This window comes from Danio rerio, chromosome 15 (genome assembly GCF_049306965.1).
Source record: "Danio rerio strain Tuebingen ecotype United States chromosome 15, GRCz12tu, whole genome shotgun sequence".
Taxonomy (NCBI): domain Eukaryota; kingdom Metazoa; phylum Chordata; class Actinopteri; order Cypriniformes; family Danionidae; genus Danio; species Danio rerio.
In genome coordinates this window covers 19,997,501-20,127,500 of record NC_133190.1, presented here as the reverse complement: position 1 = coordinate 20,127,500, position 130,000 = coordinate 19,997,501, and the positions used below count along the sequence as shown (strand labels likewise).

At 37.8% G+C, this 130,000-nt stretch overlaps 2 protein-coding genes across 3 annotated transcripts; one reads left to right on the top strand and one right to left on the bottom strand.

The window, feature by feature from the left end:
* Positions 1-35,011: 35,011 nt before the first annotated feature.
* LOC100001991 (A disintegrin and metalloproteinase with thrombospondin motifs 8) lies at positions 35,012-71,057 on the bottom strand. Of its 2 annotated transcripts, none has more exons than XM_073923519.1 (9): positions 69,671-71,057; positions 63,218-63,457; positions 60,017-60,149; positions 58,046-58,213; positions 55,223-55,515; positions 50,324-50,510; positions 50,073-50,245; positions 46,992-47,167; positions 35,012-37,039 (listed from the first exon to the last, which is right to left on the bottom strand). In XM_073923519.1, exons 1-9 carry the CDS (start codon positions 70,349-70,351, stop codon positions 37,036-37,038), a joined length of 2,055 nt encoding a protein of 684 aa, XP_073779620.1. In that variant the 5' UTR covers positions 70,352-71,057; the 3' UTR covers positions 35,012-37,035. The 2 variants fall into 2 exon arrangements, with proteins under 2 accessions (XP_073779620.1, XP_001341878.1); XM_001341842.7 differs by lacking the exon at positions 35,012-37,039 and adding an exon at positions 38,105-42,811.
* A 4,097-nt stretch (positions 71,058-75,154) lies between these two features.
* adamts15b (ADAM metallopeptidase with thrombospondin type 1 motif, 15b) lies at positions 75,155-92,383 on the top strand. The gene is made up of 8 exons (XM_021472931.3): positions 75,155-76,299; positions 78,926-79,058; positions 82,963-83,130; positions 83,248-83,531; positions 85,123-85,300; positions 85,633-85,808; positions 88,271-88,446; positions 89,389-92,383. The coding sequence occupies exons 1-8, from the start codon at positions 75,379-75,381 to the stop codon at positions 90,158-90,160; spliced, it is 2,808 nt and encodes a 935-aa protein (XP_021328606.2). The 5' UTR covers positions 75,155-75,378; the 3' UTR covers positions 90,161-92,383.
* Positions 92,384-130,000: the final 37,617 nt, after the last annotated feature.

Below are 130,000 nucleotides of genomic sequence, written 5' to 3'. Positions count from 1 at the left end.
AGATAGATAGATAGATAGATAGATAGATAGATAGATAGATAGATAGATAGATAGATAGATAGATAGATAGATAGAATAAAGTAGTTTATAGATAGATAGATAGATAGATAGATAGATAGATAGATAGATAGATAGATAGATAGATAGATAGATAGATAGATAGATAGATAGATAGATAGATAGATAGAATAAAGTAGTTTATAGATAGATAGACAGACAGACAGACAGACAGACAGACAGATAGATAGATAGATAGATAGATAGATAGATAGATAGATAGATAGATAGATAGATTAAAGCAGTTTATAGATAGATAGATAGATAGATAGATAGATAGATAGATAGATAGATAGATAGATAGATAGATAGATAGATAGATAGATAGATAGATAGATAGATAGATAGATAGATAGAATAAAGTAGTTTATAGATAGATAGATAGATAGATAGATAGATAGATAGATAGATAGATAGATAGATAGATAGATAGATAGATAGATAGATAGATAGATAGATTAAAGCAGTTTATAGATAGATAGATAGATAGATAGATAGATAGATAGATAGATAGATAGATAGATAGATAGATAGATAGATAGATAGATAGATAGATAGATAGATAGATAGATAGATAGATAGATAGATAGATAGATAGAATAAAGTAGTTTATAAATAGATAGATAGATAGACAGATAGACAGATAGATAGATAGATAGATAGATATATTAAAGCAGTTTATAGATAGATAGATAGATAGATAGATAGATAGATAGATAGATAGATAGATAGATAGATAGATAGATAGATAGATAGATAGATAGATAGATAGATATATAGATAGATAGATACATAGATAAAAGCAGTTTGAAAAAGGATAGATAGATAGATAGATAGTTTTGAGGTCACAAAGTTAGATCTATTGTTAAGTCAATGACAGTCTATTGCAGTAAAAGTCTATGGGACAGTTGTTGCTAGGGTGCAGTATCTGGTAGTTAGGGTGTGGCTAGAAAGTTAAAAGCTCATCAGTTATTGGCAGTTTGGTAGTCTGAGTTACATGAGCTCAGCCATTAGTCTGTATGACAGTGTGATGCAAAGTTATGAGCTCACAAAGTTTGATCCCATGTTAAGTCAATGAGAGTCTTTTGAATGGAAGTCTATGGGACAGTTTCTAGGGTCCAAAAGTGGTTGCTAGGGCGTGGCCAGAAAGTTAAAAGCTCATCAGTTATTGGCAGTTAGGTAGTCTGAGTTAAATGAGCCCAGTTAGAAGTCTGTGTGACAGTCTGATGCAGAGTTATGAGCTCACAAAGTTTAGTCCAATGTTAAGTCTATGGGATTTTTCCGACGGTCCCGGGACGTTTTTCGGAAAATCGAAAGTCGGATCAGTCGGAAAAGATATGGCATACCGAGTCAGAATAGTTTGGAGGTCTGGTGTGAGTTTGGTGGTCATAGCTCGAAAGCTCTAGGAGGAGATAGATTTTGAATTTTAGTCTCAGAAGAAGAAGAATAATATATAAAAAAAATAATAAGTTTAAATAGGATTTCAGTAGTCTGGCTTGTTTCTCAAGCCAGCCTAACTAGACAGTAAAGTTCGTCGAGACAAACTTTGAGGCTGGCTTGACAAAGCCTGTTTGTAATAGTTTATTTAGTTTAAAAACAGTTTGAAAAAGTATAAGTAGCATGTTATTAGCATGATTCTAGCATGAATTAGCATGATTCTAGCATGGATTAGCATGTTATTAGCATGAGTGTAGTACAAATTAGCATGTTATTAGCATGATTCTAGTATGAATTAGCATGTTATTAGCATGATTCTAGCATGAATAAGCATGTTACTAGCATGATTCTAGAATAAATTAGCATGTCACTAGCATGATTCTAGTATGAATAAGCATGCTACTAGCATGATTCTAGCATGAATTAGCATGTTACTAGTATGATTCTAGCATGAATTAGCATGTTACTGGCATGATTCTAGCATGCATTAGCATGTTACTAGCATGATTCTAGTATGAATTAGCCTGTTACTAGCATGATTCTAGTATGAATTAGCATGATTCTAGCGTGAATTAACATGTTATTAGCATTATTGTAGTATGAATTAGCATGTTACTAGCATGATTCTAGCATGAATTAACATGTTATTAGCATGATTATAGTATGAGTTAGCATGTTACTAGCATGATTCTAGCATGCATTAGCATGTTACTAGCATGATTCTAGTATGAATTAGCATGTTACTAGCATGATTCTAGTATAAATTAGCATGTTATTATAATGATTCTAGCATGAATTAGCACGTTACTAGCATGATTCTAGCATGAATTAGCATGTTACTAGCATGATTCTAGCATGAATTAGCATGTTATTAGCAAGATTCTATTATAAATTAGCATGTTATGAGCATGATTGTAGTATGAATTAGCATGTTACTAGCATGATTCTAGTATGAATTAGCATGTCACATAGCATGCTTAGGTGGTTGCTAGGGTATTCTGAGTGGTTGCTAAGTCGTTGCTAGGCAGTTGCTAGGGTGTCCTGAGTGGTTGCTAGGTGGTTGCTAAGGTGTTGCTAGGCGGTTGCTAGGGTGTTCTGAGTGGTTGCTAGGTGGTTGCTAAGGTGTTGCTAGGTGGTTGCTAAGGTGTCCTAAGTGGTTGCTAGGTAGTTGCTAGGGTATTCTGAGTGGTTGCTAAGGCGTTGCTAGGGGGTTGCTAGGGTGTCCTGAGTGGTTGCTAAGGCATCGCTAGGTGGTTGCTAGGGTGTCCTGAGTGGTTGCTAGGTGGTTGCTAAGGCGTTGCTAGGCAGTTGCTAGGGTGTTCTGAGCGGTTGCTAGGGGGTTGCTAAGGTGTCCCAAGTGGTTGCTTGGTGGTTGCTAGGGTATTCTAATTGGTTGCTAAGGCGTTGCTAGGCGGTTGCTAGGGTGTCCTAAGTGGTCGCTAGGCCCTTACTAAGGCATTACTAGGCCGTTGCTAGGCGGTTGCTAGGCAGTTGCTAGTGCAATTTGGGTGGTTGCTAGGCAGTTGCTAGGGTACCCTGGGTGGTTACTAGGCAAGCCTCACATACATGCTTGATAAAACATTTATACTAAGTAAGCATGTCTAGCAAGTTACAGTACTTGGCTAGTCAATATTAGCATGTAGCTAATCACTGCTAGCATGTGTAGCATATAGGAAGTTCCGTTTGCTAGCATGAGTCAATCGAGCCAATCTCCAAGTCTCTATGATGTTCGGATGTTGAGATATAGCTGTTGATGAATGGTTGCTAGGGTACTTTGTTTTGTTGCTATGGGCGAGGTTACAGAGTGCACTTGTATGTGGTTGGCTGTCTAAGTCAAATGAACCAACCCCCATGTCTCTATGACACTGCTATGCAAAGATATGCATCTTGGCCTATTTTAATGGAAGTCTATGGAATCAATTTGGGGGCGTGGCTTGTGAGCTTCATTATCATATTGAGATGCTCATTGGTTGTCTGAGTCAGATGAGCCATCCCCCAAGTCAATAGGACAATGCTAAGCAAAGATATGCATGTAGGCCAGTTATTAAACTTCAGTCTAGTATGAATTAGCATGTTACTAGCATTATTCTAGTACAAATTAGCATGTCATTAGCATGTTTCCAGTATGAGTTAGCATGTCATTAGCATGATTAGCATATGAGTAGCATGTTGCTAGCATGATTGGCATGTCATTAGCATGTTAGAATTATAAGCATTTAATAGCACAGCTAATTACTGTCTGTAGAACAGTTGCTAGGGTGCAGTATGTGGTAGTTAGGGGTGTGGCTAGAAAGTAAAAGGCCATCAGTGATTGGCTGCTGGCTAGACTGAGTTAAATGAGCTCAGCCATTAGTCTCTATGACAGTCTGATGCAGAGTTATGAGCTCACAAAGTTTGATCTCATGTAAAGTCAATGAGAGTCTTTTGTAATAGAAGTCTACGGGACAGTTGCTAGGGTGCAGTATGTGGTAGTTAGGGGTGTGGCTAGAAAGTTAAAAGCTCATCAGTTATTGGCAGATTGGTAGTCAGAGTTAAATGAGCTCAGCCATTAGTCTGTAGGATAGTCTGTTTCAGAGTTATGAGCTCACAAAGTTTGATCCCATGTAAAGTCAATGAGAGTCTTTTGTAATGGAAGTCTACGGGACAGTTGCTAGGGTGCAGTATGTGGTAGTTAGGGGTGTGGCTACAAAGTTAAAAGCTCATCAGTTATTGGCAGATTGGTAGTCGGAGTTAAATGAGCTCAGCCATTAGTCTGTAGGATAGTCTGTTTCAGAGTTATGAGCACACAAAGTTTGATCCCATGTAAAGTCAATGAGAGTCTTTGTAATGGAAGTCTATGGGACAGTTGCTAGGGTGCAGTATGTAGTAGTTAGGGGAGTGGCTAGAAAGTTAAAAGCTCATCAGTTATTGGCAGTTTGGTATTCGGAGTTAAATGAGCTCAGCCATTAGTCTGTAGGACAGTCTGATTCAGAGTTATGAGCTCACAAAGTTTGATCCCATGTTAAGTCAATGAGAGTCTATTGAATGGAAGTCTATGGGACAGTTACTAGGGTCCAAAAGTGGTTGCTAGGGCGTGGCTAGAAAGTTTAAAGGTGATCAGTCATTGGCAGTTTGATAGTCTGAGTTAAATGAGCCCAGTTAGAAGTCTGTGCAACAGTCTGACACAGAGTTATGAGGTCACAAAGTTTGATCCAATGTTAAGTCTATGGGATTTTTCCGACAGTCCCGGGACGTTTTTCGGAAAACCGAAAGTCGGATCAGTTGGAAAAGATATAGCATAAAGAGTCAGACCAGTTTGGAGGTCTGGTGTGAGTTTGGTGGTAATAGTTTGAAAGTTCAAGGAGCAGATAGATTTTGAATTTTAGTCTCAGAAGAAGAATAATAAATAAAAATAATAATAATAAGTTTAAATAGCATAACAGTAGGTTGGCTTTGACAAGCCAGCCTAATAACTAGATTCTTAAAGTTTGAGAACAAACTTTGAGGCTGGCTTGTGAAAGCCTGACGGTAATAGTTTATTTAGTTTAAACAGTTTTTAAAAGTATGAAAAGATAGATAGATAGATAGATAGATAGATAGATAGATAGATAGATAGATGATAGATAGATAGATAGATAGATAGATAGATAGATAGATAGATAGATAGATAGATAGATAGATAGATAGATAGATTAGCATGTTATTAGCATGATTTTAACGTAAAATAGCATGTTGTTAGCATGATTCTAGCATGAATTAGCATGTTACTAGCATGATTTTAGCATGAATTAGCATGTTGTTAGCATGATTTTAGTATGAATTAGCATGTTACTAGCTTGATTCTACCCTGAATTAGCATGTTGTTAGCATGATTTTAGCATGAATAAGCATGTTGTTAGCACGATTCTAGCATGAATTAGCATGTTACTAGCATGATTCTAGCATGAATTAGCATGTACCTAGCATGATTTTAGCATGAATTAACACGATTCTAGCATGAATTAGCATGTTGTTAGCATGATTCTAGCATGAATTAGCATGTTGTTAGCATGATTCTAGCATGAATTAGCATGTTACTAGCATGATTCTAGCATGAATTAGCATGTTACTAGCATGATTCTAGCATGAATTAGCATGTTACTAGCATGATTCTAGCATGAATTAGCATGTTACTAGCATGATTCTAGCATGAATTAGCATGTTGTTAGCATGCTTCTAGCATGAATAAGCATGTTACTAGCATGATTCTAGCATGAATTAGCATGTTGTTAGCATGATTCTAACAAGAATTAGCATGTTACTAGCATGATTCTAGCATGAATTAGCATGTTGTTAGCATGATTCTAGCATGAATTAGCATGTTACTAGCATGATTCTAGCATGAATTAGCATGTTGTTAGCATGCTTCTAGCATGAATAAGCATGTTACTAGCATGATTCTAGCATGAATTAGCATGTTGTTAGCATGATTCTAGCAAGAATTAGCATGTAACTAGCATGATTCTAGCATGAATTAGCATGTAACTAGCATGCATTAGCATGTTGTTAGCATGATGGATAGATAGATAGACAGATAGATAGATAGATAGATAGATAGATAGATAGATAGATAGATAGATAGATAGATAGATAGATAGATAGATAGATAGATAGATAGATAGATAGATAGATAGATAAAGGTAGATAGATAGATAGATAGATAGATAGATAGATAGATAGGTGGATGGATGGATGGATAGATGGATGGATGGATGGATAGATGGATAGATAGATAGATAGATAGATAGATAGATAGATAGATAGATAGATAGATAGATAGATAGATAGATAGATAGATAGATAGATAGATAGATAGATAGATAGATAGATAGATAGATAGATAGATAGTGTGAGATGGATAGATAGATAGAGTGCGAGCATGAGTCAAACAAGCCAACCCCCGCCTCTCTACGATGTTCTGATGCTGAGATATAGCTGCTGTTATATCGTTGCTAGGTTAGTCTGTTTTGTTGCTATGGAGTTGATTGACAGCTTAGACTGATGATGTATCAAAGCTTCTTGCCAGTATGAACAGTTAAAAACAACCCCCATGTCTCTATTACACTGCAGCATGACAATATCAGTCTGAACCTCTTTAATGGCAGTCTATGGGACAGTTGCTAGGGTGCAGTATCTGGTTGTTAGGGTGTGGCTAGAAAGTTTAAAGGCCATCAGTGATTGGCTGCTGGCTAGACTGAGTTAAATGAGCTCAGCCATTAGTCTGTAGGACAGTTTGATGCAGAGTTATGAGCTCACAAAGTTTAATCCCATGTAAAGTCAATGAGAGTCTTTTGCAATGGAAGTCTATGGGACAGTTTCTAGGGTCCAAAAGTGGTTGCTAGGGCGTGGCCAGAAAGTTTAAAGGTGATCATTCATTGGCAGTTTGATAGTCTGAGTTAAATGAGCCCAGTTAGAAGTCTGTGTGACATTCTGATGCGGAGTTATGAGGTCACAAAGTTTGATCCAATGTTACGTCTATGGGATTTTTCCGACGGTCCCGGGACGTTTTTCGGAAAACCGAAAGTCGGATCAGTCTGAGGAGACATAGCAACCCGAGTCAGAATAGTTCGGAAGTCTGACCCGAGTTTGATGGTCATAGCTTGAAAGCTCTAGGAGGAGATGAGTTTTGATTTTTAGTCTCAGAAGAAGAAAATATAACTAGATTCTTAAAGTTTGAGAACAAACTTTGAGGCTGGCTTGTGAAAGCCTGACGGTAATAGTTTATTTAGTTTAAACAGTTTTAAAAAGTATGAAAAGATAGATAGATAGATAGATAGATAGATAGATAGATAGATAGATAGATAGATAGATAGATAGATAGATAGATAGATAGATAGATAGATAGATGGATTAGCATGTTATTAGCATGATTTTAACGTGAAATAGCATGTTGTTAGCATGATTCTAGCATGAATTAGCATGTACCTAGCATGATTTTAGCATGAATTAGCATGTTGTTAGCATGATTTTAGTATGAATTAGCATGTTATTAGCATGAATTAGCATGTTGTTAGCATGATTCTAGCATGTTGTTAGCACGATTCTAGCATGAATTAGCATGTTACTAGCATGATTCTAGCATGAATTAGCATGTACCTAGCATGATTTTAACATGAATTAGCATGTTACTAGCATGATTTTTGCATGAAATAACACGATTCTAGCATGAATTAGCATGTTGTTAGCATGATTCTAGCATGAATTAGCATGTTCTTAGCATGATTCTAGCATGAATTAGCATGTTACTAGCATGATTCTAGCATGAATTAGCATGTTACTAGCATGATTCTAGCATGAATTAGCATGTTGTTAGCATGCTTCTAGCATGAATTAGCATGTTACTAGCATGATTCTAGCATGATTTAGCAAGTTGTTAGCATGATTCTAGCATGAATTAGCATGTTGTTAGCATGCTTCTAGCATGAATTAGCATGTTACTAGCATGATTCTAGCGTGAATTAGCATGTTGTTAGCATGATTCTAACAAGAATTAGCATGTTACTAGCATGATTCTAGCATGAATTAGCATGTTGTTAGCATGATTCTAGCATGAATTAGCATGTTGCTAGCATGATTCTAGCATGAATTAGCATGTTGTTACCATGAGTCTAGCATGAATTAGCATGTTACTAGCATGATTCTAGCAAGAATTAGCATGTTGTTAGCATGATTCTAACATGAATTAGCATGATACTAGCATGAATCTAGCATGAATTAGCATGCTATTAGCATCATTCTAGCATGAATTAGCATGTGACTAGCATGATTCTAGCATAAATTAGAATGTTGTTAGCATGATTCTAGTATGAATTAGCATGTGACTAGCATGATTCTAGCATGAATTAGCATGTTGTTAGCATGAATCTAGTATGAATTAGCATGTGACTAGCATGATTCTAGCATAAATTAGCATGTGAGTAGCATGATTCTAGCATGAATTAGCATGTAACTAGCATGATTCTAGCATGAATTAGCATGTTCTTAGCATGATGGATAGATAGATAGATAGATAGATAGATAGATAGATAGATAGATAGATAGATAGATAGATAGATAGATAGATAGATAGATAAATAGATAGATAGATAGATAGATAGATAGATAGATAGATAGATAGATAGATAGATACATAGATAGATGGATAGATGGATGGATAGATGGATAGATAGATATAGGTAGATAGATCGATAGATAGATCGATAGATAGATAGATAGATAGATCAATAGATCGATAGATAGATAGATATAGGTAGATAGATCGATAGATAGATAGATAGATAGATAGATAGATAGATAGATAGATAGATAGATAGATAGTGGTAGATAGATAGATAGATAGATAGATAGATAGATATAGATAGATAGATAGATAGATAGATAGATAGATAGATAGATAGATAGATAGATAGATAGATAGATAGATAGATAGATAGATAGTTAGATAGATAGTTAGAGATAGATAGATAGATAGATAGATAGATAGATAGATAGATAGATAGATAGATAGATAGATAGATAGATAGATAGATAGATAGATGGTGTGCGAGCCTGATTCAAACAAGCCAACCCCCACCTCTCTACGATGTTCTGATGCTGAGATATAGCTGCTGTTATATCGTTGCTAGGTTAGTCTGTTTTGTTGCTATGGAGTTGATTGACAGCTTAGACTGATGATGTATCAAAGCTTCTTGCCAGTATGAACAGTTAAAAACAACCCCCATGTCTCTATCACACTGCAGCATGACTATATCAGTCTGAACCTCTTTAATGGCAGTCTATGGGACAGTTGCTAGGGTGCAGTATCTGGTTGTTAGGGTGTGGCTAAAAAGTTAAAAGGCCATCTGTGATTGGCTGCTGGCTAGACTGAGTTAAATGAGCTCAGCCATTAGTCTGTAGGACAGTCTGATGCAGAGTTATGAACTCACAAAGTTTGATCCAATGTAAAGTCAATGAGAGTCTTTTGCAATTGAAGTCTATGGGGCGGTTTCTAGGGTCCAAAAGTGGTTGCTAGGGCGTGGCCAGAAAGTTTAAAGGTGATCAGTCATTGGCAGTTTGATAGTCTGAGTTAAATGAGCCCAGTTAGAAGTCTGTGTGACATTCTGATGCGGAGTTATGAGGTCACAAAGTTTGATCCAATGTTACGTCTATGGGATTTTTCCGACGGTCCCGGGACGTTTTTCGGAAAACCGAAAGTCGGATCAGTCGGAAAGGATATAGCAACTCGAGTTAGAATAGTTCGGAGGTCTGACCTGAGTTTGATGGTCATAGCTTGAATGGCCTAGGAGGAGATAGAGTTTAATTTTTAGTCTCAGAAGAAGAATAATATAGAAAAATAATAATAATATTAAGTTTAATAGGATAACAGTAGTCTGGCTTGCTACACAAGCCAGCCTAATAATAAGTTTAAATAGGATTTCAGTAGTCTGGCTTGCTACACAAGCCAGCCTAATAATAAGTTTAAATAGCATAACAGTAGGTTGGCTTTGACAAGCCAGCCTAATAATAATAAGTTTAAATAGGATAACAGTAGGTTGGCTTTGACAAGCCAGCCTAACTAGACAGTAAAGTTCGTCGAGACAAACTTTGAGGCTGGCTTGACAAAGCCTGTTGGTAATAGTTTATTTAGTTTAAAAATAGTTTGAAAAATTATAAGTAGCATGTTATTAACATGATTCTAGCATGAATTAGCATGATTCTAGCATGGATTAGCATGTTGTTAGCTTGAGTGTAGTACAAATTAGCATGTTATTAGCATGATTCTAGTATGAATTAGCATGTTATTAGCATGATTCTAGCATGAATTAGCTTGTTACTAGCATGATTCTAGAATAAATTAGCATGTCACTAGCATGATTTTAGTATGAATTAACATGTTACTAGCATGATTCTAGCATGAATTAGCATGTTACTAGCATGATTCTAGCATGAATTAGCCTGTTACTAGCATGATTCTAGTATGAATTAGCATGTTACTCGCATGATTCTAGCATGAATTAGCATGTTATTAGCATGATTCTAGTATGAATTAGCATGTTACTAGCATGATTCTAGCATGAATTAGCATGTTACTAGCATGATTCTAGCGTGACTTAGCATGTTGTTAGCATGATTCTATCATGCATTAGCATGTTACTAGCATGATTCTGGTATAAATTAGCATGTTACTAGCATGAATCTAGCATGAATTAGCATGTTACTAGCATGATTCTAGCATGAATTAGCATGTTACTAGCATGATTCTAGCATGAATTAGCATGTTACTAGCATGATTCTATCATGAATTAGCATGTTATTAGCAAAATTCTAGTATAAATTAGCGTGTTATTAGCATAATTGTAGTATGAATTAGCATGTTACTAGCATGATTTTAGTATGAATTAGCATGTCACATAGCATGCTTAGGTGGTTGCTAGGGTATTCTGAGTGGTTGCTAAGTCGTTGCAAGGCAGTTGCTAGGGTGTCCTGAGTGGTTGCTAGGTGGTTGCTAAGATGTTGCTAGGCGGTTGCTAAGGTGTCCTGAGTGGTTGCTAGGCGGTTGCTATGGTGTTGCTAGGTGGTTGCCATGGTGTTCTGAGTGGTTGCTAGGTGGTTGCTAAGGTGTTGCTAGGTGGTTGCTAGGGTGTTCTGAGTGGTTGCTAAAGTGTTGCTAGGTGGTTGCTAAGGTGTCCTAAGTGGTTGCTAGGCGGTTGCTAAGGTGTTGCTAGGTGGTTGCTAGGGTATTCTGAGTGGTTGCTAAGGCGTTGCTAGGCGGTTGCTAGGGTGTCCTAAGTGGTTGCTAGGTGGTTGCTAAGGTGTTGCTAGGTAGTTGCTAGGGTGTTCTGGGTGGTTGCTAAGGCGTTGCTAGGCGGTTGCTAGGGTGTCCTGAGTGGTCACTAGGCCCTTACTAAGGCATTACTAGGCCGTTGCTAGGCGGTTGCTAGGGTAATTTGGGCGGTTGCTAGGGTAATTTGGGTGGTTGCTAGGCAGTTGCCAGGGTACCCTGGGTGGTTACTAGGCAAGCCTCACATACATGCTTGATAAAACATTTATACTTAGTAAGCATTTTTAGCAAGTTACAGTACTTGGCTAGTCAATATTAGCATGTAGCTAGTCACTGCTAGCATGTGTAGCATATAGGAAGTTCGGTTTGCTAGCATGAGTCAAACGAGCCAATCCCCAAATCTCTACGATGTTCTGATGCTTATATATAGCTGTTGATAAATGGTTGCTAGGGTAATCTGTTTTGTAGCTATGGGCGAGGTTACAGAGTGAACTTGAATGTGGTTGGCTGTCTAAGTCAAATGAACCAAGCCCCATGTCTGTATGACACTGCTATGCAAAGATATGCATCTAGGCCCTTTTTTAATAGAAGTCTATGGAATCAATTTGGGGGCGTGGCTTGTGAGCTTCATTATCATATTGAGATGCTCATTGGTTGTCTGAGTCAGATGAGCCATCCCCCAAGTCAATAGGACATTGCTAAGCAAAGATATGCATGTAGGCCAGTTATAATGGCAGTCTATGGGATCAGTTTGGGGGCGTGGCTTGTGAGCATCATTATCATATTGAGATGCTTATTTGTTGTCTGAGTCCAATGAGCCAACCCCTAAGTCTATAGGACATTGCTATGCAAAGATATGCATGTAGACCAGTTATAAAACCATAGTTGGTATAGTTTACTTAGTTTAAAAAAGTTTGAAAAAAGTATAGATAGATAGATAGACAGATTCTAGTATGAATTAGCATGTTATTAGCATGATTCCAGTATGAATTAGCATGTCATTAGCATGATTAGCATATGAGTAGCATGTTGCTAGCATGATTGGTATGCCATTAGCATGTTAGGATTATTAGTATTTGATAACACAGCTAAGTACAGTCTATGGAGCAGTTGCTAGGGTGCAGTATGTGGTAGTTAGGGGTGTGGCTAGAAAGTTAAAAGCTCATCAGTTATTGGCAGTTTGGTAGTTTGAGTTAAATGAGCTCAGCCATTAGTCTGTATGACAGTCTGATGCAGAGTTATGAGCTCACAAAGTTTGATCCAATGTAAAGTCAATGACAGTCTTTTATAATAGAAGTCTATTGGACAGTTGCTAGGGTGCAGTATGTGGTAGTTAGGGGTGTGGCCAGAAAGTTAAAAGCTCATTAGTTATTGGCAGTTTGGTAGTCTGAGTTAAATGAGCTCAGCCATTAGTCTGTAGGACAGTCTGATGCAGAGTTATGAGCTCACAAATTTTGATCCCATGTTAAGTCAATGAGAGTCTTTTGAATGAAAGTCTATGGGACAGTTACTAGGGTCCAAAAGTGGTTGCTAGGGCGTGGCTAGAAAGTTTAAAGGTGATCAGTTATTGGCAGTTTGATAGTTTGAGTTAAATGAGCCCAGTTAGAAGTCTGTGCGACAGTCTGACGCAGAGTTATGAAGTCACAAAGTTTGATCCAATGTTAAGCTTATGGGATTTTTCCGACAGTCCCGGGACGTTTTTCGGAAAACCGAAAGTCGGATCAGTCGGAAAAGATATGGCATACCGAGTCAGACCAGTTTGGAGGTCTGGTGTAAGTTTGGTGGTCATAGCTTGAAAGCTCAAGGAGGAGATAGAGTCAGAAATTTAGTCTCAGAAGAAGAATAATAATAGATAAAAATAATAATAATAAGTTTAAATAGCATAACAGTAGTCTGGCTTTGACAAGCCAGCCTAATAAAAAAAATAATAAGTTTAAATAGGATTTCAGTAGTCTGGCTTGTTTCTCAAGCCAGCCTAACGAGTCTACGCATTGATCCTGTGCGTCAGCCTGACCTCCCACCGGTGCCTTACTCACACCTGCAGCTTCTTCACGATAGACGTCCAGCTTCTTCAGCCTCTGGCGCCTAGACTGCAGCTCCACACAGAAAGCCCAACAGAGCCGTGTTTTGCCCAAGGTTTTTCAAGTTCAAGGTTCAAGTTTCAAGGTTCAAGTTTTTTTCTCGCCACTTGCTTGGTCGGATCGGGACTTGTGGAGCTGTGCTTTGGTGGATTTGCTCTTCAGTGTCTGAACTTTCAGCAGTGAAATTTAAACCACACTGAACTAAACTTAACTGAACTTCAACACTGAAATCTGGACAACTAGAACTATGTTAAGCTGCTTTAAGCGTTAAGCACGCTATTTAAAAAACATGAATTGAAATTTAAAATACTAATAAGTTAACCTAATTCCTTCATGTTGTCACCGAACAAAATCGATTGTGTGGAACCCAGCATTTTAACAGTGTATGCAACAGTTTATGGATGCAGAAAAAACATCGTAACTATGCATAAAGTTGAATTTTCTGAATTGTCAATCTGTGTAAGCCTCGAGCCTCTAGCTGTCTATCTAAAATATTAATCTCTCCTTTGATCAAAACCCATCACACATCAAGCATGTCTATTATTCATTTTCCCTTCTCTTTTTGTTTTGATTGAACCAACAGAAGTCTGTTTTTAAGGATACTCTGTACCTTATACATGATGGATGTGAGCTGCCTGGTGTTCTTTCCTTTTTTTTTGTCAGTATGCAATTGTTTGCAGTCTTCAGAGATGATGTGCGTATGCTCTGCACAAGTTGGATTAAATAATGGCTACTGGAAAATGTCACAGGTGTCACAGGGGTTTTTACTGGTATCAGGTCAGGTTGGTTTTTCCATTGCTCATTATTGGTGCAGTGGAATAAATCTGCTAGAAAGTGTGGAAAACACATTGGTGCCACATTTACGTTCATTTCGTCATTGCATTTTTGTTAGGAGAATTCATTACAGTACATTTACCAAATTACCATGATGGAGTGATGTTTTTGCTGCTGGAGATTAAATATGCAAATATGACTATGGAGATCAAATCTAGTCTGAAGTTGCTCGAGTGTATTTCTAGGAAAAAAACAACAATACAATGTATTAGTCATAATTTTAGATTTTCATTCATAAGGAAAAACATTAGAATATTAAGTAAAAATGTAAGTAAAAATATTAATCTAAGATGGATAGCATACTTACTTACGTACTTTAGTGATATTTCTCAGATGAAAAAAAGGTGGATTTGTGACATGGATATGGTCAACAACAATACTCAGGTAGGCTGTGGCGTGGACATGATGCACAATTGGTAGGTATGGGCCCAAAGTGTGCCAAAAAAATATCCCCCACACCATGAACAATTGATACAAGGCAGGATGGATCCATGCTTTCATAATGTTGACACCAGATTCTGACCCTTCTACCCTACTGTCCAATTTTGTTGAACCTGAGCGAATTGTAGCCTTAGTTTCCTGTTCTTAGCTGGCAGAAGTGGCACCCGGTGTCGTCTTCTGCTGCTGTATATTATCCGCCTCAAGGTTCGATGTGTTGTGTGTTCAGAGATGCTCTTCTGCATACCTTGGTTGTATCGAGTGGTTATTTGAGTTACTGTCGCTTTTCTATTAGCTGGAACCAGTCTGGCCATTCTCCTCTGACCTCTGGCATCAACAAGGCATTTAGACTCTTCTCTGTAAACTCTAGAAATGCTTGTGCGTGAAAATCCCGGTAGATCAGCAGCTTCTGAAATACACAGACCAGCCCGTCTGGCACCAACAACCATGCCACTTTCAAAGTCACTTAAATCACCTTTTTAAATTCATCTTTCCCATTTTGATTCTCAGTTTGAACTGCAGCTGATCGTCTTGATCATGTCTAAATGCCTAAGTTAATTAAGTGTGGTTGATATAAAAATCAATGGAAGTGAGCCAAAAAGTGTTCCAATGGCTGCGCCCTCTTGTAATTTTAATATATGGAGTTTAGGTGCCAGATATGAAAATGATCTTCCGCCTACAGTTCATTTTGATATTCTGGGAATAATCCAGAATTAATTGAGTATAGTGGACGTGAGGAGCTGTAATACACCAGGAGGTCCCTCAAATGATGTGGCATGCATTTCCGATGATGCGAAGTATAATACATTTCAGATAGTTTCAGACTACTAAGATGTCAACAAAAGTTACTTTTAAAACTGCAGAGTAACATTTTTTAAAATGTTGGGACCCAAATAAGTAATAGTCACCACTGACCTGGAACATTCTTCAAAATAACTTCTTTTGTCTTCCGCAGATGAAAGTAACTCATGTTCCTTTGAATTAACGACTACAGAATTATCAGTTTTTGGTGGGTGAACTATCCCCTTAAACACACATTTCCAATTAGAGCTGCTAAACCAAAGGTATCCCACAGTTTTATGTCTTTATTTCATTAGTGTGTTATTCACACGGCATCAAGCAAACACATCTTTTATTTGCCAAAGCAAATACTTGTAGAACACGTTTTAGCAATTCACCCTAAAATAGGTCAAAATGTTTCAAATGCAATCGTATTGTCTTTGTTTTAAATCTCTTCCCATGTTTCATTAAGATAAACACTGACCAATATATCTGTTTTGTGCTTAGTCAAAGAGTGGAACTAAGCCTGAGGTTACCTTGTGGTACTACTTGTTTAAATAGGGCACAGTTGTCAAAATACAATGGGGTGAAGAAGAAAAAACAACAGCGTGCATCAACACTCAAAATCTGTAACTACTCATGACAAAATAAGTGAAGTTTGTTTATAAACTAATTTCGAGAGGATTATGTGCTTATGATTTATCACGGCCGGTCTTGTATTAGCTAATCATTATCTTCCAATCATATGAGCCTTAAGCTACTATAAAGAACCACAGTTCCCCTTCGGTTGGGGAACTTCAGTGCCATAGAGTGGATTGATTGAAATCCACGAATGGGAGGATTCGGTTCAGAAGCCGCTTGTCTGAAAGAGTATTGAACGGACCAATGAATGCAATGAATTGGCAGCGTAAGCTTGCACAGGTGTACTTCATTGCCAATTATCCCAGCATATAAGCACACCTGGAGCGAGCAGACGCCATCCTTTTCGCTTCGGAGACTTTCTGATCGAGTCGATGAGGGTTCCTCCTGCTGTGACCAGCAATTCTGAGCGAACGAGAGCATTCTCCCGGTCCAGAGTGTGTACACGCAGCGGCAGACGGTCGAGCTGGGTTTCTCCCTTGCCTGGCGTTCTTTGGGTCCGGTCCTCCAGAGCGGTGCGTATAAAGTTGCAAACTTCACAGAAAGAGCAACACAGTCGTGCAGCACGTCCTTTTCAGGACGGCACTCCGACTGTGCGTTTCTGGATGCGATGGTTTCCTGTCCTCGGATGATGGGCACGAGCACTGCGTTGCATGTCTGGGGGGTCCAGCATGTTAATGCGCTGCTCGCGGGCAGTTCATGTCGTCATTGCGATGCCATGACTGTTGCGCAGTAAAGATCGCGGCTAGCCTTTGCAAAAGGGCGAACCACCCCAGTTGTCCCCTGCTCTGCAGCGGGCACTCGGGCAGATCTGAGGGTTTCAGCGAGAGATAATCCGTCGCCCACGGGCCCGCGGACCTCCCGCTCCTCTAAGCGCTCCATCCAAGCTTCGGGCGGGGGAAGCGATCCGTCTAACAGATGGTAGCCCTTACGCCCGATGACACCGGAGACCAGACGTCCACCGCGGCATCGGAGGGTGGGCTTTCATTGTCCGATGATGATCCAGACACGCTCGCCCCCTTCGGGCTGGTGAGCACTGTCACTACGGATCCTGAAACGGACATGTTAGCCGTGCTTTCCCGGGCTGCTGTTTATCCCCCAGCTCCGCGGCCGGACCGACTAGAGGGGCGTTCCCTTCTTCCCGGAGGTGCACAGTAGGCTCACGCGGTCTTGAAAAGCACTTTTTTCTGCTCGTGCTGCGTGTCCCTCCACCCTAACCACTCTTGACGGTGGAACAGCCAGGAGGTATGTGGCGATTCCTCAGGTTAAGTGCGTGATGGCGGTAAATCCGCGCGGCGCCTCTTCTTGGCGGGGTCCGCCTCGTCTCCCATCCAAAGCCTGTAAGTTATCAACCTCCCTCGGAGCTAGAGCTTACATAGCTGCGGGCCAGGCTGCTTCCGCCTTGCATGCGATAGCCACCTACCAGCGCTACCTAGCGCAGGCGCTGGCCGAGCTGCACGAGGGTGGGTCCAACCCAGGCTTACGAGCTTCGCACCGCCGCCGACTTAGCTCTTCGGACTACTGAGTCCGCTGCGTGTGCGTTGGGGAGGACGATGTCCACATTAGTGATCCAGGAGCGCCACCCCTGGCTGATATGCGCGAAGTCGACAAAGTCCGCTTTCTTGACTTTCCCCATATCCCAAGCCATGTTCGGCGACACCGTCTGTGAATTCACCCAGGAATTCAAGGCGGTGAGAGAGCAGTTGATGGGTGATGTCTTATCGGCGGTCCGTAGCCCGCTCCGCCCGCCGTGCCATTCATACCTGCTCCTCGCCGAAGGCGCCCGCCTACGAGAGCTGCTCCGCCCCCGCACACGCCTCTGGCGAAGCGAGCGCGTCGGGCACCTCGAAAGCAGGCAGCCCCCCTGCCCAGAACGCCGCTAAGTCTGGCAATGGACCGCGAAGCGTCCCTGGGACAGGCCATCTGGAGAAGAGGGAACTTGCTCTTTCCCCGCTGGAGGGCGGGGCCCCATTTCCAACGGCACTTTTTACTGCCATGAAAACATTATGAAAGGGCACTTTTCAACTTCCCCGGATGTGACAGCCCGACATCTGCCAGTCTGGGACGCTATGCTTTCTAGCTTGCAGATTTGGTGCGTTTCGCCAGTGGCTCACGAGCGCTGGGAGGACGATCTCCTTTCTCCCACCCCTCGAGCCTCCCCTCCGAAGCTCGGGTGTGGAGTGAGAGTAAATATCTCACCTCCAGCTTTTCCGTGGGACCCGCGCGCTTCCCGGATCAGCACACCCACTCCGCGCTGCCCCACTGTTGGTACGTCAGCGATTGTAGCGATGAGTCCATTAGCGAGAGCTCTGCCTGCCTGGTTAGCGCGGGCCAGCTCTTCGCGGTGGCTCATACGCACAATCAGACTCGGCTATGCGATTCAGTTCGCGAAACGGCCCCCCAAGTCACGGGTGTGTATTTACCAGGGTCAGCCCCCTGTCCGCCCCTGTCTTGCGAGAGGAGATTGCTGTCCTCCTGGCGAAGGATGCAATCGAGCCGCTCCCTCCAGCCGAGATGGAGAGCGGGTTTTACAGCCCACACTTCATCGTGCCCAAAAAGAGCGGTGGGTCACGGCCAATCCTAGATCTGCGCGTTTTGAACCGCTGTCTGCACAAGCTGCCGTTCAGAATGCTCACGCAGAAGCGCATCCTCCGGTGCGTTCGTCCTCTGGGTTGGTCTGCAGCATTAGACCTGATGGACGCGTATTTCCATGTCTCCACTCTTCCTCGCCACCGTCAGTTTCTGCGGTTTGCGTTGAAGGTCGAGCTTGGCAATACAAAGCCCTCCCCTTCGGGCTCTCTCTGTCTCCGCGGGTCCTCACCAAGCCCGCGGAGGGTGCCTTAGCGCCCCTTCGGCTCGCGGGCATCTGCATACTCAATTTCTTGACGACTGGCTGATTTTTTGCCCTCTCTCGGAGCAGTTGATTATGCACAGAGACAAAGTGCTCCGGCACTTCCACCTGTTGGGGTTTCAGGTCAACCGAGAAAAGAGCAAACTGGCAACCGTGCAGAGGATCTCTTCTCTCGGGCTGGAGCTGGACTCGGTCACCATGGCAGCGCGCCTCTCCGGAGAGCGCGCTCAGCTGATGCTGTACTGTCTGAGAGAGCTCGACAGTAAAATAGTGGTCCCACTGAAACTATTTCAGAGGCTCCTGGGGCATATGGCATCCGCAGCCGCTTCATACCGCTCGGATTATTCTATATGAGACCACTTCAGCACTGGCTTCACGATCGAGTCCCCAGACGCACATGGCACGCGCGCGCACACCGAGTCTCTGTTACTGCGCTGTGTCGCCGCGCCCTCAGCCCTTGGAGCGACCCCTCGTTCCTACAGGCCTGGGTGTTTCTAGAACAGGCGTCCAGTCTTGTTGTCGTTTCAGCAGACGCTTCCAACACGGGCTGGGGGGCTGTGTGTTGCGGGCATGCGGCTGCGGACCTGTGGAAAGGTACCCAGTTGCATTGGCATAACGCCTGGAGCTGTTGGCAGTGTTCCTCGCTCTCCACCGTTTTTTTCCGGTGCTGGAGCGGCAACACGTGCTGGTCAGGACGGACAGTACGGCGGCGGTGGCGTATATCTGCCGTATGGGGGGTATGCGCTCTCGCCGCATGTCTCAGCTCGCCCGCCGTCTGCTCCTCTGGAGTCATCCGCGGCTGAAATCGCTGCACGCCATTCATATTCAGGCAAGCTCAACCGTGCAGCCGATGCGCTCTCACGGCAGCCTTACGTCCTGGAGAATGGAGACTCCACCCCGAGTCTATTCAGCTGATATGGGCGCGATTCGGGGAAGCCCAGATCGATCTGTTGCTTCCCCGGAGATCGCTCATTGCCAGTTGTTCTTTCCCCGACCGAGTGCTCTCGGCACGGATGCACTGGCTTACAGCTGGCCTCGGGGCATGCGCAAATACGCGTTTCCCCCAGTGAGCCTGCTCGCGCAGTTACTGTGCAAGGTCAGGGAGGACGAGGAACAGGTTGCTGGTTGCGCCCCTCTGGCTCAACCGGACCTGGATGTCAGAGCTCTCCCTCGCGATAGCCCTCCCCTTGCAGTCCCTTCGAGAGAGCACCTACTCTCTCAGGGACAGGGCACCATCTGGCACCCTTGCCGATCTTTGGAGGTCATTATACGCGAGGAAGACTTAGGTAACCTCCGATTGCGGTAGCTAATACCGTCACTCGGGCTAGAGCCCCCTCCCCGAGCGCGCCTATGCCCTGAAGTGGAGTCTATTCACTGAATGGTGTGTCTCTCGCAGAGAAGACCCCCGTAATTTGCCAGATCAGCGTTGTGCTTTCTTTACGCCGAGAGAAGCTGGAGAGCAGGCTGTCGCCCTCCACACTCAAGGTTACGTGGCTGCCATCTCCGCTCTCATAACGCGGTGGCTGGCAGCACCGTGGGAACGCATAACCTCATCATTCGGTTCCTCAGGGGCGCTAAGCGAATTAATCCACCCCGCCCCCTCTCATGCCCTCTTAGGATCTCGCCCTCGCTACGCAGATCCCTTCGATCCTCGACTCAGTATCTTTCTATCCCTGAAGACAGTTCTGCTGGTCGCGTTGATATCGATTAGAGGGTCGGGGACCCGGAGGCATTTTTCGGTCAGTGACTCATGCCTGTAATTGGGCTGGCTTTCTCTCACGTCCTGAGACCCCGTCCGCGATATGTGCCCAAGGTTCCTACCACTCCGTTTTAATACGAGGTAGAGAGCCTGCAACCGCTGCCCTCGGAGGAGGCAGACCCAGCCCTTCTTTATTGTCCAGTTTGCGTTTTGCGTATTATCCGGACCGCACTCAGAGTTTAGATCGTCTGAGCAGCTCTTCGTCTGTTATAGCGGTCGGCAGCAGGGAAGTGCCGTACCGAAATAAGTTCCCACTAGATTGTGGATGCCTTTCTTTCACTATCAGAGCCGAGGTGAGCCGCGTCCCCCGAGAGCGCGTGCGCACTCCACGCGGCGCCCCTCTAACAGACATCTGTAGAGCTGCGGGCTGGGTGACACCCAACACATTTGCAAGGTTTTACAATCTGCGAGTGGAGCCGGTTTCCTCAAGGGTATTAGGTAACCCTTGGTGATTGAGGAAACAATTCGGTAGGGTGTTGAAACACGCTTGCTGCGCCATTCTCCCTAACACGGAGGTACGTGCACCTTTTTATCTGTCAGTAAAGTTCCCCGTCAGGTGAGCCCTGCAGATTCCTCCGTGGCCCCCAGCACTGACTCAGCGGAGGAGTCACTTGCTGGCCCACTACGTTGTAGGTCTGCCCGCTGGTCAGCCCGCGTTTTGGGTAAAGGTGCCTGCTATGCGTGATCCCCACTAGGCGATCCCATATGCTTATTCCGCCACGGTTAAGTCCCCCCCCCCTTGGGCGGACCCGTGTCTTCCCTCTCCGCTAATCACTCTTTTGCTATGCGTACTCCCCCTTTTTAGGGCTAGTCCATATGTAAATTCTGCCATCTATCCCCCCTTGGGTAACGGATGGCCTCCGCAGCGTCCTCCCTATCGGGATTGCACGCTTCCCAACGTACTGTCGTATTTTCCTAGAATTATCTAGATGCTCACGACTTCCCAAAAATATATCTAAATCCGTAAAACTTCTGTTGAAGTAGGATAAATTAGGGCCAGGGACACGTTGGAGGACCGCGCCTCCCATGATGTGGGTGCGTCGCGCTTGCTTGACAATCTCCTCATCGGGGGCGTTGGTAAGGTGCAGTCATTATGGCGCTTTCCATACTTCTCCCATTCGTGGATTTCAATCAATCCACTCTATGGCACTGAAGTTCCCCAACCGAAGGGGAACATTCGAGGTTACAGAAGTAACCCTTCGTTCCCCGAGGAGGGGAACGGAAGTGCCATACTCCGTCGCCATAATGACTGTCCCTTAGCTGTTTGAAAGTCTCTTCAGCTTAAAAGGATGCCGTCTGCTCGCTCCAGGTGTGCTTATATGCTGGCATAATTGGCAATGAAGTACACCTGTGCAAGCTTACGCTGCCAATTCATTGCATTCATTGGCCCGTTCAATACTCTTTCAGACAAGCGGCTTCTGAACCGAATCCTCCCATTCGTGGATTTCAATCAATCCACTCTATGGCACTTCCGTTCCCCTCCTCGGGGAACGAAGGGTTACTTCTGTAACCTCGAACGTTTTCAGTCCACATTATCTTCGTTTGGAAGAAATCCCCCTTCCTCCCCTATTCTCCTCCTTGACATTGATTGGGCGGCACGGTGGCCCAGTGGTTAGCACTGAGAGCCTCACAGCAAGAACACCACTGGCCTAGTTTCGCCTAGCCGGTGGGAGTTTCTGTGAGGAGTTCGTATGTTCTCCCCGTGTTCGCGTGGGTTTTCCCCGGGCTCTCCGTTTCCTCCCACCATCTAAAGTCATACATCATGCTTAAGAACCAAGCACGCTTTAGCCCTCTTCTCAGATGTTCCCTTAGCTATCGCGGTCGGGGAGTTCTGAGATCTACCGAGCTCAGGCTCCCCTCTAGCTCTGCGAACGGGGGGGAGCCCCGGGCTCGAGGATCCCTTGAGCTCGGGGCTCTCTCCCGGAACAGCATGCCAAACAAGCTTTGATAGATCATTGGCTAAGTGTGAACTCTTGAAATGCCAGGACAAGAGTCAAGAATTGAAAACTGGTCAAAGCCTGACCTTTCAGTATCAGGTTACCTGGTCAAAATAGGACTGAATAGAAGACAGTGTGTTAGCTAGTGGGAATACTTTGCAATTTACTGCACTGCAAAACCCAATAGTCAAATTTATCAAATAAGACTAATGTAGTTAACTCAAAATTTACTGGAAGTTAAGTCTACTCATTTGAAAAGAAACTGATTGAAATTAATGAAGTGGTTGAGTAGGTGTTGATTGAGCATTATTAATGTACATGTGCTGTTAACTAATTATCTTACTACTTCAACTTAAATTGAGTAGGTTCACAGTACTCATATAGATTAGTTTTTGAACTCAAATGTTTGTAGCAATCGGTTTCCTCAAATGGTTTTGAGTTGCCTTAACTTATTTGTGTTTTACAGTACTCAGTTGGTTTGACTTTTCCATTTATTGGGTTTTACTGTGCTCAAATTGCTTCATTTACTCAAATGAATTAGGTTCACAGTACTCGTTAGGATTCTTTTTTGAACTTAAATGTTTTGTTGCAATTTGTTTCCTCAAATGGTTTGAGTTACCTTAACTTTTTGGGTTTTATGGTGTATGTACAAATACAATAAATCTACAATCAAATATTAAGACATCTCAGGTTGCTAAAATACACATATATTTATTTTAGAAAACACACACAAGAATTCCTACTTGAAAAAATACTGTAAATGCTATAGTGTTTCTGATTTATAACACTTTGTAATGAATGCTATACAGCAAACTGTTGTATGAAGTAAAATTAATTGATCAACTGTATTAAATACTGCATTATACTTTAGTTTTTATACTGTAAAACCCAACAGTCAACTTTATCAAGTAAAATAAGTGTAGTTAACTCAAAATTGACTGAAAGTTAATTTTACTCATTTGAAAATAGTTTTGGGTGAAAAAGTGGCACAGTGGGTAGCACGTTCGCCTCACAGCAAGAAGGTCGCTGGGTCGATTCCTGGCTCAGTTGGCGTTTCTGTGTGGAGTTTGCATGTTCTCCCTGCGTTCGCGTGGGTTTCCTCCGGGTACTCCTGTTTCCCCCACAGTCCAAAGACATGCGGTATAGATGAATTGGGTAGGCTAAATTGTCTGTAGTGTATAATTGTGTGTGTATGTGTGGATGTTTCCCAGAGATGGGTTGTGGCTGGAAGGGCATCCGCTGCGTAAAAACTTGCTGGATAAGTTGGCGATTCATTCCGCTGTGGTGACCCCAGATTAATAAAGGGACTAAGCCGACAAGAAAATGAATGTATGAAAATAGTTTTGAACTCAGTGTTGAAGGTAATGAGTTAATTAAATAACTCAATATCTCAACTTAAATGGAGTCAGTTCACAGTACTCTTATAGATTTGTTTTTTTAACTCAAATAGTGTGTAGCAATCGGTTTCTTCAAACAGTTTGAGTTGCCTTAACTTAATAGGTTTTACAGTACTCAACTGATTTGAGTTATCCTAAATTATTATGTTTTACTGTGCTCAAACTTTGTGTACTCGAATTAGGATTAGTTTTTTTTTATACATAAATAGTTTGTTGCAGTTGGTTTCCTCAAATAGTTTGAGTTGTCTTAACTTTTTGGGTTTTACAGTGTACTACAATAAATTGTGCTGTACTGTAGCATAATACTACCTATTGTAGAAAACTAAAGTACTGAGTTATTTTTTATATTACTGTAGTGTTCTATCACACCAGCCACTACAAAATAACCATGACATATTAATATATATATTTTTTTCTATATTGGCGGCGCAGAAGGTTGTGGGGTCACCTCACAGCAAGAAAGACCCTGGTTCGAGCCTCGGCTGGGTCAGTTGGCGTTTCTGTGTTTGCATGTTCTCCCTGTGTTCGCGTGGGTTTCTTCCAGTTGCTCCAGTTTCCCCCACAGTTAAAGACACGCTTTACAGGTGAATTGGGTAGGCTAAATTGTCCGTAGTGTATGAGTGTGACAGAGTGTGTATGGATGTTTCCCAGAGATGGGTTGCAGCTGGAAGGGCATCCGCTGTGTAAAAACATATGCTGTATAAGTTGGCGGTTCATTCCGCTGTGGCGACCCCGGATTAATAAGGAGAATAAGTGGTACAGTAGGTAGTGCTGTCACCTTGCAGCAAGACGGTCGCTGGTTCGAGCCTTGGGTGGGTCAGTTGGCATTTTTCTGTGGAGTTTGCATGTTCTCCCCGCGTTGGTGTGGGTTCCCTCTGGGTTTTAATCTTATAAATCATTTTACTGCGCAATTATAAAAGAAAAAAAAGTCTCTATTATTCTTAAATAGAGTTTTTGCAGAACTGAGTATTACTCTTAGAATTTGCAACTAAATCTTACCTTCTGGTATGTTTAAAATAGCATACAATCCTATTTGAATGTTTTACACACAGGTTTAGAGAAAGGTTGTAAAAAAGGGTTCAAATATACATTTCTGTGTGTCAAGTCATGATCACCCAAATTCTACAATGCAGTTTTTGATGCAAATTTGACCCTGTCTCTTTAAGACACATGGACAGTGTTGTAAATCAAGAAGGCTGTAGCTCAATGAGAAAGCCACACTTTCAGATAACAACAGCTTGAAAATTAATTAAATTGATTGAGCTGTTAAAGTTACTGCCACAAGGTTTGTAGAAGTAATTCCCAACTATTTTTCCACGAAAGACTAATCTGACCACAGAGACAGTGGTTAACTTTACTGAGGCCAGTATTTACATTTTCTACAGACGTATAAACAGGATATCTTGTAAATTTTAAGAATGGCTCATAATGTGTTTAATGTATTTTACAAGAATGCATCTGACTATATCATAAAAACAGGGTTTTTTAGCAAATAGGTGATTTGAAAGCATATTTTGGTCACAGATTCAAAATAAGATATAATATTGATTATTTTGGAAAATGCAATATATGTTGCAATGATAGTGAAATTCAAGTGTTGCTTATTAAAATGCTTCCTTAATAAAGACTATGAACTTGTGACACAAACGTGCTGGGGCATGAGGAAAGGAGCTCTGATTCAATTGATTTTTCCATACTCCCTGTTCCTGGGATTAAGCAGAGTTAAACCGAGAAACTCAGAGGCCCAGCTTACCTTTCATCAGCATCGCTCTGCCTGCCAGCATTAGCTGTGCTCAGTCGATGGTAAGCCGTTGTCCTCATCAGCTAAATCTATGATGCAATATTTTCCATTATTAACATCATATTTGAATTTTCGGAAGGTACTTTTAATTGCTTTGTATCCATACACCATTGATAATGATGTCTGGATAATATATAACCACAGTAGACCTGAGCCATATATATATTTTCTCCAATGCTCATTTTTATTTCAATTACTTGGAATTTATTTTGCTTTACTGTAAAATACGCAGCAGTATTTTACATTTAAATACATTTTTCCTCATTTGTTCTGAGCTCTCTGACCATAGAAATGCATCAATTTAGTAAGTTTAGGTAAGGGTGAAGCAGTGGCGCAGTAGGTAGTGCTGTCGCCTTACAGCAAGAAGATCGCTGAGTCGCTGGTTCGAGCCTCAGCTCAGATGGCATTTCTGTGTGGAGTTTACATGTTCTCCCTGCAATCGCGTGGGTTTCTTCCGGGTGCTTCGCAGTCCAAAGACATGCTGCACAGGTGAATTGGGTAGGCTAAGTTGTCTGTAGTGTGTGTGAATGTGTGTGTGCATGTTTCCCAGAGATGGGTTGTGGCTGGAAGGGCAACTGCTGCATAAAAACTTGCTAGATAAGTTGGTGGTTCATTCCGCTGTGGCGACCCCGGATTAATAAAGGGACTAAGCTGACAAGAAAATGTAATGAAATGAAGTTTAAGTAAAGTTTAGATAGCATATTATCACAGCAAAGCTGGCCAAAGTGCTGAACAGAATCAAGGATAGGGTAGGGGCAGGGCCGGAGCAAGCTGAACTGGCACTCTTGGCAAACGACGATCACGATAGGAGCTGCTAAACTGATAGGTCGCCTCTATGGATGTGCCAGCCCTGGAGGCAAGGAATAAAAGAAAAACATAAGACACTGATGCAAAAAAATGTACATAAAAATATAAATAAAGTTTTCTACAATGTTTCAAAGGGTGCAGCAGAAGGTGCAAGGTGGGTGTCCAGTGGCAATTGAGAAAGCAAGTAGGTTGTTTTATTTGCATAAATATATAATGTTTATAATAAATAAAAATAAAAACAAAGTAAAAAAAAAAAAAGTATCACAATGAGCTCAAGTACAGTACTGTCACAATCACCAGCGATCTAATCCTGGTAGATTGCTGGTAAACATGGAGATCATTATAAGGACTACAAATCCGCTGGTATGTTGACTATAAGTTCCAGTCATGTACCCCACAAAATCCCTCCAGTTCCTGACAATAATATCTGGATGCAGCCTTATGATGCAAGCTGGAATTGTATCACTCAGCTATGCAATGTCAGACACAATGCACTCAATGGAGTGACGTCAGGGTTAGGAGTGGGGTTAGGTGAGTGCATTAAAAAGCATTGGAAACAGCTCAGATTAAACCGCACCAGGTCTGCATCCAGACCCTCTCGTTCCAGATCCAAACTGATTGCAAACACACAGACGGAGGACTGTGGAAGACTGATTACTTGGACTTTAAATACACACACACGCACGCACGCACGCACTCACACACACACACACACACACACACACACACACACACACACACACACACACACACACACACACACACACACATCTGTGCTAAGTCTTGTTACGATGCGTTTTCCTTGCCTTGCCTTGTTTCTGACCCTTGCTTTGTTTTGCTTGTTTACATTGCTTGCTGCCTGCCTTTTGACCATGTGCCTGTTTTTTGACCAGAACACCGTTTGCCTCTGTGTTGACCATTGCTTTCCTGATCATTCTCTGTTAAATAAAACCTGCATTTGAATCCCCACCTCTGTTGTCAGCATCCCGTTCACATTACAAGTACATTACCACATTCAATCATTCATTCATTCATTCGTTCGTTCGTTCGTTCGTTCGTTCATTCATTCATTCATTCATTCATTTTCTTTTCGGCTTATTCCCTTTATTAATCAAGGGTCGTCACAGCAGAATGAACTGCTAACTTATCCAGTATGTGTTTTTTACACAACGAATGCCCTTCCAGCAAAAAAACAACGCTGGGAAACACCCATTCACACTCTTTCACACACACTATGGCCAATTTAGCTAACCCAATTCACCTGTACCACATGTCTTTGGACTTGTGGGGGAAACCGGAGCACTCTGAGGAAACCCACAAGAACACGAAGAGAACATGCAAACTCCACAGAGAAATGCCAACTGACCTAGCTGAGGCTCGAATCAGCGACCTTCCTGCTGTGAAGTGACTCTGCTACCTACTGCGCCACTATGCCGCCCCAATACCACATTTATTTTTTATATTTTAAATCAGTGAAAAAATTGTATAATGAAAATAGTGTACAATATTTGTTTATATTATTATTGCATATTTTTTATTATAAAAACACCAAATTACATTATGCTCATAAAGGGTTGCCATCAACCAAACAGCATCAGTCATGATGTAATTTTCTTGCAGCACAGCAGCCATTAGTCACACGGCATTCATTTCTAGGTGATTGGTTTCTGGCAAAAGAACTGAGCTCTTATGATCCGCCATGAAGAAATATGGCACATTTTAAATAAACCACTACTTCGCAAAGTGCCACTGAAGATGAATGAGAGTGCAAACCCCTTTCTAGACCTTACTGGATAGCACAAAGACATTTTTCTCATTCTGTTTGCCTTTTACTAAGAGAAATTACCAGAATATATATTAGTTCATTTTTGCATGAACTAACTGTATGGCCTCCTTTGGATTTTTTTCTAGCATATTTGAATTATTTTTGCTTCATGCTCCATATTTCCACAGATAGTTTTCTTGAGAATCTGCCCAATTTGATGAGACTGTTGTCTCTGTAACCACAATTAACCACTGGTGTACCTCAGGGTTCGGTACTTGGCAGAGGTGTGGGACTTGAGTCACATGACTTGACTCGAGTCACACTTAAGTCGCAAAATTTAGGACTTGAGACTTACTTGACAAATGTCCAAAAAAGATTCAACTTGACTTGACTGTTATGACTTGAGACTTGACTTGGACGAATTAAATGACTCGAAATAACTTGTTTTTGTTAAATACAAATACCGTTTGTTAAAAAAATGCATGCACAGTATTATCAGCTCATCAGTTCTTAGATCGGTTCAAAAGATAGGTTCTCTGTACTGTTCTGAATAAAGCAGTGCAACCGATTCCTGACTCAAGTTGTTGATTTTTTTTAAGTAAATGGATAACTGTTTCTTTTTTTTTCATGTCAGAGGGAGTGCCAGGCAAGTTTAAAGCTAAGCAACTTTAAAATGTTGTGGATTAGCGTTTACTGGAAATTTTAAAAGAATCAGTTGGATTTGCTGAACTGGATCAATTGGTTCATTAAGGAGAACCACTTTTAACGATTCATTAGATTCATTTGAACGATTCATTTGCTATTTGCCATATAAAGAGTATGCAGTGACGGAAAATGGAAGACGATCCGCCAAGGATAATTAAGTTTACAGTTTACAAGCAATATGGTGCTAAAAAGAAAAGATTAGCAACATGCAAAGCTGCAACTCAAAAATTAGCAATTCAATTACCACCACTTCTAATTTCATTCGACGCTTCAAATCACACCAAAAAAAGTAAGTTACGAAGTTAGTTCTGCTGTTTGCAGCTTACGTCTTAGCTAATCAAAGACTGTAAAAAAAAAAAGTTTGAAAATCGACAATAAATCAAATTTACAATAAATAAATAAATAAAATCAATTGACTTGAAAGAGACTTGCCTTAACTTAACTTAGTTCAGGCAAAAAATGACTTGACTTACTTAGGACTTGAAGGTTAAGACTTCAGACTTGCTTTTGACTAACACATGTGCAACTTACTCCCACCTCTGGTGCTTGGGTTTATACTTTTCTCCTTTAGGGCCCTATCATACACCCGGTGCAATGCTGCACAATGCGGCGCAAGGAGCGACGTAATTGTTGTTTGCTAGTTGCTACTTGACACGTTGCACCATGCTGTTTAAATAGCAAATGCATTTGCGCTCTTATGTGCACCTGTAGGCGTTCTGGTCTAAAAAAGGAGGCGTGTTAAGGCGCATTGCTGGTGTGTTGCTATTTTGAGGAACTAAAATAGACTGTTCAATAGACCAGATCAAAGTCGGTCTATAGTCCAGCGCAGAAGTTAGTTGTGTGCCTCGCTTACACATTGCTTAATACACACAAGATGTAGAGCAAAACGCAAAAATCTTTACATATGAAAAAGAATTAAAGGATTAAAATATTACAAAAATTTGTATTTTCTACATAAAAATAAAAACCACCACCTCCATGCCTTCTTCATCTCAGGGGGCTTTTTTTAGTTTATCCATGACAACTTGCTTTTGTATAATGTTATTAGTAGTAGTAGTAGTATTCATTATATGTATGTTTATATTTGTTTTATTAAAAACAAGCTTAGATTTGCTCACCTGTCAGCTTTTGGACCATATGAGGCACAGCATGTGTATTAGGATATAACTCAGTTTTTTGACCACACTTCGTTATTATTGTTCATTTATTTGTTTTCTGGAAATTAGAACTGAATTTAGAAATAGTTTTGAAACAAATCTTTGCACTTAACAAACAAAATTATTTATTTATAGGCTAATGGATGTCTGTGCGCACAACACGTTTCCCTATCCACGAGAGTGAAAGTGAAAATAAACAATGAGGAGGCTCATCTCTCATTCTCGCCTGTAGATGCTCTGTGTAACTGTTTTCTCTCTAGTGAAGGGTTCAGTTTTTCAACAAAGTCTGCCATGTAAACAGCAAATGCGTTATGGCGCGACGCAACTTACTCTTAAAGGGAATGGGAGATGAGACTCTGATTGTTTTTTTCTCAAAACACACCTATTACTCATTAAGAGAATAAGTTCAACTTTGTTAGACCATGCACCACGGCGCAAGGCAAATTTTTCCGTCCTTAAAAAAGCAAAATTGGATTCTAACATGCCCTTAATTCGTTTGCGCCCTGCACTTTGGACCTTGCGCATGGATCGTCAAAATAGAGCCCTTAAAGTGTCAGGATAAATGCTAAATATATGCAATGAAACTTTGCAGACTAAAAGGGAGTCTTTTTTTTTTTTTTTTTACGGTTACATAATTTGTATTTGATAGAAATTTCCCTGCAGATGCTAAATTTATGGGAGGAGATTATTTAAATGAATTTAAATGAATTGGTAACACTTTACAATAAGGTTCATTAGTTAATGCATTTACTAACATGAACTAATCATGAACAGCACTTGTACAGCATTTATTAATCCAACCTAAACATTTACTAATGACTTATTAACATCCAAGTCTGTCCTTGTTAACATTAGTTAATGCACCGTAAGTTAACATGAACTAACAATGAACTACTGTAATTTCATTAACCACTTGAACTCTGCTGCTATTTTGGCATTTCTGCCTGGATTTTGCCTACCCAAATTTAAAAGCTTCCCAAATCCACATGCAGAGGTGTAAATGCAAAAATTTGGTATCATTTTAAAGAAAACCCTTTGAATTTTCATAAAACATCATTGAAAGTGTTTAAAATAACTGTATATGTTGTCTGTGTTATAATAAACACCTAAAAAGAGGCGCTTTTAGTATTTTTTTTATAAACTGAAATTTGAAAGTGTACCTTTTAGATTCTGTGTCGTCTAGCATGCTGAAATTAATTTTGGTGGTTCCTGCACATGTCTGTAATTATAGGAAAAAAGAAAAAGGTCTCTACTCTATGCAAAAGTTATTGTTTTCCAACTGATGAGAGGTGCTGTACAAGCCACAGGGAGCGATCCTTGTTTACATATTTCACTATTCTTTTGTTTGATCAAACATAATTTACTGTGTTTGGACCACATCAGACATATAAAAGGATTACTTATGCACATCACCTCAAAAACAGAGGAGAATGGCCCTGAAGCGCACAGCATAAGGTAAGAGATGTCAGCTGTCTGTGCTATCTGGGGCTGCTTATTGATCATAAATGTATTGTTTACGTTTCTGCGCTATGGAAACACCACAATTCAGTCAACAACTGTTTGGCATATGAACATAATTCAGTAAAAAGAATGCTAGAACTGTATGAGCACCGGTAAGAGCTTTCATTTGAGCTATAACTTGTACATGTGTCATATGAAAAAATATGAAAATGAACCAATGTAAAATACCTACAGTAGCTCGGGTATCCAAAATACTGTGTATTTAAGTGTAAATAACTTTTATACAGTAGAATAAAAACCAAAGTGATGCATATGTGCATAAAATATAGATTCTACACTTTCAAACGACACCATTTACGGGGGGCTGGTGCAACGCTAGCCCTTTAAATCTGAAAGCGAAAGTCGATGACGTCATGGACTCGGTACCGGGTCCGCAGCTAACGTTTACTAACATGAACAAATACAGTAGTAAATGTATTGTTCATTGTTTGTTCATGTTAGTAAATGCATTAATTAACATTAACTAATAAACCTTATTGTAAAGTGTGACCAATGGATTTTTAAAATGTAGTTGAGCCATTCATGGTAGGTTAGTGGTTAGCACTGTCACCTCACAGCAAGAAGGTCACTGGTTCGAGTCCCGGCTGGGCCAATTGGCATTTCTGTGTGGAGTGTGCATGTTCTCCCCGTGTTCCTGTGGGTTTCCTCCAGTTTTCCCCACAGTCCAAAGACATGCGCTATATAAATTAGGCAAACAATTTTAGCGGTTCATTCCTCTTTGGTGACCCCTGATAAATAAGGGACTAAGCTGATGGAAAATAAATGGATGAATGAATTTGTGCCATTTTTAATGCCACAAAAAGAACTTAGAACCTACATTCCACCTGTATTGTAAATAGATCATGTGCAATTTATCATCATGAGCTTTGCTAGCTTACGACCTGTTTATGCACAGCATTAGACATTATTTATATGAGCTGTTGCGCCTGTTTTATTAAATTTGCTCACTGTCAGTACACTGATCACAAAACCTTTCACTCCAATCTGCACTTTTTAAGGGGTAGCACTCTAGCTATTGTTTGTTCTGATTAGTAAATCTGTACTTTAAACTAGCTAAATAAAAAAAGTTTGGATTTCTTTAAGTATTCACTCAAACCTTGGCTTTAGAAATCATGAAGTGTTCTTGAAGTCTTTATCTTATATAAACAAAGCAATTCACTTATGGATTCATCACGAGGCAATAAGTTTGTTTGTTTTTTAGGTCAAAGCATAAATCTGTCACCATTAGAGTGTTATAATTCACTTTTGATAATAAATGCTCGGCAAAAAACAAGTAACTAGAAACCACATGAGCATGTTAGAACTGTGTGCTACTACCTTCATTAAAAAAAACATTCTTTGAAGATTTGCACCATTGACGATGATGAGCGCATGATTGTGTAACAGCAGGTGAAAATAAATGAAAGACTCTTTTTACTGATGGTCATATACTGGCTCAGCAGAGGTACAATAGATTTATCCTGGCCTGGTTTCTTCAAATTTCCACTGGTTCATTTTGTCAAGTATTCGTGCTACGCTAAGTCAGGCACATAATCTGTTCAATATAATTCAATTTGGATAAAAAGCTTGGGCTAAATAATAGCCCGTAAATCGCAGCTGCATATCAGAACAATGTGTGTGTTGTTGCAATTTAGCAGAAACGTTTTTGTTTTGCATTGTGTTTTTGGGTGGAGTTGTGGTTGAGAGTTCTGTCTCGCATCATTAAGGTAGATTTACACAACATACAAGTGTTCACCTTGTTCTTATGCAGTGGTTATTGAGAACATTATGTCTAGAGAAGGTAAGTAATTAACAGTTCAATTGACAAACCACTTTGAATACATTTTAGAACTCAGCTTATAACTTTAAATGTGTGGTTTTAGAGTTAGACAGAAGATATAGTGCAAAGTTATGTACTATTTTAACAGATGCATCTTTTTCAGAGCCAAACTGCAAAACCTTTTCTATGAGATAGAGAGCAGCTGCCTCTCAGACGTACTTTCTCAGAGGAATAGGACTTTCCATCAAACAAGCATTCTCTCAAAGGGGGCCTCTTTTAGGAAAGAGCGCCTCTTCAAAATTAGGGAAAAAACTCTGAGGCTATGTTGGCCCAATAAAATTAGATCTGATTAAGGGAGAGAGTGAAGCTTAGAGTTGTTGTTGCTATTTTAATGTGTTGCCAAAATGAGTTTCTTTCAACTGCAAAGCCACACATTAGGGTCACAGTGTTGCTGTTAGTAGACCATCAGAGACCAAGCTAGACAGAAGTGTCTGAAATACCTCAGGGTTTGGTGCTTGGCCCTCTCATTTTTTTCACACCGTAACATCTTTAAGTCTTTTTAGTTAAGCTCACTCTTCTAGTTCTATTGGTTCTCCCAGACAAGAAAGATACATTAATCCTGATTTGGTTCAGACTCTCATTTTACGAGCAAACCTACAGTAAAGGTATAGTTTGCTATGAAACTTTGCATGTTCTCCCTGTGTTCGTGTAAGTTTCCTCCGGGTGCTCCGGTTTCCCGCACAGTCCAAAGACATGCTGTACAGGTGAACTGGGTTGGCTAAATTGTCCGTAGTGTATGAGTGTGAATGTGTGTATATGGATGTTTCCCAGAGATAGGTTGCAGCTGGAAGGTCATCCGCTGCGTAAAACACATGATGGATAAGTTGGCGGTTCTGCTGTGGCGACCCCAGATTAATAAAGGGACTAAGCCGAAAAGAAGATGAATGAATGAATGACTTATCAAACCTCCAATTACTAATGAAGAGATTGCAGACATACTCAAAGCTGCCACAAGCAGCCAAATCTCTGATATTTGTACCAGGGCTAGGTGTTAAAATCGGTATTGGTATTTATTAAACACCATTGTCAATATCGATTCAAAAAAAGATGCGGGATAAAGTTGCGGTATCAAGCGCTATAGTTTTATTAAAATGTAGCTGCTCAGCACGCATCTAGGAAGAAATGCCAATAAGCTTAGAGCACAGGTGTCAAACTCAGTTCCAAAAGGGCCGCAGCTCCTTTCCAATGGAGGCATGTTACTTGCACGATGTGCATGTTGCTCGCATTTACCAGGCACACCTAGTTGTATACATCTCCACTTCCAAATGCCACGAGCACACCTTGATTCATGCAAGTAAAACTAACCAATCTGCTTCACACTTTGTATAGAATAGTGTTTCTCAACTGGTGGGTCACGACTCAAAAATTGCGGGAACATTTTCAGTGGGTCGCAGAGTGTGTGGTCAGAAAAAACAACAAAAGTAAATTTTTTTACTTATTTTGCTTTTACCAGACTTTTATTTTGAAATGCGTGCACAACAACCCTACTGTTTGACATTTGAAATTTCATTTAATTATTACAAACCCAAATATGTAAAGAATGGATATATATATTGACGACAAAAAAGACTTAAAGCCTTAGTGTCATATGTAGTGAGGTGCTCTCATAAGAGAGCATGAAACCTTCTAAATTAAAACATTTAGAAACCAGACAACATGTTTTATTAGCAGTTTATAATTAACAGTATTTGTCGTTTTTACTATGTAATATTTCTATAATTTGATCCATTTTATGACAACAATAAAACAGTGTTTATTTGTAAGTCTTGGTGAATTTCTTATGATGTATCTGTCACTACTTGTTTATGTTAACAAATAAATACAAATTGAGTATAATTCCTAAAATTGTTTTATAGGAATATGCACATTTCAGTAATAACTGCAGACCAATTACCTCAGACAAACACAGCACATCCAAACACTGTAATGTTTTTTTACTTTTCTCCATACACTTGTATCTGAGCTGCAGCAATGGTTTGCCCATTTGTCACCCTCTAAGGCAGGGGTGTCCAAACTCGGTTCTGGAGTGCTGGTGTCCTGCACATTTTAGCTCCAACTTCCTTCAACACACCTTCCTGGAAGTTCCTAGTATACCAAGAAAGAGCTTGGCTGTTTCTCAATATGCCATCTAGTCTGTACTTGCGTTCTTGTGTCCTTGTGAAACGTCATCAATCGTCGCCAAAGTACTGTTCCAATTCAAAGTTCACATCTTGCCAAGTACAGATAAAACTCCCAGATGTGTACTTGCTCTGCCCCTTTGGCCAAGGATGCATCATGAGATGACTTGTACGAACTTGCGAAGCTCAGGTATCCTAGAATGCATTGCAGCTAAACCAGCAAACTCTGATGGTGGAGGAGAAAACACGCAAGGTTTTAAAAATACTCCTTTACTGTGTCACAAATAAAGTTTTAACAATTTTTCAGGCGAGAATGTAGTTGTTTTAAACTCGAATCAGCAGTTTATTCACAAAGATAGCGCGTCTTTGACTTCAGTGTGCCTCAGCTTATGCGGACTCCGACTCCCAGCCTGTTAGCGGGAGCTCCGTCATAACCTAACCCGCCGAGAGCAGCTTTACTTTGGTCAGTCCATCTCGGATGTACTGCTGGATCTCATCACTCATCACTGGATCTCAGGTGTATTATTTTGGCAGTATTATTTTGTTACCTTTTATAATTGTCTTTCATCATGTTGTACGAAGTTTGTCTTTGTTCACCGAATTGTTTGACTTAATCTTTATTTCTTATTGTGTATGTCTTTATTTTTTATTGTGTATGTACTTGTATAATTTCCATTGTAGTTTATTAAATCTGATAATCAAAGACGCGTGTCTGTGTATAATAACTCATTTTACTTCACATTTATATGAATTTATGTGTACATTTTCTTTAATCAAAAATGTATATTTATAATATTCATTCATTCATTTTTTTTCTGCTTAGTCCCTCAATTAATCCGGGGTCGCCACAGCTTAATGAACCCTCAACTTATCAAGCAAGTTTTTATGCAGCGGATGCCCTTCCTGCCGCAACCCATCTCTGGGAAACATCCACACACACTATGGACAATTTAGCCAACCCAATTTACCTGTACCGCATGTCTTTGGACTGTGGGGGAAACCGGAGCACCCGGAGGAAACCCATGCGAACGCAGGGAGAACATGCAAACTCCACACAGAAACGCCAAGGCTCGAACCAGCAACCCAGCGATCTTCTGGCTGTGAGGCGACAGCACTACCTACTGCGCCACTGTGTCGCCTATTTCTAATAATAACATAATATTAATTATAAGGCCATGCTTTATATAATTAAATAATATTATTTTTAATGTACAGTGAAACTGATGAATCCATGGTGAGGTTAGTGACGTCATAAAGTACACTGCCATTCCATTTGAAGAAGTCCTCGGGAGTTTGCTCTTCCAAGTCTGAACTTGGCAAGTCTGAGATTCCAAGGGCGCAAGTCCAAACTTTCCTTACCTGCCAATGAGAAACAGCCCTGGATTAGCTGGTGCAGGTGTTTTTAAATGGGATTGAAACTAAAATATGCAGAACACCGGCCCTCCAGAACTGAGTTTGGACACCCCTGCTCTAAGGAAACAGTTGATGGTCACCTAGTTACAGAAAGACAGCAGGAAAGCACAAGCGCAAAACACATTTAAAGGGTCAAGGAAACCAAAGCGCTTGTCACTTCAGGTCAGAATAACAACACACTCGAAAATGAGTGTGGCGACCCCAGATTAATAAAGGAACTACGCTGAAAAGAAAATGAATGAATAAATGAATGGTTCCTACTATAATTGTAAAAAAAAATCAATAATCATCGATATCGAATGATATAAAAAAATTATATTGTCATTTTTTTTTTTAGCAATTTTGCCCATGCAGCCCTAGTATGTACTGAACTGTAATGGGCAACATCCTAACAAAGATAAAAAAAGCATGACTGAGCATTCTGTTCTTATTTTGGTCACATCTTGTGGTTCCATGTGCTGTTTTTGGTTTATTTTTACGTCTTTGTTCTGTATTGTGTTCATATTTCAGCTGAACCCCACCAGATTTTGTTTTTAAGAGGACAGAGACTTATTTTTTAAGCATTTTTGTCTGCTTGTTTTTTGCTCTTCAAGTAAACCCCACTAACAGAGCAATCGCCCCAAAGATTTTTAACCAAATCAAGTGCAAACACACTCTCGCGACTTCTCCTGTCACTGACGATGACAAACAGTCCTTCCAGTTCAACAGCCGCACGATCTCTGCATATATCTCAGCAAATCTTTCTGACATTTTGGACTGGATGAAGAAACACCACCTCCAGCTAAACCTTACCGAGGTCAACAACACTACAGCCGGCCAGAATTCCTGCTATCATATTTTACATCCAGATGAACTTTAGTAACCACATATTTGCATGTAGATCCGTGCTTTGTACTAAAATGAAGGAAATCTAAGCCTTCCTGTCTGATTATGCAGGTTCTGGTCCAGGTTGCAGACCTTCAAACATTTCATGTTTTCCTTTAATTAAATGCATTCACCCAAAATGGCAAGTTTGTTATGTTTTTTCTCATTTATTTCAGACATTTCATTGATAAGTTACAAAACAAGGAACGCAGCATCTAGAAAAAGAACATTACATATTATACAATGGACATTTACAAAAATAAATAGTTTTACAATGAAGACGTAACAAAGTACAATCCTTCACTGAAGGGATCAAATGTTTTGCTGCAATTTAATACGACTAATATATAAAATGTACACAACAGGAATGATCAATACAATATTAGCATTCATATACAATCACTGTAAAGAAGAATTACATATTTTCAGCTTAGTTTCATGCTGTACTGTTTTACGTCATGTTTACGTCTATTTCTAAACCTCAGTAGACACAACCACTCTTGAAGGATATCAATGGTTGATGTTTCCAAACCTCCGTGTTTTCATTCATGCAGAATTTCACAACAATTTGCTATGTGCACTTTTAAAATAACAGTGTTTATTACAAAGAACAACTATTGGAAGCGGTAAGCTATAAAACCCACTCAACAACACACAAAAATTATGCTTGTTAAGGAATTTTCAAATGATTGATTAATGATGTTTCAAAATATAAATAAGGCTCAACAACTTTTTACCTCTGAGAACGTTCAAGAGTAAATTTAATAGATATATAAGATGATGCTTTAATAATCAATTGTTCTTGATGGCTTGAACTCTGAAAGCCTTGAATAAACGCAAGTCAAGGTTTATAAATAAAATAAATGACCCAATCAAAAATAATAGCACCTTAATAGTGGTTTTAGCAAAGCGTCAGTTCTATGTACATTTTCTCCATTTTGTAATTCCAATGTGTACAACTGAATGTACAAATACAAAATGATTTTATTTCCTTTCTTTTCACTTTCAAAAATGCCAGCATAAGATGAAAAGAAATGTGAAAATCCTCGCTGGTCTGTTTTGGATTATATCGTTTAAAATTACAACATATTTATTTAAAATCATACCATAATTACTGTGGAATGCTCCAAAATATGACTGGGGCCCTGTTTACAGCGAACATCTGTTGTGGTTGACCGGATCAAAAGTCAATGACAATACATCAAAAGACACATAAATGTTTACACTTTTGTTAAATCCATCTCTTCTGTTCACTTTCAACCACTTTTCTGATTTCTTTGAGGTAAGGGTCTATGGACTAGTCAATTATATGAAGTTTTCCTGACCTACTAATTTAATGTTACAAAAATAAGCTTTTAAATGTTTGTTTAAAAGATGTTTCAAGAGTTTACACCTAGGGAGAGGGAGAGAACCCTGAGCTCGGAGATAATAGAGCCCATGGGGCTGTTTCAGTAAGAATGTTCAAACTTGAGTTAAAACTTGAACTCTGAGTTGTCTTACCAAGAGATTAAAAACTTTAAGTTTTTGGTTTCAGAACAGCTGATCTAAGTTAGGTTAATCGAGTAGACTAAAGCTGTGGACATTTTAAAAAAAAAAAACGAGCGATTGCTCCATGTTTTAAGTTTCTGCCCAGAGAGGTTGTGGGTTGATCCTTGATTGGTCTCACGCAGTCAAGTGATGCGATTTCGCAGGTCAGAGTTCACCAAGCTTGAACTTTGCACCGCAGCGAACTGCGAAAACTTAACACATGACCCTGCGTTTCTGGTCTGACGCATTTTCGTGCAGTTAAATGGAAGTCTATAGGGACAGAAGTCAAGTGTGACCGCAGCTTAATTTAGAGTTAAGCGCGCATACCGCGACTATAAAAAGGCATTATCAAAGGAGCGCAGATATTACGAGTCACCATGGCAACATCTGAAAAAAAGAGATTTTTTTTGTCCAGCTGAACTTGCTCATGCAAAGTTATAGCAAATATGACAATATATTTTTAAAGAAGCAACACCACTGCTTTGGCGAAACAGAGACAGTTAGCGTGGGAAAACTTAGCTGCTCAAGTTAATGTGCAAGTTTACATTTAAATTCGTTAACATATTAAATATTTAAGTATGATAAAAAATAAGTAATATATGTAACATTTATAGACTTTTTACTTGAAAAATTGTGGAATTGGTCGTAATTTTGAAGATATTTTAGATGTAATTGCATTAAATTACATAAAATAGGCTACTGCATAGTTTCTACAACAAATTTGACAAACTAAGAATGCATATAACCTTAGCTTAATGTTCAGTGGAAATGTTAATTTATGGTTTCCACTTTTACATACGTTAATCAGTTTTAGATAACATTTCTAAACTTGAGTTTTTAATAGATTTAAAAGTGCACTTGTGTGTCTGCCTTTATTATTTATCAAGTGGTAGAGATTAATCGGACAATTAAGAATGTAAGCAGTACTAAAAAATAGTTTTTAGAATGAGTGATAATCCCATTAATCTAGTTAGTGTACAAGTCCCTGTCGAAGGTCAGTGAATTTAAGATAATTATTTATTTTTTTGCAGTAATTTCAAAGGTAAAATTAAAACTATGGTATTGAATCTAATTGTAATTGTTCTAATTTTTCTCAAAAAAGGACAAGCCATTCACATAATTTTGTCCTTTGTGTAGCTTATGTAAGCAAAACACGCTTTAAAATAGGTGGATGGTAACATAAAGCTAAAGCGAGAAATACCGCTTCACCTTTAAAAAAAAAGGGTGGAGACCAACAGAAACTCAGAGATTAGAGAATAAAACCTGCTCCTGACCAGGTTAGGTTCACAAAGTAAGTTACCACGGTAAAAGTGAGTAAACATTACCTCTCTTTCAGAAACAGACTTGATTCACCCTGCATTCTCGAATTTGACAAATCTGCCATTTTGAAACAGGAAACCCAGAATTTCTTTAATTTCATAATTAGTATACTCTGAGTTTTCACTTAACCTTCTTTCTGAAATGGGGCCCAGGGTTCCCGCCTGGTCAAATCCGAGAACAGGTAGTACTCAAACACTTTTCCTGGTTAAAGAGGAAAATGGGGGGAGATTGGAGGATGGGGGATTCTTCAAAAACGAAGATAAAGGAGTGAGGTAAGATGGGCTATTTATTGTAAGTTTGAATAATCTAATTGGCTTATTAATGATTGCAGATGAGAGACCAGCCAAGATCAATCATATCACTATAATCATGCTCCTCTAGAAATTAGTTTGTAAAACTTCACCTACAGTAAACATCCAAACAAAGAGTTCTTGGCAAAACAGTGAAAATCTGATAGATGTCTAAGTTTTCAAAAAGTCTTTAAATAGACATGAATGAATGACTACACATGTCAAATCTGTGTATTTGTCTATTTTTGGACTATTTTTAGACATCCATTACATTTTAGTCTTGTTTTTAGCCAAAACATCTATCTTCGGATGTTAGATGTATTTGAAACATAAAATTGCATGGTGGGATTTGTACAGGAAATTAGAAAATGTTGGTTTCTACTCTGATAATAATAAATCTTTGTGCAACACTTTGGGTTTTGTGTTAGAATCAAGACTGGTTTCTTAAAATAAATTCTCGTGCGACAGTAACCTTTAGTCTGGTTGGGTCATCTTGAAAACACATCCCATAATGTTTTGGAATCACATCAGTAGATGGAATAGGTAGTTTTATGTTGAAATGCATTCCACCACATGAGCATATAAACTGTGAAAGCAATCTGATATGATGTGTTTTCAACTTGCACAAACAAGCACAAAACGCTTCAGTCCCCATTTGCATCTGCATTTAGCATCATCCACTTGTGTTTGGGTGATCATCTTAAAACCAAGTGTGAACATGATCCAGGAGTTAGAAGTTAGGGAAACTGCAATAAAGCATTGATGAGGTAGATATCTATTGCATCCATAGTGGTTATAAATATATAAATCTGATAAAACCAAAGCCCAACTTAATCAATCCGTGCAACATTCACTCCACACAGCTCAACCGTTTTCTGTCTAAAGCTGAAAATTCCCTGCTCCAACCTGAAGCACGGTCAAATGATAATCCATCGTTTCACAGGAACGTCTTAACAACCGAATCATTTACTGCAGATGAAGTCCTCAGCACTCTTGGTAGAAACACTTTTCAGATACAGATTCAGGCATCTTGGCAGGGTCACAGTTCTCTGGCTCCACAGTCTTCCCAGTGTAATCGATGCAGAGAATCTTGCGCTGTCGTTCCCCGTGGCCACAAGTTTGAGAGCATGAAGACCAAGGTCCTATCTGCCAAATGGGACACGGCAGATCTGCGCAAGGCCTGATATCAGACGGTCTGAGATCTTTATTGCAGTGGTTTGAATAGAAGCCAGCATTGTCTTTACATTCCACATTTCTCCTGGACCACCCAGAACCACATGTTTTGGAGCATTCGGACCACTCGCTTGAGATCCACTGTGGCACCCCAAAGGGATGAATCAACTTGCCAGCAATCTTTTTGTCTTTCGGTTTACTGAACGCCATGCTTTTAGGTATGTAGAAGGTGTATTTGACCTTCGGTGGAATGGATTCGGCAGCGGTGGAGAGCAGTTGTATTGTGATGGGTTCCTGAAGTTGCCGGAAGCTCTGAAGTCTCTCAAGTGTTGTTGAAGAGCCACTGTACTTCAGCACAGCGCCCAGCACTGGAATATGCTGCTCCACAGTGGATACAGAGAAGTTCCCATTCAAGATGTAATTGCCATTTTCTCTTCGTACAGCCAGGTAATGGCCATCGTGTGGTATACTTCCATGACTCTGCTGTTTGATGTTAATGTTAGTGGCTCCACTAGGAATCGTCACAATGTCCCTATATCCATGGCTAAACAAATAGGAAATAGAGCACAGTACATAAATAGTGTCTGTCCGGATTTCAAGAGCAAAAAATGTCTGAATATGAAGAAAGTCTTCATAGTGCATCCGGAAAGTTTTCATAGTGCTTCACCTTTTCCACATTTTTAATGTTACAGGCTTATTCCAAAATGGATAAAATTAATTTATTTCCTCAAAATTCTACACACAATACCCCAAAATGGCAATGTGAAAAAAAAATGTTTTTGAAATTGTTGCAAATTTATTAAAAATAAAAAAACTTGAAAAATCACATGTACAGAAGTATTCACAGCCTTTGCCGTGAAGCTCTAAACTGAGCTCAGGTACATTCTGTTCATTCTTAAAATGTTTCAGCAGCTTAATTGGAGTTCACCTGTGGTACATTCAGTTGATTGGACATGACTTGAAAAGGCATACATCTATCTATATAAAGTCCTAGGGTTGACAGTGCATGTCAAAGCAATAACCAAGCATAAGCCCAAGGGAATTGCCTGCAGACCTCTAAGATAGGATTGTCGAAGCACAAGGCTGGAGAAGGTTACAGAAAAATGTCTGCTACTCTGAAAGTTCCTATAAACACAGTGGTCTTCATCATCTGTAAGTGGAAGATGTTTGGAACCACCAGAACTAGAGCTAGCCGGCCATCTAAGATCAATGATCGGGGAGGTCATTCTTCTGTGGAGAGAGGAGAACCTTAAAGAAGGACAACCATCTGTGCGGCAATCCACCAATCAGGCCTTTATGGTAGTAGAGTGGACAGACAGAAGCCACTTCTTTGTAAAAGGGCACATAGCAGCTGACCTGGAATTTAACAAAAGGCATCTGATGGATTCTCAGACCATGAGAAACAAAATTCTTTGCTCTGATGAGACTAAAATTGAACTCTGGAGTGAATGCCAGGCGTTACGTTTGAAGAAAACCAGGCACCGCTCATCATCAGGCTAATACATTCCCTACAGTGGAGTGGTGGTGGCAGCATCATGCTGTGGGGATGTATTTCTACTCAGGATAGAGGGAAAGATGAATGCAGCAATGTACAGAGACATCTTAAATGAAAACCTGCTTCAGAGTGCTCTTGACCTCAGACTGGGGCAACTGTTTATCTTCCAGCAGGACAATGACCCAAAGCACACAGCCAAAATATCAATGGAGTGGCTTCACAACAACTTGGTGAATGTCTTTGAGTGTCCCAGTCAGAGCCCAGACCTGAATTCTATTGAACATCTCTGGAGAGATCTGCATATGGCTGTACACCGTCACTTCCCATCCAACCTGATATAGCTTCAGAGGTGCTGCAAAGTGGAATGGGCAAAAATTCCCAAAGACAGGTGTGCCAAGCTTGTGGCATCATATTCAAAAAGACTTGAGGCTGTAATTGCTGCCAAAGGTGCATCAACAAAGTATTGAGCAAAGGCTGTGTATACTTGAGTGCATGTGATTTTTCAGGTTTTTAATTATTTATAAACTTGCAACAATTTCAAAAAATCTTTTTATACATTATCATTATGGGGTATTGAGTTTAAAATGTTGAGGAAATAAAAGGAATTTAATCCATTTTGGAATAAGGCTGTAACATAAAAAAAAAAAAAGTGTGGAAAAAGTGAAGCGCTATGAAGAGCTTTCGGATGCACTGTATGTCCGAAAGTGCTGACATATGAAAATATATGCAAATTACACATATGGAATATAAATTCAAAATTGTATTTCATATATGCAACATATTACAAAATCTTGAAAAAAGTCCATTTACATATGCATATTTTCTCATGGATTTTATATACTATGAAATTATGTACATGTTCATATATATACAAATTCTTATATAGTTAAAGTCAGAATTATTAGCTCCGCTTTAATTATTTTTTTTTTTTTTTTCTTGTTTAACAGAGCAAGGACATTTTCACAGTATGTCTGATAATATTGTTTCTTCTAGAGAAAGTAATTTTTTTATTTTGGCTAAAATAAAATAGCAGTTTTTCATAAAAAAAAAAAAAAACATTTTAAGGTCAAAATTATTAGCCCCTTTAAGCTATATTTTTCCTATACTCTACAGAACAAACCATCATAATACAAAAACTTGCCTAATTCCCCTAACCTGCCTAGTTAACCTAATTAACATAGTTAAGCCTATAAATGTCACATTAAGCTGTATAAAAGTGTCTTGAAAGACATCTAGTCAAATATTATGTACTGTCCTTAATGGCAAAGATTAAATAAATCAGTTATTAGAAATGAGTTATTAAAACTATCATGATTAGAAATGTGTTGAACAAAATCTGCTCTCTGTTAAATAGAAATTGGGGGGAAAAAATAAACAGGGGACTAATAATTCAGGGGTGCTAATACTTCTGACTTCAACTGTATATAAACCAGGTTTCCCAGTGTGAACTTATCATGACTGCAAATTGTCCCACATGCACAAAAGAACATCTATAGAGCAATAACTTTCTAAATATGTACACAATGTGCAAACTGTATTAGGTGAATAAAGCATGTCTTTAAATTAGGTTAATATATTTATTACAGCCATTTTTGCAACCAACAACATCTATTTCAAGAACTATAAATGGTTGTTTAGTTAATGGTTGTCTGAAACATAAAATAAGTTGCAATCTATAAGTTGTAATCTATGACAAGCATGACATGCGTCTTTGCCCACAAAGGAAGGCAAATGGATTTGAATTTAGCAGCTGATCATGGTATGCCTGTGATTGTGTGCTAGAGAACAACAAAGAATGACTACTAGTGCACTCATAAAGGGTTAATGAGCAGCATAAGAGAATGTTTGTAGTATGTGCCAGTGAAGAATGATGACGTGCCATTAGAAATGATGTAAAACTTACATGAATTTTGACATAACCGTTCACATTGAAGTTACATTACAAAACTTGAGATCTGATACTGATTTAATACCACAAATGAAATTGGTACAAATCAGTATTGAAGATCAGACTTCATGCTGTTTGCGTTGTTCACACTGTCATAATGACCAGACAGTTTTGAGTGACATATGGCCAATTATTTTTTAATTTGTCTGCAAAGTTTGCCAAATTTTAATAATACCCACCCAAGGCATGCCTGGGTAGATTGAATGTACTCCCAGTAGGCACACAACTTCATATGATATAGGTATTTGGTTATGTTTTGATTGCAATGTCAGGAGAGCAAAATCCAATGTCAGTTTAACGTCAAATGATGTCATAATGTGACGTCCATTAGTAGACGTTGATTTTTGGTTGATTTTAGGTTGTGGAATTAACCAACCAATATCCAGTGTTCTCTTTACGTCAAAATGTGACGTCCATACAATGTCAAAGTCTAACATCAGTAGACATTGATCTTTGGTTGGTTTTAGGTTGTAGAATTAACCAACCAATATCCAGCATCATCTTAACATCATAATGTGACATCCATACAATGTCAAATCTAACATCAGTAGACGATCTTTGGTTGGTTTTAGGTTTTGGAATTAACCAACCAATATCCAGCGTCATCTAAACGTCATAATGTGACGTCCATACACTATCAAAGTCTAACATCAGTAGACGGTTATCTTTAGCTAGTTTAAATTTGTAGCATTATCTGCCTGACATCTTTCCGACATTGGCTTTGTGCTTTGTGTCTGGGTTCGCAGTAAATCTTATATCAGGATTTTAAACTTATGTTAAAACATATACTGATTTTTTGTTTATATTTGGCGGAGTAACTGAGGAACAAAGGCACAGTCTTTATTCAGAAAGTGTACACTGTGTTTTTCTTCTGATTAAAAGATGGGTATTTGCAGCCTGATATACTCTTTTAAACAATCACAGGATTTTGAGCTGAAAGTTGTGGGGACACCTGAGACTTACACTTTACTTATTTTAATGTGCATAATTTGACCCATTTCATTTGAAAATATGTTATTTGCAACGAGTCAAGGGATTGTATTTCTTTTTTTTTCTTTTCTTTTTTTTTTTTTTTTTGCTCAGAATCAATTATGTCAATGTTGTGATTCTCCTTGTAGCATGCTGTTGTTTTTTTCATGGCTTATTACTTGAAACTACACTAGAAAATAAATGGAAGAGGTACTGCAGAAAGAAATGCAACTGATAATGTGAGCAAATACTAATACACAAGTTTATAAGAAAGAATGCAAGTTATAATAAATAGCAGTGAGATATTCTTACACGACTTTATTGAAGGAGCCAGATATTATCCTGCAGCTCTGGCCGTTTCCTCCACACACAGCACATTTGTCCAGCTTCTTACTAGAATCGATCTCCAGGTCACAACCAGCTTTGATACACTGGCCTTGAACACAGAAGGATGTGGTATCAGGACCACATGGGGTTCCATCAATCACCTAAAAATAAAACAGGTAAAATTATTTTGTGTATTTTATTTATTTATTAGGTTTAGTTTCTTCTCAACTTTTTAAAGTATGATCAACTTGGCGATACAGATCATTTCAAATTCAAGCTATATGATGTTGTAGGAAGGCAAACTATCATATGGATTTGTTTATATGGTAAAGCATGTCTTTTTTTTCCAAAGGTAAATGCTGACAAGATCAGGGACTGGTCTGTGGACTTTGGGGGTTTTACGATGTGGTCACATGTTGATTGATCAGTTTGTATGTCTCAGTATTTGGGCTTTGGTCACATGATCAAGAAAGATACAAAAAAAATGGTAAACTTTGCTCTGGTCTTTTCCTGCTCTGCTATGCTCCTCTCTTTCTCTGGAAGGCTATCTTCTTTGTCTCTACTGCTCCCTTTGGGGCCTACTCACTGCTCTTAGTCTCTCTCTCTCCCCGTCTCTCCCTCTCTCTCAGGTAACTTTATTTTGCATTTAAGCTGGGTACAAGTATTCCATGTATTATCCTTTTATAGTTATTTTGTAACTAATTCAGTTGTAATAGAGAATTATTGTCATTAAATCCTTTCATTTTCAAGTATTTGTGAATTACTTTTAATTTAACATCAACAATTAATTGCTCCATGTTGCAATACAACACAATAACATAATAGTAATGCTCTCCCACATTTGTGGCTATTATTACAGCCATTATTTCCATTTTTGGTATGCAGAAGGATGGCTTTACTAGAAATGTATACAGTATTCACCATCATACAGATTTTTTAGTCATTCGCCAAAACTTGTTGTAGTTGATATCCCACTCTTACAGTGTTAAAGTGAAAAAAAAGAAAAGCAACAAGATGTATCATGAATTACAAATCATAGGATTTCTTACAGCGTAGATATGTACAGTAGCAGTGTATTTTGAGTTTGATTCTGAGTGTGCATCACACAGGAGAGTCAAGGTCACGGTTAAGGTAATTTACATAGCACCTAAAAAGCAACAAGTGCTGAACAAGGTGCTGCAAACAACAAAAGTATAAAGCATTAAAACTCTATAGAAAGTAGTGAACATTAAAAGACACAATAAAACAATAATGCAAAGCATCAAATGCAGAGTAAAACAAAGCAACATAAAAAAGTATTTTGGTCCCACTTTATATTAAGTGTCCTTAACTACTATGTACTTACATCAAAAAAATAAATACAATGTACTTACTGTGTTTATAATGTATTTGAGAACACTTGTGGTGCTTTTGAGTTGGGATTGAGGTTGGGTTATGGACAGGTTTGGTGGCATGGGTATGTTTAAGGGTGGGTTAAGATGTGGGGATGGTCAACAGTGTATTTACAAATGTAATTACAAAAGTTAAATACAGATGTAATTACATACATGTATTTAATCAAGCATAAGTACACAGTAAATACATGTATTTACACAATTAGTACATTGTAACAAACTATTAATTCCTGTGTAAGTACATATTAGTTAAGGCCACTTAATATAAAATGGGACCAGTATTTTGAAGATAGTCAAAAACCAGAGAGACAAGTTGTTGTTTTTTAAGTTACAGTTTATAGGACAATGAGGTTGGAAATGTTCTAATGGACACAAGGCAATGAGTTCTATAGAGTAGGAACAAAAACTGCACACTTTAGATTTTAAACAGGATGTTGAGACAATCAATAACTTCTGGGATGAGGATCAGTGTGTTCTCCCAGAATAATAGATTTTAAGAAGATTTGCAATGTCAGTTGGAGCAAGACCATGAAGAGCTTTATTTTAGGGCTGCATGATATTGAATAGAATCAGATGAATTGAATAGCTTTATTTGAAACATTTCATTCATTTATATAGATTAAAATGATAAAATCTTTTTTCTATGCAGTGTGTTTGTATAAATTAAAATAAATAACACATATATATATATATATATATATATATATATATATATATATATATATATATATATATATATAGAAACGCAGCAGAGCAAAGATAAAAGTTAAATAAACAGTGCTATACAGTATTATATCAGTATTCAGGTACAGCAATTAAACAATCAAACATAAAATAACATGGTCATTGCTATTTAAATATAGTAATATTTAACAACGTTTTGTCTTTTAATCTGTAATAAATATATTCTTAGAAAAAAAGTACAGGGGCCGCACTGGGGCAGTACCTTTTTTAGAAGATATTCAAAGAGTCCACGGTAGAACCTCAAAGGTGCATATTAGTGCCCAAATGTAACTAAAAAGTACCTCTGAGGTACCATTATGGACCCATCAGGTACAAATACATGCCTTTTGAAAAGGTACTGCCCCAGTGACAGCTCCTGTACCTTTTTTCTAAGAGTGCAGAAAGTTTTTTTTTTATTAATTATTTAAAAATATATATTAATTAAAAATAACAACAAATACACCCGTTAGCACAGGCTTTTCCCATCAAAGCCCCTTGCCAAGTATTCCACACCTCTACATTGTAATCTAATCCTGTGATGTGACTATTGCGAATGTACACACTGCGATATTGATGCTCAAACGATATATTGTGTTTATATACAAACAGTTAAACCTTAAAATAAACTTTAAATAAAATTTGAAGTAAAGCTAATTAATCCACATTATTCTGTACCAGTTGTTAATATGATATATATAGACTGACTAATTCCAGCATATAGAGTGTTACAGTAATCTGAGTGGTCTTGACAAACCTCCCGTAAGACACACTCCCTCCTCTGTATGCTTGGAGATAAAAACGTAGACTTCTCATAGCATTTGAAGTGCTTCGTTTATCCTCACTTGTAAATTACTTCAGATAAAGGTGTCTGCTAAATGAGTTAATGTAAATGTGTCTCCCAAATGTGTGCATGTAAATCTTTGCACGTGTAAAACAATGAACAATGTACCTTCGGTGCAAACACTCTGAATTCACTGCTGCCCCGTGCTCTGCAAAAGAGTTTACATCTATCCCGTAACGACACTCCAGCGTATTTCGGAATCCACTGCTTCACATTGCCATGAATATCAAAGTGATTGGGATTGTTGTACTTTTCACATTGCTCCTCCCGAAAACTTTTTCCTGCAATTGTGAAGAATTGTCACCAACAGCACAATATGAAGTTGCAGAAGGACTGAGAGATTAGAGAGATCAACTCACCTCGGTTATTCTCACAGGCCTGTTTGTTGCAGGACTGGTAATTGACTCTCTGGCCCACGCAGTATTTTCCTCCGTTTTGCGGAGACGGTCGGTTGCACTCTCGGTAGGAGAACATCACTCCACCTCCGCATGACCTGGAGCACGGCTGCCATGATCCCCACTCACCCCAGCCTCCATCCACAGCCGGCTGAACACACACCACAAACACATTCATTCACTGCACTTTCAATGTGTGTGATTTCAGTGGCGTTACTGAATAACAAAAAATAAATGACCACCAATGTATAAGTGTAAGTGAATATGTGAACATATTGCTTTCTCATTCAATTTGTTGAAAATGACAATCGGTCAAAAAAAAAAAAAAAAAAAACAAGTGCTGCACAATTTTGGAAAAATCTGACATTGCAATATTTTCTTTTGCCATGATATACATTGCAATATAAATATAATTTCACCAGATGATTTGAATAGCTCTATTTGCAGAGCATCTGCATAAATTATAAATAAATTTAAACAAATAAACAGTGCTTTATGCTTTTCTATCAGTATTCAAGTAAAGAAATTAAACAATCAAATGTTAAACAACATGATCATCCTTGTATATCATTCATTCATTTTCTTGTCGGCTTAGTCCCTTTATTAATCCGGGGTCGCCACAGCGGAATGAACCGCCAACTTATCCAGCAAGTTTTTACGCAGCAGATGCCCTTCCAGCCGCAACCCATCTCTGGGAAACATCCACACACATTCACACACACACTCATACACAACGGACAATTTAGCCTACCCAGTTCACCTGTACTGCATGTCTTTGGACTGTGGGGGAAACCGGAGCACCGGAGCAAACCCACGCGAAGGCAGGGAGAACATGCAAACTCCACACAGAAACGCCAACTGAGCCGAGGTTCGAACCAGCGACCCAGCGACCTTCTTGCTGTGAGGTGACAGCACTACCTACTGCGCCACTGCCTCGCCCCCATCCTTGTATAAATAATTTTAAAAAAAATAAGATCTTTATCTTTTAATCTTTAATGAATAATCCAATCCTGCGATTTGACTATTGTGGCTACACACATTGCGATATCAATACTCAAATGATATATTGTTCAGCCCTAAAAAAGTTTTAATTCTTGGGATTGGCAATCAGGGTAATTCCACCAAATACTGATTTTTCTTCTAAAGTTAATTACATTTATGCATTGGTTTTGTGCTGTCTAAAAATTCATATAGACGTCTGAAAACATGCCATCTTTGTATTTTGTGCGGAAAAATGTTCAAACTGACATTCATTTAAAAATTTTTAAAGGATTTTCATTGCCTATTAAAACATCAATAGTTTACTAAACAAGCTAACAAAATTCATTACAAATTATTAGCTAATATTATTTTTTAAACATTACTCATGTTATGATTAACAGAGAAAGGAAATCTTTACAGTATTTCCTATTTTTTTCCCCTTTAAGCTGAATACCAATACCTTGCAAAATAACTAGTAAAATATTAGGCACTGTCACTGGCAAAGCCAAAAGAAATTAGGATAACACTTTAAAATAATTGTCCGTTAACTAATGCCATTTATTGTATCTACCAACGTGAATAACCAATTGGTAATACATTTATTACGATAATTATTCACCTTTGTTGACATTATTTAATATGAAAAATGTTAGTTCATAGTAGCATAATTAAATCACTGTGCATTGTTAACAACCACAACTGTGGATTTTAATAATGCATTAGTAAATGTTGAACAACAATTATTAAATTTTTTACAAGATTATTCATACATAGTAAATGTTTGTAAATATATTACATTAACAAACAGACCATTATTCTAATGGTCTACTGTTACTGAAGTTAGTTATTAGAGCTAATTCAAAAATGTAATTTAATTAAATATTTTTAAAAAATCCTCTTTCCATTCCAGCAATTGAGAAATAAACTGTACATTTGCTGGTAAAAATGATCAGAGATTTAAAGGGGTGGTCCACAACGATATCATATTTTAAACTTTAGTTGATGTTTATTGTAGCTGTGTAAACATAAACAACATCTCTAAATGTACTATGCTCAAAGTTCAATGCAAAGGGAGACAGTGGCTTTTCCAGAGTAAGCTTAGCAAAGCCTACAGTAAAGGAGGTTTTTGAGATAAAAAAAAAATACACCCGGGTTAGTGAGATTACAAGAGCTTCAGGTTAAATGCTTTCACCATGCACACACACCTTGCTCAGCGAAGGGGCATGGCCAGAGGCACTGTATTACTGTAATGTAGCAGAGGAAGCTACTGTTATTAAAAGGCATCCAATAGGGTTGGGCATCTAAGCTATAATGCCGATCCGATACGCATCTCGATACAAAGAATACGATCCGATATATTAGCGATACATTTGTGACATATTGCGATGCAACACGATACGATTCACACCCATATCACGATACGATGCGATATTTCAGCACTAACTAATTAGATCAAGTTTATGAGATGATGTGAAAGAAGAAGCTGTGCCATTGAATGAGTTTGATTATTTATAAACCAAGCAAAACCAAGACTTTTTTTTACAAACTGGCTTTTCTCTCAGAGCCAGAGTGTCAGTTTACAGTAGAGGGCCATTTTAGAACATATAGCACATATTATTTAAGTATTTTCAAGATAAACAGAATGTATAAGTGCAATATATATTAAATATATATATATATATATATATATATATATATATATATATATATATATATATATATATATATATATATATATATATATATTTGCACTCTTTCAACATAAATAAATTGAGCATTGCACAACAAGAATTGTGATTTAACTTTTCAACTATGAAAACAAGTTTTACAAAGATATATTTTGCCACTGATTATTCAAAACTTAAGGTTGTGAACTAGCAGTGTTATGCTGCTTTGAAACATCACTGTCACTGTAAACAACAGGCTAATAAAAATATAACAAACCAGCAATCTTCTTGCTGTGAGGTGGTCAAACTACCCACTGTGCCACCGTGACACCGAATTATTTTTATCATTATTATTATTAATATTATTATTATTATAGTTAAATAAAAATTAACAGGAGGAGGTGTTTAAAACCTTCGTTCTCCGTGAAACTAGGCTGAATATCTTTGCAGATGAACAATGCAATAGCATTCGTTATTGGCGTAGAGCGAGCAGAACTGTTGCGCATGGAAAAAAAACTTGCAATGCTTTTATCACCACTTTTGGAGCTGGTTGAAGCAGTGCGAAAGCCGGGGATGCAGAAACACTGGAAGATGCTTTCACAACAACACCGCGGCGCCGCTTCAAGTGAGATTTCAGATTAGTCGTACTGCCCGCATATTTTTCAGATGCGCGGCACATTTTGCAAATTGCATCTGTCCTGTCATGTCGTCCATCCTTAAATCCATAATGTTGCTTGCCATACTTTAGATTTAGAACTCAGTGGGGAATAAAATGTTTGTTTTGCTTCTCGCGCTTTCTGAGGGCGCTCCACTAGCTTCATCCGCACACCTGATACACTGAGTTGTAGTGTGTGCACATCCGCAAATCCGTTGCTAAGGCTTACTTTATGTAGGTCGATTAAATTATGCGCCAAAAACAGGTTGACAACACTTGTTAATAAATTAAAAATACATTCTATATTAAAAATATAAGCTGTATCTCGGAAAAATCGATGCATCTCGCAGAAACCGATGCATCTCGATTTGCTTCCAAAATTTCATTCATCCTCTGCTGCTCAACCGATGCACTCGCATCGTGCACGCGCATGACCGCGTATCGATACATATCGGTTAATCTTCCCATCCCTAGCATCCAAAGCACACGATACAACGAGAGAAGTGCTTACAATTTAATTTTAATTATGTTCCAGAGACTTATAAAAAATTATTTAGCTAGTATTTGACAAAGGTCAGTCTCCAAAATCTCTCCCAGTTCAGTGCTGGATTCAACTAAAAACTCCTCCAACCACGACGAAGCTGTGGATTGTGAGCCACAACCTTTAAGCAATTTTATTTGTTAAAATTGATCTATTGCATACAGAGTTTCTAGCGTTATGAGAATGAGGACGTAAACAAGGATGTAAACGATGGGAAATGCTGTTTGGCACCGATAACAATTTAGCAATTAACAATTTCATATTTATCCATCAAATCACTGTTAACAGCCACAATCTTTAGCAGCGCTGGATTGTCTCTCCATGCGGGCACTTTCCCTGCATTCTATATCTCAAATAACGAACTCGCAAAAGATATGTGACCATTTCATATTTCTCACACAGGCTTATTCCGAATATATGTGAAAGACACTTGTCAGATGTTTTTTTAGGCGTGAGGTTCAGCTGTGTCCTCTGTGTCATTTTCTGTCTGATTCAGGCAAAAACTGAAACGGCTAACAGCCACTCTTACTAAGAGTGTTTATACAGCGCGAAAGTGTGTGCTTGTAGGGGCGTGACACTTTTCCTGGTGATGTGAAGCCGATCAATTATGTTAGCTGAACAATCAGAGCCTCTTGAGGGCGGGTTTTCAGAGGAACTAGGAAATACGACAGTCGTTTTCATGTTAGCTGAGTAGCAGTATATAATAAAAGTAAGAGAAATGAAAAAAATTGGTGATTTTCTACAAGTGAAGCATGAGCACACATTGCTTTGCATCTTATTAACAACCAAACCTTAAAAATACACCCTGGACCACCCTTTTAAAAAATCTGCATACATTATTTAAAATCTATTTTTTAAGTAAATGCATTGTTTTGAGACCCAAATAACCATTTTTAAAATTGATTTAATAAAACAAAATTATGCTCTAGACATTGACCCTTTCTATTTGAAGCATCTTGTACTCATAAAATGAGTGAATTCAAGTCTAAAACGTGTAACACAGAGATGTTTTGATCTACCTGCGGCCTCAGGACATCCTCAGAAGACATGCACACACTGTTCAGGCAGGTCCTGTTGGTGCCGCAGCTCGTGCCATCCGCCCAGGGCAAACTCCCGTTTCGAGTCGTGCACATAGACTGGCCCTCCTGTTGACACCAAAGCCGCTCACACACCTCGCTGGATGAGGTGTTGGGACAATGTGAAAACTCCTCTCCAAATATCTGCTGACACTGGCGGTCCAGACTGTAAGTTAGGCCTGGCAGCTCAGTGGGTAAAGCCACTGTGGTCTCAGGGGCGTCCAGTAAACAGTCTCCTGTTATTATCCAGAGGAAGAGTTAGAGAGAGCAGTAAATCGCTAAATCAAAGGATTGTGTAACAGTAGGAACATTGGGCTCCTGGAGCTGACATTTCGGGAGACTTGCAGGAATGCACATCTGGGGGAGTGAAGCGGCGAGGAGGAACACGAGTGAGCAGAAACACACGTGGGGAACATGGGCCACTGCCCACCTCAAATGATACAGCCGTTCGAAAAGGAAATGTGCGAGACTAAAGCTTCAGAGACACGAGACGTGGAAAGAAAACATTTGTTACATTCTCCTTTTATAAGCTGGAATGTAAAGTGACAGAAAGGACTGATTACTGACTCCATGGAAAGGATTTGAAAATGAATATGTATCTGCGTAAGTATAATTAAAAGGCAATGCAAAAGTTTTACTATAAACAAAAGGAAAGTATTTTGTATTGACACACATGTTGCAAGCTCTTATAATTGTTGAAGCTGGGTCACTGACAAAAAAGTTAGACCATAAAAATTCAGTTCTTGCAAATATACTTTTGCTTTTGCTGATTTTGAAAAAAAGCAATAATTAACATTTTATTTCTTACTGACCTTTTGCATATTACATTTAATTTTTATTCTACATTTTGCTCAAAATGTTATTTTTATTTTCAAGACATGGTTCGATTTAAAGGGGTAGTTCACCCCAAAAATTGTGCTTTATTATACATCATTATGCAACAGGAAGAACGCACTATAAACTACATTGAACAAGCTAAGGACTTTTTTCATGAATTTCATTGAAAAGGTTTGTTATCAATCTCCATTTTAACTGAGCAACTGCATTACTCTTACATCTTTGTTAAGTTTTATAATTTTTAAATAGTAAAAGATCACACTTTGTATTTATTTTTAAGACTTTTCAAAACTAAATTAAACTTTTTGTCTTCATTACGACAGCATGAAATTTTTTTAAGAGCCCCTATTATGGGTTTTTGAAAGTGACCTTCCATGCAGAGTGTAACACAGCACTAAATGAATGGAAACATCCAGCTGAGGTTTAAATCTGAAAGTACTCAAAGTTTAAAAATATTGATTCATTGAAGAAATTGTCGAGTCAGAGTCAAATAAATGAAACGTGTTGGGTCCAGATCTTTTGCTTGAACGCATTGACACAGTACATCACCAAATATGTAGTACCAGTTCAGGTAAAAACGTGAATGCGCCATTTCCTTTAGACACTAGCGGAGCGCGGGGGATCACGGGACTGATCATGACACAAAGATAATGATCACTGACAAATGGAGATTCGGCTGCAGGGAATAAAGGGTTAAAGTTTTTTTTTCACAACAATACCACTGTAGCCAACCTGTCCTCTATTTGATTGTTGATACAATAACCTACACTGCAACGCGGGATTCGTCAGCCATTTGCTATTGAAGGAGCAGCAGAGACTATTGTGTATGGGATATGCCTGACTTTGACAGGGACTTTGTCAGTAACTGTTGCAGTTCATATGAACCAGTTTCTTCTTCCTCCGGATCATAACATGTAAGTGTAATAAAAATTGTTGCCTTGTTTAACCGCTCTCAGGTTAAATCTTTATGGGGTTATTCACATATTGTGAATAAAACCACATTGAAAACGCGATGCGTGCTTCTTCCTTTACCGATGTAAATGCGTTTCTGAACTAACGATCCTCTGCTGTTTGTTGCTATGTCCACCATCAGCTGTTTCTACACACACAGCGCGGACAATTTCTTTTTAAATTGTCCAGCTTTTGCCACTGTGTGGATTAGTACTAAATGTGTGTTGTTATTTTTGGGGTTAGGGTTAAAAGTAGAGTAATATGCCAGTGTTTAATTGCATTGCTTTATTGCATTCATGCATTGGGTTCTCAAATTGTGCTACTTCATAGCCGTAATGGGCATTTCTCTCTGTTATAATATTCAACATTGCGTTAAATTATTTTAAAAATATAAATGTAGATTTGGACATAAAAGTCTTAGGGTCCTATCATACAACTGGCACAATGTAGCGCTAAGAGCAACCCAATTGCTTTTTGCTGGTTTCAGCCTCACACAGTAATCTTTTTCACATCCTGGGCTATGTTGTTTAAATAGCAAGTGTATTTGCGCATATTTATTAACCCATTGGCTGCTGGTCTGTAAATTAGGTGTGTTCAGGTGCATTATTGAGGTGACACTCTGGTTTACCGCACGTTGTGCCCAATTTTAACAACAAGATAAGGTACAACCTTTTTAGACCTTGCACCAAATGCATTGACTGTTTTCACATCATTAAACGTGCAAAAAACGATTCGGACATGCCCTAAGAGCACTTCCACCATGTACTAAGGTCATTAAAATATGGCCCTTATAGTTATAGAAAATTCCCCTACAAACATTAAAAAAGCCTCTGAAAATAAATTGAGGGAGGCAAACAATGCTTAAGTTAAAGTTGAGTAACTTAGACTAACTTAGACTAACTTGACTAACTTTGTTAGTGAAAAAACAGTACCATGCAAACTACACCATGATGCTCATAAATTAAAGGATGTGCGTACCATGTCCATTGTCGAAAAACTCAGTGACGTACAAAGCACTGCAGGGTGACCAGGGTGAGGTTTTACTGAGCTGAGTGAATACAGGAGCCATGATATGATCCTCGCCTAGATGTCCAAAAAGCTGCTCACAGCTCTTAGTGTCATCATGAGGCATGCTCAAAACATGACCTGGAGACACAAAGCCACATCATGGAAGAATTAGAGATCACAAGAGATCGTCAAATCAGCAAGATTTCTCACATAGAAGAACAATTTTTAGTTCTTTGTATAACCTTAAGGTAAACAGTTTTAAATAAAGACTCATGTATTATATCATTTGAAGAACATTTTAATTATGCAGAGCACATAAACCCTTTTTTTAAATAGTTTCTTAGATGTTGAAGGTTCTTCATGAAACTACTGATGCCCAATAATGACAGTTTATTTGAAAATATATGACTCAGCCTACATTTTTGTGAAACATAAAATCAAACCTTTCAACAACTGTTTATGCTCATTTAAAACAAAATTATTTTTGTTTAAAAAAAAAGACCAGGATGGATATGTTTACATATTATATTATTTCTCTGGTTTCACTGCATGTTTCAGATGTCCAATTTACTAGAGAATGCTGTCTACATTTTTGTGAATCTGAAATATGATACTTAGGATGCATTTTGTTTCAGATACATGTCTTTCTTGCACACGAGATGGGAGAGCTCTGGGACCCTTCCCTAATCCCAGGGCTGGATTAACCAATAAGCATTATGGGCTCTGGCCCAGGGGCCTGTGCGCACTTGGGGACCCTGATTTTGGAGAGTCTATTTAGGCTAAATGCAAATAGCGCACTTCGTTGGAATAAGCTAATTGAGTGATTCCCGCCCATTACCGTTTCATTGACAGAGTCAACATAACTAAAGATCAAGACACTAAGCAGTATGAATGGCTTAGTTCGTAAAGTGCATGGCAGCTTGTTTTGACATGATCATGAACCTGGTTCGAATCTAGCTTCCAATGAACTTGTTTTTCTTTCCTGCCCCCTACATATCAGATTTTGCTTACTCTTCATCACGAGGAAGACAAGTAGGAGTCATTAATAAGTGTGTGTATTATAGAAGACTCAGATTCATAAAACTGGATTGGAGAGGTGTTATATCCAAATCATATGCATTATAAGTGTGTAGAATATATACATTAAAAATACTCTTAATATAATTTTTGTGTACTGCTTCAGTGAACTTGAACAAGAATATTAAAATCCATTAAGTTTCACTAGTTGTATTAGTATTTTTTTTTCTAATTATGCTTTAAATGCTTTAAAAATTTGTTAAATCTCTGTAGATTAGAAATATATGTACTCTATATCATTTACTTTAAAAATGCAGGCAATACATTTTAGATCATTTTTATTTAAAAAATATTTTGTTATTCTTATTTTTTTATTTAACAATAGGGGTGCGACCTGGTAGGGGCCTACAAGACATTGTGCCCAGGGGCCTCTGAACTCTTAATCCGGGCCAGCCTAAACCCAATGAATAGTAAAAGTAGTAGTAAACCAATTCCAAAAGGAAACATTGCTTTACCTTATTTTTAAATAGCTTTTATCTGTTTTGTGGAACTGTGCTTCACTGGACTTGAACCCAAGGACTTTCCATCACAAGTACAACTCTGTATAAGGTGAGCTACCAAGCAAACTGACCACGCCTGAAAAGTTTGTGTAAATATATTCAATAAAGTACAAATCACAGACATCATTAAGCTGTTTTATGACATTTGGTGTTGTGCAAAGTAATGCACATAATAATTGTTTATTTGTCAATAGTATGTCTCTGAAACTGTCATTCATATGAAAAGGAACAACTGTTGTTGGTGTCATTCTGCCTGTGGTGTTAATTTTAACTAGAAACTGCAGTCAGATGTATGTTGAAGTACATTTTGTGGTTTCATATAGATGCACGCTGAAGCATGTTTTCTTACTAATTTTATCCTCACCTAGCTCATGTGCAGTTGTGTAAGCAGCCTGAAGGCCGTTGTCTTCAATCACAGAACAGCTCCTTTTAGTGTCACACATGGTTCCAACATCAGCTACACCCAACGTCTCGCAACTCTGATGTCCACAGATGTCCTGAAAGGCGATTTAGAATAAAAAAAAATGTCATTCTTGATGCCGTTCCAGGTCTCTGGTTAATAGCAAAAGCAAAACACATATTTGCCAGTGTTTCCATCATAAAACCAAGCAAATAAATAGTTTTGGCAGAGGCAGACCTATGAAGTGAGAAAATGTATCTCAAAAACATGCCTGGAGTCTTTTCCATCTTTTGCCCAGAGATCCGAGACGGAGACGAATGTTTCCAAAGCAGAAGGCCACAAAACACACATGATTCAAGGCACATCTGGCCTTGGCTCAGTCTGAGAGTCGGACTCACATGTGTTCACCTTTCCGAGGAGCTGCTGTCTGCAGCGAGTCTGCTGCTAATTTCAGCTTCGTTTTCAGTTTCAATATGCCATATAGTCTGCTGCTCCAGTAATGAGCAATGCACCACACACACTTTTCCACAGGTCAAGCTTATGTGGAGCTGCTGAACCCAAACACATACACACATTTTAAGTAGCATAATGTTTTTTAAAATAAGCTTTTAATTGTACACTTTTACTAAACATAATTTAATGTGACTTTAATCAAATTAACAGTCTTTTTATGTACTTTGTACTTATTTAAATTATTAGTCAAAATAAAGTAAGGAATGTAATTTTCCTTACATTTTAATTATATTTTTAAAATAATCTTTTTATTTATACAATTATTTTCTTGTCGGCTTAGTCCCTTTATTAATCTGGGGTCGCCACAGCAAAATGAGCCACCAACTTATCCAGCAAGTTTTTACACAGCGGATGCCCTTCCAGCCGCAACCCATCTCTGGGAAACATACACACACACACACACATACACTACGGACAATTTAGCCTACCCAATTCACCTTCGGACTGTGGGGGAACACGAACGCAGGGAGAACATGCAAACTCCACACAGAAACGCCAACTGAGCCGAGGATCGAACCAGCGACCCAGCAACCTTAATCTTTTTAATGATTTAAAAAAGTACACTTATTTTGGCATGTTTACAATGCACAACACATGCAAAGCTTTATTTTACCTGCAGCAGGTTGCATCAATATTTGTTATTATTTAGTGATCTAAATAAGATATTTAAAAAAATCTATTTCCCTGTCTATTTGAATTTTTATAAAAATTACAACTTAATATATATCTGCTCCTGTCAAAAGAGAACCAAATGCATTAAGAGGCTTAAGGTATATTTCATTTTACCGTAAAGATCTGTGAGAATATTGGGCTAATCATATGCTAATACAATTTGAATTGTGTTCACTTGAAATATTGACAATTGTAATTTAATAAATCTGAATTTTTATATGCTGTGAAAAAATGTTGAATTTGGATTTCTTGATTTGAATTTGAATTTCAATAACCTTTAATATTGAACATCTGAAATGTAATTCAACTGAATTTTTCAAGGTAGACTTTTTTCGAAATACCAAAGTCCATGCATTTGTTTCCTCGCTATTAAAATACACATGATTCTAATTTTACATTAGGCTACATGTAGATATTCCCTGCTGATGACCCCTGACCAACTTTCTGCTGAATCTGAATTTCACGATCTGAATTTTTGGTTTTGAATTTTAGGATATTGAATTCGATGTCCTGAATTTCTTCATCTTGAAAATTTTAAACTGTATTTTTACAAACTGGATAGCAGCAGTCTTTGAATTTTGAAAATATGCCTATAAAAAAAATCTTCCTTTGAAGAATTCAGTTGTATTACATTTCAGATGTTCAATATTTAAGTTGTGAAATTTAAATTCAAATTACGAATTTTGAATTTTGGATTTATTAAATTACAATTGTCAATAATTCAAAATAGCACAATTCAAATTCAGATTGTTTTGGCATATTATTAGCTCCATGGTATTGTAGATGACAGACTTAATTATGAAATGGATTAATGATGTACTTAGGTCCTACTTCTAATAAGTGACAGCAAAGTGGTATTCCCCACCCACCGAATTGATTGACAGGCACCATGTTTCTATGATAACATGTATACATATTTGCAAATAAATTGGAATTAAAATATTTGTTACAACTCTCATGTTTTATAAGCTTAAAACATTTTTGAAACAGAGCATGTTTGTAATAAAGACAGTAAAATCCATATCTAATTCTTAACTGCTATAATCCCCACGACCGCATGGTGTCAGTGAACGCACGTCTTTTTGTGTGTACTGCAAAAGGCATTTGTATGAGACTTATCATTTCAGAAAGGCTCGAATAAACCACCGCAGATACATGAAATATACTTACTCTGTATTTTTGTCTAATGAGCTGTATTTCAGCTTCATCTGAGTCTGTTTCTATCACTGACTGCTGTTTATCTGACATATTGCATGATGAGAAGCAGACACGCATGTGGGAGTGGTGAGCGAGGAGAAGCAGCTCAAATGCATTTAAAGCCAAAGGGTAGAAAAAGAACAGCTACACTGTACTCAGACACAAAATTGGCCAGATTGTGGAGGCTATAATAAATAGATGGGTATAGAAAATACTGATGGGTATTTTCAGCTGAAACTTAACAGACACATTCTGAAGACACCAAAGGATTATCTTACATCTTGTAAAAGGGGTACAATAGGTGCCCTTTAAACTTTAATTATTATCTGATTAATTGTAAATGGCATGCATTTAAAGGGATAGTTCATCCAAACCTTAAAATACTGCCATCATTTACACATCCTTCACTTGTTTCCAAACCTGTTTGACTTTCTTTGTTGAACAAAAAATACGATATTTTGAAGAAAGCTGAAAACCTGTAACCATTGGTTTCAATAGTATTTCAATAGTATTTCTACTGTTTAACAGATTAAAGAAATATAAAAAGGTTTGAGACCATTTGACAGCAAGCAAATGATGATTACATTTTCATTTTGGGGTGAACTATCCCTTTAAACATTTCATTCAGTCCATATTAAACTATTATTTTCATAATAAGAACTTCTTGTTTTCTTCTCAAGGACTGGCTATTCTAAATCCAGTTCACGTCAAAAATCTCACTTCATCATGGTCACATAAATGGATATCGGCTGACTCTCAAATACATCATAAATCAATGCTCACCTCTCTAGTGAACAGTATGGCTGTATCGTAATGCTCCGGATGCCTGTGGCTGGACGGGTTGAAGAGCTGCTGCCAGGCACAGAAGCTACGCAGAGCTACGCCTCCATTGCTGGAGATGGACGGCCCGACCTCTTCATCCTCCACAATCAGCATCTTCACAAGCACAATGTTGATGGAGTTCTTAATGCTGGGGTGCTTGTAAACCTGGGCGGCCACTGACATCAAGGTCAGCATGTAGTGCTAAAAAGAGAAAGGCAACGGCTTGCTACTCGCCAACTGTGCAGCAGAATGTTAAGTGTGAAAACGTGATGAAATCTTGGCAGTGCAGCACACAACAGCTGGAACTGAAAGCTTTTGCATGACATATTTTTAAAAGTTACTGTGGCCAATTACTTGTTTTTATTTATTTATTTTTTGTTTTGTTTATTAATTATTGACTTCATCAAAAATAGATGCAATATTTCATTAAAATCGAGATATTTTTATAATTTCTAAAGGTGTGCTTATTATAGTACACAATTCATTTAAGTATTGAATAATATTAATGAATTATTTGAATTTATCATATGGTTAGTGTTAGAATGTGCGTTAAGTTTATGGTTAGTTAAGTAATTACGCATAATTCCTTGTAATTACTAATGTACATTGCATCAAGAAAGTATTTATTGCGCTTCACTTTTTTTCACATTTTTTTATGTTACAGCCTTATTTTAAAATGGATTAAATTAATTTATTTCCGCAAAATTCTACACACAATACCCCATAATGACAATGTGATAAAAGATTTTTTTTTAATTGTTGCAAATTTATGAAAAATAAAAAACCTGAAATATCAAATGTACATAAGTATTCACAGCCTTTGCTGTGAAGCTGTAAATTGAGCTCAGGTACATTCTGTTTCCATTGATCATTCTTGAGATGTTTTAGCCGCTTAATTGGAGTTCACCTGTGGTAAATTCAGTTGATTGGACATGATTTGAAAAGGCATACACCTGTCTATATAAAGTCCCAGGGTTGACAGTGTATGCCAAAGACAAAAACGAGCATGAAGACAAAGGAATTGTCTGTAGACCTCCGAGACAAGATTGTCTCAAGGCACAAGGCTGGGGAAAGTTACAGAAAAAATTCTGCTGCTCTGAAAGCTCCAATGAGCACAGGAGTCATCGTCCGTTAGTGGAAGATGTTTGGAACCACCAGGGGCCTCATGTATGAAGACTTGTGTTGAAATCATACTAAAACATTGCGTAAGCTCAAAGCTGTAAATGTGCGTACGCAGTAAAAATTCAAATGTATGAAACACTACGTACACATAACCCCACGCATATTCTCTTTGTACATCCAAATTAACGTGAAACTGTGCGCACATGCACGAGCGCAAAACCCCTCCCTGCCTCCTCCCCCATATGAATATGCTAATGACTCTACTTTGGCAAAACCAAACGAAAAAGCAATGGCAAAAGTAGGCAAAAAGAGAAACTTTAAATAGAATGTGAATTGGAGGTGCTCCTGTCGGAGGTAGACTGGAGAAAAACGATGTTATTTGCAAGTTTGTCGTTGGAATGAAGTAGTTGAGTGATTTCCGCCCGTTTGATCAGAAGAGACAACAAAGTTAAAGAGGGAGGACAGCATCAGTGTGAGTGGCGTAGCGCGTAACACACATGGCATCATATTTTGACACTGTCATTCAAGAACGCGGTTCGAATCCAGCGTCTGATGAACTCATTCTTTTTCCCCCACTACATATCAGATTTTGTCTACTCTTCCATCACGAGGAACACAAGAAGGAATCATTAATAAGTGTGGGTATTATGTTAAGCGCATTTGAGCATAACATATTTTTTGTACATTTATTGAATGGAAATGTTTCTGATTCACGTATGCAAATTCGTCTTCAGATGGCGCCTTTATAGCGATGTGCGTGCAGTTGATCGCTCCGATTACAATGGGAAAACCGGCGATCGCTGCAAGTTGCACTTTAATGTTTGGCTGGTCAACTGCATAGTATGGAAACCTCATATACCTGCTAGACATGCGGATGATCTCGTCCCATACAGTTGTCAGCTGCCATTGCAAGGCTCAAAAATACTTTGTAGTGTGCAATTTAACACAATTTTCTATAGGAGTCGCCAATGGAAATAAAACAAACACACAAAAGAAATGTAGGTACGCCAGGCATGAAGTTGGCGTGGAACAACACACATTCTCACGTTCATTTCATCGTTAGTAAATCCAAACGTCAGCAATTCTTATCGTGAAACCAGCGTTGTTACATGAGGCCCCAGAACTCTTCCTAGAGCTGGACGGCTATCTAAGCTGAGTGATCGGGGGAGAAGGGCCTTAGTCAGGGAGGTCATCAAAAATCCGATTGTCACTCTGTCTGAGTGCAGCAAAGTACAGAGACATCCTAAATGAAAACCTGCTTCAGAGTGCTCTTGATCTCAGGCTTGGTTGACGGTTCATCGTCCAGCAGGACAATGATCCAAAGTACACTGGCAAAATATCAATGGAGTGGCTTTACAACAACTCCATGAATGTCCTTGAGTGGCCCAGCCAGAGCCCAGACCTAAATTATATTGAACATCTCTAGAGAGATCTGAAAATGTCTGTTGAGGAAATAAACAAATTTAATCTATTTTGGATTAAGGCTGTAACATAAAAATGTGGATTAGGTGAAGCGCTACGAATACTTTCCGGATGCATTGTAAGTACGTGCAACGTGTAACAAAGACACCTTAAATTAATGTTTTAAAAACTTTTAGCTGATAGAGCCAAATATTATTCTAGAGATTTTTTTCTACTGACTATTTCCACATTAATATATGGTTTATTTGTTAAAAATTCCTGAAGTCAGCAGTATAAGTGTGAAAGCACAGTAAAATCTTGGCAGTTCAGTTCACAACTGCTTGAACAGAAAGGTTTTTGCATTATATAATTTCCAAGTTTTTGTAGACTGTATATGTCTAGCTTTTTCAGAATCATGTATTGTGATAAAAAGGACAAGATTATTGATTTTACTTTTTGGTATTGAAGCATTCCTTAATATACAGTCTATTAATACTCCTCTCTGGAGAATAATATTTAGCTGGCTGAGCCATCCATTTCTTTTCTACTGACTCTACATAAATATGTGGTTTATTTGTTGAAAATTCCTGAAGTATGATAAGTGTGAAAGCATGATGAAATCTTGGCACTAAAGCTCACAACTGCTGGAACGGAAAGTATTTTGTATGACATATTTTCCAAGTTATTGTGGACTTGAAATATGTGACCAAGGACCACAAAACCTTATGCTGCATCGGTATATTAATGGCAATATCCAGAAAACAATTGTATCAATTGAGCCAAATTGATTTATTTATTTCTTTTATGACAAAGAAACATAACAATATTAGGTAAAGATCAAGTTCCATGATATTTAGTAAATTTCCATTTGTAAATATCTCAAAACTCAATTTTTGATTAGTAATTAGCATTGCTAAGAACATGGTTTGGACATACTGAGTATATGATTTTTTTTTAACCCTCAGATTCCATATTTCAAATAGTATCTCAGCCAAATATTGTCATGTGCTGAAACATCAATACAAAGCTTATTAATTCAAATTTCATAAGTTAGATAATAATTCAAAAATTGATAGTTATCACTGGTTTTGTTGTCATATTTCTGTTTAAATAAGGCAGGATCACTGTTTACTTTTTGCAGATAAGCATTCATATACAGTACCTTATATAAGTTTATACAACAGTTCTGTCTGTTTCTTGAATCTGATTAGCTGATAGCCATGCAATATTCTGCAAATAACAGCACTCATACCACGTCTTCACCCTTCACCCTTGTGTATTACTCCTCCCACATACAGTGACAAGCAGAGGACAGAGTTTGACAAATTTTCCTGCTGTTAGGCAACATAAATGTACTTTTGAGGCTTTTTAGTCAAGAATGCAAATATTTTAATTGCAGCTATGCAGTTTATTTATAAGAACAGTGCCTATTTTAAAATATTTTTAAATTCGGAGCATTGGATTTAGTACATAGACCACTATTAGCCTGTCTGAGCAGACCAAAGAAAGTGATGGTTGACAATCCGCCACAAGATGGCGACAGAGACCGTATAATAAGCCCTTATAAGCAAAACAGCATTTTCTTAGCGCAAGTTTTAAATTACAGCTGAACAAATCATTATAAATCAGGTAAGTGACATTCTAAGTCCATCTCTCTCTTGTATTTTGTAGTGCTGTATTTTTGACACATAAACTGGTACTGTTTGCTTTGCCTTTTTTAGGGTTAAGTATTGTGATCTGATTGCAATAGAGAAATACTGGGAAATCATTGTAGATGATGGCATTTCATGCAGTTCAGCCTTATAATCTTAAAATGTGAGCAAAAATTACCTGTTTTGTCATCACTTTAGACATTAAGCTAGAGAATCATTTAAATACTAGCTCTAAAGTGACATTTGTATAGTAGCAACGGTTTCTGCTGCTCTGACATTAACTGCAGATGTGATGAAAGCAAGTAGTTCCACGTAAATAAGGGTTTTTGAGACTCTCTGTGTTTGATTGTCTTTTTAATATACATGATTATACCGTTGAACTGTGGAATAAACGCAATATCACACTGGTAGCAGTGCAATATGGCTGTAGATCAGCACTGGTGGGGACTAAGGCACTTACGCATGCCTCCCATCAGTGTGGACATAAAGCCATATCGCGCTGCTACTCATGTGATGTTGCTCATATTGCTGCAAGCAGCAATAGGGCCAAGCAATCCAAAGGCAGAATTTACAAAACAGTCCATATAAATACTCTATTCGGTATAGGCTTTCAATGGGGAGAAATCTAGTTGATAGTCATAGACCAGATATTATTCTAAAGATTTCTTTTCTACTGCTATTCACATAATTATGTGGTTTGTTGAAAATCCCTGACATCAACAGTAAGAGCAGCTGGTGGTCCATTGATTTTATGAGGCCTTGTGTTTCCATCTGCAAAATTTGGAGAGTTGGATCCCAATATCAACATCTGGATTGCTATCTGCCTCATGATCCCGACTGGGACAGTGCATTTTTTCGCACTCCAGTCTCTTCCAATCATTTGTTTTTGATGACTCGATGATGGAGAATTTGAGTAGGAGGTGGATCATAAGTGGGTGTGAAGATCAGTACAGTTCTTGTGAACCGTGACTCATTCTTCTAACTGTACTCCATAGTTTGAACAGTTTGACACGTCCCTCAATGTTCACTAAATTGCTCTTAGCGGTAAGGTAAAGTTTTATTGTTGTTTTGATTTTCTGAACTGGCATTTGACTCAAAAGGCGGGTGTAGCTTATAATAATTGGAATTTATATCCCTGGGATGGTTTGCAGGTCTTAACTGGTCTTCAGCATAGATATATTTGTTTAGTTTGCAAGTTTTGTGAGGATTTTAGGTGGTCAGCATCACCAATTTTGTCCGTTGTTTGGTTTAAGTAAGGACTACACCAGTCTTAGTGGAAGACCACAAAGTAAATTGGAAGCCAATTTGCTTATTCTATAGACCAGGGGGTGGCCAACCCTGTTCCTGGAGAGCCACCTTCCTGCAGATTTCAGTTGCAACCCATATCAAACACACCTGCCTGTAATTATCACGAGGTGTTCAGGTCTTAATTAATTGGTTCAGGTGTGTTTGATATGGGTAGCAACTGAAACCTGCAGGAAGGTGGCACTCCAGGAACAGGGTTGGCCACCCCTGCCATAGACCATTTTAAACCAGCTAAGACAGTAATTTACTCAAGCACTCTGTTTACTTGTACCAGAACTGTAAGACATGTTTTCTGATGAATCCAAAAGATGATATATTAATAAATCTTGAAAACAAGTAACAATTGATTTCCATAGTATTTGTTTCAGTACTATAGAAGTCAATGGTTACAGGTTTTCAGCTTTCTTCAAAATATTTTATTTTCTTTTTAACATAATAAAGAAACTCATAAAGGTTTGGAACAACTTGAGAGTGAGCAAATTCTATTTATTTTTTTGGCATTCCTTTAAGTCAAAAAAGGCCTTTATTTGTGTTTTCTATTTAGTTTTTATTGGTGAAATCTCTATTGCCTGTATGCTAGTGTACTATGTAAGACCAGCAAAAAAAAAAAAAAAAAAAAAAAAAAAAAACAGGTCATCACATCTTCAAATGGTAAACTGGATTATGTTAGATGATGGATGGTCAGTCAATTATGACCAGCTTGGGACATCTTGAACCAGCTTTGCCAGGCATGGTAACCACCTGGTTGACATTTTTTTCCATAAAATAAAAAATAAATAAATAAATAAATAAATAAATAGAGTGGTTTCAGGCCAAGTTATTTTTTTTCCATAGAGTGCACCATAAAGGGTTGAACAAACTAAAAAGCAGATTTTCAGCTGTCAAAACTGCTAAGAGTAAACACATTTTTATCTTCACACGTGTGAGCTCTCACCTTGATCTCGTCCCCATAGAAGTGTGTGAGGGAGGCGTCACCGACAACCAGCGTCTCAATAAACCTGGGAGTTGAGACAAAGCGCCTTCGCCTGGATGGCATCTGGATCCTTGAGTTTTGAAGATCAGCTCTCATATCTGACAGCTGTTTAGAAACCTGCGAGGACTTTGCAAAACGTCTCCTTTTAATGACATGCAGCTGTTCGGTTAACTTTCCTTTAGTCCCCAAACCGAAAGATTTCGGTTCGATTAGATATTCTTTACCATCTGAAATAAACGATCCTAAAATCCCACGACATAAGCTGACAGAAACGACTGAGTCTTCACTGGAGTCAACAAAGCCGGTGTAAAAGCAGCCTTTTAAAAACTCTGTCCCAGTCTCCTCGGTTTGATTCAAGGATTGATAAAGATCTGTCAGGTTGCTGGTTGACTTTTCTTGTGGTTTGACTTTGACGCGGTAAACTTTCAGCGCTGGCGATATGAAGGTGCTGTCCGGTGTCAAATTGAGTGTGAAATTCCTGCCGAAAGCCGAGAGCCTGAAGCTGGGCTGCGTTTCACTCCTCTTTGCCACTCGTCCACCGCTTCTTCCAGTCAGTTGAACAGGTACAATCTCTTCAGTCTCAAACAAGCGAGCAGATGTTTCAGCGAAGAGGCAAACAAATATAACTAAATACGACCACATTTTATTAAAACACCGCTATTCCTAAATTAAAAAATAATAATAATATTTGTAACTTATTGATCAACTAATCTAATGTGACTGACAAACTTTCATAAGCCTTACTCAAGCACTTTCTCTAATATTAATATTATTAACATTTATGACTACTATCCAGCACATGCCACTAGCTTAAAACTATTTTGAAAGTGAATAAATTCAATGCATCCTTACTATGAGTGCAAATTGAATTATAGGTAAATCGGAGCCAAGTTCCTGAGCTCTTTAGTCCACAGGACTGTCTCTGGATTGAGGCGCTGGTATTTATACTTTCTGAGAAATGAGAGGTTTATTTTTGATATCCAGCGCTGCTGTAGTCTCTCCTCCCACCAGCGCTCATGAAAAACCTCTGGATCGGGTTTGCCCAATGAAAACTGAGATGCACACTCCTTTCTAAATAGCAACAGTTTGTCAACTGAGTTGTTAATATTAATGTATTTCAAGACTAAACGTGCTGAGGTAGCCAATATGTTCCCGCAATAAGTCCAGTAAAAACTTTTATAAATATTAAAAGGGAACTTTTATAAATAGATACTTGTAGCCTAATAGTTAGTAATTATTATAATATGAATTTCTAGATTTTGTGTAATTATAATATAGTATTTCTAGATTGAAAGTGCTGTAATGACTAAACAGCATGCATTTAGATTAGAATTGACCCAAAACCTTCATTTAGAAACATTTTTTAAAAAGGAAAAAGCCTCCAAAATCTTATTTAAATAGCCTATTTAAAAAAAGAACTTTTATAAATAGATACTAATAGTAATAATTAGTAATTATAAAAAGAATTTATGCTTATGAACGCTGCACAAACTGTTGCATTTTTTTTTTTTTCATTTTTGGCTAACTTGGCCTTATTATTTAAACAACAAAAAGGTGATGATTCATGAATTAACGCTACTGCTGTGTTTAGATATCTGGAGAGTGCTTTGCACAAGAAGGGCTATAAAACGCAGTAATTCGTAAACACACACACACACACACACACACAAACGATTCAAAGATGATTCCTTGGATTTACTTTTTTAAGTTAAATGGTTGTAAACAATTTATTCAAACAAACAAATTAAGTTGAACATTACTAAATTTAATTAGTTTGGTTAAATTCAACACATATTGTTTGCGACAATTTTGCAAACATATTTTTTTCAGTGTATAAGATCATCATTATTGAAACATTATTATTTTACAATACTCTAAAAATAAATTAATGTTATTCATTGTAGTTGACAACTCAGATTATGTAGAGATGAGACTTAATATACAATTTCCACCAGGTGGCGGTAAGTCATTGTATATGGATGTGCACACACGCACTCTGGCTTCATTCATATTTTCGTTCTATTTTAGGCGGTTTGTTGATATTCTCTGACACGGACACCAGAGGGCGAAGATTATTGAGATAGAAAGATGCAAGACTGCTGATGCCCAGAACGAGCTGTAATGTAGCCCTTTTAGTCTATATCAGGGGTGGGCAAACTCGGTCCAGGAGGGCCCGTGTCCTGCACAGTTTAGCTCCAACTCTAATCAAACACACCTGCTTGTAGATTTCTAGGGATGTTGAAGACACTGATCAGCTTGTTTAGGTGTGTTTGATTAGTGTTGGTACTAAACTGTGCAGGACACCGGCCCTCCTGGACCGAGTTTGGCCATCCCTGGTCTATATGACTAATATTTTTCAAAACATTTTGTGTATCATCTTTCAAGTTATATGCATTTTTGTTAGGACTATGTTACAATGAATATATTATGTTTATGAAGGTTACAATAAAAAGTCTATATTAGGTTTCATTATGTTTATGACAACAGTTGAATGAATAAATGTCATTTTTGTTATTAAGTTATACAGTTTTAATGAATGTCTGAATGAATAAATTAATCTATATAGTGCTTTTTTAATGGTGTATTGCTATTTTATTAAGTTGGGGGAGGGCCTCTTGGGGTCTCTCAACCCACTAGTCTTTATGCATATTAATTAGCAGGGAAAATCTATGTTAAAATACAACAAAAAAAGATATCCTTTGGTTTACACTACAAATGAGATCTCAGTTCTCAAAACCCATAGCAAGATTATACAGAATGGCAGCCAAGGGTCACAAACATCAAGAAAGGTCTGCTCAGAAATACATTCCTTGAGCAGAACAATGATGGAGATTTTCCAATATCTAGTCAGGCTTGTCCATAGAACCACTTTATCAAACATGACTTGTTCCACCGTGGGCAAGGGCAAAGAAGCTGCGATGTTCTATATGCAGATCATCTGGCAGTTCATGCAGAACTGGCCCAGAACTGGCTTTCATGGCCCTGTCATGAGCACGTGTGTTGAAGTCAGCTGATAAGTGGGGGGTTGGGAAAAATTTGAAGGACTTAAGCATCCACAAGCAGTGCACAAACCCGCAGAGCCAAGAGTTACAAGCACAGAATTATGAATCTCAAATAAGTTCTCAAAGAAGATTTATTAATCTCTTGATACTTTCTTATGTGAAACAGCAGTAAAACACTTGTGACTTATACCAAATGCAGGCAAATTTATTTGAACTTGTAGCAATTATATTTTGTTAAGCTTTAATTTACCTATCAATTCTCTATGGCAGGGCTTAAATATTAGTTGAAATTCTGAAACGTTGAGTTAGATTGGGCAACAAAGGCTCATTGTTAGTTCTTTGTCAGGTCCTTAAATAGAAAGGCATGTCGACCTATACTGTAAGTATACTATGAAATTAGTTTTTGTTGTGTATAATTTCAAGTTATCTGCAGTGTATATCAATTTTACCATCTTAAATAAATATTCCTTAGCAATTTTGAGGAATCACCTGTTGCTAAATAAGCAAGTAATGAAATAAATCAACAAAGTAATAAAACCCCTCTAACCAAGGTAGATGACAAAGTCTAAAATATTAACACTGCAGCATTTAAAACAATAAATAAAAATAATAAATAAATAAATAAATAAATAAATAAATAAATAAATAAATAAATAAATAAATAAATAAATAAATAAATAAATAAATAATCAGCACGTGGGCCAGGCATTTGCATATCAGTTGGGTTTTGGTGGCTTTTGACACACAATTTCAAAGTGCAAGTTGATAGACTTGACCATTATTGTCTCCTTTTAAACTACAGAAAATGTAGTTTTGAGAAAAGAGCTATGTTAGTCTATGAATTGTATGTGTTCAGTCAATGAGCAAGAATGAGTTTCTTTTTTTCTGCTGAACAAAATAGTTTTGTTTTTTTTAAATGTTCGAAATGGGTAACATTGTCCTCTGTATTAGGAAAAACTAACACTGTAAAAGTCAATGGTTACTGGCTTCTAACATTTTCAACATAGCATTATTTGTGCTCAACAGAAAAAAATAATAATAATGGGTTTGTGACAAGTGAAAGTATAGAGTAAATGATAACAGATGTCAGTTTTGGGTGCAATAAGTCATTTTTGCAGATTAGTATAAACAGGAATTGCTTTTACAGTCTGCTGTTCCCAAGACAGAGCTTGCATTTTAATGTAAGGTAATGTATTTTTTATTAAATGCCATGTCAGTAACCAAAGCTATTTTCATAACAAGAACATTTCAATTCTCAATACACTATTAAAAACAACAAAACTAAATAAGATTTTTAGTGTTAGTACATTATTTAAAAAATGTCCTTAAGAAAGTTTATTTCATTTAAAAAAAGCCTTCTGAAATCATTAAAGGCAGGACAGTCCAGTAAAATGTGTTTTACAGTAAGGGGAGTTGTGCAGTACAAACATTAAGTGGGGTCTCCAATCACCTGATGAAAATGTCTTAAAACTTTAGATTTCAGGTTGTATTTCATACAGTTTATTATTTTCCAATACATCCCACTCCTCTGGCCACTTGTTTAAGATGTAAACATTGATAAAAGGTTTCATCTCTGGAGAAGGAATTCGGCATTTGTTCACTACTTGTTCCAGATTGCTAATATTTTAAAAACATAATAAAAAAAGTTTAGAAATGTTTATTGCAAAAATTAAGTTCTGCATCACATCCTTGTCTCATTTGTGAATATAATGCAAAGTAATTGAAATTAATGGTGGGTTTATCCATGGATATTGTTAGCTATTCAGTTCTATTGGACTCTCATTTGTATCTTTGTTCACTGACCCTTTTCTTTAATTAAGAAAAACCTTGTTTATTCTCTTAGTACTTTAGTAGTATAACGTATTGTTAAGGTAAAATCACCAAAACTACATGATTGTTTTAATTGGATTTATTACCTTTCCTCATATAAATAATATAAAGTGTTGTGTCTGCATTACAACCAAAAGTATTCGATAACCAACACATGTATTGTATTTTATTTAATTAATAAGACACCGTACACTCTCAGAAATAAAGATACATGAGCTGTTACTGGGGCAATGCCTTTTCAAAAGGTAGATATTTGAACCTGAAGGGTCTATAATGGAAATTCAAAGGTACTTTTTTGGTACATGTGGGCATTAATATGCACCTTTGAGGTAACACTGTGAACTCTTTGGGTACAAATATTTATCTTTTGAAAAGGGACTGCCCCAGTGACAGCTCCTGTACCTTTATTTCTAAGAGTGCAGAAAGTTTTTTTATTAATTAATTTAAATATATATATTAATTAAAAATAACAACAAATACACCCGTTAGCACAGTCTTTTCCCATCAAAGCCTCTTGCCAAGTATTCCACACCTCTACAAATGACAGTGATTTGTAAGGAGTGGGAGGGAACTTCTGAAGCGCGCCTGGCTTGATGCTCATAATAAGAGAGTCAGATGCCTCTGCGGTGTTCAACATGAACCATGAGCTCTCATCAGAACCTCCCAAAAGCTCTTATCACAATCTGCAATGATTACATGTGAAGTAAAAAAAAAAAAAGAGTGTGCTGGTTTCACAGAGGATGGCGATTAGCTTAATTCTCTTGACGGATTTACAGAACCGTGATCAAGAGCATCACGGTGTGAATTAAGCTTTAAGGGGATATTTCACCACCAACAATGATGTCGGTTTTCCCCGTTTTGTTTTGTCTTTTGCATGTGCTGATTTTAACGAAAAGATACCTCTGTGTGGAAACTGATTTTTGTGAACCTGTTCGACTTGACCGTGAAAATGTCCCAAGTTTTGACAAACCGAGCAAAGAACTTGTTGTTTACCGAATAAACGCGTTTAATCAGGAATTCTATCTTACTCTTTTACCTGACTCCAGTTTCCTTGCTCCTGACGACACATTTCAAGACACCTCATCTCCAAGCGCGCTTTCGGGAGATGAATTGAGAAGATGCTTCTACTCTGGTGATATCAACGCAGACATGAATTCATATGCAGCTCTCAGTCTGTGTGGAGGTGTCCGAGGAGCGTTTTCTTATAACGGGATGGAGTACATCATTGAGCGCAGGACAGCACCAGAACTGATCTCAGATGATGCTGGAAAAACGCACGTCATCCGCAGGAAAAATCTTAACGCTCCAAACTTATCCAAGTGCGGAGTGACATCAAACCAGGAGGTTGTGGAGTCCTTAGATAAGTACAAACATCTGAAAGGGCACACGAAGAACTTGACAGAAACTTTGCTGAGAAGCATGAGCAGGTCGAAAAGATTCGCCTCTATCCCGAGATACGTGGAGGTGCTGGTTGTTGCTGATGAGTCAATGGCAAAATTTCATGGTGACGACCTGAAGCATTACCTTCTGACTCTTTTGTCCGTCACTGCAAAGCTGTACAAACACCCCAGTATCTTGAATGCCATCAGTATAGTGGTTGTAAAGCTTATAGTGATTAATGAGGCAGAAAAGGGACCCAAAGTATCCAGTAACGCAGCACTAACCCTGCGCAATTTCTGCACCTGGCAGAAGAAGCTCAACAAAGTCAACGACAAACACCCTGAGTACTGGGACACGGCTATTCTGTTTACAAAGCAGGTAAGAAAGGATGTTCACATATCTAGGTCAATGACTTTTTCGTCTGGATGTGTCAGTTAAGACAGAAATAAATGGATTTCTGATTTGATGTTTTGATAATTGTCTTGGAATAAACAAAACAATCTCTAGTTGTTGCTGCAAGAATGCATTTTGCCAAAAAAAAAAAAAAAGTTCTCCTGAAAGAAGTTAATGTTCATATAATTTGGTATAATCTTCTGTTTGATTTAATACATTTATTAAGGGGGTATAGTTCACCCGAAACTGAAAATCACCATTCACTTGTTCCAAACATGTTTGACATTCTTTCTTCTGGTGAACATAAATTAAGATATTTTGAAGAATGTTGGAAACCTGTAACGATTGCCATTTTTAAGTAAACTATCACTTTATCAGTTTTTGTAAAAATAATATTTAAATAATCCTCAAAGGAAAGCCTATGTGGTGTAGTTTTACAGGAAGTGCATTTCTGTAAAATATAACCTTGATTCAGAAATGTTTATTTACTCACCATTAAGTCATCCAAGATGTAGGTGAAGACGTAGAAGTCAGTGGCACTTTAAAAGGTAAAAAGCAGATACAGGCAAACAAAATGAATACCAATGGCTCCTGACAAAAAATTGAGGTCTTTTAAAGTAAAAACTAAAACAATTATTAACTTGGAAAACAGCCTTGGCAAACAGTCCTGAGTGGATTCAGGGCAGTCTGGAATTGGAATGTGAGCTTCCACATAATGATGTATGCATACAAAGAAGAAATAAATACATTTTGGGTTAACTACACCTATGAACAACAAATCTGGAGGGGAGGGGGGGATTAAAAACATCAGGGCAGCAATTACACAAAAAATGCATTGCTAAATACTTAATATATTTTTTTACTTATTATGATTTCTTTTTGTAATCTCTAACATCATGATTCACCTCTTACATAACTTTTCCTCAGTTGTTTCTGGTATGGATGACTTTATTTTGCATTACATAGTTCAAGAGTTTTGGAACAGCAGAAACAATTCAATACTAACATCATGACATGCCATCTGGGTAGAAAAAAAGTAAAACATTTCAGCAAATAAGGCTCGGGAGTGACCCATGCAAGAAAATGTAATTTTCTACCATTTGATTCCAATATAAACCAAAAAGCACCATTACATCATCAGAAAGCTGAAAGCACACATCATGACTTGTTACAAAAACACACTGACTCAAGCAGTGGACTGATCCAAGTCAGCTGTCATTACAACACTAACCGCTTTGCCAAGTTACCTGCTTTGCACCTGTTATTTAACAAAACAATTTACTCCATGTGTTCATTTTACACAGGAATAAAGCAACAAATATATACTGTATTATTTAAGGTATTAAAGGAACACTCCACCTATTAGGCTAAACAGGCTAAATTTAAAAGTCCTCTAGATATAAACAGTTGAATCTTACCATTGTCAAAGCCAACCAATATGATCTCTACAGTATGTCTAGCAGGAGCACTCTTAGCTTAGCTTAGCATAAATCATTGAATCAGATTAGACCATTAGCATGTAAAAAAATGGTTTGATAATTTTCTTATTTAAATCTTGACTCTTCTGTAGTTACATTGTGTACTAAATCCAACAGAAAATATAAGAAGCCATTTAATAGGTCAACAATATGGCTTTGAACACTCCCATTCCAGTGTAATAATCCAGGAATTTTGCTGCTGTACCATGGCTGTAGCAGGCACAACGATATTACACAGCACTGTTACCTAGTTTCAGTCACTGCGTTACATCATTGCATAATGGTACAGCAGCAAAGTTGCTTGATTATTATGCCAAAATATAGGAAAAGTATTGAGCTTTTTTTTAGTAATATTTAAACGACATGCCAACTCAATGATTTATGCTAAGCTATGCTAAAAGTGCTCCCACCAGAAGAGGGCTCTTAATGCAGACTTGGTGCAGTGCAATCTGAGCTGCATCCAATGTTCTGTAATGCGCTCACCTAACCCTACCACTCGCAGTGACGTTACTAGCTCCATTGAGTGCAATGTGTCTGACATTGCATTACTGAGATATGCAGTCTTAGCTTGCATCATCAAGGCTGTATCCAGATACTATTGCCCACCAGACAGAATTCCCCCCCCCCCTCCCCCCCCCCCCCCCGCCCCAAAAAAAGAGAGGAGTATCCCTTTAAAATACACACAGAGCTGATGTGCATGAAAAACATCTACTATTTATGTTAAGAAAATATTGGAATGTATTTAGACTTTCTAAACGTTCTCTCTTAAGGCTCCAGGTGGCTGCATTATGATGTTCTCACACGGGTCCATCTGTCCTCTTTACTATGTTGTAACTACAGATGTTTACAAGCATTCTTGGCCACCCTCATTGGTCCACAACGCCCTGTGCTTCCCATTATGTCAATAGACATTAACCATTTATTCAGATCGGACAAATCGGAAATAGACGATTCACACACATATGCTGTGGATCAGATCTAATCACTGGGAAAGCTCAATCAGGAAGCATGGGGATTTGAAGCAATTACAGAGTTTAAAAGCGAGATTACTACTGTCGTCTTCGAACTGCTAATAAAACATTTGATGCTTGTTTACCATTAGTGAATTCACACTACAATCATCCTCTTCACAGGACCTGTGTGGGGCCACTACGTGTGACACTCTTGGTATGGCTGACGTGGGCACCATGTGTGATCCTAAGAGAAGCTGCTCGGTTATTGAAGATGATGGCCTCCCTTCAGCCTTCACCACCGCACATGAACTAGGTGAGAGCTTTGTTTGGCTTTAAATTCAGCATTTTGAGGAAAAACATTGAATTTAAGGTCACGTCTGGGTTTCTTTTATAGTACCCATCCCAAAATTAAGTCGATACCTTTAGGGCGATGAGATTTTGATGACTTCTGAAATTCTATCTCTGATTCCTTGATCTTTAAACATTAATGTTGTGCCAGCTGTTCCTGAAAAAGAGTCCTGTCATGCTTAATTATTAATTTAGTAGAACAATGACAATTGCGTTCAAGCGTTTTTCACATCTCTTGATCCCTGTGAAAACAAAGGTTTAATAAAAGACAGATGGGAAAACATTAGCAGATGCTGAGAGAACCACACTGACCAGGGCTGGTCTATCAGTGCCATCCTTATATGGTGTGCACAGACCTGTTAAACTCTTTGTGCATATTTGAATGTGTTAGTCATCATACTTCTTAGAAACAAACAGATAATATGCTGCATACAAAAACAAAAAAGCAGCACAGCAGAACATTTTAAACTCTCTTGACATCACATTTACATGACATCACATTTTTATTCTTACTTTCAGATGATCTCAATGATTTTTTTTTCTTTTTAAATCACTTTCTGCTTACGGTAAATAAACAATTGTGTTTTTAACTGTAAATAAATGTATAAATTGTACTGTAAAATCTGTGTGTAAGAGTAAGTTTCCCTACTGTACAGTTAGGTCCATAAATATTTGGACATCGACACAATTCTAACATTTTTGGCTTTATGCGCAAACACATATGATTTGAAATTAAACAACAAGATGTGCTTCAACAGCAGACGGTCAGCTTTAATTTGAGAGTATTTACTGTACATCCAAATCAAGTGAACGCTTTAGGAATTACAACAGTTTGCATATGTGCCTCCCACTTGTTAAGGAACCAAAAGTATTAGACAGAATAATAATCAAAAATAAAACTTTCACTTCTAAATACTTGGTTGCAAATGCAGTCAATTACAACTTGAAGTCTTTAACGCATAGACATCACTAGAAGCTGAGCTTCATTCCTGGTGGTGCGCTGCCAGGCCTCTACAGAAACTCTCTTCAGTTCCTGCTTGTTCTTGGGGTATTTTTCCTTCAGTTTTTTTCTTCTGCAAGTGAAATGCAAGCTCAATCGGATTCAGATCAGGTGATTGATTTGGCCATTGCATAACATTCCACGTCTTTCCCTTCAAAAACTCTTTGGTCGCTTTTGCAGTTTCTTTGAGTCATTCTCCATCTGCACGCTGAAGGACTGTCCAATGAGTTCTGAAGCATTTGGCTTAATATGAGCAGAAATATTGCCTGAAACACTTCAGAATTCATCCTGCTGCTTTTGTCAGCAGTCACATCATCAATAAATACAAGAGAACCAGTTCCATTGGCAGCCATACAAATCTTTGCCATGTCATTACTACCATCATGCCTCAATAAGATCATGAGCAGTTCCTTTCCTTCTCCATACTCTTCTCTTCTCTGGTACAGGTTGATCTTGATCTCATCTGTCCAAAAGATGTCGTTCCAGCATTATGAAGGCTTTTTTAGAACTCTAATCTAGCCTTCATGTTTTTGAGGCTCACCAATGGTTTACATCTTATGGTGAACCCTCTGTATTCACTCTGGTGTAGACTTCTCTTGATTGTTGACTCTGACACACATACACCTACCTCCTTAGGAGTGTTCTTGATCTGGCCAACTGTTGTGAAAGGTGTTTTCTTCACAAGGGAAAGAACTTTTTGGTCATCCACCACAGTTGTTTTTCATGGTCTTCCAAGTCTTTTGGTGTTTCTGAGCTCACTGGTGGGTTTTTTTCTTTTTATTAATGTTCCAAAGAAATGTTTTGGCCACGCCTAATGTTTTTGCTATCTCTCTGATGGGTTTGTTTTACTTTTTCAGACTAATGATAGCTTGTTTCACTGATAGAGACAGCTTTTTGGATCTCATCTTGGGGGTTGACAGTACCAGATTACAAATCCAAATAGCACACTTGAAATAAACTCAGGAACTTTTGTCTGATCATTGTAATTGGGATAATGAGGGAAAAACACACACCTGGCCATGAAACCGTTTAGAAGCCAATTGTCCAATTACTTTTGGACCCTTAACAAGTGAGAAGCACATATGCACACTGTTGTGATTCTTACACCATTTACCTGATTTGGATTTAAAAACCCTCAAATTAAGGCTGACAGACTGCAGTTAAAGCACATCTTGTTCGTTTAATTTCATATCCATTGTGTTGGAGTACAAAGCCAAAAGAATTGTTAGAATTGTGTCCCAATATTTATGGACCTAACTGTATATGGTACATAACCATGAATTCACTTTCTCATAATTCCTTGTATGACACTTATGAATAATATGAATTTGATCTTACCTCTGATGTTAATAAATGTTTAGCCCATTACTTTAGTGTCGTGTGTGTAACCATGATGGTGTTTAGTAGTCCGCACCACAACATTTAATCGTTTGTTCAAGGCATAAGTCTTATCATGCAAAATGGCTAAAAAAGTTGTCTTAATATCGTTTCATAATGCATTATTCTATACATTTTCATTAGACTTTTTGTTCTAAACTGGTATACATTGATACATTTCTGTCAAGTGATTCTTGACTTTTTCTAAAGAAGGTGCATCTAAAAGTAAATTCCTTTGCTCACATTTTCTACTTTCTGTATCACAATGACATGATCTGCCAACAAATTACGGTACAAACAGCAAACAAAAAAAGACATAGTTTACATCAGAACCGCCCTCCAGAGTATACTGTTGTATTGACAACATGACCAAGTAATTTTACTGTCTTATCCATAAACAATGACACAGGGACTTTTAATTCTGATGGCACTGACACATTCATTGACACAGAAATGTAGTTTTAAGAGATAAACTAAGGATTTTAAGCAAGAGACTGGCTTTTGCAGGTAATCTATGTTTTTTTTTTTTTTTTGCTATTTGTATGCGCTGTTGTTTGACAAATGTGCCAAAGTGACTGTGCCAAAATGACCTTATAACCCATATGAGTTCATGAATAAATGTGTTCTTAAACGAAATGATAGTTTTTAGGGAAAAATACAAATAATTTATGTTATTTAACATATTTACACAACTGATATGACATGAAAATGTTAGCATAAATGCTTTCAGATTTGTAACATGTTTGACAATCTAAATGACAATGACCAAATTGTATGTAAAATCCCATAACTAATTGGATGGATGGATGGATGGATGGATGGATGGATGGATGGATGGATGGATGGATGGATGAACTGATGGCAGGATGGCAGGATGGATGGATGGATGGATGGATGGATGGATGGATGGATGGATGGATGAACTGATGGCAGGATGGCAGGATGGATGGATGGATGGATGGATGGATGGATGGATGGATGGATGGATGGATGGATGGATGGATGGATGGATGGATGGATGGATGGATGGATGGATGGGTTGGTTGGTTGGTTGGTTGATTGGTTGATTCAGTTAATGGATGGATGGATGGATGGATGGATGGATGGATGGATGGATGGATGGATGGATGGATGGTGGGTGGATGGATGGATGGATGGTTGAATGGATGGATGGATGGATGGATGGATGGATGGATAGATAGATAGATAGATAGATAGATAGATAGATAGATAGATAGATAGATAGATAGATAGATAGATAGATAGAGAGATAGATAGATAGATAGATAGATAGATAGATAGATAGATAGATAGATAGATAGATGATAGATAGATAGATAGATAGATAGATAGATAGATAGATAGATAGATAGATAGATAGATAGATAGATAGATAGATAGATAGATAGATAGATAGATAGATAGATAGATAAAGAAAAAGAGAGAACAGAAAGACTGAAATAGTTTGACCGTATCTGTGGCTCTCTTCCAGGTCATGTCTTCAGCATGCCACATGACAATGTGAAGGCCTGTGAGGATGTGTTTGGAAAGCTGAAGGACAATCATATGATGTCTCCAACACTGATCCAGATTGACCACCACACGCCCTGGTCTGTGTGCAGCGCTGCTATCATCACTGACTTCCTGGACTCTGGCCATGGTGAGTTTGACTGCAGTCCTGCAATACACTCTGACACGTTTATCACTGGAATATCAAACAAATACACCAAGGATATTTTCAGCTACATGAATCAAACATGTACGTATTGCTTTCTAGGCGACTGTCTTCTGGATCAGCCCCAGAAGCTCATGGCTCTTCCAGAAGACCCACCAGGCATCAGCTACTCTCTCGGCCGTCAGTGTGAGCTGGCATTTGGCTCCGGATCCAAGCCCTGTCCCTACATGCAGGCCTGCTCCAAACTGTGGTGTACTGGGAAGGCTAAAGGTCAACTAGTTTGCCAGACGCGCCACTTTCCCTGGGCTGATGGCACTGCCTGTGGAACCAACAAGTTGTGCTACAGGGGGACTTGCACTGAAAAGCAAAATACCTTCAAAAACAAGGTGAGCATGATATGACTGCAAACCTGGCCCGGATCTTTTGTTAGAAAAAAAATCATCAGGATCATGAAATATCTTCATCTGAAATCACTCTGGCAATTCAAATAATGTCATTTAAATAAGAAGATGCGATTGTAAAAATCAACTTTGTTCTAATTTAGTACTGCAATTTTAAAACAAGCATAAATTGCAAACATCATGACCACAAGTCAAAATAATTTTACATACCCTTAATACTTAATTCTTAAGGTGTTTGAAGTTGCCTACAAGACCAAAAGCTTTAAGGATTCACCGATGCTCCAAAATTGTAAACATTTGAACACAGTGATTGTTGGTAACAGCTTTGGTTTTTGTTCAAAGATATTGTTTTGTATGCAGTACTGCCCTTCATGAACTACATGAAATATTGACATAATTCCCAGAAACCTTCCTACATTACCATACTGTGCAAAAGCTCATATCTCTGGATATTTGATGGATCCTAATGGATATGAAATGCAGTTTAATGTGCCTCCAAAAGAGGATTTGTAAACTTAAAGAGTCCCTCAGTTGTCACAATATAGAAAGATGGTCCTCAAACTCATACAGCTTCTTGGAAACTGGAATACTGATTCATTTGTATAAATGGAGAATTTTTTAAAAAAAATATCATGGACTATGACAACATAGGCTCATTCTGAAAACGTAGTACTATATACATTTCTGGAGATCACAAATTATGTAGCCTGAATCTAAGTTCATATTTAAAACAAACGCTATACGGGGCAGCATAACACCATTCCTTTTCTCGCTTACCAGCTGACCGCTTACCTCTATATAGATGGCTTTTTCGATGTTTCCAGTTTGTCCGGTAGCTCGACACGTTTGTCTGCAGATTTGAGATGCAGGGTAGAGCTGACCGTGACAACGAGGTTCGAGTCCGTTGAAGATTGGTTCCAGAAAGCAGGTAAGACAAAAAAAAGCCCAAAAATAAAATAAACAAGTAAATAACAGGGTGAGAATGTGATAAAATCTCAAATGTGGCAAAAACCAGGCTGCCGTGAGGGCTTTTCTTTTTCTGGATTGCTTTTGAAAACACTGCGGTTGGGTTTAGGAAAGAGGGTAATTGGGTCAATCTGTGGTTTTAAAACACGTTTTTAAAAGTACTATTTGGTGGGTTTAGGGAAGGGGAGGGTGGGGGATTGAACAGTTGGTCAGTCAGTCAAACAGGCCTGGATTTACATGAGAACAGCAGGCGCGAATGGCACTCACAAGAGAAACTGGAGATCTGAAAAACATGCGGCCTCTGGCAGATTCAGCGTAGCTTCTGACACATATTTGGCTCTCTCCAGAAATGTATATAGGAGAATATAATCCGAATGAGCCTTGGTTGACAAATGCTCTCGATTCGTACTTCTAGACAAATGGTAGTCATGTCTAGATGTGTAATAAGTCCAAAAATTTTAGGTCAGTTTCATTTTTTTATATGTTTTTAAAAGACGACAAATGCATAGTTAAAAATGTGTTATAAACAGCAGAGTTGTTTTGTTTTTTTATCATTTTCATCAAGGTGTCAAGGTGTCATTATTCTGAAGCGTGTTGACTTTCTCCACAGGTAGATGGTCGTTGGGGTCGATGGGGTCTGTATGGCCCATGTTCCCGTTCATGTGGAGGAGGAGTGCAGCTTGCCAAACGTGACTGTAACAATCCTGTGCCTGAAAATGGGGGCAAGTATTGCCAAGGCCTGAGAGTGAAGCATCGCTCCTGCAACTTAGAGCCTTGTAAAGACTCAGGTAAACAACAAATCTGTCATTCTATTAAAAAAAGGTCACACTTTATTTTGATGGTCCGTTTGTTGAATTTAAGTTACATTGTATCTATATGCCAACTAATTCTCATCAGATTATAAGTAGACTGTTAGGTTGGGGTAAGGGTTAGGTTAGTGTGAGATGACATGTACTTGCAAAGTTTCTTATAGTCTATTAAATGTCTGTTGAAGAGCAGTGTCAACAGATATTAAGCAGACAGTTTACTATTACTCAAACGGGCCATCAAAATAAATTGTTCCAAAAAATAGTATTTTAAACATAATTCATGTCTGATGATGATCGACTGATTGTAACAGGAAAAACGTTTCGGGAGGAGCAGTGTGAGATGTTTAATGGCTTTACACTGAACACTAACAGACTGAGTCCATCTGTGGTTTGGGTCCCAAAGTACTCGGGAGTCTCTGTTAAAGACAGATGTAAGCTCATCTGCAGAGCCAACGGCACCGGATACTTCTACGTCCTTGCGCCAAAGGTAAATAAACTGATTTATCTTCTTGAATATGGAAAAGTTGTTTGACATATGCAGGAGAAGTTCCTTAGCTCTTATGTCATGAAAGAAATAACATGGTATTTCCAAAGCAAATACTTTTAAAAAGTAATGGCGAGAACTTAAATCACAGTTAAAGCCCAGGCTCACTGGAAATATGGGCTACGACTTACATTTTTACGAATTGTAAAATACATTGCTCCAGGTACATTTCAATCCATTCCATTAGAGGGTGCAATGTAAATGTTTGCGAGTTTGAAATACGTTACTTTTACACGTTTCAGATAGACGCACTTGTACATGTCCTTGTGGTTTTCATACAGATCACCTAGCGAACCTCTGACCTAAACCCTTTTATCTAGAAACTGCAGACAAATTTATGTTTAAGTGCATTTTTGTGATTTCACAAACTTTTTGCCTAAAGCACGCATTTTCTTTAAAGCAGCAGTCCCACTGCACTTCTTGTCCCATAGGCTTAAATTTATACACATGCAAACGTGGCAGACCGGGAACGCAAGTATGTGCAATACATTTCGCATGTTGTTGCACTAGAAAATTCAAGCTTGGTGAACTCTGACCTGCAAAATCTGATTGTGTGAGACCAATAGAAAACCAAAACATGCCCTCTTCTACAGAAATGTAAAATATAGAGCAACTGTTCGCTTTTTTTTAATGCATAATCAACTTGTTTAATCCGACACCTTTACGCAGTGCTGCATGACAGAATTTCGCATGACCAAACTCTAGTGTGACCACGGCTTGAGTCTATGTTGGAAAGACTTGTAGAATCATCAATAAGCTCTACAGCTGTATCAGATTTAGTCAATTACACAACTATTGATAACTATGTTACCTTACTGTATGTTGACATTTGTTTTGAAACTGTTTCAGGTTGTCTTGGTTTCTTCTCTCTGTCTTGCTTTGATTAACCTCAGATTTGATTATGGGCTCATTTATTTCTACAGCTACCAGTGATTCAACAGTAACCAGAGAGATTACTTAAAAAAATTAAACAAACAAGGCTGTTTTACTAATGTGTTTGAAATGTTGGTTGATTTAAATGTTTATAAGACATATTGTACATATATTATTTTGTTCTTTGACTAGCAAAGAGAAAGTAATGATCATGTTGACTTGCTGTTTAATCTGTCATGCCGTAACACATTGAAACAGCATTAATTGTTGAGAAAGTGGACAGAATTGTAAATATTATCATCAAAAGTAACAAAACAAAGATTTTTGAGATTATTAGACAGGAGGTGAGTCTGGTGTAATGTCTGCTGAAGATTTATTTAGACATGGAGCTTTGACAAAATAGATAGATAAGGAGTCAATAAAATGAATATATGCAAAACTGGACAAAGCAGACATTTACTATTAGAAACAATCTATAGCCTATTTTTGTTACAGCTATAAATTCTGTTTTTTGTAAACTTTTCACTGTTCATATTGGCTGTATTAAATCTATATTAATCATTTAATCTAACAAAATAATTAATCAACAGAGATTATAACAATTGTGTTATTTTTGTAAAGTTTTCATTGTGCTTGGCTGAATTGGCCTACTGATTCAAACATGTAGATCGATTATTTTGTTCTGAAAGTGCGATTAAAATTGTTACAATGTTGCTCTTTATTCTTGGTGTGGTTCGCTTTCACACAGCAAAAGTTCAAAACAGACCAAAATAGCTAAAATAAATAATGTGCGAGTAAACTCTCGTCACATTGGTCAGAGTTTTACGGTTTATTTTGCAGAGTCCCGCTCAGCTGTCATGCGTCCTTAGTGAAGTTTATTTATAAACTAATTTCAAGATGATTACATGCTTATGATTGCTTGCAGCCGGCCCCGCATTATTCAATTTATGATTCACCAATCAGACGATCCTAAGCCACTATAAATACCCTAAGTTCCACACCTACTTCTCACTTTCTTATTTTACATGACATGCACATTTACCGGTAGACATCCAACCCTAGACATAATTCTCTCTTCATATAGCCATATGCCTATTACATATCCACAATGCACTGGGATATACAGTATCCTGGTTTGTTAGTTAGTTGGATCGTTTTGCTTTCTCACTACAATCGATCCGCTGCAAAGTTTGTTTCAATCAAGCCTAGACCATCTCATTCAGGTGATATCAGACCGATTGATTCGGCACAGTTCTGAGCGTAATTGCTACTTTCACATTTGCCGAACGAATAACTAGGGAAACGCGCCGGAACAAAAATCTAGCTGTGAAAGCACCCATATTAGTTTGGGACATTGACAAGAAAAAGCTATTTTCCCATAGTTATTCCCATAGTTTATCAATTTGTAGTGCATGACTTTACCAACACTAAGGCCATACTTGGAATTTCTCTTGTAAAACTCAGCACATTTAATTTTGTGTACTTGAAAAGTGTCTGCTGGTGAAGTGCATTGAGTGTTATCTGTGTGACAGGTGGTGGATGGGACTCCTTGTTCTCCTGATACCTCAGCTGTCTGTGTTCAGGGAAAGTGCATCAAGGCTGGCTGTGATGGAAAACTGAACTCCAACATGAAGTTTGACAAGTGTGGTGTGTGTGGAGGTGAAAACAAAAACTGCAAGAAAGTCTCTGGAATGTTCACAAAACCCATGTAGGTGCTTCATCTCTGAGTATGTGTTGTTTTTTTTTTTTTTTTTTTTTTTAAGAACATATAATTTATAATTACAAGTGGCTAACCATAAACAACCCTAAAGTTTAACCCAAATTGACTCAAATCACTTTATAAGCAAATCTGACTTGCATAAATTATTATGTTTTTAATTAATACAAAAAAAATGTAAAGTCTAACTCATGGGTTCACTTTGTTCACTAAACGAAAAGCACTTTCCTGCATGAATGTGCACTATAATGATGTGAGTAGATATCTTGGATATCTAAAGAGCACTTTTTAAAATTACCCTAGGTCCAAGGCAGTTTATACTGAACCTGACTCTGAATCTGAGGCACATGTCAAAATTTAGAAACCAAACAAAGTCAGGTCTCGGGTCGGACCTTGGTTTTTCAAGTCCAAGTGGAAAGATAAAGATCCCTAAGATATACAGTAGTCATTTAAAGGGGATCAAAAGGTACAACTTTGATTAAAGTTAAACTTTTAATCCACTTCAAATTTTAACTACAGCAAATAAGTACACATCCATAATCATTTTTAACCTAAATGCTTTATCTGACCAAATATCACACCTGTCTACATTATTAACTCCATAAGCTGGATCACTGAAGCCCAAAACACTAAATAAGTGTACAGTAAGTGGACATGGCAACACTTCAATGAGTCTATAGTCGCTGTACTGATTTTAGAGAAAACTGGTGAAAATGACAGGTTGATTTGATTGATTGATTGATTGATTGATTGATTGGCTGATTTATTGATTGATGGATGGATGGATAGATGGTTGGATGGATGGATGGATGGATGGATGGATGGTTGGATGGATGGATTTGCAGTTGGTGCCTCTAAAACATGCAAGTAAAGTGTAGCCAAAAACTTGAGTAATTCTGAATACTATCCAACCCTGTTATCTTCTTCTTTTAGACATGGATATAACTTTGTCATCGATCTACCTATTGGAGCTGCAAATGTGGATGTAAGGCAGCGTGGTTACCGTGGTTTGGTGAACGATGACAACTATCTAGCAGTAAAGAACCATCACGGCAAATATCTCCTGAACGGAAACTTTGTGGTTTCGGCAGTAGAAAAAGACATCATTGTGAAGGGGAGTCTGCTGCGCTACAGTGGAACCGGCACGTCAGTGGAGACACTGCAGACCTCAAGACCTCTTAAAGAGTCCCTGACGGTGGAGCTGCTGTCTGTGGGTAAAATGACACCTCCTCGTGTGCGATACTCCTACTACCAGACTGTGGGGAATAAGGAGAGCAAGATCTTCAAGAAAGAGGAGAGGATCCCTGCGGAGAACAGCGTGCTGGAAGACAGCAATAAAGTAGAACTGAAGAAGCCAGTCTATCAGACACCATCTTATAAGTGGGTCACGGCGGACTGGAGTAAGTGCTCGGTTAGCTGTGGGAATGGAGTCCAAAGTAGACTCATACAGTGTTTGGGGTCAGATGGGAAAATGGCCACAAATTGTGATGGATCCCAGAAGCCCAGTTCCATGAAGGTGTGTGGTGATCCATGCCCAACATGGAGCATCGGCGAATGGTCCTCATGCTCTAAAACCTGCGGGAAAGGCTTTAAGAGACGCCCACTGCGGTGCATGACTCAGACAGGACAGTTTTTACCTAGAGACCATTGCTCAGGCAAGAAAAAGCCACAGGAACTTGACTTTTGCACTGTTCGGTCCTGCTAGTGACTGTTCAGGTGTGTTTTAGGACCCATTTTCTTAGCCCAGACTCTGTGGAACTACACGACTACATTTCTGCAAATCCTGAAATAATTTGCTAAAGGTACATTTGCTACACTTTACAGATGACATGCCCACAACAGGCGCTATAAGCTGAATAAATGATACCCTATTTTGAAGTTTATTAAACAGCACAGTTCAGTGAAAATCAAAAATGTTATTTTATTTTCTCAAATCTAGTTAAATTTCTTAAGTTGCTATTATGCAAAATTCACTTTTATTAGGGGTTTAAACAGTTGCGTGACAACAGTCTGTGAATATAGCCAGCTTTTAATGGTAAACATTTATGAATTACATTTTTTATGATCAAACAGTCTGCAGAAACACTTTGATTCTCCCTTTCTATGTGTCATCTGAGAAGGAAAGCCCATTAGTGACAGTCTCTCGCTTATTAGCATGGGACGTTAGTCTTGTTTTTAAATTTGCCCTTATGCTTGCTAACATTTGTAGCTCTACTCTCTTTTGAAAAGAGGATCAAAGCCTAAAAGGGGCAGTTTTAAAGAGTTATACAACATTATTTATGGAGTTATTTGAGATTAAACTTAGCCAGCATAGGCTCATTCTAAAAATGTAGCCCTAAATACGTTTCTGGAGAAACGCAATAAAATATTATAAAATTGTCCTGGAGAATATACAATTTAGGAAAAAAAATCACTGGGGCATGAGCAAGTTGAATGAAATTTACACAAATTCAGCAAATTAACCATCACAAAATTATAAAGTGAACACAAAACACTCTGAAACAAATGTTGATAGTGTTTAACAGCTTCTAGTGGTCACCTGGAACCTGTAGTCAAATGTAGGCACAAGTCGTTTTTTTCCAAAACTGTTGGTTAAGTCATGTACTTCCATTGAGCCTGGGTTGCATATCATGGAGCCAAATCAAAAATAGGGATCTTTTTACATGTGCATGCTGTGGTGCCTCGCTTTTATAATGGGAAAATCATCATGAAATAAAGACAGGTCTTTTACCATGAGCATAAACATTTTACCATTGTAAAATAGACATCACCTACCTCGAAAAGGACAGGGTGTTTTAACGCAACCAAACACAGAACAATGTAATTGTTACAGCATTAAACTTACAAAAGCAGACTTTCACTCTGTATGTGGTCTGTGGATAAAGTGAAGATGTCAGACTTAATGTTTGCATTTGTATTCGTTAAATATATGTGAATATTTGACCTAAATGTGAAGCATATTGTATGCAAAAACAGGGCGACTTGGTCCATGCACTATTCATCATTTGTATTTGGAAATTAAGATGAGGTAATCGATAGATTAAACTGTTCTAACCGTCAAAGGTTTGAGAGGAGAATTTATGAATAGACAAAAATAATTGTGCCAGAAGAAAGCATTTAATTAAAGTAATCAGTCATTTGCCCTTTTAGATGGGCTGAAGAAGACATATCCTGAACTCATATTTACATTACTATAAAAATAAACGTTAATGTTTAACAAAAAGTACTGTACACAGAGATAAAACAATTAAAATAGTATATACAAGTCAGTTAGTGTAATTTAAACCAATATATTTTAGCTACTCAGCTCTTTATACGAGTATACCATAAAATTATTTTGTAAAATAATCTGTGCTAAAAGACACTGATACAGCCGTGGTACTGCAAATATTCCACATAAGACTGCCCTAAAACTAAATCCAAGTCCCATAAAAAAACGTGAAGTATGACACTTTCTGATTATTTGTTATAGCCATTTTATAATATAATCCCATAACTTAAACATCTTATACAATCTCCCTCAATTAGCTAAAACCCATCAGAATTAGATATTTATATAACAAATATATTAAACAGAATAAGCAAGTGTCTTTTTTGGGCCTGTATTCACTGGACACATGTAGCTGCTATGGCCTGTAAAATCCCCATGTTTCTTGAAAGAAAAGTCTACAGAGTTTTATTGTAAGTGTATTTCATGTACTCTCTGCTGGATTTATGAAGGCACATTGTAACTTGTGCGATCAACCCCTTTAATCCAGATGGTGTAGCCGAGAACATTTCATTCATTTGAAAGGTGCTTCCTTGTTTTGTTTTCTTCTCATCTTTTGACAGCAAAAGGCACTTATGTTTTTTTTCTTTATTGGAATCCATTGTATACTATGTATACATCCACCAACTGTGCACAAATAAATACAGAAGTGACATCAAATGTTTTGAAGGATCTTCTTACTCATATGTTTTCATACTCCAAGTTCATTTGGAGCCCCATAACTATTACAATTTTTAAGAAAAATAAAATTGAATTGGATCAACATCTTCCCTTTTGATTCATAAGGAATCGAGAAATTCCTTGACATTTAAAATTCTTTGAAAATATTATATACAATATATTGCTTAAGTCAAAATTATACGTAAAACCCATTTTTAAACATAATCGTTTAATAACTCATTTCTAATAACTCAATAACATTCATTCATTCATTTTCTTGTCGGCTTAGTCCCTTTATTAATCCGGGGTCGCCACAGCGGAATGAACCGCCAACTTATCCAGCAAGTTTTTACGCAGCGGATGCCCTTCCATCCGCAACCCATCTCTGGGAAACATCCACACACACACACACTCATACACTACAGACAATTTAGCCTACCCAATTCACCTGTACCGCATGTCTTTGGACTGTGGGGGAAACCGGAGCACCCGGAGGAAACCCACACGAAGGCAAAGAGAACTCCACACAGAAACGCCAACTGAGCCGAGGTTCGAACCAGCGACCCAGTGACCTTCTTGCTGTGAGGCGACAGCACTACCTACTGCGCCACTGCCTCGCCCTAACTCAATAACAGTTGCTAGTTATTTCGCAAGATACTAGTTTTCAGCTTAGTGCGATTTAGGCTCTTAACTAGGTTATTATGTTAACAAAAGGCAATTTGGGTTAATTAGGCAAGTCATTGGACAACAGTGTTTTGTTCTGTCGCCAATCGAGAAAATCTAATAATTTATTTTCTAATAACAATAACCTCAACATATGTATTCAACAATAACTCATCATTGTATTTGAAATTTCTAAAACAAAAAACATAATCACCCTTACCTGTGATTCTACTTTCCTGGACTCCAATACTTCTTCCGTTCTCCATCCTGTTTCCTTGTTGTTCTCTTCCTGTTTTACCTGCAAGGAGGGAAAGTGCCTTTATCACTCATATGAATTCGATTGCATAAATCTGTACAAATTAGTAATTTTTTAGCCAATATGTAAAATAGCTCAAATAATCTTGTGAGATCAAGCCGAATGGGGTATTAATATAAAATTAAATAAAAGACACAGTAAAAATAAAATAAAACCAACCCGGGCTCATTGTGGAAACGTAGTACCGTGGACGTTTCTGGAGACCGCGGAATACGTCCCGGCAGGTACGTACGGCTGCAGTTTTTGTTTTTGCGAATCCGCGAGAGGCCGCTGTTGTGTGATTTTTCTCATCTTGAACGTCTCTCACGAGTGCGGTTCGCGCCCGCGCTGTTCTCGCGTCAACCCGCCAGAGGCCGCTGTCCGACTGACCGGATGATTGACTGCACGACCGGCCAATCGGCTGACCGCCCTCCTCTTTCCCTGAACCCAATCAATTTTACCGATTGACCCGCCCGCCCGCTTGCTTCCCCTAAACCCGAGCAACAGTTTACAAAAGCCGTCCAAAAAAAAGAAAAGCCCTGATTTTTTTTTTTTTTCTAACGCGTTTTCGGATTTCACCGCGTTCTCACCCTGTTATAAAACTCGTTCACTTAATTTTTGGGATTCTGTTTTTGTCTTACCTGATTGCTGGAACTGCTCTTCCCCGGACTCGAAACCGATCGCCGTGGTCAACTCCTCTTCTCTGCATCTCAAGCCTGCCGACGTTACACGGTGAGCTGAGTGGACAAACGGGTTGCAGCGGGAAAGCCCTCCACAAGGAGGTAAGCGGTCAGCCGGCAAGCGCGAAAGGTAACAGCGTCACACCGCCCCGCAGCGTTCGCTTGAAAAAAATTAATGCAGCCGTACGTACCTCCCGGGACGTATTCCGCTGTCTCCAGAAAAATCCACGGGACTACGTTTTCAGAATGAGCTTGGGTTGAATAAAACACATTTAAAGATGCACCAATTTTTTCCTAACAATACTGTTTTTTATCAGTATTGATCAATCATTTAGGAACAGCACGATGGCTCAGTGGTTGGCAGTCACCTCACAGCAAGAAGGTCTTTGGTTTGAGTCCCGGCTGGGCCAGTTGGAGTTAATATGTTCTCCTCGTGGGTTTGCTCCAGTTTCCTCCACAGTCCAAAGACATGTGCTATAGGTGAATTGAATGAAAACTAAATTGGCCGTAGTGAATCAGTGTGTATGGGTTGATCCCAGTACTGGCTTGTGGCTGGAAGCGCATCTGCTGAGTTAAACATATGCTGGAACACTTGGCGGTTCATTCCACTGTGATGACCTCTGAAATAGAGACTAAGCCGAAGGAAAATTAATGAATGTATGATAAACAATATTGATTTATCAATATTGAAATGATCAAAACAAACATGCCCATACTCCAATAAGTCAACAGCCCTTTTTGGTGTCTATAGTTACAAGACACGCCCCTTTACTGCTGATTGGCTGTCAGTCTGGTCAATCTGGTTTGTCAAATATTTCTTGGTGTAACTTTGATGTAATCCCATATTTATTTATTAAACAGCGCAGCAGACATTTTTTACTCATTTTACAGTTTAGAAATGTAAGAGTTATAGATATAACATTAAGAATTTATATTGATTGTTTTAATAATAAAAGTATTTTTATTTTAACACAATTCTTATCCATGTGATAGATAACCATGTAAACAATACATGAATTTACGTTTAAGTATTTACTGAAGTACAACACAGTTGAAGTCAGAATTATTAGCCCTCCTGAATTATTGGCCCTTCTAAATTATTATCCCAATTTCCATTTATCGGAAAAATTATTTTTTCAAGGCATTTCTAAACATAATAGTTTTAATAACTGATTTTTTTCTATCTTTGCCATGATGACAGAAGGGGAGAGCGGGGACGCAAGTAACATTTTTCATAAAAATCAAATTTTAAAAGATAATGTTTTTGGCATATAACTTTAACACTTTAAACAAAAGCAACACAACAATACTTGCTAGATTTACTGACTTAAGCTAGTTTATTTTAAATAAATCTGACTATGACCTTTTTAACATTCATTGCAAACATATTATGTCCTTTATTTTTGCTGAAAAATTTTAACAGCATTTTCATTTTAATTTCAGTTCCAGAAAATGTTTTAAAAGCAATCCACCAATGCAAAATGTTAACATCTTTTACAAATTTTTTGTATATATTTTTATTTTTATTGCCAATATGTGTTAATTTAATTACATCTAAATCCAAATACTGCAAACTATAATATAGAAGTGAAAACTAAGGTATGGCTATAAGCACTGGGACATTAGCAACTGTGTTACTTTCGTCCCCACAGGAACTCTTGCCATTTAAATATGATTTACTTTTTAACTGAAAAACTCACACTTCATACTTAAGACTGAGTTATTGCACTGGAAAACCTGTAGATTGATCATTAGTGTGACACATGAAAAGAGAGAAAAACACAAGGAAAAAAGAACCGCTACAATATTTTGCACTTAAAAATTTAATTTGGACCTAAACATGGGACAGAGTCCTGAAATCAAATGACATTTGTCAGCTCAATCAAGGCTTGCATGCTGAATGTGCTGTTGGGCTTCAAGTAAATCACTTATTTACATATTTTACATATTTTTTACATATTTTATTTACATATTTTATTTGCATATTAAAGCCTTAACTAGGTTAACTAGACAAGTTAAGGTAATAAGGCAAGTCACATTAAAACAGTGGTTTGTTCTGTAGACCAGTGGTCCCCAACCCCCCGGCTGCAGACCGGTACCGGTCCGTGGATTAATCAGTAGCGGGCCGCACAAGAATTAATTATCTTTAAGTTGGCAGATAAAGTAGCTGCATTTAAAGCCAAACTGGATTTGTGCGGACGGTGCATGAACAGAGGCATATTGGACATGTTTCAAACATTAGCAGGGATTTTTGTGTGAGAAAAAGGCCTGCGCCCTCACTCACCAAGCTGATGCACAATCACCAGTCTACGCTTTTAAAGGAGTTTGAGCGCTACTTTCCAACCTCAAAGGACCCACAAACGGCAAAGGAATGGATACGTGACCCATTTGTCAACAAACCAGCTGAATCCAGCATGTCCGTGCAAGAAGAAGACTGCTGGAGATCGCAATTGACGGCGGCCTTAAAACAATGTTCGAGAAAACAACTCTGCCGGTGTTCTGGATTAAAGTCATGGCAGAATACCCAGAGATCACTAACACAGCACTGAAAACCCTGTTGCCATTTCCAACAACCTATCTGTGTGAAGTGGGGTTTTCTGCAATGACAGCCACCAAAACAAGGCAAAGGAGTAGACTGGACACAAGCAAACACACTTCGGGTAGCCTCTTTCACACAGTGATACCGGAAAATATATGGAAAATTTCCGGAATGACTTTAGCAGTAAATTAAAAAAAGAGCTGTTCACACAGGCGAGGACGTTATGGAATTTTTCCGGAAAAGAGCATTTACACATCCATTTCAAAATACCGGTAATTCTGACATCATTAACCAGAAATGACCTTCGATGAAAACATATAGAGAAACACTTCCGCATGTCAAGATGTACATGATATGTGTGTGTGCTGGCGCTCACGGGCTGTTTCACGGGCACACGCAAAGCTTTAAGGTACATTTAACAAACAACGGCTTATCATAAGCATCTTATTGATAATTATTTACTCTGTTAGCATTAGGATGAACATATAAACAGTATCTAACAAATTTCTAGCAGCTAAATGCGTCTGGAAAAATATTAAAATGCTTTTATTCTCATAAACCGCGCGGACGTGAATGCGTCTGACTGTTCTGATTGGCTAAGGCAGTCGTCCACGTCAGCACGTTCTAGACGTGCACGCGCTCTTTCCGGCAATCTTCCTTCTGCGTTTACACAGCGCAGCATTACGGCAAATTACCGGTAATGTTACAACTTCTCTTTCCGGAAAATAGCCAGAACGAATTTACCGGTATTTTTAAAAAGGCCCTGTTAACACATACATACAACACATACATACACATACATTACAATTGCCGGTAATTTACCAGAAAGGTCTGTATGTGTGAAAAGGGCTTTTGTCTGCCATTACCCCTAGATGGGACCATCTCGTTGCAAAGAAACAAGCTCAGGGCTCCCATTGATTTAGCATTACGGACAGTTTTTGATGTTATAATATGTTATATTGTTGGAGCAATGTGTTAATAAAGTCATTACTTCCTTATATTATAATAGCATTGTAATGTTGGAGCAATGTGCTAATAAAGTGCCATATGAGTACACAGTGAATTCATGTTTATTATTATTATTATTATTATTATTTCAACCCTCCGGTCCGCAGTAAAATTGTCAAGCATTGACCCGTCCGCAGTTAGAAAAAGGTTGGGGACCACTGCTGTAGACAATCTGAAAATATATTGCTTAAGGGGGCTAATAATATTCACCTTTAAATGATAAAATAGCTCAAATAAAACAAATTATACTTTTTCCAGAGGAAAAAAATATTATAGGAAATACTGTGAAAAATTCCTTGCTCTATTAGACATCAATTGAGAAATAAAAAAAATAAAAATAAAAATAAAGAGAAAAAAATTCACAGCAAGGCTAATAATTGTGACTTCAACTGTATGTATAATTCTCTAACCAGCACTACTGGAGTTTCCTCTCCTCTCTGTGATGACATAGCAGCGTGTTCCGAATGACTGCATTTGTCAAGTCAAGTGAACTTCAGCGGATATCCCCTGCTCAGGGAATAGGGAGCCGTGAACACTGTCAGCCGTAACACAGCTTAGCTCATCTCTTCACCAAAGGCTGGATGAAGTGTCACACACAATCCCTCAGCTTTCAATGACACTGGAATTCTGCTGAGAGGGGTGGTTTCCAGGGGTGGAGGGGCTCACTGACTGCATCAGGATTGATAATCCTCACCAATTGTGTGACAGAGCTCAACCAACTCCAGTGCATATTAGGCTGATCCAGCCACAGGTTTCTTTCTGCTGGTGTAAACCATACAATCAGGCCTGATTCTACAGGGATCCTCGTATCACAGGATATTGGGGTGAGGGTGGGGAAGGGGATATAATACAATGTTTCAGTATGCGATGTGTTTTTGAAGTGCTGAGCAAAGCAGCCAATCACAGGCAAGACGTAAAAAAAGACGTTAAAAAAAAACAAACCTCAGTGTAGAGAGTTATTAACTGCATTAACTTTTTGGTCATTATAGAGAGTTTGTTCTTTCTATAATTCATGGAGAACTTGAATGAACTTTCTGTTTTCATGCTGTTATGTGAAGTAGTCTATGTGGCCTATAATGCAAAGTGTGTATGAATGCAAAAAGTGATGACTTCTTACAGTTGTAGGGTACCAATGGACAATTCGAACATTTCAAGTCAAACTTGGTTACAACAGTTACAACAAAAGAAATTAGTTACAACTATTTTTAGTTGAAGAAGACTATTTATTTTAACTTCAATTGTATATATATTATTTATTTTATATTTATTATATATTTATTTTATTTTATATTATTTTATTTTATTTTATTTTATTTTATTTTATTTTGCAGGTTTGTGCCAGTATTTGCCAAGCTTTCTAGAATAAGAAAGCTCAATGCAAAGAGAAGTGACGTTTTCTTCAAACTTAGTTACAATAGTTACAACAAAAGAAATTAGCTACAGTTATTTTTAAAATACTTAAAATTTCAGAAGAGGACTAATCAATTTTGCTTCAACTGTATGTAGTACATTGCTTCTTGTAAAATGTGTCGCGTTTCAAACCTAAATGTCCATTGAATGAAAAACTCAAAAGAAAATGACATTTATTTTATTTATTTATTTTATTATTATTATTATTATTTATTTATTTCATTTCACAGGTTTGTGCCAGTGTTTGCCAAGCTTACTAGATTAAGAAAGCTCATAGAGATTAATATATGACGCAAATATGTCTACAAATCATGCACTTTGGTAAAAGTACTTGGAGGTTCAAGGAAGTCTTCATTATTTGTCAATCGCAATTGTAACCGAAATGTGTCAAAAACAATATAAGGTACTATTTTTAACCAATCTTTTGTTCATTTCACCCAAATGTTTTTGTAGAGATGTACAGTTTAGGAGAACAAAAATGATGGAAATCTAAATGTAAAAATGTTTTTATAGTCGTGGTTGAATATACTGCAAATTCTGTAAATAAATATACATTAAAATATTCAAAAACAATTACCTGCAAAATTACCAAAAGCAAGCTGAGTTCAACAAATATGTTATTTTAGATTAGTTTTATAACTTAACAGTGATTATTTCACACTGAATAATTCAGAAAATGATGAGAATGTCATTAATGAAAGCAAAGTATATTTCCACTGGCAGCAAAAACATTTTTACAGCTGAAGATAATGGATGCAGGGGAACAAATGGGTTTCCATGTAGTCATTAAAACTAGTAATAAACATTATTCTTACATCACACCACACCACATCACATCACACACACACACACACACACACACACACACACACACACACACACACACACACACACACACACACACACACACACACACACACACACACACACACACACACACACACACACACACACACACACACACACACAAACACACACACACTGCACAGCTGCAATAAAAAAATCCTTAGTTATGAAACTAATGGCTTTGCATTTCAGGTCTAACTTAAAATGGAGATGGCATTCACCAAAGAAATAAGAAAACATTACAACAGTAAGAAAAGAAAGTAAGAAAACAGCCCCACTGTACACAGAGTACACAGTAAAAAACAAAGTGTTGCAAACTATTTATATAAGTTGAATTGAAACAAGCACATTAAATGTCGTAATGTTCAGCTTAATTTGTTTGTTTAAATTGAACTCAAATAGACTTATCTTACAGCTTTTCTTAGTTGTTTACACACAATTTCTTGTACTACAGACACAATTTCTACAACATGTAACTGATGCGCCAACCCCCTGAACCAATTCTGCTAAACTACAAGCACAATTCCTGCTTTACACTCAAATTGCAGGTTTACAACACACTTTTTTCAAAACACTACACACAATTCTCTGCATTTTACACTATTTTCATGCAGGAAATCTTTTGTTTTCACAAGGAACACACTGTCATTCAGAATTGTAAAGTCAGTTGCCCTACCTAGCATACTAACTCATCACATGAGTAAACACTAGAAATACACTAGAAATCAAAGCTCATCTGGATCATAACTGGTTCACTGCCCACCCACAATTTTTAGTGATTTATCTCCCTCCATATTCTCCATTCCTCAAACCTATTGAAGAATTGTTTTTCAGCCTGGAGATGGAAAGTGTATGACCACAATCCACACACACCTAAATCCCTTCTCCAGGCTATAGCAGTTGATGCTTTTCATGGCTGGGTTCGCCATGCAAGGTGACTTTTCCCCCGCTGATTGGCCATGCCAAAACAGAAAAGAGGATGCAGTATAGTGTTTTTTTTTTGTTTTTTTGTTTTTTTTACTGTAACTGTATTCTGTAAATACGTCTGATGATGGTACATGTAGACCACGTTATCTGCAACTTTGTGTTGGTTGGGATGAACACTGTGTACACCGTTTTTGTGGGGGAAATACATTAAAATGTATTTGGTATTTGTGTGTTTTGTATAAAACAATATTCTGAAATATTTTACAGTGCACTTCTGTAGGCCTATGTACTGTCTGCCTGTAGTAAGTGTAACACTGAACAAAAAAGGCTGACAGTAAGTCATTATGATGAATGGTCATAGTGTTTAACATTAAGCACATCAGTGTTCAACTGTTCTTATAATTGTCTATTGATGTGATGGCTTGTGTGTGTCATTTGAAAACAAAAGACCATTTTGAGAGGAAATCACATTGTTTTGAATGTAGAGTTTAATTTTGCAGAAGAATTGAAGAGTTTTGCCCAATGTGTTTTGTGATTTGTGTGTAGAGTTCTCACAATATGAGACCTGCTTACAGAAAATGTGTGTAAACAATTGGAAAAAAACTGTAAACCTTTTTGCAAATCCAAGGAATCATCTTAGAAACATTTTTTCAGTGTACATTTAAAAAGCAAGTGCATGCTGCCAAAGGTTGTAAAGCATTTGTTTAGTACCTAATTAATCCAGAAAACCCTTAACCCAAGAAAACATCATTGCACTGCAATAAACTTCAGAGATTTATCTTTGTTTGACTGACTTCCAATAAAAATGGCCACTCTGCTATCCAAACAGAGCAAACAGTTTGTCCAGCTCTGCGATATTAAAACTCTCAGCTGCTTTGGATCTATTGTTAAAGAGGACTGACCTCGCCTGATCTTGAACCTTGAAAACACCCATGAAAATCTATTTGATCGGCGTTGCTGAAGTTAATGCTTCAGGATAGCACCGGGAAGTTTGTGTCCCCATTTTAAAGTCAAATAAATGACTACAGCATGGGGCAAATTACTGAACGGGTTTAGTCAAACTAGTCACAGAGTACTCAAAGTTTTCAGCCTCATAAATGCTTGAATGAAAAAATTTACAAGCAGTTTTAAAAAGGACTCACTACGTCTGCATTCACACATTAGGTGATTTTTAGTGGATGATGCAATCTCATTGGGAGCTTTTACCCGATTGGTAGCCATTAATGCTTTGTCTGGACCACCACAGAAATCAAAAGCCGAGCGTGAAGACGGCCAACTATAGTTAAGCAGGAGGAAATAAAGCTCCGTGAACCATGAGGCCAGCTTTCTTTCTTTGGCTTCTCTAGGCTATGTCAGAGAGCTGTTTTAAATCCACGTCATTGCAGGCTCTGCTTTTATAGGGTCATCTGAGAGTTCAGGCAAAATGAACGGGACCTTCTGTTACGGGGGTCTCCCATAATGAGCTGTTGGACTGTAAAGAATCTCAAAGAAATCACCAGAACATCAAACTGAATGTTTAAAATGATCCAATGCTCAATTGCTGATTCGAGAGATTACATGAAGGTGAAAAAGAGGCCACTGCTGTAGTGAGTGAGGAAAGAACTACTATTTATTCCATATAAGGTCATTTATTTGAAGTCTCTTCATATATTATATATGGAGGTAAACACATTAATCTGGACTGCTTTGTGGGGTAAATGCTCATGTGGTCGAATGTGTTCAAATAGCCACCAGAAGACCACTAAAGCCGCTTTTCCACTGCATAGTTTGATGCAGTTTGGTTTAGCACAGCTCACTTTTGAGGACTTTTCCACCTTCTAGTACTATTGTAGTATCACCTTGGGTCAAGCTCCAAGTGAAGTATTCCATTACCGAAACTTGACATACAGTACTCAGTGCTGATCACCGATTGGTCAGGAAAAATTCTTACACTGTAAAAAGCAATTAGATTTCTTTACTTTAAAAAAAAAGAGAGCAAACACATTGCCTTATTCAGTAATTATTAAAGTAAGTAAACTATGCGCATAATTGTGAAAGTTATGTCAACGGGTTTACTGACTATGAAGGGCACCTATGGAGAAAAATGTACTTTTAAAGCTGTTTGGACAGACATATGTGTAGGTATAGCGTAAAGACCGTCATATTGGGGTGATATAAACACACCCAGTCCTTTTTTTTTTTTTTCAAATATAACAACATAAAAACGGTGGACCAATTGGAGCAGTTTTCAGACTTGTGCGGTTTTCGCAACTTGACGTAGGAGTGCGGTCCTCCTAGCCATAAACATTGATTGACAGCTGCGTATTAACATGTCTCCTTAGTAACACATATAATCATATCAACAAGACAGGACATGCGCAAAGCAACCAGGAATAAAAGTTCTGTTCAGTTTGCTAGGATCATCAATCATCATCAGATGTGATCATAAGTGAGTTTTACAAGTTTAAAATGTTTTAAAACAGTGCATGTGTGTAATGAATTCACTTCAGATTCACTTCATCAGCACAGCCGCATGTCAGAACAATTATAAAAGAAGATGCTTCAATCCCGGTTTGTGGACGTTAAATCAGGTTTATTTTGTACATTAACATAACAGATATTCATACAGCAATGGAGATTAACCTGTATCCTGTCACATATGCGTGCAAAAAGAGTGCAAAGCTACTGCACTTTAGTTTACTCTCTAAACAGTTTTAATATCATCACAAGAAAAAGACACCTGAAAAATAGGAACTTTTTTAACATTGCAGGTGCTATGATATTATGCAGTACTGTAATACCTTGCTGGAGACTATTTTCAGATGCTGTTTAAAATCATTGTGCCTGTTGCAGCCATGATACCGCAGCAAAGTTCCTTGATTGTTACACCATAATGAAAGTACACAGTAATTTTTAGTCATATCGGCCTAGAAAATAGCATTTTGTCTTTACTTTTTTTTGTCGGTTTCAGTACACAAATTAACTACAAAAGTGTTAAGCTTTTTAAAATTTTTAGTGAGATGCTAATGGTCTAATCTGATTTAATGTTTTATGCTAAGCTAAGCTAATTGTGCTCCCAGAGATGGATTCAAAATGGTAAAATTCAACTTTAACTCTTGGTGACTTGTAAAATGAGCCTATTTACAAAACAAATGGAATGTGTTAGCAAGTATTCTTCAATATTCCATCACATGAATTGCAGATTATGATTTGGAATAGGGAACAAATGGCAAAACCTGCACATGGACCTCACCCTCTGAATTATGGGCATAATTGGGTGTTTTCCTAGGTTACTGTAGATTTAAGTTGCTATGGTGAAAAGGGTATAAATCGCATCAAAATAAGGGTTGTGCTTGAAGTGCATGAAACCTTAGAGCCATCGGTGCAAAGTACAGAAAACTGGGGCTGGTGAGATCACACATCATGATCATAACATTGTGCAGCCCAAAAACAAATCACACCTGATGTTGACAACAAAATGTTCTGTTGCGATGGAGAAGCAAATATAAGGAAACACTATAGCTGATATACTGAATGTTTATGTGGAAAAAGTGAGTCAGCAGCTGGTGACTACATAAGGTTTCTGATTTAAAATACGAATGTAACTTGAACAGAGAAGGAAGCACTTGCATGTTTAGTTAAATATAGTTGTATTAAGAGTTCACACTTAGATATTGCTTGATACTAACAGCTGGTTTGGCATGCTATCCTGGGAGAGAACCCTAAGCTCAGATATAATAATTGAGCCAAGGGCTCCTAACTAGTCATTTAGCATGAAAGGAGGTCCGAGAACATGCAGGTCTTCCTTGTAACAAAGGAAAAAGGGGAAATGGGATGGATGGGGGGTATTTTTTAAATAGAAGATAAGGGAAGTTAGGTAAAATGGGCTATTTATTGTAGGCCTGGATTAATCTGATTGGTTTATCAATGAATGGAGATGAGAGACCGGCTGGAATCAATCAAATCAAATGCTTATAAGACTTCATTGTATAACCGTACGTTCACACCGAAAGCCGCAAGAGCATCAAAGTAGTCCGAAGTCATTCATCTCCGGTGTCGAGGAGAGTTGAAATCAAGTCAACTTTATTGTAATGAGCTATGATGCGGTTCGGTGGCAACCAATCAGAATGTTAACGTCCACCACTTGAGAGGAGTCCAGAGAACACAGTCACTGTAAACTTTGGTTCCGACCACAGTTGTTCTCAAGGGTTTAATTATTGCGGTCGCCGGATTTCCAATTATTTGCCTGTCCAATGTTTTGTTACAGGAACATACATTAAAAAGTTACTAGTGAGTTACTGATGTGCATTAATGTTATGTATATTTTTCTTTAAAAAAGGGCAAATCCTATGCAACAATACAAAACAGTATTGCTGCTTCAGAATATATTAGACATATGAACACATTGAATAATTAAGTTGAGCAAAGCCACAACACATGCAACTTGATCTCCCATTGTTAAATGAATTTGATAGAAAGTGTGCAACATCTTCATGCTAGAAAGCATGTTTTATGCAGGAATGAAACTGATATGCTGCAACAGCTCCTTTAAATATGAGATCAATGAGGTGAATTTTGACGCTCTAGCTGCTTTCGGTATGAACGTACCGTAAGACTTCACTTAAAAAAAAAATGTACTTGCATGAAATTTACTGATATTAACAAAAATGTCATTTAAATGTAGTTGATGTTTTTTAAAAATAGGGCAAATAAAGACAAAAAGTACCAGTCGTAAAAAGTCAGCTACAGTATATCTTTGAAGGCCTGAGAGTGAGTAATTCAACAGCAAATGTTTCTTTTTGAGTAAACTAGTCACTGAATTTGTGATTTAAATCTCTAACAAAGTCTTGGTTATTTTTTATTTTCTATTTTTTTTTTTTTTGGGGTTGAAACCAAGCATTTTTAAGGTGAAAGATTAAATTTCATCAGAATTAGGTTTTTGCACACTTTAAAACGCTAAAAGTTAAAGTAACTCAAACCATATGAGTAAACCTATTACAACAAACTCTTTAAGTTCAAAAACAAATCGTAATGAGTAATGTGAACAAAATCTATTTGAGTACACGAAACAATTTTAACACAGTAAAACCCATTAAATGAAGAGAACTCAAACCAACTGAGTACTGTAAAACCCAATAAGATAAGACAATTCAAATTGTTTGAGGAAACCGATTGCTACAAACCATTTGAGTTCAAAAACCAATCTATTTGAGTACTGTGAACTTAATTAGATAATTGGTTAGCAGCAAATGTACATTATTAATGCTCAATCAACACTTACATAATCACTTCATTAGTTTATTACACTGAAAAAAAGTATTCAGAAATAATTCCTTGGGTTTACTAAATTTTTTTATATTTTTTACAAGTGGCTGTAAAAAAATTATTTGGGCTGAATTTAAACAAACACATTAAGTTGAATTTTATTAAATTTAATTTGTTTGTTTAAAATCAACACAAATAAATTGTTTGCAACAGTTTTGCGGACATCATGTTTTTTCAATGTAACTTCAACACCAACAACTTCAATTTACAATGTTTAGTGTGCATGAAATACTATATTTTGATTAGCCTGAGCAAAGGGAAGTTTCAAATACAATTTTAAATGTCACAAGGGATTTCTCCTTCAGCAAAGAGCAGAAGATGTGAACCATGGCTGCTTCGTGGCCAGCCGCTCGTTCTTGCCCTTGCACAACAAAACTGCCTTTTGTTATCTTAAGAAGAGGGAACCAGCGGATGCCAGGAATCCACAATCAATGCCAATGCTTTGATCCCTTGGACTCTCTCCACTGATGCATGGCCTTTATCAAGCTGACAGCAGTAGTTCTTCATCAAAATAAGATAGTGAGTCACATGTGCACCAAATTACTACAAGTCAAATTACATAATGAATGGGCTCTGCGTTCTCTAATAGGTAATCAGGGGAACAATTGCATTAAATAAGGCACAAGCACAACCTGCTGGTTTGTTACAATAAGCTCAGCAAGGCTTACATCTTAATTTGCTGTGTTCGCATGGCAAGTTGACAAGTGACCAATTACCCTCAAGCAGGGTCTGATAAGAGTGGTGAGTAAAGTTAAGTAGTGAACCAAGATCTGTGTTGGCAGAGGAGGTAATTTAGCAGACACTTGCTCTGCCATGACTGGATTGAAGTAATGAAATCATGTGGCTTTCACCCTTCAGCTGATTTTAACAATATGGTTGAGAGACGCTTTATTAAAGAGGAATCCAGTGAACTGATCTCTCCTGCTGTTTGATAACGGCCTTCCCAGAGTGCCCTTGTGCTGTGAATGAAGCCAGATGGCTCTGCAGAGTATGGGCAAAATATAGCCTACTTCATTAAAAAGATACTTAGTTAATGATGTGTTAAAATACAGACAGTACGTGGTAAACTTTACACTCTTACCACAAGGAGAATTTCAGTAATCCAGATTTAAAAAGCTTCATATTGCATGTGAAAACATGTTGAACATGCTGATTCCTTAAAAACATACAGTTGATCAAGATGAGTTAAAAACAAGATTAGTAGCCCTATTGTGAAAAATTTCCCATGTAATTTTTAACAGCAAGAAAGTCAAGCAAACCATTCTGAAAGACGTAACATTATATACATTTCTGGAGATCGCCAAATACATCCCAGGAGCTACTTTTTTTAGCAGTTTTTGTTTTCAGGAATCCACCAGAAGCTGATGTCTACACTTTTTCAGATCTCGAATTTCTTTCGTGAGTGCCATTCGCACTTGCTATTCTCAAGTAAATTCACCAGAGCCCGCTGTCGACTGACTGATCAACTGACCCACCCTCTTCCTTCTCTAAATCTAACCAATAGTGTTTTCAAAAGCACCGACTGACCCGCCCACCTACTTTCCTAAACCTAACCGACAGTTTTAAAAACCAATCCAGAAAAGAAAAGCCCTTGCTTAATTTTTAATTTTCAATTTACTTCAGATATGACATTTTCACCTTGTCATATAATTTTTTTAGGGTTTTTTTTTTTTTTTTTTTGGCTTCTGTTTTTGTCTTACCTGCTTTCTGGAACTGTTCTTCGCCAGACTCAAACCCTGTTGTTGTGGTCAACTCTGTGTTTCAAGTCCACCAACATACAGTTGAAGTCAGAATTATTCGCCTCCTTGTTTATTTTTTTCCCCAATTTCTGTTTCAGCATAATAGTTTTAAAAACTAATTTCTAATAACTGATTAATTTTATCTTTGCCATGATGACAGCAAATAATATTTTATTAGATATTTTTCAAGACACTTCTATACATCTTAAAGTGACATTTAAAGGCTTAACTAGGTTTATTAGGTTTATTAGGCAGGTTAGGTTAATTAGCCAAGTTATTGTATAATGATGGTTTGTTCTGTAGACTAGAAAAAAATATAGCTTAAAGGGGCTAATATATTTGACCTTAAAATGGTTTTAAAAAATAAAAAACAGCTTTCATTCTAGCTGAAATAAAACAAAAAACACTTTCTCCAGAAAAAGGTATTAAATTTTCCAGAAAAAGGTATTGAGAAATACTTAAAAAAGAAAAAAAATCTAAGTGGGGCTAATGATTCTGACTTTTACTGTATATGGCAAGCTGGTAAAAGCGGGAAAGTTGCCCATATGGAGATAATCGGTCAGCAGGTAAGCGTGAAAAGGAACGCCATCATACCGCCCCATAGTTTTAATGATGAAATGCAGCCATACATTATTCTGGCTGCATAATTCGTGATCTTCAGAAATGTACAGTATACAGGGCTACGTTTTTAGAATGAGCCTATGAGCCTTACAATAAAACTATTTCATGGCAATTCTTACTTTTTTGATTTAGTGGCTATTCATATGAATTCATATAATCCTAATCATACAATTTAAAATTTGCATTAAAGAGCTCCTATCATAGGTTTTTGAGAACGACCTTCCATGTAGTGTGTAACACAGCTTTAGGTGAAGTGAAATATCCAGCTAAGGCTCAAATCTGAAAGTGGAAAGTGTTTGAAACTATTGATTCATTTATAAAAGAGTCGACTCCTAGTACTTCAAATTATTCGTCTTGATAAGAAGTCTTTAGCCGTGTAGGCGTGACGAGGATACGAAACTTAAACCCTGCCCAGTTGGTGTGCGCAGAAAACCCTGCTCACTAGCAAAGAAAAAGAGGCTAGACACACACTGTAGTAGACGCTGGTTGAATGAAGTCACGCTGTGCTCAGCTAGATATTTTTGGAAGTATGAGAGAAAGTTAGTGCTATTTTCTCTACCCAAAGATGAAACTGTGAAGAGTCAGTGGTTGAGGTTTATTTTTGCAAAAATACCCCAGCATTATAGCCCAGCCTTGTGCTGTTCGAGTGCTTCTGGAATCTATACACTTACAACGGGGCATTCAACGGCCATTTGTTAAAGGAAGGATCAGAAAAGACTATTGATGTAAGGAAAGATGTCATGGATCAGTTGATCATGGATCAGTTTCTTCCTCCATTTCACAAGTGTAAATGCGATTAATATCCCTGCTGAAAAATCCAGCTTAAGCCAGCCTAGGCTGGTTGGCTGGTTTTAGCTGGTCGACCAAGCTGGTTTTAGAGGGGTTTTGGCCCTTTCCAGGCTGGTTTCCAGCCATTTCCAGTCTGGTCTTAGCTGGTCAGGCTGGAAAATGACCAGATAAATCCAGATAAAACCAGCTCAACCAGCCTGGTTTAAGCTGGACATAGCTGGTTCTAGCTGGGCTCCCAGCCTGGCAAGGCTGGTCAAGCTGGTTTCAGCTGGTCATCCCCAGTCTGACCAGCTAAGACCAGGCTGGAAATGGCTGGAAACCCCTCTAAAACCAGACTGGGCGACCAGCTAAAACCAGCCAACCAGCCTAGGCTGGTTTAAGCAGTTTTTTTCAGTAGGGATGCTACTTTGTTTAAAAATTTTAAATGTGTTTGTGAGCTCGCGTTCCACTGATGTTTGTTTTTGCTATGGCCATCGTCAGCTGTTCTTACACACGTGCGGCGGTCAAGGTTCAAAATAGATCAGCTTTTGCCACTGTGTGCATTAATACTGAATGTGTGTCATTGTTAAGAATAAAAGAATATGCTGGTGTTTAACTGCACACACATACCTGCCGACATGTGTCCCTGTAAATCCAGGAGACCAGGGGGTTAGGTTCGGTGTGAGGTGTCTGAATAACACTCAAGGCTGAATAAAACTGAACTGGCGATCTCGGTGAACGGCAATCACGCCACCCTCAACCTCAAGTGAAAAAGAAAGTGACCATTTCGCGGATGAAAGTGAGGACAGAGAGGGAGGGGGTGGGTGTTGCAGATAAAAGTGAGGAACGGGGGGATCACCTACGCTGCCCTTAACGCCTATGTCGCCTCTATGGACGCGACGGCCCTAATAACACTGTTGAGAAACGGGTACTGTGTACTATGGTGTAAATAACTACTATGAAGTGTGTTTCGGGCGGCCGCTACGATCGGATCCTAAACCAATATTGGTGACCACAGTTGGGTTTCATTGATCATCCCAAAATGCTGAGGCCTGGGGAGGGGTTGAAATTACAGGAGTTTTCCAGGACAAATAACAAAGTGGGTGGGTGGCTGAAGATGGGTCTGAAATACGGGAGACTCCCGGAAAAAAACTGGAGTGTTGGCAAGTATGCTCACACATGCACTATGCACTCTGACTACTTCAATATTGTTGATAAGCTGTGCTGGGCATTTCACTTTGTCTCCTGCTGAATGCTGTCAGTGTCGACCAAACTCAACAGACTGTCATCGATCCAATCAGTGCAGATTTGCTTCGCGCTAAAGAAGGGTTTGGAAACAAATGAATAGCTGAACGATTCATATGGGTATCGCTGGGATAATTAGTTAAAAATAAATGCAGATTATATGACCATGAAAGTGTTTTTTGACCTTGCATGCATATTAGACTGTTGTTGGAGACACTTATAACCAAAATATGACCTTATTTGATGTATAATAGGGGCTCTTTAAAGTTTGCTTATCCCCAATTTGAAATTGTACATTTTCATACTTTTTCGAATTCGCACAAATTAGCCACCAAACTGACAATAGTTACGTATTCTTGTGAGATCAGACTGGATACGGATCACAGTAATATGAATTTGTTCACAACAATTCTGCAGTTCACTTGCCTCATGTCAACAGACAAGGTTATTAAAATTCCATCGGTATGATATTTTGGTAATAAATTCAGTTCCTGAATTAATTCAATCCTTCACTTGTTTCAAACCCGTTTGAGTTTTCGGTCACACTTTAGCTTGATGGTCCATTTGTTGAATCTAAGTTACATTGAATCTACATGCCAACTAATTCTTATTAGACTATAAGTAATTTACATGTACTTGCAACGTTTCTTATAGTCAGTTAAATGTCTGAAGAACTGTTATATCTCAGTATCAACAGATATTAAGCAGACAGTCTACTAATACTCAAATGGACCATTCAAATAAAGTAACAAAGAAAGATAATCTGAAGAATACTATAGAAGTCAATGTTTTTTTTTTTTAACCATATTTAAAAAAAAAAAAAAAACATTGACTTCTATAGTATTTTTGTTCTACTATGGATGTCAATAGCTGCTTTTTTCCAACATTATACAGAAAAATCTTGCTTTGTGTTCAACTGAAGAATTAAAAAATTCATAGAAGCCCAGAACCACTTGCGTGTGAGTAAACAATGAGGAACTTTCACTTTTGGGTTTTTTACACACTTTAGTATTTCATAACAATGTCAAATAAAAAGCTTTAATTTATATTTTAAATAATTAATGAATAATCTATTATCAGTTTTGAAGATCATCATGGCTCTGAAGATTGCTGGAAGATGTTCTGAGAATGTTATAGGTGAATAAACTCGTGCCAGGATCACAGGGATTGTAATAGCTCTTGGGCGTTCGTGAACTGTACCATAAATGTGCTGGGAATGTGGTGGGAGTACATTAGAAACGCATGAAAGCAATGTGAAACAAATGTTAATTTCTACCAAAGCACTGAAGTTATAGCTAAATCCTGTACATTAGCTTGATGCGTAATAGCTTTTTGATTGATAATCTGTATGAATGCTCAGCAAGTGAGATATGGCATTCGTCAGACGTATAACTACTAATAGATTCTGCAGTAACATTGATACATTGCTCAAAACATTGCCTTGATGAAGTCCTCCCTGAAACCACACACACCTTCTCAAACTCATGCCATATTGGTCTCTTTGGTGCGGAGAGGCTCTTGAGTTTTACTACTCCCATGGGGAAGTGAATAATTCAGGTCACCTCCATCAGAGAAACCTGCTAAAGCGCAGACAAATGCAACTTTGTGGAGCTGATGAAGTTAAGCTGTTGTGCAAGAGCTGTGATTTGAGCAGGAAACTGTCTCTAGGCCTCAGGACATCTATTACTTCATGCACCGACAGAGCAACACAGGCAAAAAACAAACACAGAAGGCTTTGACAAGACATACCTGTACAATTTTTACCTTCAGAAACTGCTGATAAGCACATTAAAAGATGCCGATGAGAATCGTGAATGCTACTTCCTGCTTTAAAGTGGACCTGTTATGCAAAAATCTCTTTTTTGTCTGGAAACAGTGTGTGAACATAGACTAAATATAATTTTACAAATATAAATATAAATTAATTATATTTGTATAGTATGCAGATAATAGTATGCAGAAACACTTTGACTGAAATTCTCCCTTTGTCATCGGTGGGGAAAAAGTTCTGCATATTAATGGAGATCTCCTTCTCATTAGCATAGACAGCCCTGAAAGAGAAGCAGCAATCCGCCCTTAGTGTTTTTGCACCAAACCTGCTGAAGATTATGTCAGCAACCAGAGGCATCATGAATGTCAGGAATTATACTTTTTTTAATCCATTTTGTTACGGTGTATACTATAGGATTTGTGTAAAAAAATTATTAGTTACTGAAAGCGAGTAAACCAATTGCCTTAAAAGCAATAAGTTGACTTTACAATAATAATGCAAGTAAACCCATTGTAACTTGTAACTGTCAAGTTGACATAATTTTTATAATTATGCAAATTGTACTTTTTTTTAAATAAAAGTAAACAAATCACTTTTCCATACACCTTTATTTTAATTGGGTGTATTTTATCCAGCTTTTCTGTATCTAGCAAAATGACAGTAACTAAAATAACTGCTCTTCCAGACTCCAGTGTGTTTTCTAAATTCAATACAGACTATGGGCCCTATCATACACCTGGCGCAATGCGGCGCAAGGCATTTGTAGCTCCTCCCTCTTTTGAAATGAAGGCTGGGAGTACAATCTCATTTAAATTTAAAGTCACCAAAACGGCACAATTTGGATCAAATCCTAAAAGGGGCACTTTTAGGAAGATATAAAATATTATTTGTGGGGTATTTTGAGTTAAAAAAGGATTTTTATATGATATCTGTATTTATATTTTATATTGCTATATTTTTTATTGTTTATTAAGATTTATTTTACATGTTGTAAAAAGAGGAATAGGTCTCCTTTAATACTGTTTGTAGGTTTTTTTTTTGTCACCAAATAAAAAGATGTTGAAAGAGCCATTGCGTGCACTGTAACATGCTAAAAATATATATTTTATTATCAAATTATCATACTAATGTAATTTTAATAACCTCATCTGACGACATGATGCAAGTGAACTGCAGAAGATGGTGTGTTTATATTAAATATGCACTTTGAAAGTATGTTTTTGAACACTGGTATAAAAAGCTTACATGCTTGTAAAATCAATATGGGAAATTTTTATTTAAAGAACCCCTATTTTGCATCCCAAAAGGTCATATTTAGGTTTTAAGGGTTTCCAACATCAGGCTGATATGCATGCAAGGTCAAAAAACACTGTCATTATCTTATAATATGCATTTATTCATTCATTTATTTTCATTTCGGCTTAGTCCCTTTATTAATCAAGGGTCGCCACATCGGAATGAACTGCCAACTTATCCAGCATCTGTTTTACACAATGGATGCCTTTCCAGCCACGACCCTCGCTGGGAAACACCCTTACACTTTCATTTACACACATACACTATGGTCAATTTAGCTTATTCAGTTCAGCTGTAGCGCATGTCTTTGGACTGTGGGAGAAACCGGAGCACCAGGAGAAAACCCAAATGAACACACAGAAATGCCAGCTGAACCAGTTGGGGTACAAACCAGCTACCTTCTTGCTGTGAGGCGATCGTGCTACCCACTGCGCAACCGTGACGCTCTAATATGCATTTATTTTTAACTAATTATCTTAACGACTCCCATATGATACATTTAGTGATTCATTTGTTCCCAAACCCCTCCTTAGCGCGAAGCTAATCTGCGCTGATTGGACCGCTGACAGTCTGTTGTGATTAGTCGACTGCATTCAGCGTGAGACAGAGAAATGCCCACCACGGCTATGAAGTAGCAGAGAGTATGTGAGAGATGCTGGAATGCATTAAAGCAATGCAGGTATAAACTTACATGTTACTCTACTCTTAACCCTAACCCCCAATAATAACAACACATATTCAGTATTAATACAACCAGTGGCAAAAGTTGAACGATTTCAACTCATGTGGACAACAGTTGATGATGGTCATGACAAAAAAAAATGGCAGAGGATCGTGAGTTCAAAAATGCATTTAAATTAGTAAAGGAAGAAGTATGCGTCACGTTTTTAATGTGGTTTTAAACACAATATGTGAAAAACCCCATAAAGATTTAACATGAGAGATCCAGTACTGATCTATAATATATGCACTGTAAAAAATGGGCGTGATTTCAACGGTAAAAAACTGTAAAAATGCTACAGTACAAATCTGTAATCTGGTTAACGGTATGTTTCCTTAAAATATACGGCGAATAACCGTAAATAGACTTTCCCAGAATTCCCTGCATGGCACATTTTATGCATTTGGTTGACATTAATATGGATCTTTTTAGTTGTTTCCCCATCAGTTATGTACATTAGAGATTTATGTTACATCTAATGTTTATAAACAATGTTTATTTCATGACTTAATTTTTTTTTTTTTACCATACTGGTATTTAGTAGCTGTGTGGATGACACTGAACACCTTCTATATGCTGATACTCTTTTCTGCTTGTGGGAGAAGTTGATTGTGATGAGCATTGGCTCATTATGTAACTTCCTCATCACCACCTGCATGTGGGTGTGCTAACGTGTCTAACTGTGTAACAAAAGATGTGTAGATGTTGATCATTCAAAATACAGACATATTACCTCTATAAATTAATAAAATACGGTAATTTACAGTAAAAATGAAAAATACTTTTACGGTTTGTACCGTGTTTTTAACGGTAAAGTACTGGCAACCACAGCTGCCGGTTTTTCACCGTAAATTTTACGGATTTATTTTTTACAGTGTGTGATTACAAGCCACGCAGGGCGATTAAAACTAACACACATTTTGCAAACTACAGAAAACGAGGCAACAATTTTAATTACATTTGCATGTTATGATCCGGAGGAAGAAGAAACTAGTCCATGTGAACTGCAACAGTTACTGACAAAGTCCCTGTCAAAGTCTGACGAAGTCTCATACATAAAAGTCTCTGCTGCTCCTTCCTTTGATAGCAAACAGCCAACGAATCCCATGCTGCAGCAAAGGTTATTGTATCAAAAATCGGAAAAATGAAAGTAACAAACACATCACTAGTTTGGCTATACCGTGGTATTTTTGTGAAAATGAACTTTAACCCTTTATTCCCCACAGCTGAATCTCCATCTGTCAGTGACTGTCATCGGGAAAGCGCATTCACATTTTACCAGACCCGGCACTACATATTTAGTGATGTACCGTATCGATGTCGACATGTTTAAGCAAAAGATTCAAACCCAACTTGGTTTATTTATTCGACTATTTCATTAAAGAATTAATATTTTTAAAGACGGGGCTCCTTTACATTTAAACTTCTACTGGATGTTTTATTCACTTAGTGCTGTTTTACACACTGCACGGAAGGTCATTTTTAAAATCCCATAATAGGGGGTCTTTAAAGCTTGTTTATTGCTTCAGTTAAAAAATAAATTAATTGGGTCAGTAAACTCTTGACTTGAGAATAGTAGAGGATATAAAGAGAAGTGCACATTTAATATAAACACACCGTCTTCTTGTTCACCAAGGCGGATATTTTCAGTATCTCCCCGTCGTTGGCTTTCCAGCTGTGTGTTTTCTCCGAGACGGAGCAGCTAATATAACTTAAACACTTTGTATTTAGTCATTACAATGGGTATTCATGCATTCATAATGATGGTTAAAGGATTATGCAATGCTAAACAACTATAAAAAGCATCAGATCCAAGCATGCTTACTCCAGAGCAGTCGTTCCATCAGTTCTTTCATTTCCCACATACGTTAATAATACAGAAGTAAGAGCACTCTTGAGACCTGGATGGTTGTGCTTATAGCAATAATAGGATAATTAGTCACCCCAGCGGTCCGTATACAGTTTTGAGCCCCTTTAACACCCCACATAAAGGCCACAGCTATAGCCTTTACTTTCAGCTGTATGGATGTGTTTTCATCACCGCCTGGCTGAGCCAATATCTTCTCGTCTCTTTTGAAGCCAAGAGGATTTTTGATGTCTAAATGATGGATTCTTGTTTTCCAGCATGTGCAGTGTCTGAAATCCCATGTTCTCCTATATGGATTACAGCCAGGGGAAATCAGCATCTAACACCACACATATCTCAGCTGTCTCAACTCATCAGTCCCAAGTGCTCACAGGGGCCAAGTATTTGAGGGAACATCTAACAAACAGTGTCTGTTTTAAGAGATAAACATGGGATGAACATTTCTATTGTCATATTTGCGAAAAGCAATCTGCATTTCATAAGAGGGAAAGTATTGCAGGTTACTGTAAGACTCAACAATATAAAGACATTGTTTCATTACACTATAATGTTGTATGGCTTTCAAAAGACTTGAAAAATAGTGCATGAGTCATATGAAGCACGTATATGATACTTTTATGGTGCTTTTGGGTGCTTTATAAAGCTTTTGGGGGATGAAATAATCTCCTTGTTTTTCTTTTTGTTGTTGTTGTTGTTGTTGCTTTTGTCTTGTTTCTAGTCCAAATATCAAATATATGAAAACACAAAATGTTCTTATCCTTTTCTCTTATGGCCTGTTTCCACTGAGTGGTACGGTACGTTTCGGTTCGGTATGCTTTTTATGACTGTTTTGACTGTCAAAAGGTACCTAAAAGCGAACCGTACCACATGACTTTTTGGCAACCCTTTGCAAAGAGTACCAAGCAGGCCTAAAGGGTACCATTAGGCGGAGCTAGACGCACAGCTGAACGCTACTGGTTTGCAGAGAAACATCACTCGCAGAAGCAGGAGTTTTAAATATATAGCCAAGACATTACACCGTAATACTATATGCATTTAATAACAAGCCATGGTTGATCCTGAGCTCAAACAAACCTTGTCATTGTCTTGTTATACAGACACAAAGCCAAGAAGAACAAAATCATGTATTTACACAATAATTACATTGTAACTAATTATTAATTTCATTGTACATGTACATATTATACATATTTGTTTATATGGTAGGACCTAATAGCTTTTCTTTTACATTTATTATTTTGTCTTGATTCTAGCCATAGCCAAAATGTCTAAAAGTCTTAAATCAAGAAGTGGAAGTTTAAAAACATATTATAAATTATGTAAAATGCCAGAATTGAGTGGGTTTTTAATTCTAAAACAAGCTAAATTATGTGACATTTGGATAAAATAATCTCATTTCAATCAGAAAGCAAGATTATTTTACCTAACCCCATTGACAAATTATTTCTCTTGTTTTAAGGGAAAAACTTACTTATCTCGACTTATTATTTCTGAAAATCTATATTTCTTTTATTGTAAATGCTTCTTTATTTAAGATTGTTTAGATTTTTTTTCAGTGTAATATACTAACATTCTGTTTGAACAAAAATACTTAAAAAAATAGGTCACTCAGAAATTTATAAATACCAACATAGAATCATTTTGAAAACGTAGCCCTATTTAAATTTCTAAAAAGAAATATGTATTTTTTTTAAGGGAGTGGGTCAGTCGATCAGTCAGTCAGTCAGTCAGTGGACAGCACCCTTTGTTGGATTTACGTGAGAAGAGTAGGCACAAATGGCACTTACGAGAGAAATTTGAGATCAAAAACTGCACAAAAATGTGGCTCCTGGAACTTTTTGGGCTCTCCAGAAATGTATATAGGGCTGCATATTCTGAATAATAATGTTAATTTACTCATCCTCACGCTAAGGTGACCTTTGTTTTTCAGCATTAAATACATTTTTGTTTGTTTGTTTGTTTGTTTGTTCTTTACATATATTGGCTAAACTAAATTAATATCTGTGGTTCCTGAAGATACCTTAAGATCTTATGACGTAAAAATGATTGATTTGTGCGAGAAACTAAATGCTTTTTTTTTTTTAAACATTGTTTTTTCCAGACTCTCTTGAACATACTCCAGAATGTCAGTTTCATCTTGAAAATAAATGTAAATATACATAATGCAATTATACTCCTATTAAGCTTGTGAAAAAAATATATATATTATGGTATTTCACAGTATGTGCACATTGTTTGTAACTAAATAGAAATGAGCAGAAAAAAAACATTCCTCAAAGTTTCTTCTTTTTAAAACAACATGACAATTTTCATTTTAAGGTTTTGCTGTGCAAGCATGCATGTGTCCTTCTGACCCTTTAATACTGTTTTCACATCCCGCATAGCTGTGATAAGACAAACAATCTCATAGTCAAAGCTAAATGTATGTGCTTCGCTGTAAGTACTGGAAAAACAGTTACACAGCCCCAGTATAAACACTTTTTGAGGGAGATTGAGGTAAATGGCTCACTGTACATTGTACTGTTGCAATATTACTGCAACCTAGAACACTTCAGCTTCCATTACCAGAATATGAAACTACAGACTTCAGCTTCTTTAATGAATAAACAAGAATAAAGGGTTAAACGCTTGAAGAGTCTGTAAGATATACTGTACTGTACATCACACTTCTCGTTTTCAGGCATGTGCTCAGAGGACACAGAGAGACCTCCATTATGGTATAATTGTGACATACTTCTTTTTGGATGTAAACAGTTTAACATAAACACTATAAGCACTGTCAAAAAATAGTAAAGTCTCCAGGAACAAACTACTATTGCAAGTGCACTTTTATACAAATAAGAGTGTATAATATTTTAGATTTAGCACATAAAAATAACTCAATTAGACATTACAGTCAAAGTGTACAATGTTTATTTTGCTAGCACACATTGCTATTCTTAGGGTGAACAATTGATGGCTTTAGCCACAATATTCTTAACCACACACCTCTTACAGATAGTTTGCTATGAGAGAATAATGCACAAAAACAAAGCCACGCCCCTATATTCCTTTTAAGTTGATGTAATAATAAAGGGACTTTGCTACTGTACTATAATTGCAGTAGGCACAATGATATTACGCAGTGCCTGAAAATAGTTCCTATGGACTATAATAAATAGCGCTACATAATATTTTGCACCTGTGCTGCAGCCAAGTCCCTTGATTATTATTCTGGAATGAGAGTATAGTTCTTAGCATATCAACCTTAAAAACTGGACAACACAATATAACTACACAATGTAACTAAAGGAGAGACAAGCTTTAAATAGGAAAATTATCCAAACTTTGTTTTGAATTTTCTGACTGAGATGCTAATGATCTAATCCAGTAGTTTTCAAACTGTGGTATGTGTACCACTAGTGGTAAGCGAGCTTCCTTCCATCGGTGCGCGGAAGAATCGCTAAAGAATAAAATGAACACACTTTTAACCTTTGGTACGATAACACTGAGACTTATGTGATCAGACAGCATTGGCTGTTCCCTGGAGTATACAATTATGCTAGTGTGTTTAGAATGTTTGTTTACTTTAGTGCATCGCGTGATCAGATGTCAAAATCAGTCCGCTTGCCACAGAGCCAGAGGAAGATGCGCGAGGCGAAGCAGATACACACACGCTAGAAAAGCCCTTCTGCAAACCGGTACTGTTGTGTTGCCGTTTCAGTTACTACAAACTCGGGAATTTCCCCGTGCTGCATCATTGGTAAAATAAATAATACAAATGTCTTAAATGTGAGTTCATAGTCATGGAAAAATGTTGTGTGTTTTCGATATATAAAGTTATTTGTTTTGTAAAGCTGCGTACGCGGTTTTCGGTTTAGTTTGTTACCTCAGATTTAAGCCGATTAATTTGGATGTGATTCAAATTATCCAAGACACAGAACTCAAGGGACTTTGCCATGCTTGAAGCTTAGATGTAGAATATAATTATTTTAGGCATTATATTATAATAATATTATATATATTATTATAGTTATTTCCAGGTTTTGATTAATAGGCTACTGTATGTTAATACTTTACAAGTTCAGCAGGTTTCTTTTTACTTTTTTAGAACTGCGTTACTTTTTATTAACTTTTAAAAGCACATTCTAATTTGCCTAAGGTGGTACTTGGTGAAAAAACTTTGAGAACCACTGATCTAATCCCATTCCATGATTTAAGCTACGTTAAAAGTGCATTCACCAGACCTGGAGATTGGCTGAATGGTTTCAGAAATGGTAAAATCCAACTGTTTAACATGGAGATTTGCAAAATGAGCCTGTTAATATTATCTTTTTTGTTCCTTTAACACTTGACAACACAGTGATATAACCCAATTTCAAGTTGAAATTACATTTTTTATTCAAGATTCAAGATTTGCTTGTACAGTAAATAAATAGCATATTCTAAACATGTCACCACAAAGCAAACTCTTCTAGACCTCAGCTACATTTACAGCATTTGAAGGTCAGAGTAGATCATGTTTATGGGCAGTCAATGATGACTGACAACAAGCTGACATTGCACTAACCTGTTTGTATCAGAAGTATTAACAACTTAGTTTAGTTATTTCAGAATCAGTTTTTTTATTGGAGACAAACGCTCTATAGACCTTTAACAATCACAAACAAGTTGGCACTGATAGCCTAGTGAATAAGTGTGCCAATAAAGAACTGAGGTGCTTATGGTGACCTGGGTTTGATTCCCACCTCAGTGTCCTTTCCTGGGCCTTTACTTCTTTCTGCTCCCAATGCTTTCTTGACTTCCTCTCCACTATCCTATCCAATAAAGGTTAACAATCCCTAAAATATATTTCAGGCATAACAGGTATATTACATACTATATGATAGAATATGCAAAAAAAGCATAATAGGAGCACTTAAAATAATAGTTATGTACATTTATACTTATAATAATTCACACTCTATTAAACATTGTTTTTCATGACTTCCCATATTGTGAAGTCTTTCTCTAACATAAATGAGTGTGTCATTTCCTGAACACGGTCTGTTTTGTTTATTCTTATTCTTGCAGGGTTTGTTCCACTTATGCATGCTGGATTTGTTTAGCTTAACTGTAAATAGATCACAGCGTGTGGATCCATTGGTTTGATTCAAGTGAGACTGAAGACTTTGCCAAAGAAATGGATCAAGCATCATTTTAAAGAAACACTGCAGTTGTCTCAATGTCCTCTAAAACACTATCAACAAGACAACATGTGACCATCCTGAACCATAAACAGTATTGTTTTATCATCTGAAACGACTTAAGGCCTACTCACACTATGCCATCCGTACCGTGCCCAGGCCCGTTTCCCGGATCGTTTGAGAAGTGTGTGCGCGCTGAATCGGGCTCAAGCACGGTTCACTTGGCCAGCCCTGGCCCGGTTGGAAGAGGTGTGCCTGAGCCCGGTTCACTTGGGCTTTGGCACGGTACGCTTGTGTGTGAGTGCAAAACGCGCCAAAGCCCGAAACTGAAAGCGAGACGTGACATTTAAGGGATTGTTTCGTATGGATTTATTAATCATTCTTACTGTTCAGTGAACGCAAACTGCCGTAGTTTATTAAAGACGAGAACTCCTCACAGCACGACAGCAGCGCGGCTTCAGCAGACCTCCTCAATCCTGCAGCACGAGAGCTTTATGATTGTTTATGAGCGCCAAAAGTGGTGGATCTGTTCAGCGAAATATCTGACTGCGTGTCCCCGCATCCCTAAGGACTGTTTGGCGAAATATTTGACTGCATATCACTGCATAACAAACGACTGAAACGATATAACTAGAGAAATCTCCACTGTGCTGCTGAGGGAGTGAGAGCGCTTCTCACTGAACAGCACAGCAGCGATGACGTAAGCGTGCCGAAGCCGGTTTGTGGTGTGAGTGGGGCCGTCGGGGAAGACGGGAGGTGGGACAAGCGGGCTTTGGTCCCGGTTCAAGGCAACTGTACCTAGTGTGAGTACGGCCTTATACTCCAAAGTGGCTTATAATGCAATTAACATCAAAGCAAGCGAAACACGCAAAACATAAATGGTTTGGACTAGTTTCATCTTGTTTAAAAGCAGGATATTTAGAAAATTATTATTATAATCTTTAACCATTGACTTACATTTGTTTTTCCTACTATGAAGTCAATGGTTACCAGTTTCCAACATTCTTCAAAATATCTTCTTTTGTGTTCGACAAATGAAAGAAAGTCATAAATGTTTGGAATCACTTGAGGGAGAATTAATGCTGAGTAAATTTTAATTATGGTGGCTTGAGAAAGCCAACATACTGTTATACTACATAAACTTCTTCTTCTTCTTTGACTATTTTAAGAACGCATCTCCTCCTAGACCGTTCACACTACAAACTATCAAACTAACTCCAAACATCCAAACTATACTGAATTAAGTTGCTATATTTTTCCAACTGATCTGACTTGCAGTTTTCCAAAAACTGACCCGGAAAATTCTGAAAAGTCTTATTGACTGAACATTGGACCAAACTTTGTGATCTCAAAACTTTGCGCCAGACTGTCATACAGACTTAAGGTTGGCCTCATTTAACTCACACTACCAATCTGCCAATCACTGATGACCTTTCAACTTACAAGCCATACCCTAGCAACCACTTATGGCATCGTAGCAACTGTCCTGTAGACTTCCATTGTAAAAAAAACTGCCATTGGCTTTACATTGGACACACTAATAACAATTCACACTAGCAATATACTAATCCATACAAGAACCATGCTAGCAACATGCTAATACATACTAAATTCATGCTAATAACATTCTAGTTTATACTGGAAACATGCTAGCAACATCATCACCTTAGAATTATAAGGTTCTATCTGCGTTCTGAATGATTTTGAGATATTGAGCTTCAAAGTTTTTGCATTCTATATAGCAAACAACATGTGTGTAACAGTTCTCTTTCATACATTAACATGACAGAGACCCTAAGGGTTCTCAAAATGTAAATAATCAAAGTTCTCTTACATTTGCGAAGTGGAGTAAATAAACCACGGTAAATGCAGATAGAACCTTCTCATTCTGAAATGTCATTTTTATAAGGTTCTATCTGGCAGATCATACATTGAAGCATTACTTATCAAGAAATACAATAAAAAATATATAGTTTAGTGTTGTAACAATATGTTGATGCTTGAGAAAGTTAAAATTTTGCTTTCTGTAACATTTATTTCATGTTTTAGGATGAATATTTTTTCTTTTAAAATTAAGCATACAAGGCTGTGTTAAATATTTTTTTTCCAGTGCAGCTGTTAATTTTATCTAGTTAATATGTTCATATTTATAAAATTTTATGCTTTAAATAAATTATTGAATTATATTTATTGAATTATATGCCCCATGAAATAAATTAAGTATTTGCCTTTCAAGGCCTAATATTAAACTTATAGACTTTAAAAGAAACAGACAATGAGCAAATGAGTTTAATAAACACTGAAAAGTGTTTCACTGACTATATGTACACAAATAAAAAATATTTCACATTTAATATACAAATTTTTAAATATTTATTTATTTTTCAACTATGTAAAATTGAGCATTTCTTCTCAATGTTTGCGACGCAGTGGCGCAGTGGGTAGCACGATTGCCTCACAGCAAGAAGGTCGCTGGGTCGAGCCTTGGCTGGGTCAGTTGGCATTTCTGTATGGAGTTTGCATGTTCTCCCCGTGTTTGCGTGGGTTTCCTCAGGGTGCTCTGGTTTCGCCCACAAGTCCAAAGACATGCGGTACAGTTGAATTGGATAAGCTAAAATTGGCCATAGTGTATGTGTGTGATTGAGTGTGTATGGATGTTTCCCAGTGTTGGGTTGCAGCTGGAAGGGCATCCGCTGTGTAAAACATATGCTGGATAAGTTGGCGGTTCAATCCGCTGTGGCGACCACAGATTAATAAAGGGACTAAGCCGAAAAGAAAATGAATGAATCTCAATGTCAAGAAATGCTTCAAAATGATCAAATTTACACACATTTTAATTTTGTGGGGTGTGGCATTATTTAATTGACTCTGATTTTGTGTGATTTTGTTCTTCTGGTGTTTCCTGCTGTCAGTGGAGCAGTCCGGCGAAATGACAAAGAAAGCGGATCCTGATTGGTCCTCGTGCGTGCATTAAAAATGCTGATTGGCTCACAGATAGAACCTTATAGAGCCAAGCTAGAGTTCAACTTTGTAGATACACCTTTTTTGTTTTTTAAATAAAAAGCCTTAAAATGTAAACAATTTATAAAAACACATCCCATAATGTAAATAAATTGCCATTTAAAAAGAATATGTGAATAACTAAATTTTGACAAAAATGTCAGATAGAACCTTATAATTCTAAGGTGACGACATGTTAATTCATACTAAATTCATGCTAATAACATGCTAGTTTATACTAGAAACATGCTAGCACTAGTTAATTCATACAAAATTCATGCTAATAACATGCTAGTTTATACTAGAAACATACTAGCAACATGTTAATTGATACAAGAACCATGCTAATTTACAGTTACAACTGCTTAGCAACTACTCAGAACACCTTAGCAACCACCTAACAACACTTTAGCAACAACCACCTAGTAACCACTCGAACACCTAAGCAAACATGTAGCAACGCCTTAGCAACCACCTAGAACACCCTAGTAACCGCCTAGCAATGCCTTAGCAACCAACTATAACATCCTATCAAACACCCAGAACACCTTAGCAACCAACTAGAACACCCTAGCAACCACCTATCAACGCCTTAGTAACCACTCAGAACAACCTAGCAACTGCCTAGCATCATCTTAGCAACCACCTAGAATACCTTAGCAACTGCCTAGCAATGCCTAGAAACTACTCAGAACACCCTATCAAAAACCTAACAACAGCTTAGTATCCACATAAAACACCCTAACAAGGCTTTAACAACTGCCTAGTAACCACTCAAAACACCCTAGCAACCACAGGGCTACACCTCATCAACCACTGAGAACAGTCTACACTGCCTTAGCAACCAAACAGAACACCCTAGCAACAACCTAGCATCATCTTAGCAGCCACTCAAAACACCCTATCAACCACCTAGCAAGGAACATGCTGATCCATACAAGAAACATGCTAACACATGTGTACTTATCTATACCTGCCAACTGTTTTAAACTTCTTAAACACTACTTCAATTGTGTAAGCTTTGAAACTACTTTAAACTTTCAGTTGAGGCTTTCTCAAGGCACCATAAAGTTTGTCTACGAATTTTACTTTTCAAGTTTTTGGTTGAACTTTCTTTTTAAATATCATCCTCCAAGCAAATTTGATTTTGCCGTATTCTCCACAGAATCAGTATGAGTGGTACTGCACTGAGCATTAAAACATATACACCACTGCAACACTAAAACTCAAATGCAGCCAGAAGTTCCATTGACAATGAGCAGGTTTTCAACAGCGTCACTTTTCCACATCTCCTTTGCTTCAGCCTGCTTGTGTCACAGATGTTGATGGTAATCCTATTTGTTCCAGAGGCATTCAACAATCTAGCACAACTTCTAAATCCAGAGGAAGACCCAGGAGAAACATGAGGTCAGCGCCAGGAGCCTCTTAAAGAGTCAAACCCGTCACATTCAGACCTGCTTCAAATTCACCACAGAGCCTTTCACAAAACGTCCAAACCCTGCCGTTAACTATAATCACCTGCTTCTACATGCTCTCTGTTTATACTCACTGCAACCTCTGGCGTGTATTTGAACTGATTTACAGGACATTTCTTCTTAAATCACTTTCTGGTTATGGTCATTCTGTCTTGGTTTACAAATATGCAGTACATGAGCATTTCGGAGGTGGCACAGTACACATAAAATATATATTGCATGTAAGAGTTACTGATTCAAAATCGACAAAAACACAGTGTACAAAACACATTCAAATATGAATACAAAAATATGCTGCTTTATGTAATATGATCATTTGTCTTCTGTTGGTTAGCGTTGAGAGGGTCTACTAAGCCACTATGTGTTTAAGATGAACTGCAATCACTCATTTCCAGCACTCAAGAAACTGTTTCTACTTGCTACACTTTATTTAGAGCTGCAGATTTAGATTTATTTAGATTTCCAGAAAGACAGCTTTTGTAATCAATCATAAACCAGCATTTGATAAACTGTGTGTCTGATTCGGTTAGTAGACCTGTTGTGCTCATAGGTTTTGTATAGGCCTAATGGAAAGAATCGTACATTTCACTGTACAAAGCCATAGATGTAATAATAAACAAAAAAGAGATGAATTGATTAAACTATTAATAGAATGTTAATGACTGAACAATCCTTTAAAAGATAAAACTATGGACAGAGTGACGAAGAATGATGGACAGTGACAAAACTATAAACAAAGGCATAAACAAAACATCATAGAATAATATAGCAAAATAAAAGAGAGATTAATACAGGCCAATATTAGATTAGAGCAATAGAAAAAGATAGACAGAGAATTATTATTAGTTTAATTTAATTATTATTATTATTATTGTCACAAGTCAAAAGTAGAGAAGTGACAGGTAAGCAAATATGTACAGTGTATCCGGAAATTATTCATAGCGCTTTATCCAAAATTTTGTTACAGTCTTTTTTCATAATGGATTAAATTCATTTAATTCCTCAAAATTCTACACACAATACCCCATAGTGACAATGTGAAAAAACATTTTTTGAAATTGTTGCAAATTTATTAAAAGTTAAAAACCTGAAAAATGTCACATGTACATAAGTATTCACAGCCTTTGCTGTGAAGCTCTATGTTGAGCTCTGGTACATTCTGTTACCACTGATCATTCTTGAGATGTTTCAGCAGCTTAATTAGAGTTCACTTGTGGTAAATTTAGTTGATTGGACATGATTTGAAAAGGCATACACCTGACTAAGGTCCCAGGGTTGACAGTGCATGCCAAAGCACAAACCAAGCATGAAGACAAAGGAATTGTCTGTAGACCTCCGAGACCGGATTGTCTCAAGGCACAAGGCTGGGGAAGGTTACAGAAAAATTTCTGCTGCTCTTAAATGTTCGATAAGCACAGGGGCCTCCACCATCCATAAGTGGAAGATGTTTGCAACCACCATGACTCTTACTAGAGCTAGCCGGCCATCTAAGCTGAGTGATGGGGGAGAAGGGGCTTGATTAGGGAAGTGATCAACAACCTGATGGTCTCTCTGTCTGAGCTCCAGCGTTCTTCTGTTGAAAGAAGAGAACCTTACAGAAGGACAACCATCTGTGCAGCAATCCACCAGTCAGACCTGTGGGGTAGAGTGGCCAGACGAAGGCTACTCCCTGCCTGGAATTTGACGAAAGGCATCTGAAGGACTCTCAGACCCTAATAAACTAAATTTTCTGGTCTGATTAGACTAAACTTGAACTTGAATGCAAGGCGTTACTTTTGGAGAAAAGCAGGCACCGCTCATCACCAGGCTAATACCATTCCTACAGTGAAGTATGGTGGTGGCAGCATCACACAGTGGGGATGTTTTTTCAGCAGCAGGAACTGGAAGTCTAGTCAGGATAGAGGGAAATATGAATGCAGCAATGTACAGAGACATGCTGAATGAAAACCTGCTTCAGAGTGCTCTTGACCTTGGACTGGGGCGACAGTTCAGCTCTTCAATGGAGCGGCTTTACAACAACTGAATGTACTTGAATGGCCCAGCCAGAGCCCAGACCTAAATCCTATTAATCATTGTGTACTCGTGTCTTGCAATCTGGACTTGGCTCCGTGTTTTCACTGTGGACGCGTGCTTTAGAGTTGTGTTTCATGTGAATATGTGGTAAATGAGTTCTCTCATTGGCTGTGTGTTCTAGTCCCGTTTTACATGAGCACATGGCTTGTGTTGTCTATTTGTGTCATGTGCTCTCCTGTCTATTGTCTAGTCCCACCCTCCTTGTTTTCCCATTATTAGTTTATTCAGTTCACCTGTTTGTTTTTTCATTCTTTCTGCTTAAACCTCTTGTTTGGTGTCTTGTGAGTTGTTATCTGGGAATAACATACCTTTGAATGTCATGAATGGCCAATCAGACTCAAGTATTCCAAAGAGTTGTGTAATCAAGACAGAACAATGATGAGTGACAATAACTAATTGATTAGTATAGACATAAAACTATTGATAGAGTGATGAAACTAAACCAAGAGATACAGCTCTTCGAAACTATACAGACAGAGCCACACAGAATGATAGAGTGATAGAATCATAGATGGATCAGCACAGACAGCATGGAACGATAGATTAGGTGATAGACAGATAGAATGGACCGATGGACAGACTTCTTTGACCGACCCCAAAAAATGTTTCCAAAAGCTATATTCATGAAGCTATTTGGCTTGTCCATCAGAACTGTACAGATGTGGCCAATAACACTGTAACTCCTCAATCCACCAGCAACACAATGCAATGTGTGTGACACAAACCATTCAGTGCTGAGCTGTGAAACACACCTGCTCTGAGCCAACACAATAAGGCCTTTCTCCTGCTCTGTAACCATGACGCTTGCACACAGTTATTGTAAATACTGATTCAGGCTTGTCTTCTCTCCTCAATCACTGTGTGTGTGTGTGTGTGTGTGTGTGTGTGTGTGTGTGTGTGTGTGTGTGTGTGTGTGTGTGTGTGTGTGTGTGTGTGTGTGTGTGTGTGTGTGTGTGTGTGTGTGTGTGTGTGTGTGTCTGTGTGTGTGTGTGTGTCGACTTCAGCGGTTTGGTTCTGCTTCAGTGTGAAGAGTGACACGCAGGAGACCCTCAATGCACATCAGCTCCTGAACAAAAGAAACCAAAAACAATGCGCTCATTGTGAAAATAAAGTCAACATGACCTCATCATGGTATGCTAATGGGAGGAGCTCTACCTGTGTTTAGTTTATTTTGCAATGAGTTCAATTCTCAACATTTTGTGGAATTGGGAAGATCCCCAAAGATCAAAGACCCAAAATCAAAATATGGCCTTTTATAATTCATAATATGGGCTCTTTAAGAATGAGACTTGAGCCCAAATAAAAAAAAAAAATATTACACTTGAAATAAAGTTTCCCAAAAATGGTTTTGTTCAACTGAGGCACTGGTTACCACGCTGATATAGGTTCAGATGTTCATTTTTGTAAAGAGTATGTTTTTAGCCAGTAATTTAATCCTATAAACATCATTGGACCGTCAGAGCTTTGTGAGGAGATTGAAGTTTCAATGTTTAAACTCTGTGTTATTTTACCATGATAAAATGAGTAGTTTAGCAGTAAACTACACTTTCTGACATGGATCTGATGGATCATTGTTTATTCAGTAAAGTGTGGGCTTTATAGGGCTTTATCGCAGTTGTTTGCTGATACATGCCTTACGTTAGTCATGACAGGGAAAAACAGGTGATCGTTATCTATTAATTCTTTTTATTGGTCACATAGTTTTTTTTTTTTTTAACTAATCATATATTATTACGAATTTTTAAACGTAAGTGCTTCTATTTATTTATCAAGCCTTTGTCACAGTGAAGATACCGGCCAGTTTAGCGGTCAAATGAGAAGTTCGGAGGCGTGGATGATTTGACGTACAATTGTTAGGTTGGAAATTTGATTCCGCGGCTCCACCTCTGGCTCTGGTAGTCGGTCTCCGCATGCCAAGGATCCAAATTCATCATTTTTGTGACAGTTTGTGCCCATCGTGTGGCGTTTTGCATTCAAAGTATTTAATGGGAAAAGGCGCTGTCGCATCATCCATATTTTTGTAAAGTCTAAGTTTTATACTATAGAAATAGTACGAATTTGAATAAGATTAAACAATCTAAAATATTTTGGTTTTAAATTAAACTGGGCTGGTTATTTTCTCTCAAAGTTTTTTAATCCTTCATTTTCGCCCATTGGTGAAGTTTTTTCCTCGCCACTGTCGCTAGTGGCTTGCATAGTTCGGG

Coding starts and splice junctions, on each gene's coding strand:
- LOC100001991 (XM_001341842.7), bottom strand. CDS start 70,351: ATGTGGTCGTATTTAGTTATATTTGTTTGCCTCTTCGCTGAAACATCT. Junction 63,458..69,670: donor TCTATGGGGACGAGATCAAG/GTGAGAGCTCAC, acceptor TTCTCTTTTTAG/CACTACATGCTGACCTTGAT. Junction 60,150..63,217: donor CCATACTGTTCACTAGAGAG/GTGAGCATTGAT, acceptor ATCGCCTTTCAG/GACATCTGTGGACATCAGAG.
- adamts15b (XM_021472931.3), top strand. CDS start 75,379: ATGATGTCGGTTTTCCCCGTTTTGTTTTGTCTTTTGCATGTGCTGATT. Junction 76,300..78,925: donor CTATTCTGTTTACAAAGCAG/GTAAGAAAGGAT, acceptor TCCTCTTCACAG/GACCTGTGTGGGGCCACTAC. Junction 83,532..85,122: donor AAAATACCTTCAAAAACAAG/GTGAGCATGATA, acceptor CTTTCTCCACAG/GTAGATGGTCGTTGGGGTCG.